Source organism: Stenella coeruleoalba, assembly GCF_951394435.1.
Source record: "Stenella coeruleoalba genome assembly, chromosome: 19".
Lineage (NCBI taxonomy): Eukaryota > Metazoa > Chordata > Mammalia > Artiodactyla > Delphinidae > Stenella > Stenella coeruleoalba.
Window position 1 is genome coordinate 34,268,580 of NC_137165.1, and position 139,256 is coordinate 34,407,835.

Here is a 139,256-nt window from a genome sequence, read left to right on the forward strand (position 1 = left end):
GAACCCAATGCCGGTGCAAGACTGAGAAAGTCCAAGCCAGAAGGTAAAGGACATTTAATCCCACGTATTCTTTTTACATACAGGGCAACAGAGCTGGAGAGTGACAATGACTTGCTGCAAGTCACAGGGCCGCGTAGGGACAGGGACAGGGCTACATAACAAGTTCTTCGAGGCCGTGACCTAATCAGAGAGACCCTCTGGTGGGGGTACTGGTTGCGCATCGAGTGCATCGACTTTCTACTTCTCAGGCCTGAAACAATGAGCTGGATCAATCCATTGCTTTTGACTGCCAATAAGTGCTGCGCGCTGATTGGTCCTGGTTAAGGAAACGGAAGAAAAGGTGTGCACGTGGGACCTGCGGCGAGAGGCCTGGGTGCCGGGACGGAGCGCGTCTTGGGAGAGACCATGGCGTCACTGAATTGCAGCACCGCTGTCTGCGTTATCTGTTTGGAGAAACCCAAATACCGCTGCCCCGCCTGCCGCGTGCCCTAGTGAGTGCCGGGGGTTGTGGGCTGCGGACGGGTGGCGGGGTGGCGAGAGGGTCCGCGCGGCCTTCGGGGCTGACGCGGCCTGTGGCTTTGTTTTTACAGCTGCTCGTTGACCTGCTTCCGGGAGCACAAAGGTAAGGTCCCCTCCTCGTGCACGGCAGCCCCCACGTCCCGTCGTTGTCCCCTGCTCCCTCCCGCCCTTGCAACGCCTGATACTGTAGGAGCTTCTCTTCCTGGGCGGGGTGGGAGGGCGGATACTTCTACCTGCGAATGTGTCTCCACATTTTGCACAATCAAAACCTTTTTTTCTGGGGCTTCCCTGGTGGCGCAGTGGTTGAGAGTCCGCCTGCCGATGCAGGGGACACGGGTTAGTGCCCTGGTCTGGGAGGATCCAACATGCCGCGGAGCGGCTGGGCCCGTGAGCCATGGCCGCTGAGCCTGCGCGTCCGGAGCCTGTGCTCCGCAGCGGGAGAGGCCACAACAGTGAGAGGCCCGCGTACCGCAAAAAAAACAAAAACAAAAAAAAACAACCTTTCTTCTGCTCTGCGTTTTCTTCTACGTACCATTCTCTCTCTCTCTCTCTCTCTTTTTTTTTTTTTTTTTTGCATGTGCTGCGTGGCATGTGGGATCCTAGTTCCCTGACCAGGGATGGAACCCCTACCCACTGCATTGGAAGCGCAAAGTCTTAACCACTGAACCGCCAGGGAAGTCCCCTATCCTCTTTTTCTTCTTTAAAAATAGTCGACCAGTTTTGCCGTAGAAGTCTCCCCTAGCTGTTCCTTCCTCTTAGTGTTCTGACGCAGCTCCGCATCATTTGCTGCGCTGGCTGAGGTTAACGACGTTTTCTTTCTTTTTTTTTTTTTTTTTTTTCGTTTTCTTTCTTTTACATAATATCTTGATAGAAACGTGGAGGTAGTTCAGTTTACAATAAGGAGCAAGGTCTTTGTCAAGCCTGCATTTTTTAAGTATCTTCAATCCGCGTCTCTTAGTCCTTAGGGACTCTTTCCCACGACCTCTCTCTCAGTGATTGTTCGGTTAAAGTTCCTCATTGGTGGTTTGCCTGTAGTTTCATCCCCTCCAGTCTCTGATTTACAGCTGTGTGTTTCAAGCATCACCCTCTCCACTCCCCGCCCCGCTTTTTTTCCTTAACCCTGATGTCTCTGGAGCATTTTCAAAAGAAACCTGTCAGCTCAAGATAGAAAAGAAGTAGAAATGCTTTGCTGAAACAGGGTTGGGGAGCTGGGTGTGGAACGCTTCCCTCTAGTCCTGCAGCCCTGTAAGGCCTCACCAAGACCCCCTAGGGCAATCTGGAGCTCTTAACTGTGAGACCTGGCAGCTGCTTGGGTAATTTTTCTGAAATGCAGATTTGAGCAATTCACTCCCTTCGTGAACACTCCAGTCTCTCTGGCAGTAGTGTTTTGTTTTTTTTTTAAGTGAAATATAGTTGATTTACAGTATTTCAGGTGTACAGCAAAGTGATTCAGTGATATATATATATATTTCTTTTTCAGTTTTTTTCCATTATGAGTTATTACAAGATAATGAATATAGTTCCCTATGCTATACAGTAGGTCTATATTTTTTTTTTATATATGTGTTTCTGTTAATCCCAAATTCCTAATTTATTCCTCCCCCACCCCTTACCCTTTGGTAACCATAAACTTGTTTTCTATGTCAGTCTGTTTCTGTTTTGTAAATAAATTCACTTGGATCATTTTTTTTAGATTCCACATATAAGAGGTATGATATTTGTCTTTCTCAGACCTACTTCACTCAGTACGATAATCTCTCGGTCCATCCATGTTGCTGCAGATGGCATTATTTCATTCTTTTTTTACTGGCTGAGTAGTATTCCATTGTGTATATATACCTCATATTCGTTATCCATTCATCCGTCTGTGGACATTTAGTTTGCTTCCATGTCTTGGCTATTGTAAATAGTGCTGCTATGAACATTGGGGTGTATGTATCTTTTTGAATTAAGAGTTTTCTCTGGATATATGTCCAGGAATGGGATTATTGGATCATATGGCAACTCTGTTTTTAGTTTTTTAAGGAACTTCCATACTGTTCACCGTAGTGGCTGTGCCAGTTTACATTCCCACCAACAGTGGTAGGAGGGTTCCCTTTTCTCCACACCATCTCCAGCATTTATTATTTGTAGACTTTTTTTTTTTTGGCTTACTGAATTATTTATTACAAGGCAAACACCACCCAGATGAAGAAAATAGAACTTTGCCATCCACTCTGGAACCCCTCCACATGACCTGTCCCGATCCAGTGCCCTCGCTTCCTATAAATAACCACTCTTCTGGGACTTCCCTGGCGGTCCAGTAGTTAAGACTTCGCCTTCCAATGCAGGGGGTGCACGTTCAATCCCTGGTCAGGGAGCTAAGATTCCACATGCCTCGGGGCCAAAAAACCAAAACATAAAACAGAAGCAATATTGTAACATATTCAATAAAGACTTTAAAAAATGGTTCACATCAAAAAAATAAAATCTTTAAAAAAAAAAAAGTAAGCACTGTCCTGACTTTTATAGTAATCACTTCTTTGCTTTTTTAGTTTTATTATGTAAATACGTGTCCTGAAAGCGTATCATTTAGTCTTGCCCATTAAAAAAAGGTGATATTTCTTTCTTTCTTTCTTTTTTTTTGTTGTTTTTGGGCCATGCTGCTCAGCTTGCAGGATCTCAGTTCCCTGACCAGGGATTGGGATTGAACCCTGGCCTAGCAGTGAAAGCGCCAAGTCTGAACCACTGGACCACCAGGGAATTCCCCAAAAATGTGATATTTCTTTTTTTTAAAAAATTTATTTTATTTATTTATTTTTGGCTGCATTGGGTCTTCGTTGCTGTGCGTGGGCTCCCTCTAGCTGCGGAGAGTGTGGGCTACTCTTAGTTGCGGTGCGTGGGCTTCTCATTGCAGTGGCTTTTCTTGTTGGGGAGAACGGGCTCTAGGCGCCCGGGCTTCGGTAGTTGCAGCACACAGGCTCAGTAGTTGTGGCACGCTGGCTCTAGAGCGCAGCCTTAGTAGTTGTGGAACACAGGCTTAGTTGCTCCGTGGCATGTGGGATCCTCCTGGACCAGGGCTCAAACCCATGTCCTGTACATTGGCAGGCAGATTCTTAACCACTGTGCCACCAGGGAAGTCCCTGATATTTCTTTTAAGTCTTTTAATCTGTAAATTCCTTCTCCATCCTTTTTTTTTTGTTTTTTTTTTCTTTACAATTTCTCTGTTGAAGAATTCAAGCCACTTGTACAGTTACCCACAGTCTGGGTTTTGCTGATTGCAAGCTCATGGTGCACTTAGGCATACTCCTCAATCCTCTGTTTCTTACAAATTGACAGATCAGAGACTGGATCAGAGCTCAGGGTCAGTCTCTCTGGCAAAACTACAGGTGGTCTTAGGCATGACTATAGAAGGTGCATAATGTCTGGTGGTCTTTATGTTTTTTTTATTGAAGTATAGTTGATTTACAACGTGTTAACTTCTGTACAGCAAAGTGATTCAGTTATACACATATATATATGTATATATAAAATTCTTTTTTCTTTACATTCTTTTCCATTATGGTTTATCACAGGATATTGAATATAGTTCCCTGTGCTATACAGTCGGGCCTTGTTGTTTATCCGTTCTATATATAATAGCTTACATGTGCTAACCCCAATCTCCCACTCCATCCCTCCCCCAACCCCATCCTCCTTGGTAACCACAAGTCTGATCTCTATGTCTGTGAGTCCGCTTCTGTTTTGCAGATAGGTTCATTTGTGCCATATTTTAGATTCCACATATAAGTGGTATCATATGGTATTTGTCTTTCTGACTTACTTAGTATGGTAATCTCTGGTTGCATTCATGTTGCTGCAAATGGAATAATTTCATTCTTTTTAGTGGCTGAGTAGTATTCCATTGTATATATATACCATACCTTCTTTATCCGTCTCGATGGACATTTAGGTTGTTTCCATGTCTTGGCTATTGTGAATAGTGCTGCTCTGAACATAGGGGTGTGTGTATCTTTCTGAATTATAGTTTTGTCTGGATATATGCCCAGGAGTGGGATTGCTGGATCATATGGTAATTCTATTTTTAGTTTTCTGAGGAACCTCCGTAGTGTTTTCCATAGTGACCGCACCAACTTACACTCCTACCAACAGTGTAGAAGGATTCCCTTTTCTCCACACCCTCTGCAGCATGTTATTTGTAGACGTTTTGATGATAGCCATTCTGACCAGTGAGAGGTGATACTTTGTTGTGGTTTTGGTTTGCGTTTCTCTAATAATTATCAATGTTGAGCATCTTCTCATGTGCCTGTTGGCCATCTGTATGTCCTCTTTGGAGGACTGTCTATTTAGGTCTTCTGGCGGTGGTTCTTAACCTGGGTATTGCTCTCCCTAGAGACGTGGTCACAGTGTTTTTGTTCTCACAGTAGCGGAGGCGATGGTGGTACTTCTGGTTATTCGTGTTGACTCACAAAAACCGCCTGGGGTGTGTGAAGTTATCCCACACCATTAAAGATCTTTCCAACCTGAGTACAGTAGCGCCCTCTCTGAGAGACACTGGTCTGGGGAAGACAGACAGACCTGTGTGTGGCATTCTTTTGCTCGGCTTCCTCCTCTTGTGCCCCGGCCACATGCCAGGCCTGCCCCGCCCATCAGCTACCAGTTGCTCACCCCCATCTCCCTGCATCTGCCTACTCTTTCAAGGGTCCGGTCCAGCCATGGACCTTTCCCTCTGCCCCACATGCTCTTTCCACCTGGCAGCACCTTCCCCTCTCATCTCCCCGCCCTCTCAGGTGACTCGGATCAGACTCTCCTTATCTTGTCCATATCTCTGTCATCTGTGCGACTAAACCCCTCCGAGGGCCTGATGGCTTTCATCTGTGTGTCCCCGGTGGCATGTGGTACATGCAAATTTGGTATCAGAAACTGCTGAGAACACAGTTTGATGCTGATTGAAGTCAGTGTGCTACTGAATCGTGGTGAAAGCCCTGTGCGATTTGGCCAGGCAGGGAGGTTGGAGACAAGGCCCTAGGGGTGCACGAGGCCTGCTTCCTCAGCCCTTTTGCGGGGCTCAGGCTTTTACTGGCCCTTCACTGGATCTCTCACTTCCTCTCCTTCATCCCCACCCCCACCTATGTCCCTTACCCCATACATATGCTTCCCCCTAGAGGCTGGCTTGGTGGTGGCGTGTGCAGCCTTGTCACTCAAGTGGAGGCGATGTGCACCTGAGATTTGTGTCTTTTTCAGAGCAGTGCAACCCTGAAACTCGTCCTGTCAAGAAAGAAATAAGATCGCATCTTACTGCAAAAACTAAAAAGCCTGTGGAAAACACAGGTGGGTTGGTTGACTCCAAACAAACAAACCTAGAGAAGGGTTTCAAATAGAATATGTTGAAAGGAGAGAGGAGAGGAGACTGGGCTGGGGCCAGGAGTCAAGTTCATTAGGGAGCAGCAGCTTCCTCAGCCCTGAGCACTGGGGCTGGGGGCACACGTCACCACGGGTGATGTTACAGAGCAGCCTGACGGTTCAAGAGAAGAAAGATGGGGGCAGGAGGCAGAGGGGGAGAAAGGCCATCACCATGGTTTGGGGGTGAGTGGTGGACACTGCTGGCGGGAGCCTCCTCCAGTCACGGCTTCGGGTCCCCCTCCCTGGGCCTGGCTGGGGCTGTAGGTTCACCTGAGCTGGGCCTAGGTGGGGTGCTGCCTTTGGTCTCGCTGCTGCTGGGGCCCTCACAGCTCACAGCGGGAGTGGGCTGTCATCCTCTTCATCCATCTAGCCTTTCTTTAATGCCTCCTGCGGGCGATGCACCATGCCAGGCTCTGGAAGCAGCCCCTCCCAGCACCACCAAAGAGGCATTGAACATTCACAGCCAGGGGATGGCCCATTTCTGCCCTTTGATAAACTGTTGTTGGGTTCAGAAATTTCTGCCCATGCTGAAAACACAGGGAAATCATGTCAGTGGGTTTTTACAGAGCATATAATTTTTTGGCCATGACAGGGCTGGAGCCGCCATGGTGAGGGGAGATGGGGTGGCAAGAACTGGAAAATAAGGCCCTAAAGCCCACAGACCACAGGGAAACACACAGAGTAAGCGTGTGAACACTAGGATGCATTTGTTACTCACCAGTTCTTTGCTTTCCTAAAAGGAGTGTTGGTTTAGTCACAAATTCCAGAGAAGAGGTTACTTTTCTCTGTACCCACTTGCATATCTCTGTTCCTGTTGCGTGTGTGCACATATATTTTTTATCCATTGGAGGAGTTATTAAAACCTGGCACCTAGGTTTCCTTTTCAGTCATAAGCAGTTGATTGTGTTATATTCCTCAGATGATGATGACGACTCTGTAGCTGATTTTCTCAATAGTGACGAGGAAGAGGACAGAGTTTCCTTGCAGAATTTAAAGAATTTAGGTAAGTCTGTGCTGTGCTTGTTTACTTCTTTGTTAACCATTGAGATACATTGGATTGTACAGAATGTGATTTTTTAAAATAAATTTATTTATTTTTCGTTGCATTGGGTCTTCGTTGCTGCACGCAGGCTTCCTCTGGTTGTGGCGAGCGCGGGCTTCTCTTCGTTGTGGTGCGCGGGCTTCTCATTGTGGTGGCTTCTCTTGTTGCTGAGCATGGGCTCTAGGCGCACGGGCTTCAGCAGTTGTGGCATGCAGGCTCAGTAGTTGTGGCTCATGGGCTCTAGAGCGCAGGCTCAGTAGTTGTGGCACACGGGCTTAGTTGCTCTGCGGCATGTGGGATCTTCCCAGACCAGGGCTCGAACCCGTGTCCCCTGCATTGGCAGGCGATTCTCAACCACTGCACCACCAGGGAAGCCCAATTCTGCTCCTCTTTCAAGGCTTGGTTCAAATTTCCTCAGCTAAACTTTTCTTGACCTTTGGTCTCTCTCAGAATTAGGTACTTTTTCAGCTTCCCATGGTGTGCTGTAATATACCACCCCCCACGTTTTGTCTCTCACACCAGTCAGGGGCCTCCGTTTATTCCTGATCCCAGTGCTCGCTTTACAGTCCAGTCATTCATGCAGACTGGGTCATCCCAGGATTTGATTTTTCAGAGGGACGCGGTGTTAATAATGCCCAGCATTTTTGTAGGACTGCATTTCTATTATGTGTATAATTAACTGGCCAGTGTAATTCCTAAAAGTGGTGTTATTTTCATTTTTCCCATTTCACAGAGGTGGTGCTTTGTAGCCAGTCCCATGGGAGTGATTAGTTAGACTGAGGTAGGAGCTGAGCTGGGTATATGTGTGGATGATTTTGTAAACTGTAAAGCACCGTACACGTTAGTGTCAGTTCACTGCTACTCATCCTGCTTTATGCTGGATCAAGCACACACTTAAACATCATTCAGAGATTTGGTGTAACTGTCCTTGTCGCTGAGAACCTTCATGCTTATGGAGAGAAAACATGCCCACATGCTGCTATTCTTTGTATCTGTGCTGGTAAAATGATGCCATTTCAGCTAAGAAAAAATTAAGTTAAAATATTTACAGAGATATAAAGAATAAAAATCTGATAGCGTTTAACTTGGAAATTTATCTGATACGCTGATCTCACCTTATGTGAAGTGCTGGGTTAATTTGTGGGTTTAAAGGGTAAGGGGATGCCACATCCTTGGTATTTATTACATTTGAAACATTTGGCTTTCAGCTATCTCTGCCTATTCCCACTTGAACTCAGCTTGGTTCTCTTTCCCTGTTCATTTTTAAGGGGAGTCTGCAGCGCTGAGAAGCTTACTGCTCAGTCCACACCTTAGACAGTTGATGGTCAACCTCGATCAGGCAGACGACAAGGCAAAGCTCATGCGAGCCTGCATGCAGGAGCCTTTGTTTTTGGAGTTTGCTGACTGCTGTTTAAGGATCGTGGAACCGTCCCCGAACGAGGATTCTTAAGGTGGATTATTGTGCTGCCTGCTCCTCCCAGGAGGCCAGCTCGTGTGGGGCCCTAGCAGGGGCGGCGCTTTCCGGACATTGACCGGCTGACCTCAGGTAGGTCCTGCACATCCTTATGTCCATTGCTGCAGGCTGGGGTGCACGCGGATGGAGGTACTCCAGGTGGCAAACCCAGGTGGCAAACCCTTTATGGAGAGAGAACTTGACATTCAGATGGTTGTTTTTAAATGTTTTATTTTCGGTACAATTAAGACATAAATGATATGGTTTTCACACCCATTTGAGTTAAAACTTGATCAGTGTTTCAAAATTAAAGTGTGGTGGTTCTGTGGTGCATTGCATTGCTTGTCATTCTTGATTCATAATCTAGTTGCTTGAAATTACATTAAACAACAAATATTTAAATAGTAAGCTTTGTTCCTTTTAAAGGAACTAAAAGGCAAAATTTCAGCCAAAATTTTAGAGCTCATTTCAAGCTGACTTTGCCTGTGGGGTTGGAGGAGGGGGTGCCTGCTGTCCAGCACCACCGAGTGGGTTCTGTGAAGGCCCTAAAGTTTCTTAATCCAGGTTTGGTAGCTACCAGCCCTGACACCTGTCAGGGCTGGAGGCGTAGATCGGCGCCCCGGGCCACTGGTGCAGCTGCCGCCCCGGCCTGGCCAGCAGGCTGGAGCCGCGGCTCCCGACGTGTGCTCCGAGTCGCTGTGGGAGTTGTTTGGCAGCTGTGTGTTGATTAGATGTCTTTGGCAAGGCAGCTGGCAGGAAAAGGCCGTGGAGAAACAAAGGCACCAGGGAGGGCCCAGCCAGGTGAGGATGGAATGTGAGGAGAGATCACACGTGGCCCAGCCTGTGTCTTTCCAGCAGGATCTGATTAAAGCCAGTAACACTGTTGGGCGAAGGTTCAGGGCAGATGTCAGCATAGCGCAGTGGAGACTTCCTGCAGTGAAACTTTATCGAACCCTGGGGAAAGAGATGCAGCTTAACCCCAGCTCCCAGAAGTGCCAGGGCTAAAGGTACCTGACAGAGTGAACGCTAGAAATGCAGGGAGGCAGGGACATGTAAGTAAGTACCCAAGTGAGAGTCACAGCAGTAGCACGATTGAGTTAGTCAATGTTGTTGTCTTCTCCTTATTCTAAAACAATGGCAAAGTCCAAAACAGTATTAAAATATAAAATTCCACATCCATTCAATGTGAGACAGATGAGGAAACACTAGGAGGGAGCTCCCGCATACTAGGAGTATGGCCTGTTACATTCTTAGGCCTGCTTAAAGATGGCAGATCAAAGAACTGCACTTCTGTTTACACTCTGGCTGGCCTGTGTGTTGTCATGGAGATTTTATCTAGATTAGGAAATTCAGTGTTTCCTTCCTTCTGCCTTGTCAGTGTCACCTAATCCTTGTAAAAGGTTGCTATTAGCCCTTTTCTGTGCTGGCTGGCTCTTTCCCCGGCTGCTCTTAATATAAATTCTTGGCCCACTGACTCACGTGCTTGTCATTTCCTCGGCTGGAATAGGATAAACCAAAGACTACAACTTGGGGAGAACAAGGTGCCGTCATCACAACCACAATTTTTTGGAAGTTGGGCTAATTTAAAGGCGATTCAGAGGAGACGCTAGATCATTTAGAGGCAGCTTTTAAAAAGTGAAAGGGCTCTGGAAAACCCCTCCTCGTAACAATGCGAGGGACGTGCAGGCTTCTGGTTTCCCCAGCAGGGTCAGGAGGCTCTTCTCGCAGCCTCGGTCCTGCTCCTGCTGTGACTCCCGGGCTCTGCCCCCTGCCCTCCACAGTGGGGCGTGAGGGATCTGGAGCTGTCCTGGCAGGACGGCCAGCCCGTCACACGGCTCACCTGAGGCAGCGCTCGGATGGACGTGACTCCAGCTTGTTCTTGTGCTGTCTGGACAGTGTAGCTGCTGGGGCTGCCCACGGGGAGCGGGAGGCAGGCGAAGACCACCAGCTTCCTCCGGAAGCCATGAGCACCCACGGCGGCGTTGGCCAGGACCAGTCCCAGGGGCCAGAAGCGGGTTACTGCCCCCAGGAGCCTGGTCTGTGCCTGGGGCAGTGGCGAGGAGCTCGGGGAACAGGTGACTTGAGACGAGCGTTGTTCTTCCACACCATCCAGTTCTTTAGAAGCCAGGAAGGCCATTCTAATCTTAAACAGAGAACACCACTTTATAGCTTTCTCTTAATGCAAAACAGAATCCAAAAGTCTCTTTAATAATTCAGCTTAACAAGGTGAACTGAAGGGCACCTGGTTTGATGTGGCACAACTTTATGGCCAAGGCAGCTGTGCTGAGGCCTTACATATGCTGCTTTAAAAAACTAACAGCCTTTGGGGTGTGCTCAGAGCAGGGAGTCTGAAGAAATGGCTCGTCTGTTTACAACACACCCGACAGGAATCAGGGTTCATTGTGACAAGGGGCACAAAACTTGTGGCCTTCCTATGAACAGATACCCAACACATATCCCCCCTTCACCTTCACGTGGCTGCTGGGCAGGATCAGTGGGACAGGCCTCAGTACTGGAAGGAAAGCTACAGTATTCAGTGGGGGAGTTTGCCACCTGGAGCCTGTCCGGTCCACGTGTGGCTGGGCCATGAGTGGTGTTATAGGCATAAAGACTTTGAACCCCTCTCTTCAAGGAAAAAAGAAAAATAGATTCCGTGTATATGCCATTCTGGAAAAGGCAAAACAATGGAGACAATAAAAAGATCAGTGGTTGCCAGGAGTCTGCGGGGGAGGGAAGATGAATACATAGAATACAGAAGTTTTTATGAGCAGTGAAAATACTGTGTATGACACTATAATGATTTTATGTCGTCATACTATTGTCCAAACCCACCATAGAACGTGCAACACTATTCACTTCATAAAGCGAACCCTAAGATGAACTAGGGACTTTGGTGATTATGATGTCAGTGCAGTTCAGCCTTAGTTTAAAAAAAAAGTCTTAAAAAGAATTAACACTCAGGGTAGACTTTTTGGCAAAACCTTTGTTTCACTTTTATATATGTATACACATTATATATGTGTCTGTTGGACTGTAATGTAAAATGTGCTTTTTAGAATAAAAAAGTTTGCTGGTTACTGTAGTTATACTGGCAAATAAAAGCACAAATTAAAAATAATAGCCTTATTGAGATCTAATTGAAATACCATAAGATTCATGCTTTTAAAGCGTACAGTTCCATGTTTTTTAGCATATTCCCAAAGTTGTTTGTGCCACTCTACCATGTCATAACCGTCCTGCAGTGTAGGCGGTGTGCCCACTTCACTCATGAGGACACAAGGCCGCCCGCTTTGCAGTGGCGGGGCCAGCACTCCAGCCTGGGTCCATCATTGCCCACCCTGACTTCTCGGGTCAGTACTCACTCTCCACTCCTGCCACGCGCGTTTGATGACCGTAGCAGCTGCGTGCAGCCTCTGGATGTGCTTCCGAGTCAACCAGGAACGAACAGCTGAGGGGTTTGTCCAGAAACAGGAAATAAGAGTAAATGTTCGTCAGAGCTCTCGGTAACCAGGCTGCAGCAACACCAGAGCAGCTGTAAACGTTTGAATGAATGGCCACCTGTGCCACCGCATGAGGTGAGGGACTGAGTCAACACGTGAAGCAGACCTGGCTCTGCAAACCACAGCTCAGACTGCCCAGACTTGGAGATAGATACCTACACATCAAACGGGCAGCTGCCACGGGGTCACCTCCCACGTCGGGCTCAGTCTGAGGTAATGCCCAGGGAACAAGAGGGGTCTGAATTGTCTGCATCTTTCACCTGTATTTTTGGAAACCCTTAATTGAATTTGCTTGCGTGCGTTATGAATCCACAAACGATGCCAGCATACGCCCATGCACTGGTGAAGGTAATAACTACTGGATGGGGAGCTGATCATGGGGCAATTTTCATTTTCTTCTTTTGAAATTTCAGCATTTTCTGATTCTTTTTGGTACAATCATATTCAGAAAATGGGCTATTCGACTAAATACTAACACATTTGGATTCTGAAAAACTATAAAGTTTAAAGATGCATAAAAGTCACCTATTATCTCACCAACCCAGATAGTTCTACAGTATTTCCTTATTTTTTTTTCAGGCCTGTACACACAAACGCACCTTATGAAGGTGGCATCACCTTGATGTGTAGTTCAGCATTCAGATTTGAACATCATGTTGGAAATGTTTTCCCGGTAAATTAAAAATATTCTTCAAAAACACTTCTTAGCTAGATAAGGATCGTCCATAATGTAGCCATGACTCCACCACTGTCAGGTATTTGGATTGTTTCTAGTATTTTTGTTTTTCAGAATGAGGCTGCTGTGTCATGGTTCATACATTGCTTCCTTAATCAGATCTTCTCAGTTTTTACCTTCTCCTTAATTAAACTCAACACGCCCGGGAGCCCAGGTAATGATAAGAGTTGTCATAAAGGGAAAAAAAGGCGGCATAAACAGCTATCTAGGACTAGGAAAGGGGAATTAAAGGCAACTTTTGAGCCTCTACTACCTACAAAGCACCCTTAGTTGTGGTGTGGCCTGGTATGCACTGACTGGAGATGCTCTGGGTGAACTGGACAGGGAATTCGAATCCCAGCGCACCACAGAGACATGCAGTTAACCTCTTGGGGCTGGGACACAGTCAGCTTTGGTCTGTGGGGACTCTAGGAGCAGCATTTCGAAAGAACAGGTATCACGTGGGCTGTGTGCAGCTGCAGACAGTGGCCGTACCTGGGCCCACCTGCTGGCCAGGAGTGATGACTGCCAGCCCAGGGCCCCACCTCTCCTACCTGCCTGGATGAGCACGGCGGCCCGCCTCTGCCTCTCCTGCTTGCGGCCCCAGTGTCGCCTCCAGCCACCCTGGATGCTGCGGGCACACTGCTCCAGCACCTGGGCACGCCCACGTTCCAGAAGCTCCAGCTGGGAGAAAGGGCATCCACTGAGGTCCTCAGCCTCTCCTCCCCCTGCCCTCAGGAGGGCCCAGACCCTGTCCTGCTAAGGACAGCATGTGGCTGGCCACTCCTCATCCCAAGCCAGCTTACCGTGGAGTCAGTCATGAACACCTTGGTCCTGCCACAGTGCACTGGGGCCGGCATGGCCTCAGCTGGTGCCTGAGCCAGGGCTGGCAGAGTGTGGAGGATGTCCTGGAGGAGGGCTTGCAGCGTGGCCTGCTCGGAGTGTGGAGACCATTCTGGGGGATGGAGACAGAGGTCCCATAAGTGCTTCATTGTCTGCACACTTCTGTGGCCTTAAGAAACTGGCCTGGTCTCCCTGACATTCCACAGGATTCTTTCCTGCTGTGAAGCCTCTAACCATTTCTACCTCCTGCCTTTCGGGAGGAGGCCAGAGGTGGCCTCCCACTGTCCCTCAGGTCCCTGGCTGTTCTGAGGAATCTCCAAATCCCACTTGAGGCTGTGCCCTGGACTGGCCTGCAGCCTCCATTCCTGTGGGTCCCTTTGGGCAGGGTGGCAGAGGGCACCGGGTGCCTTGACTCCCACGTGGACTCCCAGGCTGCTTAGCCAGCATCTGTTTCTACGGCCCCAAACATGCTGAGGGCCAAACAGGGCAGCCGGGCCACTCCCTCTGCCCCTGAGCCCTCCCGCCACTGATGGGAAAAGGGGGAACAAATCCCAGTCCCATGGAGGCCCACCGGGTCCCCCTGCCTGCCCTCCCACACCTGGCAGGGCCGGCTCCTGTAGAGGGAGGATTTACCTGAGGGTCTGACCACCTTTAGCTGCCCAGTGCCTCTCTGGAGGCGGCCAAAGGAAACGCCGCAGACGAGAAACAGCAGCAAAATCAACCAGGGGCTTTGGGCAAGAGACAGAACAGAAGAGCACACCATGGAGAAAGGGGGCGGGAGAGGCGGGGAGAAAGGATGAAAGGAAAGTGACAAGATCGTGCCCAAGAGAGGGAAATACAAAGCAGTACTGTGCCTGGGCTCTGCTGGCCCCGGGTGTGTGTGTGTGTCCTTGGCCTCTTTTCCCTCCGCGTGGTGTGTGTGCATGTCCTGTCCTTGGCCTCTTCTCCCTCCTTGTGTGTGCGCGTGTGTCCTGTCCTTGGCCTCTTATCCCTTCGTGTCTGTGTGTGTGCATGTGTGTCTCCTGTTCTTGGCCTCTTCTCCCTCTGTGTGTGTGCGCGTGTGTGTCCTGTCCTTGGCCTCTTATCCCTTCGTGTCTGTGTGTGTGCATGTGTGTGTCTCCTGTTCTTGGCCTCTTCTCCCTCCGTGTGTGTGTGCAAGTGTGTGTCTCCTGTCCTTGGCCTCTACTCCCTCTGTGTGTGTGTGAGTGTGTGTGTCCTGTCCTTGGCCTCTTCTTTCTCCGTGTGTGCGTGTGCGTGTGTCCTGTCCTTGGCCTCTATCCCTTCGTGTCTGTGTGTGTGTCCTGTCCTTGGCGTCTTCTCCCTCCGTGTGTGTGTGTGCGTGTGTCTCCTGTCCTTGGCCTCTTCTCCCTCCTTGGCCTCTTCTCCCTCCGTGTGTGTGTGTGCAAGTGTGTGTCTCCTGTCCTTGGCCTCTTCTCCGTGTGTGTGTATGCCCGTGTGCATGTCCTGTCCTTGGCCTCTTCTCCCTCCGTGTGTGTATGCGCGTGTGTGTGTCCTGTCCTTGGCCTCTTCTCCCTCCGTGTGTGTATGCGCGTGTGTGTGTCCTGTCCTTGGCCTCTTCTCCCTCCACCTGTGCCCAGGCCTTCTCACCACCTCACACAGCCTCAGTGAGGCCACATGCACCAACCCCAGCAGACCAGGCCTTTCCCCTGAGGTGGGAGCTGGCCGCTACCTTGCAGATGTCTCCACTGGCTGGGAAGGGCTTGGCAGCCTCCCCAGACCTCTCTTCCCCACTGGCCGGGCGTAGCTAATTCTCTCCTCTCCTCTCCCTCTACATCGAATCACACGCTTGCCAAGTCTGGCCAATTTCTTCCCAACATTTCCCGGCTGTGCCCAAATCTCTAGCCTATCTCCCCTCTGGCCAACCACGGGGCGCCCCACGGTGGCCTCCAGAAAGCATGAGGCTGACGCCACTCCCTTCATCCCCCGAAGTGCCTCCCATCTGCCTGGAGGAGAAAGTCCAGCTTCTGCGAGTGGGCCTGCCTGTCCCCCAGCCTCACCAACTACTGTTCTTGCCCTTATGAGCCAGCAACACTGAACAGCCTGGAGCTCCTCATACACACAGTGCTGTCCCTGCCTGTGGAATGCCCCTCACCTGGCTAATCCCATCTAGCCTCAGACACCACCTCCTTCAGGAAGCCTTCCCGATTCATACCTCTCTAGCACCACCCACAGCATTCTGTTCCTAACTCTGTGTCTTCACTTTCCCCATTGTTTGTCTTCTTTTAGTTTGTTTCCCCCACTGAGCCAAGAGCCACGAGGGCAGGGCTGTGTTTTATTCATCTCTGAAGCCCCAGCCCCTCACCCTGAGATGGCCCAGGTAAGTGCTCAGGAAACTGGGTGAACAAGTGACTGGCAAATGGGCGCCTCACCTGAGCGCCCTTCATCTGGAGGTGGGCCATGGGGGCTGGGGGCTGCGCCAGGACGGAGCCTTCTCAGTAACTCATACCGCTTCAGGAAGTTCCGGTGAGAGACCCTGGAAGCCAAAGCAGGCGGAAGGAGAGAGGAAGTGACTTTGGCCGTGAGCCAGGAGTCACTGTTTCACCTGTTCAGCCACCAGCGAGGTGCTGCCCTGACTGTGCCCACTGAGCGGATGGCATTACTAGGCCCCTTGGCGGGAAGCCGGTGGAGACCAGTGCATGCTGGGCCTCCTGCTCCTGCAGCCTTGGTCCTACCCACATGGAGCCTTGCTCTTTTAGGAGGGGATCTGCAGCCTGCCCCCTCCCAAAGGGGCTCGCCAGCCTCTCCCCAGACACCTGGGTCACTCCTGCCGTGCACAGGGGCTCAGCACATCTCCCCTCTGACGCCACGGCCCACTCCACTGCCGCCCGGGGTCTCGGCTCCCCGTCACGGCAGCGCTTCCCTACACATCAGTACTTCCTCCTCCTGAGTCTGGCTTCTGTCCCCAAAACTGCACCAGCGTGGCCACCAACTCCAGGGGTCAGTGCTCTGACCAGCCTCTCAGCAGCAGGTGCCCAGCTGACCCCTCTCCCTTGTAGAGCTTGCTTTCAGCCTCCAGGACACCCACGGTCCTGGCTTCCTCCTTCACCCCAACCCCCTCCAAGTTGTTGCTGGTTTCTCGTCATCCACCCTCTCTAAACGTGAGCGTTCCTAAGGGAATGGCCTCAGACCTCCCTCTCCCCCTGTGATCTCCTTGCTCACGGTGTTAAAAGTCACGGAGGACAGACCCTCACATGCCCCTCCATTTCAAACCGGACTCTCGCCTGCCCTCTCCCCCAGACCATCCTGTGTCCCGATTCATCCACTTGCCTCAGACGGAAGCCTGGAAGTCGCTTCTGCAGCCTGGAAGTCGACTGCTCCCCTGCCCCGTACCCCACGGTCTATCCATTCACAGTCCCATTTCTATGGCAAGCCACACTCCACTTTTACCCACTTCTCTCCATTTTTCACTGGGCCACCATCACACCTGTTCTACCTGTAACAGCCGCCCGCTCATCTACCTCCTCTCCTGACCCTAGGGCAGCCTCCACACAGCAGCCACGGAACACGAACGAGCGCGCAGCGCGCCCTGCTTACAACGCCCAGCGGCTCCCACAGCCCTCAGGAAGACAGCAGTCTTCACGTGGCCTAGAGCCTCACTGCTTCCCCCCGTCTGTTGTGTGTGCTCCGGTCACTTTAGCATCTCTCAGGTCCTAACCTGGGAGCTTTGGGGTTGCTGTTCCCAGGGTCTCGAATACTCTCCCCTCCTCCAAGTCTTCCCAGGCTGGCCCCTTGGCTTTGCTTCCCTAGGCCTGAGCTGCTCAGAGGGCCCCTCCCTGAGCAGTCCTGACCCCTTCCCCATTTGTCCACCTAATGGCACATTTTGTTCCTTTCCACAGCGATGTACATCCCAAGAGGGCAAGACTCACCTTTCTTATTCACTGATACACACCAGACAACGTGCCTCCACAAAACAGGCCACAGAAGGTGAGCGCAGCCCTAGAGCTCCAGGCCGACTTCTGTGGACCTGCCTCTTTCTCTTCATCTCCACATCCTGCTCTGGGCTGGTCAGGCTCTCGTCTGACCTGCGCCCTGAGCTCCACCCTGGCATTGGCCCTGCCCCCTGCACTGGATGGACCGGCCCACTCACCGGATAGGGAAGCCGGCGGCACTGATGTGGATGGTCTCCACGAGGCCACAGGCCTCCAGCTGGCTCAGGACCTGCAGGGTTAGGGAGACAGGGCTGCAGCATGGGGCCAGCAGGCCCCAAATGCCACCCTTCCTGTGGCCCTGCTGGTGTGGATCTGTGGGCTCTCCTGATGGGCAGTCTTTGGGGCAGTGAGAAATCAAGGGACCTTGAGAAAATCTCCCTGTTAGAAAGGGTCCTGGTGACCCCAGGTCCCCTTATCTGAAGCCTGGCTTCTGGTACAACTGAGGCCAATGCTAGTCCTGGCTGTCTCACCGCTGCCGTCTTTGCCTCTCAATGCAGCCCAATCCAGTTTCACTTTTTTATTTATTTTACATTCTGCAGTCAATAGAGTGAGTCCCAGCTAAGAGGCAGGGGAGGTTATACTGTGAAGATGCTTCCGGGACCCAACCAAGGTCTTTACCACAGAGCAGTGGTCCTGACTATGAACCCTAAGGTCGTATCTGCCAGTCGACTGTGGGACACTCTCCAGCATCGTCCAGCTCTCATATCTCTACCACATCCCTCCAAAGGGCAAAGGGCAGCTGCTGGCCACAGAGTGCTTTTGTGCAAATTTTAGAAACTATCCTTCCCTCAGAAAGAGTGCACTGTGTCTGGTCTGTAAGGTGACACAGACTTTCAGCTGATCACAAAAGACACCCATTCCTCTGGGCAGCCTCAGTCTCTTGTCAGGGCACATGGCTTGGTGAGCAGAGAGCAAGATGCACTGTAGCCCCTACTTGCTGCCTGTGGTTGGTTGGGCCACCGTGCAGTACACAGACCACACAACTGTACATGACTGTCCTGCCAGAGCTGGAGAGAGAAGCCCTCCCTAATGTCACTCCATTTGGAGCAGACGTCCTGCCCCTTACCCCTCCAGGGTCTTGGCCGAATGGGACCCTCCACAAAGCAGCTCTGGCCCACTGTGAATTACCTCCTCCTGGTGGAACATCTGCGCCTGGCCCTGGCTGTTGGGCTTGATGCAGCGAATGTAGTGGGGCGTGGTGCTATGCAAGACCTGCAGAAGCTGCTCCAGGGAGGCCTGCAGAGGGGAGAGACCGTGGGTCAGGCTGCTGGGGTAGCACCGGCTGGGCCCTGGTTAGTCACACCTCCAAGCAGCCCTCCCAGCCCCGAGAGCTGGATCCTCACACGCCCTGAATGAGTCCTGGCGGCTCTCACTGGGTGTGCCCAGAGCACACTCCTCACCTCCGCCTCCAGGGACCCTTCTTGACCTGTGGCCCTCCCCACCGGGTTGGTCTCCCTGCATCTGGTCTCAGCCGCCCCCGACCAGAGCAACCTTTCCAGGAGAGAAGCATCTCAGAACCCCCTGCCATTTGTTCGGGCGACTACGCGCGTCCTGTGTGCTGGAAGCCTTGCCAGGGCTACGACGTGGCCGTCTGCCGTCATCTCACAGCTCGGGGCCTAACGGGCCTTGCAGACGTGGGCTGGGCTCTCTCAGTGGTGTGTCTGAGGCTGGGCAGGAAAGGGCTAACCAAACCTGGGCTCCCCTGGTTGCCTCCCATGGGAGGTGATGAGAAGGCTGCGGTTGGAAGGAGGACGAGGAATAAACTAAGAGAAGGGGCATGGAGGGCGGGAGCGAGGGTGGAGCCAAACGTGCAAGGGCGGAGTGACGGCAGGAGGGGACCCGTCTGCTCTGGACAGAGTTTGAGCAGGAAGCTAGGGAACTGGGAGTGGGCCAGTCACAGAGGTTCAGGTAACTACTGCTCTTCCACGATCACCCTATCAGCAGTGGGCGAAAGGCCGCACTGCCACCCACGCGCCCCTAGCCTTCCTGTCACGTCAACTACACACACAGTCCCTCTGTCAGTTTCCGGTCTCTGTCTTCCGTGGACCAGGACCACGGCTACCTGACTCCTCAGTGCTCCCAGCACACAGCACTGATCCTGGGAGGTGCTTGGTAAGCACTGGAGATTGATGAGTGAACCAAGCACGTCGCATCAGCACTCGGACCCACCTTGAACTTGGACACCACGGTCAACACAGGGGCCCTGCTCTGGCCAGAGGGCTCCTCCTGGGACTTCTCTTCAGGGTCAGCAGGAAACAGCACTTTGAGCAGGGGGTCCTGGGATTGCTGCAGGAGCCTGGTCAGCTCCGGGGGGATGGGGTCCTATGGGGAAAGGACAAGGGTGAGAGCAGGCGTGGTGCTGCCCACGGGCTGCCAGCCCTGCTCACCCAGGCCCCAGAAGAAGGGCAGGGCCTGAGCCCAAGAGATTCAGAGCTGGTCTACTGGGTGCCTAGAAGCCAGGAAATGCAGCCATTTCTGGGCAGGTTGTGCCTGATGAGCAGAGACCTCGGAGAGGAGGGCCCGAGAGGCGACCCTGGAAGCGGGAGGACGTTCAGGAGGGGAGGACGCACGATAGAAGCTTCCACACACATGCAACAATGACTCAGCATCTCGTTTCACGCAGGGGCCACAAGCAACGGCCCAGCCCTCACCTTGTTCTTCTCCACCAGGCCCGCGGTGTGGTACCGCACAGACCCCGCATAATGCACCACGATGAAGCTGGGCTCCCGGCTGAGCTTGTCGTGGCCCAGGCAGGGGCTGCCTGCCAGCGCGCTCTCAATGCGTGTCTGGAGCTGGGCTGCACTGCTTGGCCGATTAAGGCGGCATTCCTGTGTGGGCCGGGACGGGACAGGTGGGCAGCCACAAGGTGAGAGGGGCTCACAACCCTCACAGTCCCCACCCCGTGGGCCCATGGGAGCATCGCAGTGACCCTGAAAAGGAGGGGTTATAGGGCTAGCAAACCCATTATGCAGATGGAGAGAAAGAGGCACACAGAGAGCACACAGATGGTCTTCAAGGTCCCAGAGAAGCCCAAAGCCCCACTCGGGTGTTCTGCACACTAGCTGACCCCCCGACCTCGTTTATGAGGGAGCAGATGCTGACGGGGCTCCCCTCGATGAGATCCAAACAGGTCTGGTTGTCCTGGTAGCTGACAGTCGACCACTCCAGGCCCTCAGCTGTGTACTCCTCCTGGGGGCAGAGGTGGGAGTGGGGTGGCAGAAGGCAACTGTGGTCTGAGGTCCAGCTGGCCATCCCACGGCTGGCCTCAGCACCACAGCCGGTTCCAGAGCGGTGTGAAAGGAGGAACCGAAGACGCCTGGTCAGATCCAGGGATGGCGCTGGGGGCCAGGGAGAAAGAGAGAACGCAGGACCACCCCACCCCTCACCTGCTGGGCCCTGAGGTAGTGAGCCACGAAGTGCTGCTGCAGCTTCTCGTTGGCGTAGTTGATGCACAGCTGTTCCAGACTGTTGGTGGGGAACGACTCAAACCCGTACACGTCCAGCAGGCCTGGCAGGAAGGGGAGACCCCGTGGGGCCAGTGCAGGAGGCGGCGGGGCCCGCAGGACGACAGGAGCCCAGGGTAAAGCCTCATGCTTGGCAGCCCAGAGCTGAGGTGGGGCGAGCACGGTACCCAGCGGTGAGCAGAGCACCTCCCACCCCAGCGTGGTTCCCAGGGCAGCCTGCTGTCCCCTCAGAGCTCAGAGCAGGAAGAGGCCCGATGAGGTGTCAGGGAACCAGGTCCTGGGGAACGCTGTGTGTCCAACCCGGTTTGGACGGCCTGAGTCTCACGCGCTCAGTTGGTGCCTAGAATTCCATTCTGTGAGCAAACTTCGCCGACGCTTCTGAGCTTTACTTCCTCCCCTAGCAGGTTCCAATGACGTTACCATGTCCCCCATGTCCCTTCTAATCTAGCTCCTTCACCGTCCCCCACTACTCTCCTGAGACCGGAGCTGGGTCTCCGGGGAGAGGAGGGGCCCTCGTGGCCCGGCCGCCAGCTGAGCCTGCCTGGAGGGCTAGGGACGGTCAGATGCGGGCACCAGAGAGCAGAGACCTCGCCCACACACTGGTGGAGGGTGAGGAGATGGGTGCAGAGGAGGGAAAGGAGCTGCCCGGAGTCCCGCAGTAGACCCAGGGCTCTGCTCTCTGTGCCGGGCCCTCCTGTCCTTTTTCTGAAGGAGGGTGATCCCCTGCTACCTATGAAAGTGGTCCAGGAGCCGGGGTCCGCACAGATGCTGCTGTTGATCACCGATACCAGCCAGTCAAACAGCCTGTTGGGGTGGGGCGGGGGGAGTGGGCTCTGGTGAGAGGCGTCAGGCTGAGCCTGAGGGGTGGCAAGACTGTCCCTCCAGCCTGGGTGCCACACCTTGGAGGGCCTGTCTTCTGAGCCTGACAGGTCAAGGGCTAAACACTCTCGTGTCCTGCCCATCCTGTCTTGACCTACTACACATGCAGGCTGTGGTCACACACGTTCCTGGGCACACGAAGACCTGGCCTGTCCACGAGCAAGACTGAGCACGGGACCAACTGCAGGCACGTCCCTTTTTATTGTGCTTTGCTTTATTGTGTGTTTTACAAATTGAAGGTCTGTGGCAACCCTGCGTCGAGCAAGTCTAACAGCGCCATTTTCCCAACAGCGTTATTTTAAAATTAAGTTATGCACATTGTTCTTTTGGACATAAAGCTATTGCGCACTTAATAGTCTACAGTATGGGTGTAAACATAACATTGCTATGCACCACGAAGCCAAGAAATTCGTGTGACTCACTTTATTGTGGTGGTCTGGAACTGAACCTGTGATACCACTGAGGTCCGGTATAGCCTCTGGGGCTAGACAGGGAGTGGGTCTGCCTCAGTCCCCTGGCCCGACACCCAGCTGCATCTTGATGAGAAGGGGCTAACAGGCAGTTCTGGGTGGGATTGTGAAGAACTGAGTTCACTGGACTCCCCTGCAAACCTCGGCCTGCGGAGGCCAGCGCCCGAGTCACCCGAGGTGGACAATGGCAACCTGCACTCTGGAACCGTCGCCCCTGAGATGACGGGATGGTTGCTGTACAACATGGTGACACATATGATACTATATAAGGGTTTCTTCCTTACCATTCATTTAAGTAATTGCTCTGCAACTTTTTTTCAATTCAGTAAATGATTCCTATTTTTGCAACAAGGGCTTCAAATACCCGTTTGAGGTACTAAAAATGAGTGAGCTAGTGATACGATGACCTGTTTGCTGCGTGTGAAATGATCCATGATTAGAGACCCACTGTGTCTGTGATCATCACACTTTACCTGCTCATCTTGCAGTGATTTGACACAAAAGCTTTAAAAATCTTTGGCCTCAAATTCTGACCTGAAATTCGCTTCTAGGGAGTGAGAACAGAGTACCTTGCTGAACCGGGTTCAGTCTGGGCCCAGCTGCCCTGGGCCATTTTCACTCAGAGGATCTTATCCCCTTAGCAGAGCTTCTCAGGCTCTTAGCTCTAGAGAAGTTCGTGAAACCAGGGGGACCCTCTCCACAGGTACCCAAGTTCCTATAAGCACATGCACGTGTGCGCGCCCACACACACACACACACACGTGTTCTGTCCCATAATTTCAGAGGAGCCTGGGCCCCCAGACACCCTCAATGGCTCCCCAAAGGGTCTCAGAACCCAGAGTAACAAATCACTCCTTAACCACATGGCCAAAGGGTAGAGATGCCCACAGAACCAACAGGAAAAGGACAGGACCCCCGCCTTCCCCCTGTTCTGGGCTCCACTTGCCGCACAGTGTTGCTCAAGACTGTGGGCAAAGCTTCTGGCTCTACCACCATCTATCAAATTCCCCAGGTGACTACCAAGAGTACAAGGGCACACAGAGACAGAGGAGCCTATTCACCCATGGGTCTGCACCTGGACCTGGGAGGGACCCACATCACCTCTGGGGCTGGCCTTGCCAGCAGAGCAGGCAGGCCTTCCTCACCTATCACCAAGGTCAAGCCAGGCTCCTGTACTTTAATAACATGCTGAATCTAGGCCAGGTGGCAACTTCTCCACGTAGAGTAGTCCGGAAACAAGCCAAGGGCCTTGCTCGGGGAAAGCCCAGGAGCCACTCCCTCCTGCCCCGAGGGTCTGGGGAGAAGGGCAGGGAACCCGGCTGCTTTATCTGGCAGCCCTCACCCTGGGCCCAGCCGTACTGCCTAAGGGGTCTGTTCCAACTCCAGATGGGGGGGCCTGGGAGGAGGGCAGGGCCCAGAGCACTCACCGTGCGTAGACCAGTTTGGCCAGACAGTCTCTGCGGGTGTCACACTCGGCCCGGGAGCAGGGCTTCTGGAACACCTGCTGCTGCCTGCCTGCCCTGATGGTTCGAATCCGCAGTGTCTCCAGCAGAGGGTCTTCTGGGAGCCGCAGCAGTGAGGCCGATGTCCTGACAGAGCCTGGGAGGCACAAACACCCTCCATCCAAACATCCCTCTGCACAAGGCCCCGTGAAGTCATCACAGTGGAACCACGACCCACCCAATGGGGCAGAGTGAACCCAGGTGCAGGTGGGTGAGGAGGCTTGGCCAAGGCAGAGGCAGGACTTGAACCCAGGGCTTCTGTGTGCGAGTCCACTCGGCCATGAGTGGGATAAACCACCTTATAAACCCTGCAACTCCCGTTTTCTCATCTGTAAGATGTGGGTGATGCTATCTGCTGCAGCAGAGATGGGGTGAGGAGTAACTTCTCCAGGGCAAAGCCCTATAGCTTATGGCTTCAAGGGCACTGATTCCAAATTTCACCTTCTGGCCTCCCTCCCACCCGATCCCACCAAATATTGCCTCTTTTCCGGCAGGGCCTGCCTTGCTCCCTGGGTGTCTGACCAAAGCCTGAGGTGCAGGGCCCCCATGCTTGCACTCACACTTAGCGTCATCCATCAGTGGGCAGGGCTGGGCTTCGTTCCCGGAGTCAGCAAACCGGGTGTTGCCGAGGTGCAGCAGTCCAGCTAGGGCCTGAGGGGGCAGGAGAGGACACGAAGTGGGCCCCTTCTCAAGGGCTGGAGCCCAGCCTGGGAAGGGTCTCTCTCCTGCTGAATATGAGAATTATGATAACAGAATAACAACAGCTCTCAATTACTGCCCCCTTACTCCATGACTCAGCCAGACCCAGTTCTACGCAAGTTACATGCATCATTTCCTGTAATCGTTTCAACAACCAATGAGGCATGTGCTATGGTGGTGCCCATGATAACAGATGAAATGGGGAGAGGTTAAATCACAAGCCCGAGGCCACACACTTGGTAAAGGAGAAAGGCAGGATGAGAACCCAGGCAATTCAACTTCAGACCCCTCCCGGGGCAGCCACCGGGGCCACCACGTCACCCACAGTCTGCGCCCCTGCCCCCCGACTCCAGGGGCAGACCGTGTGGGAAGGCCACTCCTGTTCCTCGTGGACCGGCCCCACCTCTGTGTGGCTGCTGGGGGCTTGGCTCTGGCTCCTTCTGGCTCTTTCTCAGCACTGTTGGGCTTCTGACAGCCCAGCCTAGGGCAGGATCTGTGATCTTGGTCTCTGTCCAGTGGGTGCTCCCTTGCCTTCGCACTCAATGACCCACATGGATGAGGCCCCAGGGGCTGTAGAAAGGGGACCCCTGGGTCCAGCAACTTGGAAACCTTTGGACCTGGTATCGGTAAAGCAGGGCCTCTCCTACCATCCCTGTCTGGTCCCAGAAAGGGTGTGCCCACATGCTACTGGCTTTCAGGCCACAACCCACCTCAGGAGAAAACTACTGTGCTGATGGGCAGTGTGGCTGGGACACAAGGTCATGCCACCCTCAAGACAGCACTCCTGTCCAGACTCCTATTGTTGTCAACTTGTCCTATGCGCTGTCCCTCTGGCCAAGCTCTTGGCTGGCAGTACCCATACTGGCTGCGATCTCCCCCTACAGCCTGAGCAGCCCCCTTGTGGAGGTGGAGGTCTCCTTCCACTGCACTGCCGTCTCCCTGGAGTGGCATCCCTGTCTCTGCTGCCAGCCAATCCTACAGATCCCCTCCCGCCGCTCCGCAGGAGTGAGGAGAAAGATGGGAGAAGGGAGACCACCAGTGGGGATGCGCGGGGCCCAGTTCCTCTGGGTGAGCACTGTGTCCCAGGAGGAAGAGGAAGAGGGTGGGAAGTCGGAATTACTACGTCCAGTACAAACTCTATCTGCAGCACTCAGTGCTGTCTGGCCGTGGGCAGGTCTCTAGTTTTCTCAAGCATTAAATGGGAATAATCTCCATACCCATGGGGCTGTTGAAAAAAACCAAGCGAGCTAAGAGGTGTGAACATGATTTCAAAACTTTTAACACACTAGACAACCACATGGCAGCATCGTTTCTCTATTCTGATTAATGGAGCAATAACTGACCCAGGCACTTTGCCCTTTGACCTCCGTGGGTCACTGTGCTGGCCTGTTCTATAGCACTATGTGCCCTGCCACTGTCCTCTCTGCCCCCGTCCACCCTGACCCTCGGTCTCCAGGCTCAGCCTCACAGAGAGGCGGGCGACTCCTTGGAGATTGTGCAGTGGGGCCTAACATCTTAGATCCTCAGGAAAAGAGTCTCACACATTGAGAGAAGGGCCCTATGAAAGGGGCTGCCCATCACCGCTGCCACATGTCAGTGGTGTGGCTTTTCCTCTGACCTGAAAGATGTTGCTCTGGGTGGGGGCATCGATGCCCAAATGAAGCATGGCCTCCCTGGTCACCTCGAAACAATCCTCTGAAAAGGAATCCAAGTCACAGCCCAGAGTCAGGACCAGAGGTCAGCAGGGGCAGCGAGGGGTGAGGGAGGCAGGCCCTGTCGGGATGGGTGGGTGCTGCCGGGCCAGCCCAGGGTGCTGGGTAAGGCTCCCCCTACCTTCCAAGGTCCTCTCTGGGTTGGGCAGCCAGGAGAAGGCGGCTCCCTCAGGGAGGTGCCACTGGAGCCTCTCGTCCGCACTGGCTCCTTTGCAGATCTGTGGGGATGGGGACGGGGGCTGAGCTGGGGGTGCTGGGGAAGCCTAGGCCTGCATAAGCCTGGGGTGGGGATGAGAGCAGTGAGAAACGGCAGCAATGTCACAAGGCTGAGAGGTTCCCGTAGAGAGCCCAGGGCAGGCAGGGGGGCAAAAGCAGCAGCAAACAGTTCTGGGCGTCTCCACCCGATGCAAAAAAACTCACTGAGGGGGTCTGCAGTCTGATGAAGAAAGCAAAACTCCACCTGGGGAGCCCCCAGTCCCAATCTGAGAGCAGGGAGACGTACCACCCATGCCTTGGGGGTCCCCCAGTCTGATGGAGGAGGCAGAGTCTAGGGAGGTCCTTGTTCCCAGTTGCCGTTCGAGGACAACCCTCCGAGAGTGAGAGTTTCCATTGCGGAGACAGTCCCAGCCTCAAGGACCTTCTGATCTGACAGAGAAGGCAAGCACGTTCCCATGCCAAAACCATCCTGGGACCCAAGACCCAGTGTGTGGCAGAAGTGTTACATAAAGTTTGTAGGAATAAGTGGTGGCATTGCTGAAACCAGGTGGACAGGCAGGCATGAAGCAAGGCAGGGAGGGGAAGGTTTAGGGGCACAGACCCACCTCCGCCCTGCATCTGGGCAGCTGTGGGCCCCACCTGGTACAGACCTGATAGAAGATGTGGAAGTTCCTCTCATTGGAGGCCTGACAGGCCACTCGAGTCTTCTCTAGCAAGTAGGTCTGAACTGCAGCTCCAGTCATCTGCTGGGCCCTGGGTACAAGCAGGCTGGAGCCCATTAGTTGCCTGTTCATCCCATGGACATTTATTGGGCACTTACTGTGTGCCAGACTGCAACCTCCCCCAACTCTTCCACTTAGGCAATGGGGGTTGTGAGGACTAGGGACCACTCAGCAAGCCCTTGGTTGGGGGTCTGGGACATTGCCCTCCAACCAGCTCAGGGGCAGGACCAAGGCCTCTGTACATTGTTTTGCCCCATCCCGAGGCAGGAACAGAGCCCCAGCTTCAAGCTCAGAGGTGTGGCCAAGAGGTGGCAGTTTAGCTAGAAGTCTCTGAGCAAGGGTAGAAGTCAGAACACATGGGCTGCACAGGCACATTGCCCCAGGGTCCCTCAGGCTGGAGGAGTTAGAGTTCTCCAGCTTCAAAGATCACCCTCAGGTTCACTTATCACACATAAAAACATGCCAGGAGGAGCTGAGTTCTGCCCACAGGGGTGGCCCAGGCGGGGCACTGTCCCAGCCACTGTCACCCTCCCCCGCCCCCAGCAGCCAGACTGGCACAGAGACTGGCAGCAGAGATTACCTGTTCAGCTGGAGCTGGATGAACTTCCCAAAGCGGCTACTGTTGTTATTCCTCAGTGTGCACGCGTTCCCTACAGATCACACCTTGTGTTTACAGAGTCCCCAGGGGCTAAGGTGGCCTCAGGTCTGCTGGGGCCAGGTCTCTATCCTCAAGTCACTTAAAGGCCCCTTTGTTGGTTTCCATGTCACAAGGGACAGGACTATGGACTGGGCACTCGGGCTTTAGCAAATGCGATTCAGCTGAGTTAGAACTTCCTGGCAATGAAGTGGAAAGAGCCAATCTAGGCAGTCAGGGACTATTTTCTCTGAAGGAGAAGGATCAAAAACAAGCTGTTACTATTGAGGCAGACGGTAAGGCACAACGTCTGGAGTGCCAACATGGACACTAATTGCTGTGCATCCTTAGACAAGTCCCCTTCCCTGAACCATCAGGAAGCTGTTCGGAAGGATGGGGCTTGGACTGGGTGAGCCAGAAGGTCCTCTCCAGCACCACTGCTACACCTGCTTAGGCTAGAGGGAGGGGACGACAGAGTGACATCACCTCTACTGGAAGGAGGCTAAGGGTACCTGGGAGGAAGTTGGGGATCCATGGCAGTGAATGATAAACTATCCTCCACCCCTCTCCTAAAGAGAACACTACTCCTTTCCCTGGAAGGTGGCAAATCCCAGAGGAAATGGGACTGAGGTACTGTGCCGAGGACACCAAGCTCACCGAAAGCTTCCATGACAGGGTTGGAGTTCAAGATTCGCTGTTCGATCCTCTCTGCAATCTTGTGATTTTCCCAGGATGTGGGTGACGCGGCCACCACAGCGTAGAACTTCATAAGGCAGCGGGACGTCCATGTCTGTGGCAGAAACAGCCCTGTGGGAGCTGTGTCCACGTTCCCTCCCACTTCTGAGCCTGCCTGATACAGCCCTCTTTTCCACCATGTATGTTGCTGACCAAAGGGTGAATGCTGAGTTCAACTGTATCCTTGGTCAAGGCACTTCCCCGTCTGTGAAATGGGGACACTTGCTTCTGCTTCTCCTAGCTCCTGAGGATGCATTTAAGAAATGAGGGGGGCTGGGGCAGAGGAGGACAACCCACCCTGACCTGAGCAGGCTACTGACCTAAGGAGACTTTCCATGCATTTTCTTGCCAACCCTACAGACACAGATGCAATTACATACTACCTGTTTTCAAAATGATGAAACTCAGGCATAGAAAAAATTTAAATTTTATTGAAGAGTACATATCTAGTAAATGATAGGGCTCTGATTTATACCAAGGCAATCTAGTTACAAAATTCTCACTTTTTGTTTTTAATCACCTGAGATGAGGTCTATTTTCATTTTAATTTCCATTTGTTCATTGCTAGGACAGAGAAACAATAGATTTTAATATACTGACTGTACCCTGTCACCTTGATAAACTCCCTACACCTCACTACAAGTTTTTACCTTTGTTTTTGTTTGGTTTTGGGTCTTTTTGGTAGCTCTTTTGGTAAATTCTTTTAGGTCTCCCTCTGAGGTGGGAGGTGCTCCCTCTCTGCTATTTTCTGAAAGAATTTGTATAGAACTGGTAAACATTAATTCCTTAAATACTTGGTAGAATCCATAAAGTGAAGGCACCTGGGCCTGGAGCTTTCTATGAGGAAAGATTTTTTTTTTTTGAAGACTCAGGGGCCCCTGCATATCCATGCTGTGTTACTTCTCACTCCTCATGTCTCTCCTGTTCCCTTTGTGTTTTTGTGTCTTATTCCTTTAGTTCTTTTTCTTTTAATTAATTGATTGATTGATTGATTTTTGGCTGCGTTGGCTCTTTGTTGCTGCACGCGGGCTTTCTCTAGTTGCGAGTGGGGGCTACTCTTCATTGTGGTGCGCGGGCTCCCATTGTGGTGGCTTCTCTTGTGGCGGAGTACAGGCTCTAGGCGCGTGGGCTTCAGTAGTTGTGGCTCGCAGGCTCTAGAGCGCAGGTTCAGTAGTTATGGTGCACGGACTTAGTTGCTCCGCAGCATGTGGGATCTTCCCAGACCAGGGCTTGAACCCATGTCCCCTGCATTGGCAGGTGGGTTTTTAACCACTGTGCCACCAGGGAAGCCCTGAGGAAAGATATTTAACGATGACTTAAATTTTGTCTCATAGATTTAGATATTCAGGTTATATGTTTCTTCTTATGTGAGCTTCAGCAGTTTGTGTCTTTCAAAATATTTCTCCATTTTATTAAATTGTAGAATTTATTGTAATAGTTAATAAAAATCTCTTATCTGTAGGATCTTTAGTTATGTCTATTCTTTCATTTCTGACATTTGTAATTTGTCTTTCTAAGTTTGACTAGATTTTATTAATCTTTTCAAAGAAATAACCATAGATTTCACTTGCTTTATTATTTTTGTTTCTATTTTACTGGGGTTTTTTTTAACTTTATTTCCTTCTTCTGCTTACTTTGGGTTTACTTTATTCTTTTTCCCTTAGTTTAAGGTAGAGGCTCAGGTCAATTATTTGAGTTTATTGTTTTCGAATATAAGTGTTCAATGTTACAACAAATTTCCTACTAGGCACTGCTTTTTTCTTTTAAGCACAAATTTTGATGTGTTTTGCTTTAATATTCACTCAGTTCAAAGTGTTTTCTAATATCCCTTGTGGTTGCTTCTTTGACCCAAAGGATATTTAGAAAGGTATTAATTTCCAAACGCTTTGGGATTTTCTAGGTATCTTCGTTATTTACTTCTAGTTCAATTCTACTCAGGGCAGAGAACAGTTTGCATTTTAATCTTTTCAAATTGAGATTTGTTTTGTGGTTCAGAAGATAGCTCATGTCAGTTCCATGTGTACTTGAAAAGAATGCACAAATATCAAACTATTAATTTTGATTTTACTTCTTTCAATTGTTTTTGCTTTGCGTATTAATATAATTACTTCAGCTTTCCTTTGATTAGTGTTGGAATGATATATCTTTTCTTATTCTTTTACTTTGAACCTATCTGTATCTTTATAGTGGTTTAAGACATTATATAATTTGAGTCTTGCCTTTTTAAAGAAAACCACTCTGACATTCTCTGTCTTTAATTGAAGAGTTTAGTCCACTTACATTTAATAATCGCTATGGTTGGGTTTAAATCTACCATCTTATTATTTCTTTTTGAGTTGTTCCATGTGATCTTTGTTACTTTTTTCTCCTTTTATTGCCTCTGGTTGAATTGTGAACTTCTATGATTCCATTGTACCTCTACAATAAACTGTTACTATCTTCACCTTAGAATGAATGATTTTTAAAAGTTAATTTATTCATTCATTCATTCATTTTTTTTGGCTGCGTTGGGTCTTTATTGCTGCGCGCGGGCTTTCTCTAGTTGTGGTGAGCGGGGGCTACTCTTTGTTGCCATGAGCGGGCTTCTCATTGCGGTGGCTTCTCGTTGCAGAGCACGGGCTCTAGGTGCACGGGCTTCAGTAGTTGTGGCTCACGGGCTAGCACAGGCTCAGTAGTTGTGGTGCGTGGGCTTAGTTGCTCCACAGCATGTGGGATCTTCCAGGACCAGGGCTCGAACCTGCGTCCCCTGCATTGGCAGATGGATTCTTAACCACTGCGCCACCAGGGAAGTCCCTATCATTCTTATCTTTGTTCCTCTTTATTATATTTTCCTGCTTCCTTAAAGATTTTTTTAAGATTTTTTCCTTATGTTTGCCTTCAGCAATTTGACTATAACGTGCCTAGGTGTGTTTTCTTTGTATGCATCCTACTTAGTGTTTCCTGAGCTTCCAGGATCTGTGCTTGTTATCTTTTGCTAATTTTCTAAGATATTACTTCTGACCCACATTCTCTCTTCTCCTGGGACATCAATTACAAGTATGGTAAACCATTTGATATTGTACCAAGGCTCCTGAATGTGCTTTTCTTTTTGTTTTTCAATTTTCTCTTTTTTGTTTTGTTTTGTTTTGGCCACAACATGTGGCACGTGGGATCCTAGTTCCCCAGCCAGGGATCAAACCCGTGACCTCTGCAGTGGAAGCACGGGCCCTAACCACCGGACCACCAGGGAATTCCCCAAATTTCTCTTTATTTTTTGATTTCTATTGACTCACTCTCAAGTTCACTGATGTATTCTTCTGCATGTCTAGTCTGCTAATAAGAGTTGTTCATGCTTTTATCATTTCCACTTAACTATAGTTTCCACCTCTCTCATGAAGAGATTGGAAGAATCTTTTCTGGACATACTGACAAGCTCACAAAACAAGTTATGAACATTCAGGGTCCCACCAGTTTAGAAAGCTATCCATAGTGAGGCCTCCTGTCCATAAACATAAGAGATTCTAATCAGTTGCTTAATGCCTTATTCTGAAGTATGAACAGAAATTCAAGGATCATTAACTATTTGGTAAACTTCTTTTACCTGAATGACAAATATCACAACAAAGGAAGAAAAGGAACTAGAAGGAAACAGAAATGAATTTTGGAAATAGAAATGAAAGGAACAGAAAACAAGTAAAAATCATGAAATATCCTCAAAGATAAAGGAAGAAATAAGATCAGGATGCTGGGGGGAGAATATATTCAGAGAACAAGAAAGAACTCTTAGAATTAAAATTTTTAATAAAAATTCAAAACTCAAAAGGATTGAAGGGTAGAGAATATCTCCCAGAAGACAGGACAAAATATTAAGAGATAGAAGAAAAGATGAGAAAAACAGGATATTAGACAATTTATCAAACTTCCTACTAATACGAATTCCAGAAACGGAAAACAAGGGGAGTAAATTATTATCAACAGATATAGTATTTTCCCAAACTAAAGGACATGAGTTTCAAGGTTAAAAAGACCCACATAAAGTATCCAGAACAGCAAGTGAGAAAAGACACGCCACTGTGAATTTCAATACCTATGGATAAAAAAGACGACCCTAAAAACTTTCGGAAAGAAAACACAAATCACCATTTATGGATTGGGACTTTCAACAGCAACACTCAAAAGAATATATAAGAAAATAACTTATAAATTCAGAAAGAAAATGATTTCCAATTTGAAATTATAATGTCCAGCCAACATGTCAAATTAAGGCAGAATAAACATTTGCAGATGTGCAACAACTCAAAAATATGCCCTCCAAGGAACCTTTGTCGGGAAGCTACTGAAGAATATGCTCCATAAAAACAAGGCAGTAAAGGATGAAGAGGAATCCACTGGGCTCCAACAGCAAGAGATTTATCATAGAACAGAGGACAATCTGGATCCCCAGAGTGAGGCAGACAGCTCCCAGGTAATAGCTGTGTGGCAGCAGCCCTTGGCAGCCACCAGTCTGGATGCGAGTAGGAGACGTGAGAACTCTGGGAAGGGCATCGCCAAGAAAAAAAAACACCTGAGGGAATTCCCTGGCGGTCCAGTGGTTGAGACTCCGTGCTTCCACTGCAGGGGGCACGGGTTCGATCCCTGCTTGGGGAACTAAGATCCTGGAAGTGGTGCGATTAAAAAAAAAAAAAAAAAAAAAGCACCCGTTGGGTAGGTGTTTTCCAGTTTTGGTGACAAGTTTGATAATGAATTAATAATAGGTATATAGAAACTAAACAAGTGAAAAAGTGGGGGCAATTATTAAGTAGAGGCAAAGAAAAATTACACAAGGAAAGAAATATAATCATAGTATGTTACAGGGCTCTGCTGGGAACAATACATACATACTTGTAATTACAAGTACTATATGTTACCTTACCCAGAAATCGTGATATATATGTATGTATTTGGGGGCAGGGAAAAAGGGCTAAATCCTCATCAAAGTAGGAAATGAACAGATAAGGTCAAAATTGAAAAATCAATAACTAATAATATAAACATGTTGTTTAGAAATATGGATGGAGACACCCAAACAAACTGCTAAAAGATGTGAAAGCATAGGGCTGAGAGATATGGGGCAGGGTTGCTGTTTTTTTATGTAAGCCTTGTAGTATTGCTTGATTTTTGAGCTATGTCACTATGTTACTATTTTTCAAAAATAAATTAGGGCTTCCCTGGTGGGGCAGTGGTTGAGAGTCCGCCTGCCGATGCAGGGGACATGGGTTCGTGCCCCGGTCCGGGAAGATCCCACATGCCGTGGAGCGGCTAGGCCCGTGAGCCATGGCCACCGAGCCTGTGCGTCCGGAGCCTGTGCTCCGCAACGGGAGAGGCCACAACAGTAAGAGGCCCACGTACAGCAAAAAAAAAAATAATAATAATAAATTAATTAATTAATTAAAATTGAAAAGGATACCAGGCCCAGCCCACGACCACAGTGGCTGTTCAATAAAGGGTTACTGAGCTCTGGTTGCACGGGTCTAGGGCCAGGTCCAGCCTCAGCTGCCCAGAGCAATTCTGGAGGACAATGGGCTCATCCAGGAGCTGGGCATCAGCCCACTACACCGGCGACCTTGATATAGCTCTCAAAGATCCCCTCTTCACCCAAGTCCTAGCCCTCATCCCTAAAGTTTGCTGTCTCCATCTGTTTCCTTGTCTGTCTTTCCCAGTGAGCTAAGAGACCCCTGAAAGCCAGACGTTGCATTTTTCCTCTGTTCCTCCCCTTGCCACTCCTTACTGGCTAGCCCAGAGCCTAGAACCTGGCAGGTGCTCAGTGCTCAGCAATGCTTTCACATGTGAGTGTAGGCAGAGGGGGTTTATGGTCTAAAGAATCCCTTGTGAAGGTAATGCTGAGGAAGGGGTGGGGTGGCTGGTGAGGCTCGATGAGAAGGTGGCGAGGCCTGGGCCAGCGGCCTCCTCTGACAAGCCGTGCAACTCCTCACTCATCCTCGTACAACATTCTGTCTCACCTATTAAGATTTTGCCACCTAGGGACCACATGACCACATCAGGAGATTCTGTCGTTCCCCACAGCTGGCCCAATGCACTGCCCTTGCCATCAAGGGCAACCCAGAGATGCAGGTGGGCTACTTCCTTATTGGAACCCTAACTACTTTTGGAGGAGTGCTTCCACGTGCCCAGCATGCCACCAAGTGCCTTATGCACACTAGTTCATTTAACTCTCACAGAAGTCCCATGAGTTACGTGTTGGTTTTTCCCTCCCTGCCATTTTACACGCGAAAGAAATGAGGTTTGCAAAAGCTAAATATCTTTCTGATGTGCTCTTAAGCACTATGATGGAACCCCCCAACAGCTGACTTTTGTTTCCAATGGTGTCAGAGCTGAGAGAGTCCTTCAATGAGAAAATGAAGGCTCAGAGAAAAAAGAATCTCACCCAGGGTTACAGCAGAGCCGGTGGAAGAGCCTGGACTAGAACCCTGCCTCTTGACTTCCTGCCCAGCTCCCGCCCACTGCTGCACACTGAATCCAAGAGGAGTGACCTCCTCTGCCTCCCTGCCCGTCCAGCCAGTCACGAAGTTGACAGGGTGGGAAAGAGGCCCTCTTACCTTCCCGGCACCACTCTCTCCACTGACGACAATAGACTGGTTGACTGGCTCCATCAGACTCTTGACATTCCTGTAGGTCTGTTCACCCACAGTGAAGATGTGGGGCTTCAGTTTCTGAAACATCAAGGGGTGAAAGGTCATGTGAGCAAACGCCTATCTTCAAGGAGTGGTTGATCCAATGACGGCTGAGATGGGGAGCCTGCCCACAGCAGTGGCAGAGGCTTTGTCTAGAAAAATTTCCTGGAAGTAACAATGTTAGCCCAACTGTGGGCTTTACCCATTCATCTTCTCTCAGTTTGGAAGCAGTGCTGGCCTTGACCAGTCTATGACATTAACACTTTATCCTCCCATCTTATCTTACCTCAACAGTCTTATTCTGCTATTTATTATTTTATGTTATTGTACTTTGCAATTTACAAGAACTTTCTTACAAGGTATTGCCTAAGAAGTCTGTACATTAGTTGGATAGCTAACTATATTTTACAGATGAGAAATCTGAGGTTCAGACAGGTTAAATAACCTTCTCAAGTCCCCACAGCAAATAAGTGCAGCCATGTGATTTGAATTCCAAAGTCACTGTTCTCCTTTCCATCAACGAGTATTAATTGCCCTCAATGTGCTGGGCACTGAGGAAACAGAGGGGACCAGGACATGGCTTTGCCTTTGAGGAAGCAGAGAGTCGGTCAGATATGGGCTCTCTGGCCAGGCCTCTCCTGGCTTCCACTTGTACGCTAACCACGCGTGAGCCAGGCAACCTGCACAACGCACAGCCCACGCAGCACCACCTGGCCAGGAATGACTGATAGGACATCACTCTGGATGGTGTCAGAACCGTCCCTCTCTCCCCCCTGCCCTCACCCCATCCACCTCCCACCTGGACTGTTACAAAGCCTCCAACTGTTCTCTGTCTCCTGTCTCACTTTCCTGAACCCAACTCCCCCAGCTTCCAAGGTAATTATCCCCACAGTCGGCTCTGTTCACAGCCCCACCCCCACGCCTGATGAAGAACCTCTGTGGACACTCTGCCTGCTATGGTGCATCAGACCCTTCAACAGTCCTGGCTTATCTCATCTGCCTCTCTGCAATACCTCCCTCTGGCCAGCAAGTCTGCTCTTGCTTCTCCCTGCACTTTAACATCAACTGGTCTATTCCCTGCCGCACCAGCTCCATCCTCACCGCCACAAGAAGTTACTTGGCAGACTTCCCTGGTGGTGCAGTGGTTAAGAATCTGCCCGCCAATGCAGGGGACACGGGTTCAAGCCCTGGCCCGGGAAGATCCCACATGCCGCGGAGCAACTAAGCCCGTGCGCCACAACTACTGAGCCTGTGCTCTAGAGCCCGCGAGCCACAGCTACTGAGCCCACAAGCCTAGAGCCCATGCTCCGCAACAAGAGAAGCCACCGCAATGAGAAGCCCGCGCATCGCAACAAAGAGAAGCCCCCGCTCGCCACAACCAGAGAAAGCCCGCGCACAGCAACGAAGACCCAACACAGCCAAAAATAAATAAATAAATAAATAAATAAATAAATAAAATTTATATAAAAAAGAAGTTACTTGGTATTCCAATCAGTGGAGATGAACATGTGCTGAATTTTTTAGGGCAATCCTTATCACATGTCATTTTATCCTTTTCCCAAAAGAGTGGTTTGTTAAATACACAAATGTACCCTTATAAATTCTTTCCTACTAATAAACTTACAAAGAAAATAAAAATCACCTGTCCTATGTCCCTATTTTAAGTTCCAAAATCAGTTGAACAAATATTTATCTCCAACTTTGCACCTACTGGTATATGTCCAAACTTCTGTGAGCTCCTGGTGGGCAGGGCCATGGCACCAGTAGACTCTGAATGACTACCTGGCTGGTGAATACATGGATAAGGACAGGGTAGCCTAGGGGAGGAGGGGGAGCCCTGAGGCCACAGGCAGCAGTGAGTCTTACCTGGGGCTGAGGAGCAGCGTGGTACTCTTGCATCAGCTCTGGTGAATAGAGCTGAGGGATGGGCTTGAAGGGGTTCAGAGCCACCAGGGTGCAGCCAGCGCTGGTGTAGAACGTGTCTGCCATGTACCGGGCCTGCAGACACCTCAGGACTGAGGCAGAGGTGCCTTTAGCAAACTCTGGCTCAAATGGAGACATAACTGCACATGCAAACACCCGCCTAACAGCGCTCCCTCTGCAATTAGCCAAGAGCCATTAGATCCCAGCAGCTCCCTGAAGAGTAGGTACAAGATCTAATTAAGCCGAGCCCCACATCTGGAGCAAAGGCTGCACTGGGGAGCCCGGGGGCAGCTGCCAGGCAGAGGTCTGGCTCCAGGTCAGGAGTCCTGCCTGCCTTAGTCTGGCCAGGGGCAGCAGTGCTGAATACCCTCATCACACCTCCACCCACTGGAGACGGCACACTCGAGGAGAGGGGGGGCCCATACCTGTCTCCAGCGTCACAGGATTCACCTTGGTGAGGTCATCCAGCTGGTGCAGCGGGGCCTCCCCGCCCAGGAACTCCTGCAAATCTTCTCTGAGGGATTCCCCGCCGTGGGCATCAGAGCCTGAACTGTGGCCATTAACCTGGGAGGGAGTAACAGGGCCAGGAGAGCTGGGACTCAGACCAGCTGGCAGCTACATAAGGGTGGGGGCCTGTACAGCAGAAAGAGAACAGGCCTCTAGTATCATAGCCTGGTTGTTCAAACTTCAGCTCTGCCACTTACTAGGCCTGTGAGACTCGGTAAGTTACTTAACCTCTCTGAGCCACAGCTTCTTTATTTGTAAATTAGGAAAAATAAAATCAATTCACAGGGCTATTTGGAAGAAAAATAAGAAGACATATACAAAGCACTTAGTCAAGTGCCTGCCACATAACATGTACTCAGTAAATCAATAAATGCTGTCCCCTCTCCTCTGCCATGAGTTCCAGCCTCTAGCCGGGCCAGCTACCAGCATTACTGGGCTGGCAGGGGTGGGGCCCAAGGTGGGGGGCTGCTACAGGAGAACTGCAAAGGAAAAGAAACATGGTTTGGCCCTTTTTTGAAAGAGACCACTCAGCTTGAGATGAAAACTCAGCTATGAGGTAGCCCCATGCCTTCAGCAGCTGCCTCTTGGGGCTTAAATTTAGCCTGGTTAATTAATTAGCTCCTGCTGCCCTGGTCTACTTGAGAAGAAGCCTGGCTCAGAAGTCAGATGAGGCCAAGAACGAGCACCAAGGGGAAGTGGCCCTTTCTCCCTCTCCCTTGCCCATCCTCGATGCCAACACTTTCCAAATGTTTCCTCTCCCTGTTTTCCTCCTGTGATCCCATTGCTCCTCTTTTCTCTCTGGGGGCTGCAGGAAAGATGGTGTGAGTAATAAAAGAAGACAGTAACTTGGCTGAAATCTGCTTCTGGAGGAAGGGGTCCGTGATATAACATGTGTGGGTTTCTAATGATACTACTTAACCTTAGAGTTCAAACCCTCAAGCCAAGGAGGCAAGTGTCATTTGAGAGGCCCAGTAATAGTTTCTTTCCAAAGATGTTGCTTGTTCTCTGAACTTGGGCCCACGATGATGAATGTACAAAGCAGGCTCTTGGCCTCCAGGATAACTGCCAAGGTCAGAGCATGACTGGGTCTATGCGAATCCCTCTGCTCTACGGGAAAAAAGAAAATCACTCACAAAGCCATCCATAATTTTTTTTTTTTTTTTGCTTTTTTTTTTGGCTGCGCTGGGCCTTTGTTGCTGCGCGCGGCCTTTCTCTAGTTGCAGTGAGTGGGGGCTACTCTTCGTTGCGGTGCACGGGCTTCTCACTGCGGTGGCTTCTCTTGTTGTGGAGCACGGGCTCTAGGCGCGTGGGCTTCGGTAGTTGCAGCATGCGGGCTCAGTAGTTGTGGCGCACGGGCTTAGTTGCTCCACGGCATGTGGGATCTTCCTGGACCAGGGATTGAACCCATGCCCCTGCACTGGCAGGTGGATTCTTTTTTTTTTTTTTTTTTTGGCAGGCGGATTCTTAACCACTGCACCACCAGGGAAGTCCCTCATCCATAATTTATGAACAGCTCTTATCCTTCCAGAGAGGCAGCTGAGTATCATGGTCCTTGACTTGGACTTGAAAGCTAGATTGCCTGGGTTTGAATCCTGATTCTACCACTTCCTAGCTGTATAATCTTGTGTAAGTTTCTTAATCTCTTTGTGCCTCAATTTTCCTCATCTGTAAAATGGGAATGGTGGTAGCATCTACCTCATAGATGCTAACAAGCACATAAAGTATTTAGGAAAGGCATCTGGTCTCTTCCACCAAAAGTTAACTATTATAATATAATTTTGTTAAAAGCAGTCCTTCTAATTAGGCAATAACATATTAAAGGCCTTAAAACTACGTATGTCCCTTAAGCCTGCAATTCTTCTTCTAGAACATGATCCTATGCAAAGGTCATAAAAATGTTCAGTATATACAGAGACATTTACAACTGCAAAACAATTGAAAATAACCCAAATGTCCAAATGGTAGCTTAAATTATTGTACATCCTTACAATGGAATAAAGCAGATTACAAAGAGAATGATACCTTTAAATATTTTAAAAATACATATTTAGGGAAAAAAATCTAGGATATTCTCTGAAATGTCGGTTATCTCTGGGCAGTACAATTATGGGTAACTTCAATGTTCTTTTTGCTTACCTATATTTCCCACATTGCTTATAATGAACTTGACCTTGAATAAGTCACTTAACTGCTCTGAGCCTTATCTCCAAAATGGGGATATAATAGCACTATATATATAATATGGTATCTTTCTCAAGGACTAAGCAAAATTATATGTGTAAAATGCTTAGTACAGTGCCTACTATACAGCAAGGGCTCAACACAGAGCAGCTGCTAGTACAGTTACGATAAATGTTACTGCTCTTTAAATAAGAAATGAGTCAAAAATGGACAATAAAAAAAGCCCAGAGCAGATGACTGTCCTGCATGCTTCTCTCCAGCCTTCAAGCCTGTTTCATCAGCCAAAAGGCTGGGAGAAGGTCAAGTAGCAGAGTCTACCATGACTCCCTTGAGGCTGGCTGACCTCACTCTCAGTTATCCTGCCTTACCTGCCTAGGACTCCACTAGACCGTGATCTCCTAAAGGGCAGGAATCATCTGCCTCAGGCCAGTGGCAACACTCAGTAAATACAAATTCAGCAAGTATCTACTGGCATTGTCTTTGGACCAAGAGGTGCATGTGAAGGATGATATGGGTATGAGATAGGGCTCCACAGTGAAGGGCAGGATGGGGGCCATAGAAGCCTTTCAGAGGCTGAGGCCTGGAGTAAGGGCAGGTTTCAAGTCCCTACAGCAACCCACCGTGGACTCCATGATCCATTCATCAGAATTCTTGTATATTTCCACATAGGTCCTCTTCTCTCACATTTTTGCACAGGCTGACCTCTTGGCCTGGACTGCTTATTTCCTTCTCCACCTGGCTAATTCCTACTTTTTTTTTTTTTTTTGCCACACTGCATGTCACGCAGGACCTTAGTTCCCCAACCAGGGATTGAACCCGTGCCCCCTGCAGTGGGAGGGCGGAGTCTTAACCACTGGACTGCCAGGGAAGTCCCAATTCCTACTTATTCTTTAAGGCTCAGCTTCAAGGAACACCTCCTCTTGGAGGCCACAGCCTTCCTTGCCTGAATAACTCAGGCTGTGAGGGACATCTCTCAGGACTCCCTCACCAGCTCAGGCTTGTAAGGTCACCAAAACGCCCTAAGGATTCCCTCACCCAGCCCATCTTACCCATCCCAGGGAAAAGAGCTAAAAACCACAACAGGGGAGATTCAAATTAGGTATCAGGAAGAGCTTCTTGGAAACAGGTGAAAGGCACTGGAATGACTATCTGAAGACAGAAAAGAAGAAAGACCTTTAAGGGGTCTTTCCCTTCTTTCCAGGTCAGAGCAGTGGAAGCTTCATTCAGGTAAATGAAAGATGCGGAGGTGCCTGAGGGCCAGGGTTATCGAAGGGTGAGGGTTTACCTGCTGGAGCATCCTGCTTCAATGTGGTCAGCCAGGGTTCTGGGTCGCAGGCACAAGGAGTGCTATCCACCTGGTCATGGGGGCACAGGCTGGGGCATGAGTCCTGCAAAGGGCTCAGTTCTTGAGGAATCTCTGAGACGAATCACCCTAGAGCCTGTGGCATGAGAGGGAAGACAAGGGGCACACACAGGTGATGGCTTCTCCAGGGTGACTCACTCCTGCTCCTCACACCAAACGGGAAGAACCAAAATGAGAACCCGGGTGAGCCTGGGCAGAGAGGGAGAGTCTGTGCCGCCCCCTGCCGATGAGGGAACAGGGGAAACTTACAGGAGCCTCCAGAGGCGCCCTGGGCTCCTTCAGGGCCAGTTTTACTACGGGGTGTGAGGTGGGGCTGCAAATCTTCTGAGTCAGCGTGCCATGCAGGATGAGGACACCGGAAGACAGAGATGCCTCGTGCCCTATCCTCTCCAGCACACAGAAATGTCCTGTCTTAGTACCGTCAGTAGTCAGTGGGGCAGGGAGGCTGGAGTCAACTTTTGATGTTCCAGGAAAGTTGCTGTGTGGGACGGAAGCCACAGCTCAGTACTTCACTGGTAAGCCATCACACCTTCCCCACGCACCTTCATTCCTCATCTTGTCTACCTCACAAGGAGTGGCTGTGAAGGGCAACCAGGTGAAAGCACCCTACAAAGTACAACTCCGAATATTCATTCAGAGGGGAAATATTGTTAGTCCTAAGGATGGAGGATCCATTTGGGAGCACTAATCAAGTGGAACAGTTCAGTGTCAACTTTAAGAAGGCGAAGATTTCAGAGGAGGGGAACCCGTCCGAGAGAGCCGGTGTTGTGAAGCTGGGCTTAGGCCAATCTCTGAAAAACTGTAAGTGACTCACAGACTTGGAATTTCCCAGGCTTCACACCTCCCCAGCAAGGAAGGATGAGGATGAGAATGAGGGGTGTCAGTAATGAATTGACCTTGGTGGAGACTTTCTTGAGCCCCTGAATACATCTAGCCTTTGAAAGACCTCAGGGATAGGGGCTGCCATGGAAACTGGAAAAACGACAATTCAGGCAGAAGAGGGCATCAGGACTGTGGTGGACACATTCACCCTGGACACTGGCTGGACCCCATCCAGGGGACAGCCATGCAGAGGGCTCCAGAGACTCAAGGCCAACAAAGTTCCCTCAACTAGAAGCTCATCTTAAGAGAGAGGATCAGGGGGGAACACAACAGATTGTAGGGTTAGAATCCAAAGCCCACAACCCCTCAAAAGCAGCCTTATTCCGTTCCCTCATTTGCAAAAAGGACTACTAATACCCAGACCTCACAATGCTGAGTTAAGGATCAAATGGGATAGTACCTCTGAGACCGCTTTGCAAATGCTGGTTATTATGACGCAGGGTCCACCTCTTGCCAGAATCAAGTCAGATTAGAGCGGTTTTCTCCAGTTCTCCCAGCTCTTGCTCCCTGTCGGCTTCGCGATTACCAGCCAAGAATTTCTGGTAAGGGAGTGACCACTGTGGGCAGGAGGGAGACGGTAATGAATAGATGAAAACCCCTAGTCAGGGCAGGTGGCAACCTGAACAACAGCTCTCCCCGTCCCTCCTCCCCTCCAGCCTCCGGTTCTCCTCGGCTCAGACGACAGTGGGAGGGCAGACAAGAAGAGCAGGGTAAGGGTCCTGGGAGCCCCGCCCCCAGGTTCCCGGCGGGAACGGACACTCCTTGTCCCCGCGAGGTGCCCGCCGGGCCCAGGGCTGGGATGCCGCTCCGGAAGCACCTGGCACGGGGACAGTATGTCCTTCCTGGGAAGGTGGACGTGACCCCAGCCAAGGGCACGGCTGCCCCGACGCCTCCCGGGGCCAGCCGCCCCCTCCCAGGTCCCTAGCCAAGGAGAGGAGAGGAGCGGGACCTTTCCCCTACCCCGGGCCGCCTCCTGCCGGCTCGGTGGTGAGTGACTATGAAAGGTTCTTGTTCTGGAAAAAGGCAAAGAGCTGGGCTACCTCTTCCTGGGATACGAGAGGGTCAAAAAGAAAAGGCAAAGGGAAGGGAAACGGCGCTTTGGAAAGGGGAGGGAGAGACGCCCCCCTTCTTCCCCAGCGCCGCGGGGGCCCACCGGCCTCCCCTGTCCCTTCGGGCACGCAAAGGGCTTCGGACCCGGCTGGGGGTGGCACTCACCGGTCCCACGGCCTGAGCCGCCCAGCGTGCGGCCCCCGCCGGCCAGACTGGAAAGGCAGACGGGCGGGCCCGGTGAGGCGGCGGGAAGAGCCCGGGTAGGGGAGGGCGGAGGCGGGGTCAGGAGCCAGCCGGAGAGGAGGAAAAGCAGGGAACGCCGGGTCGCAGCCGCGGGCTGCAGCTGGGGCCAAGTGCCTGGGAGCCGGCACGCTCCTCCCTTGGGGCGGGGCGCGCACTCGCTGCGCGGGGCGCACGTGGCTCGTCCGGGGCGCCGGCATCCGGAGTTGGGGGCTTGCTCCAGGACAAAATATTCTGAGAACCTGGGGTAAGATGCAGAAGAGAAGGGAGGGAGGGCTTCAGGGCCTCCGGGCCCTCACGGGGCTGTGGGTCTCGCCGTAGGGAGACCAGGCGCCCTGGCCACCCCCATCCCCCACTGACGAGGCCTCGCCGTGGGGTCTGAGGGCCAATAGTGAGGTGCGGGAAGCGCCTTTCCCGCCCGAGCTCGTCTTACCGACCTGCCGGAGGCCAAGGCCCGAGAGCACCTGGGCTGGGCAAGCCCTTGACAGGGAAGGACGCGCACGGGGAGCCTGCAGGGCGTGGGAAACGCGCACCCTCGTGGGCGGGGACGCGCGCGGGGGGCCGGCCCAGAAACGCAGGCCGCCCGGCGTCGGCCGGAAGCGCTGTTCGGGAGGCGGAAGCGGCTGGCTCGCGCGTGTCCCGCCCTTGCGGGGGTATCCCGTGCCCCGGCACTCTTATGGGTCCCTCTACCTCTGGGCGCAGAGACCACCAGGAACACGTGAGGTATAACGGCCGGCGCGGCCGGGGCGCGTGTCTGTCGGGAAAAGCGCTCTTTTATTTTTAAAGGCCAGCAGGTTTGGATCGATTTTTTTCTCGGGAGGTAATGCTGCTGGGCCCAGATAGGCCATTACGCATGCATGCATTCTTTTATTCAATATGGTTCTTGTTTGGCCAACAAATGTGTTCTTCCCAGGTGCCACGTTTCAGACATGGATATGTGGCAGAGAGGTGTTTTATATCCCTTTAAAACAATTAACACTAGTGTGTACTTTACGGCCCCTACTCCTCCTCCACGATTAGCATCCATTCTACCTACCTACACCTTAACCTGTAAATGAGGTAAGGAGTAGCCTGGGGCTCAGGAGAGAACTGGAGGATTCGCATTTTGTACTAGAGGCAGGAGGTTCAGAGAGGCTCAGGACAGAAACCCGGGCCCCCAACTCCAAAGTATACTTAAATACCTTCTCTTTCCCTGTCCCTCTTCTCCTCCCGTCTCAGATTTGACTCTAAATCATTAGTGAGGTATATTCAATTTTCATTATATTATCTTCATGACCTTTACATGCTTTGTAGTAGGAATTTCTATCCTACCGTGAGTCCACTCTCAGGTTATGTATCTCAAATTCACTTTCTTTGTGAGTCTGTCTTATACTGAGAATAGCTAAAACATTTTAACCAGTAATTTCATACTATTAGTATGACATTCTTATCCTCAGATATTAGTGTTAGGCTTCTTCCAGCAGTCCTTGTAAGGGGAATCGCAAGTCCTAGGTTCTGCTCCGAAACTCAGGAATAAGAGTAAAATCAAGTCAGGTGCATATTTATGCAAATTACCAAGTTATGTACATATATATGCCAGTTCCACAGGAACGTTGCTTTCCACAAATGCATCTTAGTTCTCCTACCAGGGATCAAACCCGTGCCCCCTGCAGTGGAAGCAAGGAGTCTTTAACTACTGGACTGCCAGATTAGCCCCATCCCTTTGCTCTTGTTTTCACAGGAAGAAGAAAAAATGTCTCAAAAGCAGATGAAGGAAGCTTTTGTCAGTAACCACAATGGAACGAGCGTGCTGGAAATCACCGAGGGCTTGTGCTTACCTGCACTCTGTATCCTGTGTAGAGGGCTCCTGATCATTGTCTCACAGCACTTATGTTGTTCTTCACATACCTGGAGAACTCGATTCTTCATTGACTTTGCTTTCCTAATAGTTCCCCTGGTGACCACTTTGACCATTTTCGCTTCATTTGTCCTCCTTGAGTATCTCATTGTAATTATCTTTGGGGCAGGGCTGCTCTATGAAACATACTGCAGGAGAACTTGCTATGCCAGAATGCCTGTCGGGAAAATCCTTGAAAAATTCTTGAAAATCAGTATAGAATCAGAATACATTCCAGCCATCTCCTGTTTCCGTGTAATTAACAGTGCATTTACTGCTGTTGCCATTTTGGCTGTGGACTTCCCTCTTTTTCCCAGAAGATTTGCCAAAACCGAGCTCTATGGGACAGGAGCAATGGATTTTGGAGTAGGAGGCTTTATTTTTGGGACTGCAATGGTTTGTCCAGAGGTTAGGAGAAAATATACAAAAGGGTCCAGACTTTATCTTACAAAGTCATTGTACTCTGTTTGGCCATTAGTCTTCCTAGGAGTGGGACGATTAGTCATTATAAAATCCATAGGCTATCAGGAACATTTAACTGAGTATGGAGTTCACTGGAATTTTTTCTTTACCTTAATAGTTGTGAAATTGATAACATCACTGCTTTTGATTATTTTTCCCCTAAATAAATCCTGGATTGTGGCTATCAGCATTACTGTATTCTACCAGTTAGCCCTTGATTTTACCCCACTGAAAAGGTTAATCTTGTATGGCAGTGATGGCAGTGGCACAAGGGTTGGTTTATTAAATGCCAACCGAGAAGGAATAAGCTCTACCTTGGGGTATGTGGCAATACACATGGCTGGTGTTCAAACAGGATCATACGTACTTAAAAAAAGATCACATATCAAAGACTGGATAAAAGTAGCATGTTGTATTCTATTGACAGCTATTGGCTTCTTCATATCTCTTTACATAGTTCAGGTAAATGTAGAAGTAGCATCTCGAAGAATGGCCAATTTAGCCTTTTGTATTTGGATAGTTGCTTCTTGCCTGATCCTTCTTAGTAGTTTATTACTGGGTGATATAATTTTGAATTTTGCCAAATTTCTAATTAAAGGGGCAACAGTACCATGTTCTTGGAAAATTATCCAGTCACCTGCTGCAAATAGAAAGTATTCAGAATCTCTGGTCTCTGAAGCTGAAAGAAAGGAACCCACTCTTTGTTTAATCACAGCAATGAACAGAAACCAGTTAATTTTTTTCTTGCTGTCAAATGTAACAACTGGCCTAGTCAACCTGTTGGTAGATACATTACACAGCAGTACCTTGTGGGCCTTATTTGTACTCAATCTCTACATGTTTACCAACTGCTTAGTTATATATGTGCTGCACTTGCAAGATAAGACGGTAAAATTTTGGTGATCAGTACAGGTAGTATATGTTTTGAGCAATATTATTTTAATGAGGAAGAATAAATACAAAATGGGCTTTTGGCAACTCAGTGTTAAGTGTATTTTATCATAAAATTTTCATTCCTACTCTAACAGTAGTGATGCTTAATATTTTAAATGTATCTCAACACCATGTAAAACAAACCAATACAGAAGAAACAAAGCCTCTTGACTTGTTAGAATATTTATAAATTTCAGTATTTTAAAGAAACTGTTGTGTTTACAGTTGTGATACTGGAAGATTGGAGGGTGAGGAGGAGGATTTTTACTTTCCATCTTTTTTTTTTTTAAATAAATTTATTTTATTTTGGGCTGTGTTGGGTCTTCATTGTTGCACACGGGCTTTCTCTAGTTGTGGTGAGCGGGGGCTACTCTTCGTTGCGGTGCACGGGCTTCTCACTGCGGTGGCTTCCCTTGTTGCGGAGCACGGGCTCTAGGCGCACAGGCTTCAGTAGTTGTGTGGCTCACGGGCTCAGTAGTTGTGGCACGCGGGCTCTAGAGCGCAGGCTCAGTAGTTGTGGTGCACGGGCTTAGTTGCTCCGTGGCCTGTGGGATCTTTCTGGACCAGGGCTTGAACCCGTGTCCCCTGTATTGGCAGGCAGATTCCTAACCACTGCGCCCCCAGGGAAGCCCCTACTTTCCATCTTATATCACCTATTATTCTGTATTTTTTATTGTATGTATTTTATAACATTTACATTAAAATCTCAGTTGTGGAACTGTCAACACTACTGCTCAATTTTAGTCTTTAAGAAACCTCAGTATAAGAAAGCAAATGTTTAAAATCAAATACTTATAAAGTCAGAAAACAGTTAAATTCTCCATAGAATAGATGGAATTATTTGTTGTGGTTTATATACTTCATAATTAATGAGACAATAGTTTTGCCTTGAGACAAAGCTGTTGCCTCAAGGCAAAACTAGTCATTTTTTTAGCCTACTTTCTGCTAGGGATGATAAGCAAAAATTTCCTGATATCTTGGATCCTGCAATCTAATGGGGGAAACACATTAAACAACTGTTATAAACTATGTTAAGTCATGAAGTATAGGTTGCCAAGAGTGTCAAATCAAGAATTGACTTTACAGTAGAGTCAAGAAAGTTTTTCCCCACAGATGGTATTTTTTGAGCTAGAGCTGATGGATGGGACGAGGAGTTAGTGTTTGTGTGTCTACGGACTAGAGGGGCATATGCTGGTAAGGGTGGGGGTAAACAGCAAATATGACTATTATACTAATTAGTTTACTTCAATTTGTTACATTGATGATGGCTAATTTGGTATTTATGTGGCATTTTATCCTTGCTAACTACAATCAGTTATATTTGGAGGTAATCTATTATTAAAAGAAGTTTCCCCCTAAAAAAATCAGTCTTTTGAACAGTTATATAGCTATAAAAACAAAAGTCAGATTTTATTTTCAATTAAAAAGGAAGACTTGGGGCTTCCCTGGTGGCACAGTGGTTGAGAGTCTGCCTGCCGATGCAGAGGACACGGGTTCGTGCCCCGGTCTGGGAAGATCCCACATGCAGCGGAGCAGCTGGGCCCGTGAGCCATGGCCGCTGGGCCTGCGCGTGCGGAGCCTGTGCTCTGCAATGGGAGAGGCCACAACAGTGAGAGGCCCGCGTACCACAAAAAAAAAAAAAAGGAAAACTTGAGGGACTTCCCTGGCAGTCCGATGGTTAAGCCTTCGAATTTCAATGCAGTGGGTGTGGGTTCAGTCCCTGGTCAGGGAGTTAGGATCCCACATGCCTCAGGGCCAAAAAAACAAAAATGTAAAACAGAAGCAATATTGTAACGAATTCAATAAAGACTGAAAAAAAAAAACCTTGAAATTTAATCAATAAGATTATAGTGTGTAAATTAAGCATGACTAGGAAAGGTGATTGGTTTTCCTGCTATGTCACAGTGCTAATATCCTACAACTTACCTGTTCAAAGCATTCATAGGAGGCTGAGAGGCTCTAACCATATTGTCCTCTCATTAAAAAAATAGTAATTTAAAGTATTTGATGACAATGAGCATGTGTCTAATTGGTCTGCTGCTTCTTGTCCTAGGTCTTAAATATCTCTCAGTAAGTTTGTCTCCCAGTTACAGACATTGAATCACAACTAAGAATGAAATGTACTGTGTGTTTATTCCACCTCCAGTTAGGGAAGTCATGTAAGAGAAAGCTAATGAAATTGCATTAATAGAAACAGAAATTAATAAGGAAAAAAAAGACCATTCTGACTTGATTTTATAGAAGAGAAAGAGATCATTCAATAAAGATTTACTGAGTTCCAGTAGGCCAGATATAGGTCCCGGGGGAGACAAAAGAAAATAAGATCCAGCCCTCAAGGAGCTTACATTTTAACTTGTGGATCTTATTTTTCCTTTAAAATTTGTTTAGTGGGGAAAATGTACCTCTGTTTTTGACAGATAGAACACAACTTCCCACTGTCAGGTCATGAAAAAGAAAACCCAATTCACAGATACTCAGATCTGGACAACTGTGGCAATTTAAATAACATCCTGCTGTTGATTTTGCTACCACATAAAACAATGTGGTTATTACAGTGAAAACAACAGTATGTATTCTAATGAATTTTCAGCTGTCAATTTTGAGGACAGAGAAGCGAGGGGGAAAGAGAAGAAAGGAAGAATATAATCCAGTCTAGGACCTTATCCTATGACCTTCAGTAAGTGACTCATTCCCATGCCTTTAATTTTACACAATTAGAAACTGGGGATGTCTACCACATATATATTAATAGCTTTGTGTTCAGAAAATGACAATTTTTATTGAGCACCTTGTCCAATAGGTTGTATAAATTATACAAAAACATACTTTGCTCCCTAGGAATTTGTGTATAGTCTATGAAGATAGGAGTATAAGGAACAAATCAATATTCTTTTTTTTTTTTTTTTCAAATCAATATTCTTCTTTTCTTTTAAACTCAGGTAGCTTGGAGACTAGTCATATCTCATTTATGTCGGAGTTTTGTGCTTGGCTTCTCACACATTGTTGACCTCCCAGAGAAGAAAAAGAATGGTATTTTGCTGATAATTTACCACATCTCCATCACACCAACTGTTCTTTACGAGGTACCAGCAAAATATCTTCTGCTGTTGATTGCCCACTCTTTCTTGGCCTTTAAAATTCTTTACCCTTGCCCTTCACATTGCCAATATCGAAATTTAAAAAAGGCAACAACTGGCTTTTTTTTTTTTTTTTTTTTTTTTTGCGGTACGCAGGCCTCTCACTGTTGTGCCCTCTCCCGTTGCGGAGCACAGGCTCCGGACGCGCAGGCTCAGCGGCATGTGGGATCTTCCCGGAGCGGGGTTCCGGCATGTGGGATCTTCCCGGAGCGGGGCACGAACCCGTGTCCCTGCACTGGCAGGCAGACTCTCAACCACTGCGCCACCAGGGAAGCCCCTGGCTTTTTTATGCAATCATTTATTTTGTTAATTAAAGGTAAGCTCTCTGAGGCAGATACTTAGTCATGAAATATTTGCTGCAGCACTAAATATTATATTTGCTTAGTTGAAAATAGACCAATAGCGAAAAAGAGTGCCTGCTCTAAAATGAAGATACATAGTTAAAACGTCTAAAAACTGTTTTACAGGGAAGTAATTTTCTAAGCATTTTCCCCTCAAATGTTGGTTTTATCACAGTTGTAGCGCCCAGGCTACCTCCTTGAGAAAGAGCAATTTATCAAGCAAAATTAGCTTTTTAACCTTACAATAAGTACTTATTAAATACCTATAGTATGTGAAACATTGTCCAAAGATACTAAGCAGTGTGCTCAAATCCAAATCAGGGAAAGTAATCTCAGATGGAAAGAGACTGTTCTGGTCTCCTCGTTTTGTTACGTTTTTTATCTGGGTTTTAATGCCTTTTCTAACTTAGATTTAAACCCCCAGGGTGAATACTCTTTCTTTGCTAGTACCCAGTGTGTACTCAGTAATGAAAGTTATTAAAGTTAGCACCTATATATTGAACTTGTCATTTTCAATGTCCTTTACCAACCGTCATCCAAAGTAAGTTTAAAAGGTATAAAGTAGGCACATTAACCGACATAGTCTTTAGAGGAGCACCTACAGATCTTAAAAGCCACAGTATTCTTTTTCCTTGGGAGCGTTTTACATAAAACACAAGATTCTCTAAAAATGTGCAGGTTTTGGCTATGTAGTCTAACTTGTCAGAACCTACATGCACATCCTATATGCCTATTAAATGTAAGCTAAGGACCATACACTGTTCTGCTCTCCTAACATGGCCAAAGACATAAATACTTACTGGATAATCACACCTTTGGGACTGAACAATGGTTCTTCCAGTTTACTGTGTTACCTAACCTAACAGTGACCACACAATGTCGTTAAGTCAACGTGGCTAAGGGGTTGCATGCACTATGAGGTTTTTTGTTGCGAATCTCTACGGTTTCATGTGGTGACCAAAATACTTTTTAAAGATCAGTATCACAGCTCTAGCCTATTCTACCAGGATTAGTTAGTTGTAAGAGCAGCAAATGTATTGATCCTTAAAATCGTGAAGACTTTCATAGGCACAATACTTTCCAACAACTATATTGGCCTCCAAAGCCTTCAGGGTAGAAACCGAGTACATGATGGCACGCTGTGGCTTGTCAGCAGCTCTGCTTCTCAGGAGAGGGTCAGAGGGAAGGGCCTTTGGCCAGCGCCAGCACTTTGCCCAAGGGAATAAGTGTCCTTTCTGAGCCTCTAAGTTAATATTAACCCAGTCCAAGAAGTTTCTCTGCCCAGGACGCATACACAAGCCACTCTCCACATAGTCTTCTATTTGTCTCTAGTGTAACAACGACAACGAAAAGCTGTCAGCACTTAAATATTTTCTGCCCCCTCGGCGAGATCGCGAATCGAGTCTGGGAAACAGTAATCCGGGGGGCTCCTGGTAGATCAGGGGGTCAGGGAAAGCGGCGTCAAGGACCCAGAGTTTGTCCCTTAGCCCCCAGATGCACGTCTCCACTCCCTCACTCCCACCTTTTGCTCTCACTGATTTGGAAAGCCTCAGCTCCTGCCCACTTACCCAAGTCCTCACTGGGCCCCGACCCTCGGATCGGCCCTGAGTCACTTCGGCTCCGCTCCCTTCGCCCCTCGGCCCTCGGGAGAGCGGTTTCCAGGCCCGCGCAGCGGAGGACTGAGTTTAGGCCTACTCATCCCTCATAGCAGCCCTATTTCGTATTTATTTGAGTAGCTAGACTCAGTGGAAGGTGCCGGTAACGCGTTGGAGACACCCGGGGGAGCAACCCACCGTCTCCGCTAGGGCTTCGGAAAACGCGACTCAGGAGCGTGGGTCTGGAGTCTCGCGAGAGGAGGCGGGGCCCCCGCCCGGCGCTCTCGGCCCCTCCCTGTCCCACCCTCCCCACGTCCCCCGCCTTCCCTCCCCACGTCCCCCGCCTTCCCTCCCCCACTCCCCGTGGCGCCAGCGGCTGACTGAGCCTGGAGAGGAAACGGTATTCGGAGCCGCGCTCCCGCCCAGGCCGGCCCTGACGCGGGCCTTGTCAGCCGGTAACGGGGAGCCGAGGTGGGGGTCAGGGAGGCGACCACGAAAACGGTGAAAGTCAGAACCGGGAGGCTCCTCCGAGAATGGCTAGGAAATGGTCTGAGCCTCCCACCTCGGACTCCGCAGAGCTGAGGCGGGGTCGACCCCTCCCAGGGGCGGGGTCGCGCTGGGCAACTGCAGCCCAGGGGACTCACTGGGCGGGGCTCGCCCTTAAAGGGGGAGAAGGGGTCAGCTGGAGGCTGAGGGCCCCCGGGCAGCGGAGCGGAGGCCGGGGGTGGGGTCCTAGAGCCGGAACTCCGCTGACGGGCTAGGGAAGCCCCAGGGCCGGCGGGTCCCCTCCGCCTCTCCTTTGGACCCTGACTGGAGGCCGGCGGGGTGGGTGTGGGGGGTGGGGAGGGAGAGCGGCGCGAGGGGGCGGGTCCCGGCGTTGCTCGGCGCTGATTGGCTGAGCGCGTGTGGAATCGGGTGATGGGAAACGCAGCTCAGATCTCCCGTCTCTCCTGCTCCTCTCCCTCCCCCCCGTGGCGAATGTGCTGCGCGGCGGCGGGTGCTTACGCTCGCGGGGTTTGGCTGTTGCAGGCAGGAGCTGGGAGGAGGCGGCAGCGGCAGGAGCGGCGGCGGCGGCAGCAGCTGGGAGGAGGTGGTGACGGTGGCAACGGCAGCGTCGGGGACGATGGCGCGACTGGTGGCAGTGTGCAGGGACGGGGAGGAGGAGTTCCCCTTCGAGAGGAGGCAGATTCCCCTCTACATAGACGACACCCTCACGGTGAGCGGGCCGGGCCGGGCCAGGCTCGCCGCTCCCCTGGCAGCTGTTTCCCCTCCTCCCCCTCCCCCAGGCCGAGCGCTGCGCACTGGAGAAAGAGTGTTGCAACTCCTAGGCGAGGCCTTCTCTCCGGCAGGCCCCGCAAACTCGCCTTTGCAGTGGGTGGCTCGCTAACCTTTGCGGGGCCCCAGGCTAGCGCTCCGTACGCACTTTGAGCCCCTCACCCCAGCTCTCCCTGCTTTTTTCAACCCTCTAGCTTCACCCTTTCCCTTTAGCAGACGGTGCTTTTGCCAAAGCACGCGCCTCGGATACGGGTTGAAGGATATTGGGCGTCAAGGGCCTATCCCTTACAGAAACGACCTACCCTCGGGGAGGCTTAATTATCTGGAAATGTCGCAGCTGCACTGTTACCTGTCTATTTTCTATCTTAATACTACAGCTCTTCATAAGCATAATTACTGAGGGCAGAGTGACATGCTCTTGCACAGTAAAGATTCCACTAAAATGATCTGATTTCGTTATAGTCTCAATATGCCCGTACATTAAAACTGTTCGAAATGATTGTATTGCTAGGCCATGACTCTTCAAAATGGACTTTCTTGTCATTAGTTATTCTTTACAGGTAGCCTTTTCAAAGGAAGCAAAGTGATTGAATGTGTAAGAGCATTGTAAAAAGCTGATTGCTCGTCTTGAATGTCAAAACCCAGTTCTGAGTAGTTTTCCTTTTTAGCGTGGTACAGCATTACAGACCCTCTGCCCTGTGTTGCTGTAGTATTTCCTTTAAAAGGAAATGGTAGAAATTTGAATTGAATCTGAACAGGAAATGAGTGCAGTTGCTTGCCACAATTTCTTACGAAATGAAATGAACCTTTTCTCAATATCTTGAAATCTGCGTTTTGATGATGCTGAAGCTTTGGATTATACATTTGCCTGCTTTGATAAGGTGTTGTGTCTTCATCGTAACACCTTTAGCTTTTTTCCTTTTCAAAGGCAGTTGATCTGTTTTGTTCCTGAATTTCTTTTTTGCAAATATCTACTGAACTTTTTTCAAATTTTGTATAAAATGCAAGTCATTGTAGAGATGCCAGTCTATGCCTTTCTGTTTGCCAGTCTCAGTTAAGACTTGATTGAGCTGCAGTACCTTTAAAAGGATTAGAAGAGCTATTGAATGACTTAATTTGTTAGAACTTTTTAAGTGAAAGCATCTATAATTATCCACGTGCATTTTTTTTCATGGAAAAAGGTAGAATGATTTGGGCTGATATAAGGTAAATAGAATTTGTGTTGTTGAATTAGAAAGTGTACTTGTATGCCGTGGTCATGATTTCTGCACTTTTTGCATTAAAAGTATAATGGACTTGTATTTTAAGTAGTTTTTTAAAAAACTAACACTGATCAAATTAAATGATGCATTTTTCAGTTTGAAAACTAATATGAGTTCATGTGTTGATATTTTCTTTCTTCTCTCTCCCTCCAACACAGACACTTTTCTAGAGCACATAGTTTGGTATCAACCTTTTATGTTTATTGTCCCAGAAAGCCTTTGAAGTTAAAAAAAAAAAAGTTCTGTGTGTTTGGACATAAGATTACTATTGAGTGTATACTATCAAAACAGGGGAAATCAAACATAAGTTTGAGTATTTACAAAAATTTAAAAGACACTGATTCTCCTTATGCTCACGTAATCACCTTTAATGTGAATGTAGCATTGATACATCCATCATGTAGTGCTTTAAAATAGTCAGCTTGGGGGGTTTTATACTCTATTCTCTATACAATGATGAATTTCCAAAATTTTCCAAAGAAGAAGAGGTAACCTGCCCTGTGATTTGTTTTTGTACTTATTTCTCTAGAGAAGTTGGGATTGGACTGACCTGGTGGTTGAGTTTCATTTTTATTGTATTGTGGACTTGTGACCCAGGCAAATAAAATTTAGGCTTACTCAACTTAAATATCTTAAAATAGCATTTTATTTAGGAAAAGGTGCAGTTTTTCTTTACTGTGGAAGGGTTTTTATCACTAGGAAATGAGTGAGACTATATATTGCTTTGTTATGGAACTTATGCACGGTCATTGAATGCTGGTTAGTGAAAAATCTTGTCAAGAATGCATCATATTTAGGGAAACAAGTTTCAGAACCATTCTACCAAACGCTACTTAAAGGAATAATGTAGAGCAAACACCTGTTGGGGAAGAGGGAGGGGAGAAGCCTGCAGCAGAGGGTTATGCACGGGTCCATTGTTAGTTTGATGGCATTGTCACCCTGAAGTTAACTTTTGGTTTGGTCTTTGTTCCTAGGGTCCATAGGTAATGCACTGAGGAAACATTGTGTGATCATTATTTCCAGTAGTCTTAGAATCTTGTTAGCTTCTAGATGTTAAGTCTAGTTGTAATGTTTACAATCAGTTACAAATATTTGTCGTTTTAGTAACAGAAGCTGAAACCTCTACTTAGGTAAACTGGGCAATTTTAAGTTGGATTTGTAAAATGAAATTAACAAGCTTGTATGTGAGGAAGTAGCCTCCTCTTTCATGTGGTGTGTTGTAGCCGCATTTAAAAGACTCATATGGCAGTTTAGTGTGTTTGAATACTTGAGTACAGTGCTGACGTAGGTGTATTTCAGAAAATCTCCAATAAGTAAACTGGTGGAATATTCAGGAAAGTGGTACACTATGTAGCCAAAATGCTTTTCAGTGTTATTAGAATTATAGAATAGCAGATGGACAGAATACAGATTTTATTTTAAAGACATCTTTGAAGAATTAAGATTTTTAAAGTATTTTTAAAGGAATTAATAGTCAAAATATATACTCCTTATAAAATAATCTTGAAAAATAATTGCAAAACAAATTATCCTTAACCCTACTTCCAAGAGATAGCTAAGAATATAGCAGCATTTGGTGTAGTTCCCATCATAGACACAGATGCAGAGTTGAGATCTATCGTTTTCTGTAACACTTTATATCTTGCTTTTTTCTCACTAAATGTAATATTGAGAACATTTTCTCTTGTCATTCTTAAACAGCTTTAGTGGCCATGTTGTGTGACATTCCATAATGTAATCCTTCTCCCTTTGTTGGACATAGAGGTGGTTCTAGTTTTTACTATGAATAATACTCTAAGAATATAAATAATGCATAAATCTTTGCATTAACAATTTTTTTTTCAGGGTTTGGGAGGAAAATTACATGTCAAAGGATAAAAACCTTTTATAAAATTATTGATGCTTACTGTCAGATTGCTACAATATTTCTGGAACACAGTTTACCCTTCTAATTCAAACCAATCTAAAAGGGACTAGAAACTCTGATAAAGGTTTTTTGATTGAGACTTAAAAAAGATTTTAAAATGTAGCATATCCTTTTGGGGATTAGGTATTTAGCATCAGTTAGAAGTTTAGTATTTATTGTTTGCTTTCAACTCTTGATTAAATATTTAACTAATTTACCAAAGGTGATAGATGTTGCAGGTGGCTGTGAGGATAAGGAAGTAAAAAACTAAAACTAAAGGGACAATGATTTTTAATAAATACAAGCTTAGTATTGTTGGGTTAGAGCTTGTGAGAATGTGCTAAGAACAGATTATTTGTGGTCAGGAGAAACCAGGACAGATACTTAAGAGTGAAAGTGGGTAATGGATTCAATACACTTTATAAAGCAGTAATTGCAGGACAATGACTTGTTCTATCTTTGGCTTGCTAGGGATAGGCAACCTCATCATGAAGCCAAACACTAAAGATTCCTCTGTGAGACCACACCTGAAATACTTTACATGACCATCTTCCTTTAGGTAACCTAGAATCTGAAGATTAAGTCAAGGAAGTGGTTTTAAAGAATGGGGAAAAATAGTGCTGCTATCCTCTATCTTCCTCTTTTTCTTTTTTCCCTTTTTTCCCTTTTATTGTGGTGTCATCATTGAAGAGCATATAGTGATTGGCCAGTAAACAGCAAGCTAAAAAGCCATTGTCCTAAGTGAATGGCAAGGACAGTAGTTACTTAGTGTGAGTGCAAAGTTTCTAACCCAGTGGTATTGAGTATGTACAAGAGAAAATTTAGTATTATCCAAGCCAGTGAAACCCAGGAAAGATGCAGTAATAGACCTGATCTTGACATTTATCTGTACTAGTTAGGTGAAAATGAAATGATTGGAAATGAGGGGTTTTTGGTTTTTTTAAAATTTTAACCCTGTTTATAGACTTTTTAAAAAGGATTCCTAAAGTAGGTATTATCCATTAAATTTTATATACGTATATATGTATGTATATATATATATATATATATATATTTTTTTTTTTGCGGTACACGGGCCTCTCACTGTTGTGGCCTCTCCCGTTGCGGAGCACAGGCTCCAGACGCCCAGGCCCAGCAGCCATGGCTCACAGGCCCAGCTGCTCCGCGGCATGTGGGATCTTCCCGGACCGGGGCACGAACCCGTGTCCCCTGCATCGGCAGGCGGACTCGCAACCACTGCACCACCAGGGAAGCCCCATACATATATATTTTAAAGGTCAGCTGGTAGGTCTCAGTATGTTAGGTGTATTTTTTGACCTCTGCTTTAATTTTTTTTTTCCTATAAATTTATTTATTTATTCATTTTTGGCTGTGTTGGGTCTTCGTTGCTGTGCGCAGGCTTTCTCTAGTTGCGGTGAGTGGGGGCTACTCTTCGTTGCGGTGCGCGGGCTTCTCATTGCGGTGGCTTCCCTTTGTTGCGGAGCACGGGCTCTAGACGTGCAGGCTTCAGTAGTTGTGGCACGTGGGCTCAGTAGTTGTGGCTCGTGGGCTCTAGAGCTCAGGCTCAGTAGTTGTGGCACACTGGCTTAGATGCTCCGCGGCGTGTGGCATCTTCCTGAACCAGGGCTCGAACCCGTGTCCCTTGCATTGGCAGGCAGATTCTTAACCACTGCGCCAACAGGGAAGCCCCTGCTTTAATTATTAAAACAATAAAATATGGTTGATCAGAATAAAAATAATTCACTTACACGGAGTCAATTTAGGATTTCACCTATGAACTGGACTGGAGAGACCTTGATTTGGTAAATTGAGTAGCTTTGATCTTAAAGTAGTATAGGTAATTGTCTCAGTTTTTTTTTATGGTGGCAATTAATATGTGGTGAAATGGTGTATATTTGTATAAAGCAAGTGGAAATGCAAATCAAGGTATTAGTTGCTTAAATGGTAGATGTGGAGTGACCTGCAGTGTTCTGTTGAGCTATGTGGCTTTAAAAGTTTATCCTATACCTTTTTTATGACTTGACAGTTAATTTCTTTGTGTTTTAAACCATGTGGTGATTCCAGAAAACATAATGTGAGTTAATTGCAGTATTCTTTTTTCAGTCTTCATGGGTCAGGATTTCTAATACCAGGATTATTAAGATGACTAGATGACCAGTTTTACTTTGTACTGTTGGCAAAGTTAATATATGACAGTGTTTAGAGCAATGGCTAGTATGCATAAAGCTACATTAAATGTCTTTATTATTATCACCACCACTCTTTGGAGATAAGACAACTCTGAGAGGGAAAACTGGAGAGAAGTTGATTAACCTGAAAACTGGATAATTGATCCTAAAATTGTGAGATAAGGACATGTAGTCTGTATGTATGGAAGAAGAAACTTCCAGAATAGTAAAAGCTATTGAAATGGAAGCATGTCTCTGAATATGGTATAATGAATATAGAATTGGAAACAAGGAACAGTAGCTCTTTCCCCGGTAATAAGTGGTATATGTGTATTATAATACATTTGGGAAAGATAGGAACATGTAAAGAAAAAAGTCATGTATCTTTTCACTGCCTAGAGATAGCCACATCTAATATATTATGTATTTTCTTTTTCTGTAAGAAAATATACACATAAAAATTTGAATCATATTGTACATGCAGTTTTTGAGCCTGTGAAATACACTGAAGTCCTCTGGATTGTTGAATCGGTGTTGGCGTCATTGTCCATCCTTAGTATCCACTTGTCTTTCTAGTTCACATATCCAGTAGTCCCTTCTTAATAAAGAAAATGTCTTATATCTGTTGCTTATATTTGCCTTACTTGTTTAGTCCTCAGTTTACTGCTAGAACAAGCATGTTTTTAGGCTCTCATTTCTAATGTGGAGGGGAAAGAATGGTCACTTGATTAAAGAAGCAGGTCTTTGTGGTGCTGGTTGGTGAAGGGAGGAATCTTTTTAAGATCACATTCAGGTGGGTGGGGTTTTTTAGTTCTTTGGTTTTGCCTCAAATGGTCTCTTTATCCTGACTTCACTCTTTGGGTGTGTAGGAGTTTGTGCCCCTTGTCATCTGGAAATAGAAGTTTGTTCTAGCACAGTATGTTTGATATGTTTAACAGTGTTTTAGTTAAGATACAAATGTGTTACTTTATTTCATTGTTTTGAAGGCATACTTTTTTTTCACATTTAACATCTCTGAAATTGGTATGCTTCTTTCGTTTGGTGACATTTTCCAGTTATAATGGCTCTTTTCTAGTGGTACATAACTAAGGTACTTTGGTGATGTCACAAATCAGTGAAATGTGCTGATTACTAATTCCCATTATCTGACATCCTGCGACATCCTTAAGCTTTATGTATCCCTCTTCCTCTGGTAGTGAATTTTGATAATCGAATAAATATCACAGTATATTTTTTTCGGTTCATGATTAGAGCAAACATTTACTATGTGCTGGGTATTATTCTGAGTGTGTGTGTGTGTGTGTGTGTGTGTGTGTGTGTGTGTGTGTAGTGAAGTCATTATATAGTCATTTACATGGTAAGATTTATTATATTCTGTAGTTGAGGAATAACTGAAAATATCAGGATATTTAATGTAAGATATCAGGTTATTTCACTTATTAAATGCTATTATTAGCCACTGCAACAAACATTTTAAAATATAATTTAATCCTCACAACCCGTTTGATGAGAGATACGAAAAATTATTATTTAATCTCATTTTACAAATGAGGAAGCTGAAAATCAGGTTAAATAACTTGCCCAGAATTATGACATAAATTGTAAGTGATAGAGCTGGGATTTGAATTCAAGTCTGCCTGACTTCAGTGCCCTTGATTTTAATGACTATACCATTTCTAGCTTTAGAAACTGTAACTTGGATTTTTTTTAACTTTTTGATGGAAGTGGGAGGGAGCAAATTGGGCTTTAGGGGTCTATTTCTATCCTAGGAGACTATAAAATAGTCTGTATCATGTGCTCAAAGAGGATAAAATAATTGATTTTTATTTTTTTGCATATTAAGATGGTGATGGAATTTCCTGACAATGTGTTAAATCTCGATGGGCATCAAAATAATGGTGCACAACTAAAGCAGTTCATTCAGGTAATAGTTTTAAAAATTAATGTTTTAAATGGTGTGTGTGTGCGCGTGTGCGCATGTGTGTGTATGTATGTATGTGTGTTTTAAAGAGTCATTTAAAATTTTACCTGTAAGTATTAATTTTGTTTTACCTAGGACTCTTTAGGTCTTAAGATTGCAGTGAGGTTGCTTTCTTTTACTATTGTTCCAGGTATATTTACATACCTGTGATGTGAAAGATTTGGTGGTGGTGTGTTATCATGTTACATGTCTGTAAGGCTTTAATTTCACCAGTTTAAATTTAGTTTAAATTTAATTTCCCTGTTTTTAGAAGGTAGAGCAGACAGCTTTTCATTGAGAACTTCGTTTTTTTCTGTAGTAATTGTTTTGTTCAGTAAAAAAAATTAATCTTGTATAGTGAATTTTCTGATTTTTATTTGTTTTTTAATTTAATTTTTTATTGAAGTATAGTTGATTTACAATGTTGTGCTAATTTCTGCTGTACAGCACAGTGACTCAGTTATACACATATATATGTTCTTTATATTCTTTTGCATTATGGTTTATCCCAGGAGATTGGATATAGTTCCCTGTGCTATACAGTAGGACCTTGTTTATCCATTCTAAATGTAATAGTTTGCATCTACTAACCCAAAACTCCCAGTCTTATTTCATTATTAAACAGTGTGATACTTTGTAAATACACTATATATGATCAAGGTAAAGGAAGATAAATGGTTACTTTATTTCAAAATTCTATTTCAACTTTTGGAGAAAACTTTGAATTAAAGGTTAATAGTAAATGTGAGAATATCCTTTTTGGGAGTTATCTTACTTTCTCATCTGTTTTTTTTTTTTGTAAACTGGAGGTATTACTTGTAGTATAACTATAACTCCATCTAAGTAGAAGTTATTTATGAGTTTTGCCCATTTCTCTACAGCTATGGTTCTCAGTCATTTCTCTTCCTTGTCATAACCAACAGATAACATTCATATGCACCAGCATTTTAGTTACTCACTGCAGGCTCCTACATAGGTAAGATAGGCCTTGTTCTCTCCCACTAATCCATGACATACCTGCCCATACCTCCAGGTTGAGAATTGCTGCTCTACATGATCACTATCCTGACTTGACTTGTGTAGCTAAATGTAGTGTGTTGCTAAAGGTTGAGAAAAAGACATGGTAAAGCTGCTTTGTGTCTTTATTCTTTTCTTTCTTTCCTTTCTGAAATTTTTTATTTTAAGTGAGAGTACTAAGCTTAATGCACATTTGACAGGCACTAAATTTCCACATGCAGGGCTTCTTTTTCCTATGCTGGGTCACATACTGCATAGCCCTGTCATCCTAAGTGGAGTTTTTTATACCCTAGATTCTAGAACGGGGATTTGTGGAGCAAACTCAGTACAGCATGGACAAGGCCGACTGCCTTGCCTTACTGACTCAGTTGCAGATAGAGATGGCAAGCCCTGCCCAGGCTGTACTCACTGCACAAGGATAGGAACCAGAAAGAGTGGTGAAAGAGTCATTTCATGTCTTTCTTACAAACTCTATTTTTCTTTCCCTCTTCTCTCAGCGACATAGTATGCTTAAGCAGCAAGATCTAAGTATTGCCATGGTGGTGACATCGCGTGAAGTCTTGAGCGCACTTTCTCAGCTTGTCCCATGTGTTGGTTGTCGTCGAAGTGTGGAGCGCCTCTTTTCCCAGCTTGTAGAGTCTGGAAATCCTGCCCTTGAACCCCTGACTGTGGGGCCCAAGGGAGTCCTATCTGTAACTCGAAGCTGCATGACTGATGCAAAGAAACTTTATACATTATTTTATGTACATGGGTGAGTATAATCAATTAAGAAACAATGAGTTTGTTAAATTTTTAAACTTGGTGACAGTGGCAGCTTTTTTTCTAAATTTGGTTGGGGCAAAGCTTGAGTCCAGATTCAACACTTTTATTGAGTAACTCCTATGTGCCAGTGGCTGTAAAGTTTCTTTTCTCATGTGGGGAGAGGCAGGCAGTAAACAAATACATAATTTGTCAAGGATGTTAAGTTACAAAGACAAACCAGTAAGGGAGATAGACAATGAGTGGGTAGAATTCATATGGAGAGTGGTCAGGGAAGGCCTCTCTGATAAAATGACATTGAATATAGATTTGAATGAAGTGAGTGAAGCATGTAGATATCTGGGGGAAGGCAAAGAAGGAGCAGCAAATGTAAAGGTTCAGAGGTGGGAGTTTTCCTGGAATGTTTGAAGAACAGCAAGGGAGCCATTGTGGCTGGAGCCAGATGAATGAAGGGAATGGTAATAAAAGATGAGGTCACAGGAGTACTAAAAGGCCTAATTATGGAGTGCCATCTTGAGGTCTTTTGTATTTTTAACTCTGAGATGGGAAGATTTGGGAAGGTTTTGAGCAGAGGAATACATGGTCTCCCTTGAAGTTTTGCTTACTGTCACCTCTGTGTTGAGAATAAGTAGAAGGGTCATGGAAGGGTGGAGAAACAGGCTTGTTTAATATAGTCCATGCAAGAAATAATAGTGACCAGTATAGTGGCCACGGAGATAATGAGGAATGGTTGGATCCTGGATATATTTTGAGGAATGAGCCAACAGGATTTCTGGGTAGATTGGATATGGAGGAGGGCATCAAGGATGATTCCCAGATTTGGGGTCTAAAGAGCAGGACAGATGGTTTCCATTTCCTGAAGTGGGTAGGCCTGGAGGAGAGAGGAGCACTTTTGCAGAACTCACTTTTGGATGTGTTAATTTGAGATAGCAGTTGGACGTCCAGGTAGAGTTCAGAGAGTTCTGGCCTAGAGATATAAATTTGTGTCATCAACATATATATAGTATTTATATGTATATTTAAACCCATGAGATGAGATGTGATCACCAAAGGGTAAGTGTAAATAGGAAAAGAGAAGAGGTCTGAAGACCAAACCTACTTTGAGGTGGTGGTAGAGACTTCGGATTTTTACTCTCCCTCAGAAAAGAAGCCTTGGAGGGTTTTTGAATCGAGAAATAACATAATGTGATTTTTGTTTTGAAAAGATGACTCCAGCTGCTAAGTGAAACATAGTGTGTAAAGGCAAACTGTAGAAGCAAAGAGACCATTTGGGAGGCCAGTTGTTGCAGTTGATTAAGCTAGAGAGGCGAGTTGGACAAGGGTGGTAACGGTGGAGGTGATGAGACATGATTTGATTCTGAATATATTTAAAAGTTAGAGTTGACAAGCTTTGCTGATTGGATGCAGGGTTTGGATAGTTAGCCTTATGTATTTCTATATTTGCATAAAATTTCTGTTGAAGGCTCCTCATCAGGGATAGTGTATATACCGTATCTTTTATTGTTTATAGTGTATCTTTTAGTGTATATAGTGTATCTTTTATTGTTTCCTTTTTTTTTTTTTTTTGGCCGTACTACGTGGCTTGTGGGATTTTATAATAGTTCCCCGACCAGGGATTGAACCCGGGCTGTTAGCAGTGAGAGCACGGAGTCCTAACCACTGGACCGCCAGGGAATTCCCAAGGATAGTGTATGTTTAGATATCTAATGTTTGGACAAGGGAGTATGGCTGAGAGTCAGGTAGCAATCAGTCATAAAATATTTGAGTGCCAGGCACACTGCTAGATACAATGCAGATGCAGGGATGAATGAGACACGTGTAGTCTAGGGGCAAGAGTATGTTGAATAGGGCAGGTCTTCAATGTTTCGATAGGCTGTGAATGGAAAGGGAATATAAATGTACTGACTCTTGGGTTAGAGTTTGATGAGAAATTTTCAAAGTAAGTGATATGTCTAATACTTTACATATACTTCTCACTAAAAGGCATAGAGATTTTGAAAATTCTAAAGAAAAGTTAATATTAATCAAACCTTTAATGTTTTATTTTTAATTAGGTCCAAACTAAATGACATGATAGATGCTATTCCAAAAAGTAAAAAGAACAAGAGATGTCAGTTGCACTCCTTAGATACGCACAAACCAAAACCTTTGGGGTAAGTAGAAATGATTATCAGGATGCTTTGTCGGTGTTAAGATTATAAATGTTGATCACATTTGGTGAAAAGAAAAGAAGCCCTGCTAGTTTTATTTCATTAATTGTTTACACTGTAACATAAAAACCACTTAATTGGTCAAAATAAATGTCTCCTGGTTCTGTAGGCCTTTTTGCATTGGGACTACATAGGTTTGATTTTTTTTTTTTAAGTTTTTTTTTTCCTTGTATTAAATATGTTTCAGAGAAAGGAGGTTGAGATCTTTGTGGAAATTTATGTAGCCAATATTAAATTTTTCAAAGTCGTGGTATCGTTTTTTTAATCTATGTAATAGTCATAATGTATAAATTATTTTTCTTGTCTTCCTTGTCTCTAGGTCTCCCTAATAATTTATCAAGGATTTAAAAAAAAATCTTGAATCAGTTATAGCAATGTGAATTTATGTAACTAACTTGCAGTTTTCTTCTTGGTTAGGAGCTACAGTGTCCAAGGCTGCTTCTGCCCCCAGAAGCAGCACAGTGTCACAGTTGCCCCTTCAAAATTGCTTGGGGTTGGGGGTGGTAAGGAGAAGCAGTGGAATTTGAAGGGAGTTTCTAAGAAGTAACTTTTGTTTGGGGAGAGAATGAGATGATGTAAAACTATACTTCTGAATTAATTTTAAAAATTAGTTTATTTTGGATATCTCATTAGTAGTGTTGACACCATTGTTAAATTGACATTTTCCGCTCTGGTAAAAAGACCTAGGTGACCAGGTGGTGGTGTGTTAATAGTTAATAATCCTTTTTTTTTTCTATACTCAGGAACAAAAAAGTTTTTAAACTTTTATTATGAAAACTGTCAAACACATAGAAAAGTAGAGAGACTATACAAGGACCCTCTTACCCCCAAATACCTTCACCTAGACTCAGTAGTTATCAAGATTTGCCACATTTATTTCATTTGTTCACCTTTTCCTTTGCTGAAGTTTTTTTTTTTTTTTTTCCTCGGTACGCGGGCCTCTCACTGCCGTGGCCTCTCCCGTTGCGGAGCACAGGCTCCGGACACACAGGCTCAGTGGCCGTGGCTCACGGGCCCAGCCGCTCCGCGGCATGTGGGATCTTCCCAGACCAGGGCACGAACCCGTGTCCCCTGCATGAGCAGGCGGACTCTCAACCACTGTGCCACCAGGCAAGCCCTGCTGAAGTATTTTAAAGCAAGTTCCAGGCATCATGTTATTTTACTACTACATATTTCCACATTCATCTCTGAATGCAGTGATATTTTCTTTCATGACAGTGCCATTGTAACACCTAACAAAACTTTTAACTATAATAATCTAATACCCAGTTCATATTCAGATTTCCCCAACTCTCTCTAAAAGTGTCTTCTTACACTGATTTGTTAGAATCAAGATCTAAACAAGAACCACACTTTATATGATTTCTAAGTGTGAGAGCTCTGAACCCAGTAAAGCTCTACACAACCTAAAGTGCTTATCTAAGGATAATTATTTCATATACCTGATTTACCAATGTCTTTAAAGAATTCCTGACTTTCTGAATGCAGAATCCATTCTAATTTTCTCATTAGACAGTAACCTTTTCTGAATAACCTGTTGACTAAAGCCACAGAGTAGTATGATATAATACAAAGGCTGCCTTCTGTGTTTTTGTTATGAATATTCTTCATTGAGGAGCTGAAAAGCAACAGCTACCCCAACATCTTAAACATCTGTGCTCATTGCCACCTTCCTTCAAAGACCAGTCCTTCCACTTTTGCTCCAGATTCCACCTCTTCTCTTTTTCTCTCTGACTTTGCTTCATCAGTTATCTACTTTTATTAAATTGACATACAGCTATGTTTTCCTATATTTCAGCTTAAAAACAAAAAACAGTCCTCCACAGACTTCACATCCTGCTTCAGCTCTAGCCCCACCACATGGGAAGACAAATGTTTTGCAAGGTTGTTTGCTGAGTTATGCAGTCAGTGTGAGTGGAGTTAGTTAAGCAACACCTCCTAAGGTAGCTTCAGTTATTCCCACAAGCCATGTAGATAGCAGGCCAGAGAGTTTAGTCTGCTTAGCCAAGACTTCTCCTCCACTTTGGATGGTCACTGCCATTCTATGCTACTATGACTTTTCTTTTTATATTTTCCCTGTGTTGTTCCCCCCTTTCTCTCTCTAGATTTTCTTCAGGGGAAAGTGTAATACAGTTAATTACCTTTTAGCCTAATCAGTAGTAACAATCTAGTTCAGTTTTCTTGAGAGTATTCTCACATTCATGCAAATAAACCCAAGTTATTGTCTGTCTGGGAGTAAGTGCGAGGTCTGAAAGAAAGGTCTAGGCCAGAGTTGTAGGCCTGTAGCTGATGAATGATATACAGTTGACTCTTTTTTTAAAAAAATTAATTTATTTATTTGGCTGCGTCGGGTCTTGGTTGCGGCGCGTGGGATCTTCGTTGGGGCATGTGGGATCTTCGTTGCAGCACGCAGGCTTCAGAGCGCCTGGGCTCAGTACAGTAGTTGTGGTGCGCGGGCTTAGTTGCCTTGCAGCATGTGGGAATCTTAGTTCTCCGACCAGGGATCGAACCCGCATCCCCTGCATTGGAAAGCAGATTCTTAACCACTGGACTACCAGGGAAGTCCCTACAGTTGACTGGAACAGTGCAGGGGTTAGGAGCACCGACCCTCCACGCAATGGAAAATTTGTGTAACTTCTAGTTGGCCCTTTGTATACATGGTTCCTTCGTATCCTCAGATTCCACGAACTGCAAATTGTGTAGTACTGTGGTATTTACTACTGAAAACAATCCGTGCATAAGTGGACCTGCGCAATTCAGCCTCATGTTGTTCAACTGTATAAGATCACCTAGAGGAAGAGTAGAGTAGTAGAAAAGAATGCTGAGGAATTCAGTTTAATGGTAGAAAGAATAAGCCTAAAGAAACTCGAGAAAGAATCGCCAGAGAGGTAGGAGGAAGCCAAGGGAAAAGAGTGTGGGGCGGCGGGGGGCGGGCGGTGGTTGGTAAGCTGTGTTGAAGGTTGCTGAGTTATCAGGGACCCAAAAGTGTCTGTTGGATATAGCAACACTGAGATAATTGGTGATCTTGATGAGCAGATCTGTGGCTGAATGGAAACAATCTAGATCAGCATGGGTAGAAAAGTGCATGCAGTGCAAGGTTGTAATGGGTTAAACTGTGAGTGGAAGGTGTGGGAGTAGAACAAGGAAGTGAAAAGACTTCCTTTTTTAGAGAGCTTGATCTTGAAAGGAAGGAGTGATATAAAGACATTTGGTCTGGAGAGATTATGGATAAAATCTTGATTTGAGCTGTAGAAATTTTTTTCAAGCTTTTTTTAGAATAATGCTTTCACATTCTGATGGTATAATAATCATTCCCCAGCTCTGATTTCATGAACCTTTTCCTCAATAATGAGAACTTGAGTTTGAGAGTTACTCAGTTTTAGATTATGGATCACTCAGGCATAGAAAATTGCAAATTTGGGAGATGAGAATAGAAGGATATAAGATGCAGGGCAGAGCAGGAATTGAGGTTTTTGTTTCAAAAATAAGGAACATTGATCCTTGGCCTGAGCCCTTGTGAGATGGGAGTAGGGAGCTGAATTGTACGTATGACCTTATAGGGTGGGCAGGGGGTTGAGAAATACTTATTTAGGTATATAGAGTAGGTTAAGTAAAGATTCAGAAGTTCTTCCATCTCAAGCATCCCAGGTAATGAATTTCTAGGACTGTAGTGAGACCCTGCAGAAGAACAGGCAGGAGCCAGTTGTTCAGAATCATGAAAAATCAAGAAGACTATCATTGAATGGAATATAGAAACATATTTCTCTTGGAATGCACATCTGCAGCCAAGCAAAATGCATGACCAGTGCCACATTGCAACCTGTGGGGGAGGGAGAGTCTGGGAAGTTTTTAGGAAGTTTTCAAAAAATTATTTGTATAGTACTTACTACTAATTTAGGCTGTGTAAAGTGTTCATCTTAGTATGCTATCTTTATTTTAGTAAAAATAAAAATTTATTTACTATAATTAGATTAATCTGTGACTTTCCCAGTTACTTGTAAATGTGAAGGTAGATAAGAATTTTGTTGCCATGGGCTAGCTATAAAATCACATTAAGTAGATCAACACTTTTTAGTATTTTCAATTTGTGGAAGATTGATCCATGTTTATAGGTGAAAATATTTTATTTTTTTTCAGCCCTTTTGAGTTTAAAACATTCCAAGTAGATTTGCTCATAAAATGCTTAGTATTTTAACCAGTTACTATCTTGATAAGTGTAAATGTTGTTAAATTATATCAGGTAAACTTAATAGTTGAGCAGAAGTTTTTGTATAAAGATATGAGCACCTGTCTAAGTAACATTTTAATATGGTTAAATATGTAATTATATACAAATTTGCAAACTTATCGTACTAATATCTTAATGTATTAAAGAGTTCATGATTTTAATTTAGACTATAGAAATTATTCCTTCAGATTATCTCAGTGTCACTAAGCTTTGTACTGTACTGTACTACAGTGAAGGGAGCAGTAGCAGTTTCAGTTCAGAGAAGTTAAGTACATATAAGAGAAGTAGTGAAGACCACAGGAAGGACAGCAAGTGTAGGATCATTTTCCATTATGGACCTTTCCAGGGAACAGCCAGGTAAAATCAAGCAATCCTTTACTCACCTTTTTTAAATGTTTTACCCTTGTATATTCCTTCTTCTCACTAAGATTTGATTCTTTCTGCAGAGGTTGTTGGATGGACGTATGGGAACTAATGTCCCAAGAATGCAGGGATGAAGTAGTTTTAATTGACTCTAGTTGTCTTTTGGAAACACTAGAAACGTATCTGCGAAAACACAGGTAAGTCCAAAGATCATCATGGTGTAGTTGGAAGGCGCCTTAGCTGTCAGTCTTCCAGACTGACCTGTCACTGACCTTCTTCACATAATAGTACTCCAGCCTTCCCGTTAATACCTGACGTGAGGCGGAGTTTAATGTTAGGGTAGGCAGTTCCTTTATAGGATGACTCTCAGTGTTGGCTGACTTGTGTTAGGCCAGCATTTCCATTTTTTGTAATTTCTACCTGTTGGTTCCAGGCCAGCCTTTCAAGAAACGCACAATAACTGTAAATCAAGTAAAGTGTACTTAATCACTGTGGAAATTCTAGTACTCCTTGTTTTTATGATAGAAGCATTTCATGATGTCATTTTTCAAAATTAAAGTTAAAATAGCAGCTTTTACTTAGTAGTATTTTGAATTAATTTTCTTTAATTGTGAAGACCTAAAAATAGAGTTGGAATTCATGTGCTTCCTGTACTATAAAAGTAACTTCAGATTTTTCTTTTTAGAATACTACTTTACAAAGGAATTTTCTAAGTGTCATTAACATTTGGAAATTCATAGGGAGGGAGAGTGCAGTAGGAAAGGAAACTGGTAAGGGAGCCATCTAGAGATGGCGTTCTTGGGGGGGAGTTGTACTGTTTTCATATAAATTTGTCACATGTTGGGTTTGTAGTTGTGTGTCCTTTGACTTTGGGAGAGATATACACAATTACTTTGGGGATACTTCTAGAAAACATGTAAATAATAAAAACTGGCATTATCAACACTGATGTTTGTATGGCAATGAGCTAATGACTTTACCTGCATACTAAGTTTATTAAGGGTTTTTTTTTTTTAGAATTACAAACTTTCTTGTTTTTTGCCTTAGTTGATTATACCTAAGAGAGTAGAGAATATGTCAATTATTTGGAGTTTGGGAGGGGGATTTTTAACGGTAAAACATAAATGTATAGGTCTGTTATAGATTCCTTTCTCTTTCAATATGAATTGATCCTTGTATTCAATATGAATTGGTCCCCAAAAGATAGCTTTTTCGGGTGATAAATTACTAGTTACTATAGCTAATGTTTTGGAATTTCCTATATTGGTTTTAGATATTTCCTGTGTTTAAGGGGCAGTAATTTATAAGAAAGGTGGAGTCCATTTTATAAATATGTTAAGGATGAGGGGAGAAGTACAATTAAGAGAGCAATTAAGGGAGATTGCATTGAATCTGGGTTCTACTGATTATAACTTTGTACAAATTCCTTTTCTGTGCCTCAGTGTTTTTCTTTTTTAAGACAAAAATAATGATAGAAATGGTCTTAATAGGAAATTTGTCGTGAGGATTGATGATACATAATAAGACTTACTTAGAACAGTATCTGGCACGCAGTAAGTGCATCAGTGAACCTTTGCATGCCAGATTTGCAAGTCCTTGTTAATCTTGTGTATCTAGTTGTTTTAGGTACAGGTTGAGTTTTTGAGGTACAGTCAGTTGAAAATGATTTCTAAACGTCTGAATAATGGACCTTCTTGGCACTTCTACTTTATTTAGGGGACTTTTCTGAGCACTTTATAATAAAGATTTTATAACACTATTTAGCCAGTTAAATTTTATGATAGTACATTATTGGAAATGAGGTGTTAGGAAACTGAAACCTCTGAATTAAGAAAATTTTTTTTTTTTTTTTTTGTGGTACGCGGGCCTCTCACTGTTGTGGCCTCTCCCGTTGCGGAGCACAGGCTCCGGACGCGCAGGCTCAGCGGCCATGGCTCTCGGGCCTAGACGCTCCGCGGCATGTGGGATCTTCCCAGACTGGGGCACGAACCCGTGTCCCCTGCATTGGCAGGCAGACTCTCAACCACTGCGCCACTGGGGAAGCCCAAGAAAATGTTTTTTAAATTTGTGTGCAAGGTTACTTTTGAAAACAGGAAAAATCACTTTCATTCTTGTGGCTTACATATAAATTTTTGAATTGCTGTTTACTTATGTTACTTATGATTACGTACAAACATATTAGACTGAGGATTTAAAGCAGTAAGATATGGGGAAAATATTTCAAGTTTCATTATTGGTACTGTATGACATTTAACCATTTATTTACTCAAAAATCTAAACTTACATTATAGCTTGAAAACGCGGAAGTATTTTTATTTCTGTGTCCGTGACCATTTCTCCCACCAAGGGGAAGATTTTTTTTAATTGTGATAAAAAAACATAACTTATACTTGCCCTCTTAACAGTTTTTAAGTGTTCAGTACAGTATTGTTAACTATTTGCTCATTGTTGTACAGTGGATCTCTAGAATTTTTTCATGTAGCATGACTGAAGCTATACCACATCCATTGAACAATAACTCCTCATTTACCCCTCCCCTCACCCACCGCAAGCCACCATTCTGTTTTTTTGTTACTTTCAGTTTAGTTACTTTATATAACTCATGTGAGTGGAATCGTGCAGTATTTGTCTTTTTGTGTCTGACTTATTTCACTTAGCATAATGTCCATAAGGTTCATCCTCGTTGTAACAGATGACAGAATTTTCTTCTTTTTGAGGATGAATAATGTTCCATTGTATGTATACACCACATTCACCTGTCAGTGGACATTTAGGTTGTTCCCACATCTTGGCTATTGTGAACAATGCTGCAGTGAACATGAGTGTGTGCAAAAAGCTCTTCGAGATCCTGTTTTTAATTCTTTTGTATATATTCCCAGAACTAGGATTGCTCGATTATATGATAGCTCTGTGTTTAATTTTTTGAAGAAATGCTGTACTATTGGATTGGCCAAAAGGTTCATTCTGGTTTTTCTGTACAATGTCACGGAAAAACCCAAACGAACTTTTTGGCCAACCCAATATAATATTTGCCATGCTGGCAGCACCATTTTACAATCCCATCAACAGTGTGCAAGGGTTCCAGTTTCTCCAGATCCTTGCCAACACTTGCTATTTTCTAATTTTTTGATAGTGGCCATACAGTGGGTTTGAGGTGATATTGTGTGATTTTGATTTGCATTTCCCTGATGATTAGTGATATTGAGCATTTTGTCATATGCTTATTAGTTATTTGTATATCTTCTTTGGAGAAATGTCTATTCATGTCCTTTGTCCATTTTTTAATCAGGTTCTTTTTTTGTTTGTTTTGTTATTGAGTTGTAAGAGTTCTTTATTTATTCTGGATGTTAACCCCTTATCCAGTATATGGTTTGTAAATATTTTCTCCATTCCATAGGTTGTCCTTCACTCTATTCATTGTTTCCTTTGCTACACAGAAGTTTTTAAGTTTGATATAGTCTCATTTGTCTATTTTTTCTTTTGTTCCCTGTGCTTTTGATGCCATATCCAAGAAATCATCATCTATTCCATTATTATGTTTTCTTCTAGGGCTTTTATAGTTTCAGGTCTTAATGTTTAGGTCTTTAACCCATTTTGGGTTAATTTTTGTATATTTCTGTGTCTATTTTTTAAGCATTAGTGAAACATAATGATTTAACTTTACTTGTCAACATTATTGCCTCTGTTCACAAAATGGGCTTAGAGCTTCTGTTTTAACATATATTCATTTCATTTCACGTCCATCCTTAAAGAAGCCTTCTGTAATTCCCATAACTAGAATTCAACTTTCCTGTGTGCGTGCATGCACACACACCCACACACGCATGCACGCACACAGTGGACTAGTACTCAGTCATAGAAAAGAATGAAATAATGCCATTTGCAGCAACATGGATGGACCTAGAGATTATCATACTAAGTGAAGTAAATCAGAAAGACAAATACCATATGATATCACTTGTATGTGGAATCTAAAATATGATACAGTAAAACATTTACAGAACAGAAACAGGCTCACAGACGTAGAAAACAGAAACAGGCTCACAGACGTAGACAAATTCATGGTTACCGAAGGGTGAAGGGAATAGAGGAGGGATAAATTAGGAGTTTGGGATTAGCAGATACAAACTACTATATATAAAATAGATAAACAAGGTCCTACTGTCTAGCACAGGGAACAATATTCAATATTCTGTAATAAACCATAATGGAAAAGAATATATATATTTATATATCTGAATCACTTTGCTGTACACCAGAAGCTAACACAACATTGTAAGTCAACTGTACTTCAATTAAAAAAAAAAAAAGTCCATTATATATCTGGTGTGTATAGGGGGGCGGGGTAGAGTAGAGGGACCATGAAGGGAGAGGTGAATCTTGGGAAATAAGGCTGGAAATAGTAGATTGGGTAAGAGAAGTCATTGAAGGCCTTAATGGGTTTGAACTTTATTCATAAACAGTGGGGAGTTTTTTAAGCTGAGATTGAGGCAATGGGATTTGTTTAAAAAAATTATTTTGGTATGAGAGATGCATTAGAGCTAGTAAGAGTGGAAGCAGGGAAACCTGTTAAGCATTTTTAAAAACTGTCTAGGCAATTGAAAAGAATTGACCTTCAAGGGAATTTTAGAAAGAATTGATACCAATTGACTCCACCCCTAAAAGCAGGACCTAAGGAGGAGTTGGAATTAACTGAGGTTTCATCCTGGGTGACTGTGTGAATGGTGATTTCTTTTTTTTGTATTGCATTTTATTTTATTTATTTATTTTTTATCATCTTTATTGGAGTATAATTGCTTTACAATGGTGTGTTAGTTTCTGCTTTATAACAAAGTTAATCAGCTATATGTATACATATATCCCCATATTGAATGGTGATTTCTTAACACAGATGGAAGGGAACATAAGAAGGGAACCGTGTTGCCCTTGGGTTTGGACAACAAATTTAATGTGTTGCCTTTTGGACATCTGTGTTGCTGCCCATTTTTTCTATATGGGTCTGGTCCTCAGGCAAGGACAGAGACTTGAGCAGAGCTGTAGAGTCGAGAGTCAGACATGTTGACTGAAGCTATGGGAATAGATAAGCTCATGTGGGTAGATGAATCTAAATCAAAGAGAGCAAAATTTCCTCATTCCACCACAGCTGATCTTCTCAGAGTTATGAATATTGTGAGCCTGCCTTTTTCGCCAGACCGAATTCTTCCTTATTTCAGGAATTCAAAAATAAAGAAACCAGGCTTTATTCTTTTTTCTTTCTGATTGAATAGTGAATTATATGTACATGATACGTTACTGTTGATTTTATTTGCATTTCTTTGATTACTATTGATGCTCTTTATAGTGGAATATATTGCCCACCACCTTAAGTTACTTCTCTGTAAATTGCTCGGTCGTAGTCCTAATTCTATTATTTGTGAGTTATTTTCAATTGTTTATAAAGTTGTATTTAAAAAAAAATGGTTTCTAAAAGAAAACTTTTCTACATCCTTCTACATTCACATGCTCTTCTGTACTTTTACCACATTTTGTACAGTCAAGTTTAAACCACATTTCTACATATATGTTGTCTATATTATGACTGAGTGTTGAGAAACATGCATTTTCTTTTGGAGGAAAGAATTTGACATTTTGGAAATTACCAGTAAAGTAAAAATTACATGTACCACTTTCCCATTCTTCTTGCCCTTCCCACCCCACATACTTAGCTGGTGATGTATTAAAATGTAAAAGTTTGAATCAAGGTGTACTGGCTGAAGATACCAACTATCTTCAGGGGCTGAAAGGAGAGGGATCCTAGAGTCATTGGTTGGTAGCCTCTGTTGTTTTATTTTCTGACCTGCACAAATAGCTCTTGAAGTGAAGATAAGCTAGTCCTTGGCAACTAATATTTTCTGGCCATGTATTTTATGCACTAACAGGTATTTACCTGCCTCATTCTTTTAGGCCCATGTGTTTCTCTAGTTTAAAAAGCATTTGCAAATGGAGATCTAGCTATACCCATGTAATTCCTAAATGTGTATTTACCTTATATGTGTATGTTTTCAATGTGTGTATGGAGGCTTTTTTTAATGCTCTATATGGGAGGGGAGTGTCATTGTCTAGTACACTGTTATATACCTCATGAAATAATTACACAGCCAGTTCTTAATTTTGAGGTTTTTCTTTTCAACAGGTTTTGCACTGATTGCAAAAATAAAGTCCTCCGAGCATACAATATCCTTATTGGTGAACTTGATTGCAGCAAAGAGAAGGGCTACTGTGCTGCACTTTATGAAGGCTTGCGGTGCTGTCCACATGAGCGACACATACATGTTTGCTGTGAGACAGACTTCATTGCACATCTTTTGGGTCGTGCTGAGCCAGAGTTCGCAGGAGGGTATGAGTATGTAATTTGCTAGAATGGGCTATCTAGCGCTTTGCTTCATTTTATCCTTCTGCCTCAGTACACATGATACATGTATAAATTAAAGTGTGCCTGTAAAGATTTTGCTTTCTTTAAAATATGCATTTAGTTGACTGAGTAAAAACAGGGAGAAAATGTCGATCAGTTGTCTTCTCCTTGTTGCTTGAAGTAGGCAGGCTTTTTTTGGCTTTCATTATTATAGCTTATCATTTTCACTTGAAAATGATTAGAAGGGATTTTTTTCCCCCTCCATCCATGCGTTTCCATGTTTAAATTTTGTTTATAATGATGGTTTTTGCATAGGAAGTGAGATCTTTGCAGCAGGGGGTTAAGAAATACTTCATTGAATGTAATTCATGAACTGTGTATATTATTACTAAATTATATAGGAAGCTAAAATTTTATCTCTGGCTTTGTTGTAAAAAGAAAATCAAAAAAGTTATTCACAATAAATTGAACCCACCTCCCCTTGTGTTTTGTGTATCAACTCTCATTTGAGTGCCTACTTTCTGCTAGGCATTCAGAATACAAACACTCCTTTTATCACTGAAGTTCATGAACACTTCTACTGAAGACTGGCCTAGAGGGCTTTTGCCCATGATTGAATCACTTTGGTGGTATTGTCTTTCTCCTCAAAAAAAAGAACAGAAACCAAACAGGCATTTGCGGTAATTGGAAGGTGAACTGTCATGCCTACTTGAGCTGGACACTTAACATATGATGACTTCTCTGTGCTCCGGAAAACATCTCTTTAGGGCCAGTTCCTGAATTACCTTATGTTTAGCAATATTAAGGCTGAGTTCTACCTGCATGTGTATTTCTCATTGGTTTTATACATGTGTGCTCGTGTATTTATATATACATTGAGTTTGAATGTATAACTGTCTTGTTATTAGTTTGTTACTAGGCATGCAGACTGTGTTTAAAACCTGAACTTGCACAGGTGTTATCCATCTTTTACTGTTTCAGCTTAAGGGTATTAGGAAATATGTGTGATTTATTCTCCTTTATAGGAGAAGAGAAAGGCATGCTAAGACAATAGATATAGCTCAAGAAGAAGTTCTGACCTGCTTGGGAATTCATCTTTATGAAAGACTGCATCGAATCTGGCAAAAACTACGGGCAGAAGAGCAGACGTGGCAGATGCTTTTCTATCTTGGTGTTGATGCTTTACGCAAGAGTTTTGAGGTAAGAACAGTGGACTGCTTCAGTGTCCAGATTGCTTAGTTAAGTTATTGGACTGAATCTTAATCACCACTCTTACCTTGCCTTAGCTGTGATCTACTGGTCATGGCTTTTGGGGGGTTAGGAGAGGAGTTTGCTGGGGAACTGAAATTTAGAAGTTGTTTATGGATTTTTTTTCTTTGTTTTTTAATCCTGTTCCTCTGCCAGCCTTGATTTTTAGACATTCTGAAAGTAGAAAACTGAAATTGATGATTATTTAATGAGAAGCTGCTATGAAACATAACTGTTGACAAGTTAAAAGCAACCCAAAAATAAGCATCAAAATTAGAAACATTTAATGAGTCCCAGTTTGCCTGCTTCTTTCCGATCATATGGAGTAAATGGTGTCTGAATGCCATGATATGAGAGCTACTTTTTAGAAGCACACTGAAGGCTCTTTATAATGCTGGTATTGGGTTTCATGTTTGTCATTTGGTAACATTATTTTCAGTTATACTCTGTAGAACATAAAGTTTTGGCTAGTGAATATTTTGTTATATTCTAGGGCATGGTTGTAACTCTTTAACTGGTCACCAGTCCTTTTTGAAAATGGTACGAAAGCTATAAACCCTTTTTCAAAAGCCCATCCATGAACTTTAAACACTGTTCTGGGGAGTCTGAGGAGGTTTGTGCTAGTTTTTGCTGAACAGATTTCTTATTCCTTTTCTCTTTGAATGTTTGTGTCTTCAGAAACTAGATCATTTAATCAGGTTAGTCTTCTCATTGTATGAAGAAATAGATGAATATTTACTTTGCTGTGTTAAAATTCTGAAATTTGAAACTAGAATATTTCTGGTTTGAAATTGGAGTATGTGTAAGTCTACCTTTCTGGTAGGAATTAGTTGTATATTCATTTACTGAGTAGATTTTAAGACTGTCATCATTTAAGGTATTAAAATTTAAAATTCTTTGTGGGGACTGCCTGACAAGACACAGCAAAGTAAATATTCATCCATTTCTTCATACAATGAGAAAACTAACCTGACAAAATTGCAGCATGAAATACCAGTTTCTATGTGTGTGATATCATTTAAAATTAACAAGTGAGAATTTCCATGGAAAATAAAGGGAAGTTTGGGCCAGTATTCAGTCTCAGCTTTGTTTTATAATAGATGACTGTGGAAAAAGTACAGGGTATCAGTCGATTGGAACAACTTTGTGAAGAATTTTCAGAGGAGGAACGAGTAAGAGAACTCAAGCAAGAAAAGAAACGCCAAAAACGGAAGAATAGACGAAAAAATAAATGTGTATGTGATATTCCTACTCCCTTACAAACAGCAGATGAAAAGGAAGTAAGCCAAGAGAAGGTAGTATTTCTTGATATTGACTCATAAATATATAGCTTATTTCTAGATTTCAGCACTTTTACTGTGCTTTCCCAGAATGTGGCTCCTTTGGCTTCTTTATTGGCTTTTTTTCTTACTCTAATCTGTATAAACCAAAATCTTTAATGTCGTTTGTTTGTTTTCTAGAGACAATGTTGGCTAGTTAACTTATTACATGACCTTAGTATTCTGCTAGATCATAGTCCAAATGTGAAAAGTTAACTCCATGCATGACCTAGAGCAGTTCTCAACTTTCAGTCTCAGGACGCCTTTGCATTTTTCTGTTTTGTTTTGTTTTTGTTTTTTTGGGCGTGCCACGCAGCATGCGGGATCCTAATTCCCCTACCAGGGATCGAACCCATGCCCCCTGCATTGGAAGTGTGGAGTCCCAACCACTGGACCGCCAGGGAATTCCCTTCTTTGCATTGTTAAAAATTGGGGAGCCCAGTGAGCTTTTGTTTATGTGGGTTATACTTATCAGCATTTAGTGTATTAGAAATTAAAATGGACAAATTTAAAGTTATTTATTATTCTTTTAAAAATAATAAGCCCACTATATGTCAAAATGAACATTTTTTTAAAAATAACTAGAAAAAATTGAGAAGGGTGGCATTAATTTATATTTTTGTAAATCTCTTTAATATTTGGCTTAAAAGGAATCAGGTAAATTCTCACTCAGTCTGTTAGCATATGTTGCTTGGTTATAGCATGTGAAGAAAGTCTGATTTCACCCAGATATATATAGTAGGAAAAGGGAGGAGTATTTTAATATAAACCTTTTCAGATAGTTGTGGATATTCTTCTTTGGCATTATAACTTGACAGGTGGTAGTTTCTTAAAGATTAGTTGCAATGTGGAACATGACACCTTATCAGTGACCTTTTCATACTTTTAAATTAAAACCCATTGGTCTGTCTTGGCACTTTGAATAGATTTTATTTATGCATTATTCTGTAACATCATGCATTGGTCATTTGAAAGATAATGGTTCACTGAGTTATGCAGATCTTTCCAGATATTGACATTCATTATATAATATCATATAATCATCTTAAAACCACTACTCATCTGATCAGAAAGGTCTTTTAAGTATTGGGAAGCTTCAAGCTCATTGTGCTTGTGTATGCAAGTTTTCAAAATTCTGATTGTAGTTTGAAAGTTTGAATTTTATCATTGACTGTCCATTTTTTTCCTTGAAGAGATAGGCTGATTTCATTCATTTTTGAGAAAATGTCTTTTAAATATCCAAGTCTGAATAACCATAATTTGTCTCTTATTCTTTCTTTCAAGTGAAATTGATGTTCCAGGAAAAAGCAGCTAGTTTAGCTTGCAACTTAAACAGTTGCACAAGTACTTTTACTTGAGACAACTATTATACATTGGTATGCATCAAAAGTGCTTTAAGCATTCTTCCCATTTATCACAGAGTAATAAAAAGACCTCTACGCCATGAGTTCATATTTAATAAAATTCACATTTTTACTGCTTCATCAAAGACATTCATAAGTGAAATATCGTTTTATCTATTTATTTCCTGATGAGAGTGCTTGACAAGTGAAGAATACGGTGACTGTTAGTACATACTTGGTTGCCTCTGCCTTGGTTTGTGCTAAAGAAACTTTTCCCACCGTTGCTTTTATATTATCAGTGTAAGTGTCAAGACAATGAAAAAGGCAAATCACATCTCAGTGTTACGATGAAAATGGTTTTGACCTAGGGAATGGTTTTGACCTGGGGTTAGCAGACTGCACTTTGAGAATAGCTCTCCTAGACTTCCCTGATACCATTAAGTCTTTAACTTACTTTTGTTGGTTCTTGGTCTTGAAATGAATTAGTGATTTTTCATGAGAATAATTTTTTTCAATTTTTAACCTTGTAACTCCTATCTTAGGTTAAGAAAATTAAAATATAGCCATTATGGAGGTAAAGCTTTTTACTATCTCTTAATATTGATCCTTAAAGGAAACAGACTTCATAGAAAACAGCTGCAAAGCCTGTGGCAGCACTGAAGATGGTAATAGTTGTGTAGAAGTAATTGTTACCAATGAAAATACATCATGTACCTGTCCTAGCAGTGGCAATCTTTTGGGGTCTCCTAAAATAAAGAAAGGTAAGTAAATAGTTTTAAAAAATTAACTCCTTATTCTTTTTTTTTTTTTTAATATAAGAGCTTTTAGAGATCCTGTAACCTAGAACTTAGGAACTGCTTTACAGCCCTAAGAATATCATAACATTTAGTCAGACACTTAGTATTTCCTTTTTCTTTATGGTGTTTGATTTGTTAAATAATAACAAAATCAAAAATTGTAAAGCTCCAATCATATTTTCATTATTTAATGCACTTTTTACTTTCAGTAAGCCATCAATTTTGAAATTTTTCTGTGGTCCCCAGTTGGTTCATTCTTTGTCTTAATATATTTATTGGCATGTTAATTGTAACTCTCACTTGATTTATACTCAGGCTTATCGCCACACTGTAATGGTAGTGATTGTGGATATTCATCTAGCATGGAAGGGAGTGAAACTGGTTCTCGGGAGGGTTCGGACGTTGCCTGCACTGAAGGCATTTGTAATCATGATGAACACGGTAGGTTCAGATTAAGCCTCCCAATTATTTCTGCTACATGGCTGATTTAAACACCCAAATAAGAGATTATTGATTTCTGCAGGTGATGACTCCTGTGTTCATCACTGTGAAGATAAAGAGGATGATGGCGATAGTTGTGTTGAATGTTGGGCAAATTCTGAAGAGAACACCACCAAAGGAAAAAATAAAAAGAAGAAAAAGAAAAGCAAGATGTTGAAATGTGATGAACATGTAAGTGTCATAACCTGGAATCCTTAAACCTTTGTTCTTTTCCTTGGAGTGGCAAGTGTGCAGCTTAGCTGCTAGGATTTTTTTTTTTTTTTTTTTTAAGAATGAGTACCTATGCAGTTCCATTGGTTGCTCATCTTGTGAATTTATATGCATGTGTATGTCTGATGTGGTCATTTGTCCAACAGTCGATGTGAGTCATAAATCCAATTCATTCTTTTCATAATAGTTTTTAATCTTTTAGCTCTGTAATCTTTTTTTTAAAATAGATTTATTTATTTATTTATTTTTGGCTGCATTGGCTCTTCGTTGCTATGCGCGGGCTTTCTCTAGTTGCGGTGAGCGGGGGCTACTCCTTGTTGCACTGCGTGGGCTTCTCATTGTGGTGGCTTCTCTTTGTTGCTGACCACGGGGTCTGCGTGCGTGGGCTTCAGTAGCTGTGGTTCACGGGCTCTAGAGTGCAGGCTCAGTAGTTGTGGCACACAGTCTTAGTTGCCCCGTGGCATGTGGGATCTTCCCGGACCAGGGCTCAAACCCGTGTCCCTCCACTGGCAGGCGGATTCTTAACCACTGCGCCATCAGGGAAGCCCCTTAGCTCTGTAATCTTGAGCAGTTTGCTTGATCTGTTTTCCCATCTGTGAAATGTAGATAATAGTCCCTGTCAGATTAGGTTCTGTGAAGATGAAGTGAAATTATATTGGTGGGTTAGCATAGCGTTTGGTGTGCAGTAAATGCCTGGTAACTGCCAGCTGTTGCTGTTATTCAGTATTCCTGCTAAAATCTTAACACACTCTCAGGGTATTTTTTTTCTTTAAAAAATAGTAATTGCTATTATTCCCTGCCTTTTTACCTGAGAAGTTCTTTTGCTGTGGTTTCAGATCCAAAAGCTTGGAAGCTGTATTACAGATCCAGGTAATCGAGAGGCCTCAGGAAATACCGTGCACACAGTGTTTCACCGTGACAAGACCAAAGATACACATCCTGAAAGCTGTTGTACCTCTGAAAAGGGTGGGCAGCCACTGCCTTGGTTTGAGCATAGGAAAAATGTACCACAGTTTGCAGAACATACAGAAACGTCGTTTGGTCCTGATTCCGGAAAAGGTGCCAAGAGCTTAGTTGAACTCCTTGTAAGTAAGCCATGATTATCTTTTTGTGGATAACTGATTGTTCACGGGGTAGATGTGGGAGGGAACGTATTTGAGGGTTTAACGTTGGGAATGGGAGGAGGCTTTTAAGCAGTTAAGGGCAGTATTTCATTATTTTTTGGTGACTTCATTCCTGCTCTACCACTTAACTACTCTGGAGCACATTTCCTCGTCTTCCTTTGTCTCAGAGGTAGAAAAGATTACTTGGGAGACGGGGATAGAGTTAGCATTATGTCCAGGAGTCTGACTCCTTGACGAGGGTTATTATAAGCAAACTGCCTTTCTGAGTGGCAATTTATGGTAGCTACCCTTCCAGACCAGGAAAGAATATAGAATCTGAACTAGAGCCCACTTTCTAGGTTACTTCCTTTAGGTGTCATGTAGGATAAAAGCATATAACTGAACCTGGAAAATCTTTTATTACTGACTCCAATTCTTGATACTTTAGATGAATTATACCTGATTGCAAGTGACCCAGTGCATAGTTTGTGTGGGACTTGGAGGAGGGGCAAAGAAGGAGAAGGGTGGTATCTTTTCTGTAGTCATTATGGGATCCCAAGGGAACCAAATCCTTTAGAATATTAGGTTTTTTCTTTTTTATATGGTTGTAAAGTTTAATGGTGATGCTATGTATTTCATAAGTTTAAAAAAGGTTATATTTTACTTAATGTGTAGAGATAAAAGTTTCAACATAGAACCAGCCAGAGATAAGTCAGGTTATTTAAAGTTTGGTAGCTATTTGTAACCATCCCTAATCACTTTTGAAGGCTGAAGTGTGTTGGGAGTCTGCTTGTAGGCTTCTAGGACAAATTACAGATCCAGTTGTAATTTAAACCAAGTTGAGTTGCCTTTTATTCTTACTTAGTACTTTCTAAGACAGAATGACATTATGCTTATCCTGTAAACATTCCAATTAAACTAAAGGTTAGACTGCTTTAATTTTTCTCTGTCCTCCATCACCATAGCATTTTGCATTCTTAATTTAAGTCATAGTCTTAACTACTGCTTTAATTTGCAGGATGAGTCTGAATGTACTTCAGATGAGGAAATCTTTATCTCACAAGATGAAATACAGTCATTTATGGCTAATAACCAGTCTTTCTACAGCAATAGAGAACAATACCGACAGCATCTGAAGGAGAAATTTAATAAATACTGCCGCTTAAATGATCACAAGAGCCCCATTTGTAGTGGTTGGTTGACAACAGCTGGAGCAAATTAAATAAATAAAATAGCTCTGTCTTTCAATGAAACACTCAAGATGACTACTGCGCCTTCTCTTTCAAAAAAAACTCTTAGTGACTTATGGCAAAATTTTATCTTAAATCAATGTGATTCTTTCTTGTTTTGGGAGACGGTGGAGGTAACCTCCTTAGTTTGTTCTTTCTTCAGGCTTGTGTCTTTAGTTGTGTGGCTGCGCAGGCCTGCCGTATGATTTAAGCCATCCCTTTTCATTAAATGTTTCTCTTCCTGTGAGACTTACTAAAAAGCAACTTAGTGGCAAAAAGTAATGTTGTACTTATACTTCTGTACAGAAATGACAATGAGCTGAATATATGGTTTTACAAAGTAGACATCCACTTGCGAAATGTTTGGATGTAATGTTAAAGCGCAATGTGCAAAATTTAAAATAAAGAATATTTATTAATACGCATAGTAAAACTTGGTGTACATGTTTCTGCTTAATGTGTGGCAGTATTTTAATTTGCCACCTGTGGTCTTGGTACTTGGCCAGTGTTGATGTTAGAGAGGATGAGGAGCAAATGAGGAGAGAGAGACAGATTGCTGAAGACAAATTCTTCCCTTCATCAGAGTTGACAGCCGAGAAAAGCAGTTTCCAGGCTTCTGCTTTGAAAGGATAAGTTTGCTGCGATACCTTTAAATACTGGCTAGCATCTTACTTCCTCATGAGACTTTTAATTGCTGTTATTAATAAAGTTCCCTGATACATAACACAAAGCACCTTAAATTCAGAGGTTCATATTGAACTAGAAGAATGAGAACAAAACTTGGCAGAATTTCAACCAAAGGTTTGCTGATAAGTAATTACTCAGCATGTAGAGAACTGAGAGCACTGAGGGCTAACCACACTGCAGTCTGTATAAGTGCCTGTTCCTTATCTGGTTTCCAACAATAAGGTCACTGTGGCATTACAGTTTACTGCTTTCACAAGCTGTCTGTGAGTACTAAAGGAGGAGAGATTCCCCTAGGAGTAGCATTTGGCTGCCATTTAAAAGGTTGAGTCAATAATTCAGTAAACTCATGTGCTTAGAGTTTTGTGTCTACAGGTTGATACTTGGTGGGCAGCAGACAAATAGTGGGACGGCCAATACCTCTGTGCGGTGGGGATGGAGTGAATTTTATAGGCTTTCTACCACTTAATCAGACTACTAATCAGATTTCAAATGGGCAACAGCAGAAGCTTAGTGAGATTTAACTTTTGTAGTTGGTGGCATTTTTTTGATCCACCCCTGAGTTGTCTTTTCAAATCAAAGTGTTGTATAGGGATTGGGGCAGATAAAGTGAGTCATTTCTTTCTGACTCTTGTTTGCTTTCATCCTGGAATCCATAAAAAATGACTAAGGGTCTCCCACAGCCCTTGGCTCTGAGCCCAAACCCCTCTCCACCACCCTGTCGCAGTCAGGTTCTCTTGAGATCCCTAAATTAAGCAAGGGCTGGTTTTATTTTGTTTTAATCTTTGCCTCTGGGGCCAAACACAGGAGTGCTTGTTGAATGAATAAACCAGCCACGTTCACTGATTATTCCATTGCTTGCAGTAGCAGGATTCCAGTAGTTATGCAGAGATGTTTTCTTTTTGGAAGGATGGCTATATAAAGAATGCAGAAGTGAAGCAGTTTTCATGCTTTGATGGAATATCCTTAGTGGTCAGAAAAGTGAGTTCTACTTTGGACAGAACCAACAACCTAAGAAGAGACAAAGGAGAGTGGAGTGAAGGCAGTTTAGGAGCACATCCCCTGGCCTAATACTGGACTGCTTGCCATCCAAGCCAGGCTTCACATTTGTCTCAGTATAGTCTATAGAAAGAAAGTGTTAATAGGTACTGTCTCATATGGCTCTTGGGCATATTAATATATTTAAAGTGCTTATAAAAGTGCCTGTCACACAGTAAGCGCTCAATAAATGTTAGCTATTGCTTTAATCTCTTACATACACAGTGATACATTTGCTCCAATGGGAGTGGGAAGGCTTAGGAAAGTTGTAGACTGTAGGCCATTAGGGACACAACCCCCCCAGTACCCGTGTACTTGGGGGTCTTTGCATTTTTAACCATCAGTTCTCCTTGGTTAGTAAGGCCAAGGGGTCAGGTAGGGTTGAAAGCCCCTCCCAAGGTCACCCAGCGTTTATGGCTGAGACACTCAGCCCTTTCTGAGCTGAATCCTTCCCATCAGCCACCGGCTGGTTTAGGAAGGCGTTGGAGTCACCTTAAGTGCCCTTAATTTCTCTTCCTGGCCTTAGGGGTCAGGAACAGGGAAGGCAGACCGAGCAGGAGGCAGGAGTACGTGCGTTCTCGGGCCTCGTGCAAGCCCCCGCGAAACTTCGTTTTCCTCCCCGGAGGGTAGGCGCTCACCAGGAAAGCAGGACCGCGAGCTCCCAGCACCCGGGGCCCTGTCCCGCGAAGAGCGGTTTCCTCCCGGCGCAGACTGGGCGGGGCCGGAGGGGGCGGGGTCGTGCCCTCAATGCACGCGCAGGGGGCGGGGTGGCCTGGCCGCTGTTGGTCCTCTGGCAACTGCGGAGCAGCGGAGGGTGGAGCCGGGGGCGGAGGCAGGCCAGAGTGGAGGCAGGTCCAGGCGCAGCTGTTACTGGGGCAGGTCGGGGGCGGTTGCCGCGGTGGTGACAAGAGAGTGGCCGGGTCCCTACGACCCGGGGCGGAGCTCTGCGATCCAAGTGCTGGGCTCCCCAAGAGAGGTGGGCGGGCGGCTCGGGACCCTGGCCAGGGCCGGCATGGAGCGGTGGCGTGACCGGCTGGCACTGGTGACGGGAGCCTCGGGGGGCGTCGGCGCGGCTGTGGCCCGAGCCCTGGTCCAGCAGGGACTGAAGGTGGTGGGTTGTGCCCGCACCGTGAGCAACATCGAGGTAAGGCCCTGCTGGGGAAAGGGTCGCTCTGGGTGGCGTCGTTTAGGCCGCGCTAGGGTCCAGGTAGGGGATGGGGAGTGGTCGGAGCCAAGCTGTCACGCTGCCCTCACTTGCCCGCCACCCCAGGGTCACTTGCAGCAGGCTCAGGGGCAAGAGAGACGGATGCCTAGGTGGAGGGGACCTAGGTGCTTTTGGACCCCTCAGGGCAGGACTCCACCTTCGCTTTTCAAAGTCCAGTCTTTTAAGGAGCCTTTCTTCCTGACAGCCTCTACTCCAGTATACCAAATCTCTGACTCACTGGCATCTTTCTCCTTCTCTCCGACCTGCATGCCCGGGTTGGCTGAGGAAGGAGAAGCCAGAGATCAGGGGCTAAGCCAGGGAGAAGGAAAGAAAGCTTTCCCGCCTCAGTGGCTAAGTTGGCTACTGGATTGCTTCCTCTGGTCCCCAGACCTAGCCCGCAAAGCCAAGCAAAGTGAGCAGGTTTTGATCATGATCATTTTCACCCAGGACTGCGAGTGGGGTTGGGGTGGGAGTGGAACTTTTCCGAAGAGGCTCAGCTCCATCTTCCCCCGAAATGTGAGGGTTAGCCCCTACCCGATGGACATAAGGGACAAATGGGATATATAGGTAGACCTTTCTGCAATCTCACTGTCCCAGGTGGGACTGACTAGGTGAAATGGGGCATTGAACATGTGAGCCCTGGGGGACAAAGCATTGTGGAACTGAACCTCCTGGTTTTTGTCTTAACATGGGTTGGGAGCCCCAAGAGTTGTGAGCGATAAGAGCTCAGAGAAAACTGAAATGAAGTTGGCTATGTTGGAGCAGGGAGGAAGAATACAAGCAATTTCCATCATAGGATCACTTTGGATTTGCCCCTGGCAAGACCCGTCTCAGGGATTGGGCTAGTGCTTAGCTTTCTCTCCACCCTTGCTCAAAGTCCCTGGGCTGGGAGAGGGTGAGGAGGCCTTGGGTGGGGGCAGAGCGGGAAGGTGTACCGGAAGGAGGACGGTTCCCCCCGGTTCCCCACCCCCACCCCGCCGCCCTGCTGCTGACCAAAGGTGCACTTTATAGCCTCCTAGATAGTCCCAAGGTCACCTGGCTATACTGTTGCCCCACTCTGCCCCTCCCTTTCTCCTTTCCTGAGGCGCTCAGGGCCCAGCCCGCACTTTGGAGCCTAGAGGATCAGACCAGGGATTAGACCACTTGATTCCCTAATTCTAAAGCCACTCTTGCCTTCTCTTCCTACCACCTCCCGACCCCAAACCAGCCAGGAAAGGGGTTCCTGAGCCCAAAGGAGATCCCCAGGCTGATCACTCAGCCCCAGGGTATCTCCTTTAATGAGGGAAGAATGGTTCTGCTGTGACGGGACTGACATGATTTCGGGTCATTTTTGAGGATAGATGAGGACAGGTAGAGCATAGAAGGCAGTGACAGGGAGTCCCTCCATTCTGGCTTTCCTGCAGGGCTTTGAGTCCGGAGGAGGAAGGGAGAAGTTGAATGCCAGCGGAGGGGAGAATTCCAGGCTGCTTTGGCTGGTTGATTCACTCATTCGTCGATACTAAAACAAAATTTGAGCTCTGGCCTCCTACAGTGAGCAGCCCTATTTCGTGAGGTGGTCTTGAGTAGGTGAAATCAGGTGAAAGGGGACTTCTGGGTCCCTGAGGACTGTACCTCTTAAGCTCTTGGCAAGTTAAAGCAGAAAAGAATTTCCTATGTCATCTGACCCGACCCTTTACTCTCACCTTGGTCTGGGGGAAGGAAGGTGTTCCAGGGCGGCTGGCCAAGCCGGCCTTCCTCTAGGGCACCCTGCACCCGCCAACCCTCTCCCTCCCACACATGTACATAGTCACCTTCACGAGGCTCGGGTGCCCGGTCACTGGCTTCCAAGGCTACCACATAGCTTGTTTTCTTCCTGATTCTTCCTGATTCTGAATAGCAGCTTCCCTCATAGCCATCTCTCAATGGCCCGTCTTTCTCAGATCTTTCTCTCTCAGGGATCCTCAGTGTCTTGAGGACCCTGGCAATGCACAGGGGTACCCAATGTCACCTGCCACCTGGCTTGGCTCATGGTATCCAGAGAAACTTTGGGGTGGAAGGTGGTGCACCGTGGGTCAGAGAGAAAGAATCCGTCCCGACTTCCTGACCCTTTCTATAGACGGAATGAGGGGAGACTGGCAGTTGGGCTCAACTGAAAAGTACGTGTGAGGACTCTGAGCCAACTGGCTGCAGTTTGTGGAGGGAGGGCGATAGTTTAGATATAAGCCCTTCTGGGAGGGACTGGATGGAGTGATGGGAGAGAAGAGAATCGAGGCCCTGGTGTAACCAGCTCAGTGACTCTTGGCACTGGCAGAAGCAGCAGGGGGTTGAGTCCGGAGAGGGACATAGGGGAGGCTTGCATCTCCCCTATGAGCGGAGGTGTGTTCCTATTGGGAGAGAGTCAGAAAAGAGATATCACTCCATTCCCAGGATCCCTGGGCCCCTTCCCTGACACACTCACAGCCTCAGCCCTTCTCCCCTTTTAGACCTGAAGACTCGAGTTTATCCCTCAGGTTCCTCCATGGATGGTCTCAGCTTCCCCTCCCTCCCTCAGGGATAGCTCTCACCACCCCCCACCCCCGGGACTTTGACCAAAGAGGACACGCTTTGGGGATGGGCAGTCCCAACATCTCTGTGGCTGCAAGTTGGCCACCAAAGGCGAGAGTTCTGTGAGCAGTGACACCGGTGGGAGGTTATCTCCGGGTGGGGAGGCGTGGAGTGAGCGGCTCACCTCAGTTAGACCCCTGTTGGGTTTCATAGGAGCTGGCTGCCGAATGTAAGAGTGCAGGCTACCCCGGGACTTTGATGCCCTACAGATGTGACCTGTCAAATGAGGAGGACATCCTCTCCATGTTCTCGGCGGTCCGCTCTCAGCACAGTGGTGTGGACATCTGTATCAACAACGCTGGCTTGGCCCGGCCTGACACCCTGCTCTCAGGCAGCACCAGCGGTTGGAAGGACATGTTCAATGTAAGGGCTGCAGGCCTGTGGCTGGGGATGACAGGGATGGGGGAGAGGCTGGGAGAAGAGCGGGGAGCCAGGAGCCAGGGGGCTGCTGGGGATAGACATCTACTGAGAGGGGCCTTCAGTTTCCTACCTGGGGCACTCTCCCCTGCTTCTCCTCCCCTGAAGGAGAGAGAGTGGATGAATGGCCATATCTTTTTCATTCTTCTTTCCTTTGAGCCCCTGGGGGCAGTTCTTAAAGTCTAGGCTGATTTCTTTCTATTGAACGTCCCCAAGTGTCAGCACTGTGCTGAGGGCTTGGGACCATGGTCTTATGGGAAGAAAAGGAACCAAGAGACAGGAGATGAAGAAGATGATGATCTCACTCAGCCCCGCCAGTAACTATGTGGCTTCAGGCAGGTAGTTACGCTGTCTGAGCTTCAGTCTTGTCACATTTAATTGGGATGAAACACACCTAGACCATCAATATCTGGGGTCACAAACTCCAGTGTCCCCTGGGGGTGGGTAGGTACATAAAGGAGGGAGGCGGGTCATATGGGAAAGCACATGGATGTCTGGGGGTGGCTGCGCTGCAGTCTGGGCAGTGCGGGCAGATCCTGTGACTTCCCTGAGAGCAGAGGGGACCTAGATTTTCATGTGGAACCTCACCCCGCCCATTCACCAAAACCTCAGCTCCAGGAGGGCAAGGAGTTTTGTCTATTGTACTCTCTGTCATAGCCTCAGCCTGCAAACGCTCCACAGGTAATTTTTGAATATATGAAACCTTCCAATACATATTGGAAGTGAATTTTAAAATGTTTCGAAACCATGTGTGGACCAAACACAGCCTTCAGGACATGGGTTTTCAACTTCTAGACTGTATTGTGAGGCGATATTGGGGTATGAAGATATTCTGAGACGTCGAAAGCGTTGTGTAAATGGGATGCTTCTTTCCCCTCACAATCCTTTTCACATGTGCTCACAATAGATTTAGCACCTAACAGGGGCTTGGGCCCAGAAATATGCAATGGAAGTTGAAACAATAAACGGGAGATGAAGCACTGCCTTTGCCCTCAGAGAGCCTTCTGGGAGATCCGAGTTGCGGTCGTCACCTGCAGTAAGGGAGTCTTTAAACCTGGGCCTCAGCTTACCCATCTGTAAAGTGAGGCACATATATTAAATCCCTGAGACCCCTTTCAGCTTGAACACTATGTAATTCTCTTAGGATCGTCTTATGAGGCATCTCCCAATAGAACCACATCATTGAACACACAGGGAACCCCTGACCCCTGTACCTAGGAGAATCCACTCCCCTGGCCCAAGGAGATCTGTTTCTCTTACTCCATCCATCCGTCCTCAGGAGCTCAGTTCTCTGCCCCAGAAACCCACATTGTTAAGAGGACCAGAAGCAGGGCTGGAAACCTCTTATGTCCTGCCGTGAATGCTGGGGCAGGTTTACACCGAAGTATTTGTCCTGATGCCTGGCTCTGACACCCGATAAAGAGAAACATCTAATCTCCCGGCTGGTCTCCTCTCTTCCCCAGAGGAGAGAGCGAAGACCTGCTGAAAGCTTTATCGCAGCTTGTCCTCGTGGGTGAGGCTAAAGGGGTGGGGCTGGGCAGGAGCTTTAGAGCAGCGACACTTCTTCAGGCCTCTGCTCCAGGAAGGGCGGGGATCTGGGGTCACCTCTGCCAGAGGAGCAGGAGTGGGAGGGGGCCAAGGAAGGCAGGAAGCCCCCATGCCCTTGGGACGTCCCTTGCCATCCTGTGACAAGTTACCCCACGCTCTGAAGAGTCTGTGCCTAGTCTTACAGATGGAACAGAGGTTAAAGGAAGGCGTGGAATGAAGGAGGATCAGGCCTTCTCCTCTCCACTGTAGTCTCAGGGGAGGGACAGGAAAGGCACAGAGACTAGTGGGTAAGGTGGGGAGAGGCTAAGATCTGTCCTGAGGAGAGAGATTTTTAAAGTCTTTTTTGGATGGATTTTAGGCTGTTTAGGAGAGAGGCGAGCCAGTGAAGAGTAGGGCATTTGGAGAAGAAAGGAGATGATTCCCTAAGGTAGAGGTCCCGCTGTTTGCACAGGAGACGGCCAAGACAGGGAGGGTTCCTGGGTCGTGGGTGCGTTTGGGGGGCATCGTCCAGGGAGAGGTGCTTCCTCTGCTGTCAGCTGGGGCTGGTGACTTGAGGGGGAGGAACCTAAAGCCAGGTGCCCTGTCCCCTTCATTGGTCTCTGGTAGGATCTGGACTCTGTTTTGGATGCCACCTGCCCCCCCAACCGCAGGGTGCTCTGTGGCTCCATCACCTGCTCAGATGGGCCCAAGCTGGAGACACCCCATTGCCCCTCTGGCCTGCAGGTGAACGTGCTGGCCCTCAGCATCTGCACACGGGAAGCCTACCAGTCCATGAGGGAGCGGAAGGTGGATGACGGGCACATCATTAACATCAACAGGTGAGGCCGGTGGCCGAGGGCTAGAGTTCAGATCACCACGCACCCTCCAAGCTGGGTGATCTGCTGCGGCTCATTTGACCTCTTGGACCTCAGTTTCCTGGGTGGTAGAACAGGGATTTAACACCCAGTTAATATCCAAATGGCACGACTGTGGTGAGGGGAAGAATAGTATGTGTCAAATGCCAGCCCCTAGTTGGCTGGAAGGGGTAGCTCAGCCCCTTTGCAGCTGAAGCCTGGGGGCTCTCCTGGGACTGAGGTTCTCCATTCCTCAGGCTGCAGCATGAACCTCACCTCGTGGCACAAAGACTGCACAGTCTCTGTCACTGGGGAGTCCCCGGAGACGTGGCCTCTGTCCCACAGATCTCCCAATAGAACCACATCAGAGAACACACAGATGAAATCGTGTTTTGACAACCTGCGTGGACTGGAGGGTGAATGCTGTGGTCGGCGTAGGGAGGACTTCTAGGAAGAGTGGGGCTCACAGATGCTGCTTGAATTACAGGAGCTGGGCCAGTGGCCCTGAGGATGGCCTCTGGAGGTCCCGCTTAGAAGGCGTCCAGGGGGTGGGGTTGGCTGGTACAGCAGGGGGCACTGCTTCACTCTCTCCTTTCCCCTTCCTTCCTCCCACCCAGCATGTCTGGCCACCAAGTGCCACCCCAGTCCGTGGCCCATTTCTACAGTGCTACCAAGTATGCCGTCACTGCGCTGACAGAGGGGCTGAGGCAAGAGCTTCGGGAGGCCCAGACCCACATCCGAGCCACGGTGAGGGGTGGCCTGGCCCTGGTGGGGGTTGAGAGGCACAGGCCCGCTCACCCCACACACTCGCGGCCCGGGGGCCCATGTCCTGGCTGTACTGCTTAGAGCTCCCGGGTCTGTACTGGGCCCACATCTACTGGGCTCTGCGGCTACTTGCATGGCCCTGCTGAGTACCTGAGTTCCCGCATTTCTCAGACTTTGAGGTGGGAGGCGGGTGACCTGAAGGGAACATGGTGGGGTGAGACTGAGGGAAAGCAAGGGATTGTGGGAAACCACGGCTGGAAAGGGGGACTCTGGGCTCTTCCTTTGAAGGCTGTATGACCTTGGGTGACTCGCTCAACCTCCCCAAACCTCAGTCTTCTCATCTGTAAAATGGAGATGATAATACCTCTCAGGTTATGAGGTTTTAAGGGACACCACTTTGTAAAACTGACCTGGCTTATAGTAATGGCTCTGTAGCTGGTAGGAATCATTCTGATAATCCCCAGTGGCAGCTTTGGAGGGAGGAGGTGGCTGCTGGACATCGGGCAGCCATCACTGTGAAGCTGGGGCCCTTTGGCTTCCATCCTTTCTCTGCAACCTCCCCAAGGCCTGGGGCTCAGCTCCTGAGCAGGCTGTCTCTGTTGGCCCAGTGCATCTCTCCAGGAGTGGTGGAGACACAATTCGCCTTCAAACTCCATGACAAGGACCCTGAGAAGGCAGCTGCCATCTATGAACACATGAAGGTGGGGCCCAGTGAAGACATTCACTTCCTAAATGAAGGCAGAGGGAACCCTGGCCTTTAGACCTCGCTGTTCTAGCCAGCCTGTCGCCCCTCCTGCAGGGTGGGGGTGGGAATGGCGGTGCTGGAGAGGACCTCAGTGGTGGGAGGGGACTTGGATCCATCCTGCCCTCATCTCACCCCTTTCCCCTGGTGCTCTCAGTGTCTCAAACCTGAGGATGTGGCCAAGGCTGTCATCTATGTCCTCAGCACCCCGCCACATGTCCAGGTGAGTCTGGCCTTGGATGTCCATCCCCCAGAGGAGCCCGACCGTCCCCAGAGGAGAAGAGCAGGGAGGCTTTAAGGGGGTGGGGAGAGGGTCCTGGCTGCCTCAAGCCTTGTGCCTTCTGCAGATCGGAGACATCCAGATGAGGCCCACGGAGCAGGTGACCTAGTTTCCTGTGGGGAGCTCCTCCTTCCCTCCCTGCCCCTCAAGGCTTGGCACCTGCCTCTGGATTTGGGGTGTTGATTTCTGGACCCTTGGATTCCACTTCCTTTCCCCACCCCCAGCAGGGGCTAGAAAACTTGTTTGAGATTTCATATAATCTTGTCAAATTGTTTCCACCGAATTTGAAAAATGGGCAGGGGAGAGGAGGTGTTTGTTTTCCCTACTGATTCATTCTTGGTCTCCTTCTTGGGCTCCTTGGCCTTTGTTTGCTGTCCTTGGTCTCTTCCCTTTGACCTGGGAAAGGGGCTGTGGCCAAAAGTGGGGCTTTCCCCTATCTTCTTGCACCCCACCCCCGTCCCTTCAGGATGAGGCGGCAGAGGGAAGCCCTCACCTTCCATCTGAATGGATTTCGGGGCTCTGGGCTTCCTCCTTTCCCTGCATCCCACCCCCCACCCCATCTATTCCCCGTCCCAGTTCTCCAGCCCCACTGTGGCTTCTCAGCCCCCGGTGGGGTCCTCACTCCACTCTATGGCAGCAGAGTACCAGGGCCTGCCTCCCATGTGGGTTTCACTGTGATCATTAAAAAAGAAAAACTATGAAAACCTGCCTTGGCTTCAGAAGTGTCTTTCAGGTCTTCCCCCTTGCTGTGATCAGGAATGGTTGTGTCTCAGAGTTTCTTCCAGGAGAGTGGGAAGGTGGATGGATGGGGGGCATCACTCCTGGAGTGTGCATTACCTTTGAGCTGGGTCTTGAAAATGGGTAGGAGTTTGCCTGCCAGAAAAGAAGACAACAGGGCTTGCAAGGCGGGGAGGCCCGGAAGAGCATGCGGTGTTGTGGGAACAGCACAGAACTTAGTGCAGGAGTGAGGTGGGGTTGAAAACGTAGCTCCTTGCCTGGATCCCCCGGAGGTCTGAGTGCTGAGCAAGGAGTCTGGCCATTACCTGTGGGCCAAGGGCATCGGTTGGTTTGTCAGCAGGTGCAGGTCAGGCACAGAGCTGTCACTTAGAGAATCAGCACCATGGCACAGCAAGTTATTGGTGGGGTCCTGCTGACTGGTGTCGATGGTTTGACAGGCAATGGAGGTGTAGAGGAGGGGCTGGATGTGGGAGAATCTTCTGAGGAAAGTCACCAGCGCCCGGTGGAGGACCGGATGTGGGGAGGGAGTCACCACGACTAACCAGGTTGAATAGGAAAGCCAGTACATCCCCTTAAAGTGTCCTTTGCTGGTACCAGGGTAAGTGAGGTCCTCCAGCCTCCTGGGACCTTGAAGGGTGCAGAACGCAGCCCACAGTAGGGTCAGCTCCCCGGCGAGCACCCCTCGGGCCAGTGACTGAGCGGTGGAAGTCGTCGCTCAGCCGGCCCTGCAGAGGGCGCTGTGGGCATGCGCCGTGCGGCTCCAGGCCGGGGGCGGGGCCGTCCGAACGCGGAAGCAGAGTGGCTCACGTCGGGGCCGGGAGGGGCCTGTCTAGGTTCCGCGGCCGGGTTCTGGCCAGCACACGACTGGGAATCCTGGCCTTTCCTGTATCTGAGGGGGTGGGCCGGGAGCAGCCTTCGGGTCCCCTTCACCCGCTTTCGGGGCCTGAGAGCGGGCCCCGGCGGGGTTGACCACTCCTGAGGACGCAGCTGGGGCATCGACCATGGCACTGCTCTCGGCCGTCGGGGGCGCGACCTGGCATTGCTGCGGCCGCCTCCTCACGCGTCCTTTCTCCCAAGCGTCGGGGCGTGGGGAGCGGCCTGGCGGGGAGGAGCTAAGCCGCCTGCTCCTGGATGACCTGGCGCCGACTCCGCGGCCGGCCGGGGGGCTGGAGCTTCTGTTTGGCTTGTCCCCGTGTCTCCTGGCTCTGCGGGCCGCCCGCCGACGCGTGGCCCGGCTCCTGCTCCAGGCCGGTAGGTCCAGGCTGCAGGGGGAGCGGGCCGAGCTGCTGCGCGCGGCTGAGGCGCGGGACATCCCGGTTCTGCGGCCCAGTCGGCGGAAGCTGGACGTCCTGTGCCGCTACCAGGTCCACCAGGGCGTCTGCATGGAAGTGAGCCCGCTGCGGTCCCGGCCCTGGGCTGAGGCCGGGGAGGCTCGGCCGGGAGACGACCCCCAGCAGCTGTGGCTCGTCCTCGAGGGGCTACAGGATCCCCGGATTCTTGGGGCCGTGCTGCGCTCCGCTCACTTTCTCGGAGTGGATAAAGTCATCACCAGTCGGAGAAACAGGCATGGCCTCCCCTTATTCCCCGTGTGCCCCAATTTGGAGGCGCAGCCCAGTTCCTAAGCACCTTGACTCTTGGGTGGTCCCTCAGCCAGGCCTCCCCAACGCCAAAATTCTCACCCCTAACTCTTGGGGCCTGGGGGGAGGGCACGGCACCGGGCTTGAGATCACCCAGCCTCATACGGTGGCATGGGGAAACCTTGCAGCTGCCCGCTCAGTCCTGTAGTCAGCAAGGCCAGCGCCGGGGCTATGGAGGTGATGGACGTGTTCTCCACTGATGACCTGGCCGGTTTTTTACAGGTAATGGCGCGGAGAAGGAGGGGAGGCGGGGTGTCAGTAAAGGAGAAGAAATGAGCCAAGTTAAGTCTCTCCAAGGGCCCCCAGCTAGCAGCTGATGGACGAAAGGGAGAGAAGAGGGCGTGTTGGTATCGCTTCCTACATCCTTCTAAATCCCTTTAGGAAGAGAAAGATCCGGAGTTTTAAAAACCACACATGGTAGGACTTCCCTGGCGGTCCAGTGGTTAAGACTCCGCGCTTCAAATTCAGGGGGGGCGGGTTCCATCCGCGGTCGGAATCTAAGATCCCACACGCCCCGCGGCGCGGCCAAAAAAAAGGAAAGCACACACGCACGGAGCAGAATCTGATGTTAGGGACTTTTACTGCACTCCCTTCCGAGGCGTACGTCTTTGCGCCTCCTGCGGGTTTACGCAGTGCCTCACTGCCCAGTAAGCAGGTATTCAGTAAATGCTCAGCTGTGAGGAACAGATGGCTCCTGGTTCCTCCAGGAGGGGCGCGGCTTGAAAGGCAACCTGAACAGGGACTAGTCTATGCCCTTCCCCTCGTCCTTCCCACAAGCGAAGAAACAAAGCAACAAAAGAAACCCTCAAAACCACCACCACCACCAAAAAAACCACTTCAATACCTAAGAAGGAAGGGGCAAACCTAAGTATTAATAAAACCCCACTCCTGGTCCATACACATTTTTCTTCAGCTGTGCTTCCCTTGCTGGATACAAGGGGGCAGTACTGCCCTGTATTTAGCAGCTTCCCTGACCATCCTCTCCCAGGGCTCCCAAGTCACAGTCCTTGGATCTCTTTTCTGTATATATTCATTTCTTGTTGGCCGCATCCAATCTGATGGCTTTAAATGCCATCTATATTCGAATGCCTCCCAAACTTGTATCCCTCCTGGATCTTGCTCCTGAACCTCAGATTTACATATGTAGTTGCCTGCTCAACAGCTCTTTTTTTCTGTCTTATGGTCATTTCAAACAAGATTTCCAAATGTTCGTGTTCCTTTTGCAGACTTACCCAGCTCAATTGATGGCAACTCCTCCATGCCTTCAGTTGTTTATGCCCCAAAACCTTGGCACCCTCCTTGATTCTTCCTACTCTCACCATGTCCCACCTGTTGGCATATCCTTTTGTTTTTACCTTGATGTTATTTCCACATTCTCACCATTTCTCACCATCTCCACTGTTACCACTCTGGTCCAAGCCACCATCATCTCTAGCCTGTATCATTGCAGAAACCTAACTGGTCTGCTTGTTTCTGCTAGTGGCTCTCAACACAGGCAGAGTGATTCTGTAGAGACATAAGTCAGACCATGTTACTAGTTCTCTGCTCAAAAAACTTTCAAAGCCTTTGCATCTCTCAGAGTAAAAGCCAAAGGCCTTCCAGTGGCTTTTGAGGTCCTACCTCACGTGGCCCTTTGTTTCCTCTCCTGTCTCAGTGGCTCCCTTTCCACTGGCCACCTTGTTCTGCTGTTCCTCATGCATGCCAGGTAAGCACCCACCTCTGGGCCTTTGCACTTACTGATCTCTGCCTAGAATATTCCTCCCCCAGATGTCTACGTGGTGCTCCCTCACCTCCTTCAGGTCTGCATTCAAATGTCACTTCAGTGAGGCCTTCCCTGACCACCCTTCTACGAGGATGGGATTTGGGCCTGTTTTGTTCATTGCCTTATGCGAGTGCCTAGAACAGAACCTGCCCGTTCTAGGTGCTTAATAACTACTGACTGAATCTAGTGGCTCAGCGAGGGAATGAATATATGGGCAAGGCCGGGGCTCTGATGAAGGTTTGGTGAGCTAGAGCATGCTTTCTTCTTCCCTGTTTCAGGCCAAAGCCCGGCAGGGCTGGCTCGTGGCTGGCACGGTGGGCTGCCCGGGGCCTGAGATCTCCCTGTCTTCTGAGATCCCCATCACTAATTGCTTGGAGTTCCTCTGGGACCGGCCTACTCTTCTAGTGCTGGGTAGGTGGATGCCCCTGCTTTTCTGTGCTCAGACGTGCATTTTCTGAGTGCCTGTGTGAACAGCTGGGGCCTCCCTAACACTCTGGCCCCCGTACCCTGCAGGGAACGAGGGCTCTGGTCTGTCCCGGGAGGTGCAGGCCTCCTGCCAGCTTCTCCTTAGCATCCGGCCCGGCCGGCAGCTGCCTCCTGGACTCGAATCTCTAAATGTCTCCGTGGCTGCAGGTGAGTCTCCACTCCCCTTACTTCTCTGCCTTTAATCACACATGTACAGCTGGTTCATCCTAAACAAGTTTCTCAGTCTTTCTGTGTCTCTGTTGCTTTATGTGCCAAATGAGGAAAATACCTACATCCTCTTGAGGATGAGGCGAGGGAGTGCCTGGCACATGGTCCCTCCTCTTCTCCATCGTCGTCCTTCTGTCTGTGCAGGAATTCTTCTTCACTCCATTTGCAGCCAGAGGACGGGTTTCCCGGTGGAAGGGAAGAGAGAGCAACCTCTTCAAGGCCCCCAAGGTCCCTCGGCCTCGTCTGAAGTGCCCAGAGTGGCTCAGCACCCAGGACTGTCCTCGGGATGAGAAGAGGAGAGGCAAGACGGGGGTGACTTGGACCGTCCGAGGTGTGTGTGTGCTGTGGGGGCACACACATCCACACGCTTGAATGTGCTGGGGTCTCTTCCCTTCTTGCCTGAGTATGTGCACCCAGGCCCATGTTTAGAAACCGCTCTCCCGGGGCTGGGAGCTTTGTGGTGGAGACCAGAGGAAGTTCAGTTTCCCGTTTTGGCTTTGGACTTGCAGCTGGAGATGGCAGCTTGTTAATTTCCAGGCTGTGCTGGGACAGAGCGTCTCTTTCTTTCCAGGCCCTGCCTGGAAGTCAAGGGGAAGTTCAGACATCAGAAGGGAATCAAGCGGCCCAGTCCAGGGGTCCTCTTCCTCTTGGACCAGCGTGAGAATGTAGAGGGAAGCCTGGGGCTCTCTTGCGGGCCAGACAGGTGCAAATCCAGGCTCAAACCCTGCCCAACTGGGGCCTTGCGCACGTGGCTTCATCTTTTTGTGTCTCGGGGCCCTTGTCTCCACCTCTCTCACAGGGCTGTTGTGAGAATCCAATAAAACATCACCTGGTATCCGGCAGGCCCTCAACCAGTGAGCCATTATATCTGATTTCTCCATTAGGTGGCAGCCTCGCTCTTTGGTCCATAGTCTTCAGGCCACTTTCACAGCCACCTGGGGAGATTCCTGGCTGTGGCCCTCCCCGCCCCCCCCCACCCACCCCCCCCCCCCCCCCCCGAGAGGCAGGGGAACGATTAACAAATATCTCTCACCCTACTGGCCCACCAATAACCCCCATGGGTGAGTCATCAGTCAGTCTGCCTCTGTGGAGGGACCCGCTGAACCAGAGCCTTGGCCTTTGATTCTGGGAGGTGGTGAGGACCTCGCAGCATTGCTGTTTATTGTACAACCCAGACAACTTTGGTACTCCTCCCTCAGGGTCCCACAAGTGGAGCAGAGGCCACTAGGATAAGTAACTTAGAGCAGTGTTGGCTGCACATTGGAACCACCTGGCAAACTTTAAAAAACAAGTGACACTGGGGACCCACCCCTCCCAGCCTGATGTAATTGGTCAGTGTGCAACATGAACATCTGAATTTTTAAAGCTTCCCAGATGGGTTTCATGTGCAGCCCAGACTGGGAACCACTAGTTTTCTCAGCCTCAGCAATACTGACGTTCTGGGCTGGGTAACTGTTGTGAAGGCCTGTCCTGTGCATTGTAGGACGTTTAGCAGCATCTCTGGCCTCTGCCCAGAGGCCCAGATGCTGGTAGCACCCTTCTTCCCCTAGTTGTGACAACCAAAAATGTCTCCAGACACTGCCACGTGTCCCCTGGGGGACAGAATCGCTCCTGGTTGAGAACCAGTGCTCTGGAGCATGGATCTGGAGGACAGCAGCCCTAGGTGTGGACCCCGATGCTGTGTGACGTTGGCCATTTCATTACCCACCTGTGCCTCAGCCCCCTTCTCCGTCAAAGGGGGATAATCGTACCTTCTTGGGTGGCCGGGAGGATATAGAGGGTGATAGGAACTGAGTGCCTTACATATCATAGGTGCTTGGTAAGTAGTACTGCTCTTTCTCTGTGGGATGGATTTATCTTGGAATTCTAATGGTGATGCCAGTTTAGAAAGACATTTGAATTTGTTTTAAAAATGCCTTAGATGGCTTTAAATTCAAAGTTATTCCTCTCAAGAAGGAGGAAGAAATCCCTTCATAAACGCCATAGATCTCCATTGCCCGGGTGCCCCCTTGAGCTCTGTCCCTGACTGCCACACAGGCTCTGACCTCTGCTGGCACGTGTCCATCTTGGGTGTACTGCACCACCTCCCATATCCCTGCTGCACTCTTGACCAAGAGCCTAGTGTGGTTTTTAACTGTGGCTGTGCCTTAGTGTCCTGGGATCAGGGAGTGGGTGGGTGGAGGCATCACTTTAATAGTCCAGGTGCCCAGAGGCACCAGGCTGATTGGATTGGCATCTCTGGGGAAGGTGTCAGGCACCAGCATTTCTTAAGAGTTCCCCAGCTGATGCCAGCGTGCAACCAGTTCGAGAATCACTGGCTCTCAAACCACCTGCAGGTGTCCAGCTGCTTCCACATCATTCACACCTATGCTTTTGAGTGCACGCCTGAGAGTTTGGGCCAGGCAACCTTTCACCTGTCCCCAAGGTTCTTCAGAAGATGCTGGATCCAGCCCTGACTCTGTGGCTTCCTATCTGGATGGTGTCTTGGTCTCCTCATCTGTAAAATAGGGGTAGTGCCATCACTACCTGCTCCAGCTACCCCCTCCCCAATAGGGAGGTTGTAAAAATAAAAAGTATTCTGTAAACTACAGGGCTGTGCACCCCAAGACTGGCACATGATAATACAAACCTGGATGTGAGGGTTCAGTTTATGTGTCAATCTGACTGGGCCATGGGGTGACTGGATATTTGGTCAAACATTATTCTCGGTGGTTCTGTGATGGTGTGTTTGGATGAGATTAGCATTTAAATTGGTAGACTGAGTAAAGCAGATTGCCCTCCCCAGTGTGATGGGCCTTATCCAATCAGTTGAAGATCCGAATAGAACAAAAAGGCTGACCCTTCTGCAAGTAAGAGAATTCTCCCTGCTTTTTGGAGCTGAAACATGGCCTCTTCCTGGGTCTCGAGCTGGCTGGCCTTCAGATGGGGACTACATCATCAGCTCTTCTGGGTGTCTAGCCCCACCGTGCAGAACTTGGGGCTTGTCAGCCTCTATAGTCACATGACCCAATTCCTTATAACATACATAGTGTGTACCTGTATGTGGATGTTTATATTTATATATATCCTACTGGTTCTGTTTCTCTGGAGAACCCAGACTAATAGACCTGATGAAAACAAACTGAGGTGTCCTGGTGCTCCCCTGCATGTGTGGGTACAGAATTTAGTTCTGCTCTCTAGAACTAAACCCAGCATGGAACCTAGAAGTTGGGGTTTGGTGTCCTTGGGGTCCAGAGCCCCCTCCTTCCCACGGACTCCTCCGTGGTGTCTGGAACCCTATCTAACCTGCCTTGGGCCTGCTGTCATCAGCTTTCTGATTCCCAGTGGTCTGGGCCACCTAGAGGGCCACTCCCCTGGGCAAACAGCCAGGCCCAGGCGGCTCCTCCCTGCTTCACCCCCTGGGCAGCAGGCTGGCTGCACTCTGGGAAGACAGGTTCACTTGGACCAAAGGGAACTGAGGCCCTAATTACCTGCCAGGTACACACAGGTGTGCAGTTATGTCATGCAAACCAGGCACTCCCAAGACGAGGAAAGTGCACCTGAGGCCCTAAGGCCGAGGATGAGGCCTGCTTCTCTTAGCACGTGGCCTCTGGTGCTGGCTTCATAGAGGCTGCTCAGCTCAGCAAGCGCGGTTAAAAGCCCAGGAGCTGGGGTGGCTGTGGCCATGGGTATGAAGGGCGGCAGGGACGGGATGCAGCCAGAGGAGAGCACGGTGGTGGCTGAGAACGTGACCTTGGCTATTCAGCAGTGTTTGCTTTGAGTTCCAAGTCTGACCCTTGCTAGTGGTGTAAATGCGGACCTGTCCTTTAACTTTTCCAAGCCTTGGTTTTCCTCATCTGTAAATGGGGACAGTAGTGTCCACCTTGGACGATCGTGGTATGGATCATTATGAGACAGTGCACGTAAAGCCCTCAGCCCCACGCCCTCAGGCTTCAAGGTGTTCTCACAGCACCTGGGGGCCAACCTAGAGGTCAGGGCACTGGGCTCTGCCCTCCTACCAACCTGGCCTCAATTTCCCCATAGGCTCTAGGGCCCCTTTCAGCTGCAATACACAATGGTTTACCGCCAAGAACAGAGGGAGTTGGGGGAGGGGCGGGGGTTGAAATGACATTTGCAGGACCCTCCTTTGTCAGGGTCCCCCAGCCAAGAGGGGACAGGTCTCAGAAGGTTGGTGTTCCCAGAGCAGCTCAATTGTGGCCAGCACCCCTGCCCCCCTCCAGGGCTGGCATCTTTTTCTTTTTTTGGCAGGAGCTTAAATGGCCAGTACCCTCCCCCAGGCTGGGGTCCTAAACTCGACCCCCTCCCCACTCCTGCAGGGCCAGGCACCAGGGGGCCCCACAGTTTGCAAATGTAATCAACCTTGAGGTCTCTGGCTTCCACAGGTGCAGTTAGCATGCCCATCTGCTAATCCCTGATTAATGATGTTTACAAACATGGGACTCCACTCTCAGAGCTGCTCAGCCCCTCCCTCCTGGGCCGGGAGGCAGGGGTCTTCCTAGCACCCCCAGCCCACTACTTCAGGCCTCCCCAGCCAGCACCTCTCTCCATCCCCTTCCCCAGGCAGTGAGCAGAGCTGGAGGTCCTTCCTCAGAGCCCCCTGGCCCAACTCTTACTGCGCACAGATGGAAAAGGGACCCAGCGAGAGTGCCCAGGGAGGCTGGGATCCTGCTCTTCTTTCTTCCCAGTTCTGGAACTTCCAGGACACACGGTGTTGCCTTTACTCACCAGGCCGGCTCTAGCCCCGGGACCACACACACATAACTCCCTTCGTGGAGGTGTGGGCCGGTCCCCAGTGCCCCAAGGATTGGCCTTCCCAGCCTCTCCCCAGACACCCCTCCCACCTTCCTGCTGAGGACTGTGTGGGTCTGGTCAGAGGCCCGGTGGCGAAAGCGTTAGGAACACACTTCTTAGGGAACTATATTCAATGTCCTGGGATAATCCATAATGGAAAAGAATATGGGAAAGAATTTGCTGTACAGCAGGAATTAACACAACATCGTAAATCAACTCTACATCAATTAAAAAAAAGAAAACAAAATCACACACTTCTGAATCAGACATTCCTGGGTCCAAATATTGGGTCCAAATATTGGCCTCAGGCCAATCACTTAACTTGATTGAAGCGCAGTTTCTTCATCTGTGAAATGGAGATAGGAACAGTACCTATCATAGAGGTCACTGTGAGCATTAACGACTGGATGTATAAAAAGGACTTAGCCCGGTGCCGGCGACACAGTAGGTGCTCAATAAATGTGAGCTTTTTTATGTCAGTGAAAGTAATGACAATGATAAGAATAATGATGATGATGATCAAAGGAGGCATTAGAGGCCACAGAGATGCCCAAGGAGTCCCCCTCTCTGGGGAGAAGGGCAGGTCCCAGCTCATTACTGGTGGGGGCTGGGTGGAGGTGTCAGATTGGAATCACTCCTGGGTCTATTCGCAGCTTCTCTGTTTCATTAACACCTCCCTGGTGGTCTTCAGCTCATCCTGCTGGGGGAGGTGCCTCCTAGAGCTCCCCGCTCCCCACTCCTGGGTCTGTGTTCAGACCCACATACAGAGTTTTATGTGGGAGAGGGGTGTCCACTGGCTTGGAGGCTGTCACTGTCCCCTCCCCCCAAGGTCCTGGGGGCCTGGTCAGGGGGTGTAGCACCTGAGGCTGCCCCTTCCTCTCCCCTCCCCCAGCAACCTCTCATCCCCACTGCAACCCAGCCTGGCCGCTTCTTCCTTCCTTTTGAATCTCGAATCTCCCGTGACTCGATGTGAACACAGCTTGATCTTGGGTTCGCATCCTGACCCACCTCTTCCTAGCTGGATGATCTAAGGCAAGTGGCCGTCCTCTAGGACATCTATTCAGTTCTGTAAAATGGGGACACGATACTCACAGCCTGGTAAATTGTTAAACTCTCTACAATGGCAGTCGTTGTTGTTATTTTACAGGGAACAACAACTGCTCTCAGAATTATCATTTTAAACCGCAGGACTTTGTTTAGCCAACTGGGGTAGGGGAGCAGGGCCAGAGCCCCGAGGACCATTAGGTTCAAAGAAGCAGGAAAGGGTGTGAACTTTGCCCCAGTTAATTGTCCCAGTTTCCTCCCCAGACTGGGAAAGGGAGTGGGGCTGGTCATTGAATTGGGTCTGGGAGATTTATACCTCGGGCTCTGGGAAGGCTGCTTCTAAACAAGGTTCCCCTCCACTACACTCCAAGAAGGATTCTTATGGAAATACCTGTCCTTCGCCCCCTGCGTGCCCTCTCTGTCACAATATTTCATTTCAGAGGACACCCTTTGCCAACTGCGGCGGGCCGGGAGGAGGGGCTGGGCCCGGGCTTCCCACCCCCCGCCCCCAAACTCAGCAGTCTGGCTGAACTTGGCCCCTTCTGCGTCCTCCTGCTACCTCTGCACCCCTACCCTGGTCCGCCTCAGACACCCTGCTTTTTGCTGACGTTTGTGGGTGTCAGAAGGGAGACCCTAAAAAGTGGTACCTTTTGTGGTTTATCTGTCACCTCAAAAAAACGTCAGTGGGCTGAACAGTTTCCTTCAGAAAGAAGAAAATGAGACACAAGTCAGCGAACGAGGGAGACAGTAAGACAGTGGGCTTGGTCCCTTCTCGCAAGCAGCCTCACAGCCCTCCCCGCAGGCCTCCGCAGACACTAAGCCCCTCCCACTGCCTAGGAACACCCACTCCCCTCCTTTAGACTCTGGGGCAGGAGTTATTTAGCTTTACTCCTTTTGTATTCCTGGGTCCCAGCACAGGGCCAGGCACATACTGGGGGTTTAAAAACCATGAATGAACAAGCAAATAGGTCCTGAGATGGGAGACTAATTGCCTCCCCCTCCTCTTCTCTATGGTGGGGTGGGGGGCAAATCAGCATGTTTCCAGCTGGTCCTGACCTTTCACCTTTCAGAGGAGGCAAGATGCAAATGGTCCTCCAGCCACAGCTGCTCTTGATTCTCTGAAACAAAGAAGCTAATCGAGGGCTGAGGGGATGCTCTGTAGAACCCCTCAGCCCTCAGCCCTGCTGAGACCCATCTGCATCCAGGCCTTGCACAGATGCCCCTCCCGTAGATGGGGGTACTAGCTGCAGGTCAGGCACTGCCAGGGGCTGGATCTTGTTTAAGTCAGAGCCCTGAGACCCATACACATACACAACAGTCTCGCCATGGTGAGTATGGGACCCGCAAGCGGTGTGCTGGCAGCAGGGTGATGATGATGATTATGATGATGATGATGGTGGAGATGGGACGGATGTTTATTACGTATGTGCCACGCGCTAGCAGTTTTACGTGCCTCATCTCCGTTAATCCTTAGGATGCTTTGGGGTGGGCACTGTTACTACCTTTGGTTTATAGACAGGAAATGGACCCTGAGGGGTTGAGTAACTGGCCCAGGGTCCTGGTGTGGCAGTCCGAAGGGTTTGGGAGGGAGGGAAGGAGGGAAGGGAGAGAGGGTGGGGAGCTGGGGTTGGCAGGAGAGGACCTGCAGCCCAAGCGTCCGCTAGGAGGCTGCCGCTCAGGAGGCCAAGCCACATCTGCACACAGCCACCCTCCCTCACCCCAACACCAGGCCCCTCCCCCATGCAGCACCCCACCCTGTCTCCCCACTCCACCTCTTCCCAACCATCTCGACAAGCTCTCAGTGGGTCATCCCAGTGCGGGAGCACCTCCACCAGCTCCCGGCTCAGTTGTGGGTGTTATGCTCAGGCTGGGAAGCCAGAGTGACAGCCCAGGGCTGCTGTGGGTGGCATGTGTCCTAGAGACACCCAGACTTGGGTTTAAATCCTGGCTCTGCTCCCACATCTAAAGGCTCAGGCCTTAGCTGAGTTTCTGAACCTCTCAGCTTAGTTTCCTCCCTGTAAAATGGTGCCCAAACTGGCTTTCTCCCAGGGGTGTGCTGGGGCTTGAGAGAAAATGCCCTGGGCACAAGGTAAGCCTTCAGAACTCCTCCTTGCCCCCCTCTTCTGTCTCTCTTGGGGGCCTCCCTCTGTGTCAGCCTCTTTACCCTTCTTAGCTCAGGGTCTGGTTGTTTCTCTCCTTCTCAGCTCTGCCTCTGTTTTCTGATGAACTCCATCCTGTCTGCCTGTCACTGGGGGTCCCTGTTGCTGCCCCCTCTCTGGGGCTGTGTCTCCACATCCTGTATGTCCCTCTCTTTTCCTCTCCTCTGGCTCTACCCTGTAGGGCAGATCGATGGCAGCCGCTAGTTATCGATTGGGGTGGGCATCCAAGTGTTATCGATTATCGATTGGGGTGGGCATCCAAGTGTGGCTGCTGGAGGCCAACATTGACGGACAGGATCGGTGCCCAGGCTGATGGAGTGGCATTGGAGAACCTGGGGCTGCAAGGCAAGAAGGGCTCCCACCTCTCCTGCCAGGACCTGGGAGTGGGAGTCCTTAAAGCTGCAGACCCTGCCGCTAGGATGGGAATAGAGGGCGGGGCAGAGGGCCTCTGAGGACAGACAGCCAAGGCTTAGCTCATGCTGTCATTTAACAAGTATTTATTGAGCATCTACTATATGCCAGCTGGGGATACAGCAGTGAGTGAGTCAGCAAAAATCAATAAGTAAAATTATATAGTGTGTTATGCAAGAAATAGAGCAGGGGAAGGGGGATGGAAGTACAGTTTGGGGGAAGGCTCCATTTTGAATAGTGTAGTTAGGGATAGGCCCCCTTGAAAAGGTGACCTTTATGCAAAGACCTGAAGAAAGAGAAGGGGTGAGCCCTCTGAGAGCATTCTGGGCAGTGAAAACACCAAGTATGAGCAGAGACCCTCTGGTGGGGGCAGGCTTGGTGTGCTCTAGGCTCCCAAGGAGGTTGGTGGTGGAGTGAGGAATAAGGAGAGCAGGAGGAAATGGGTGGGAGGGAGAATGGGGGGGGGTGGGTAGGCGCGTGCATGGCTGGGGGTGGACAGTCAGTCCAGGGCTGTCAGCTGCCCCAGCTCCAATCTGAGAGGTCCGAGCAGCTCCCACACAAGGGTAGCTTCTAGAATATGATTCTGATGCTCCAGCCATGCCCGGAGGTTTTGTTTGTTTGTTTTGGGGGGGGGTTTTGTTCTTTTTTTGTTTATGTTTTGGTTTTTAACTGAAGTATACTTGGTTTACAACAGTGTGTTAGTTTCAGGTATACAGCGCAGTGGTTCAGTGATACATATATATGTGTGTGTAGGTATATATTCTTTTCCCTTATAAGTTATTACAAAATATTGAGTATAGTTCTCTGTGCTATAAAGTAGGTCCTGTTGGTTATCTAGTTTATATATAGTAGTGTGTATATGTTAATCCCATCCTCCTAATTTATCCCTCCGACGGTGACCACGTTCGAGGTCCTTCATGGGCCTTGTCAATCAGATAATGCTCATAGCAACCCTCTCAGTAAGAATCTCTCAGTCCTTGGTGAGTTGGGGAGACTGAGGCTCAGAGACATTTGGCAACTTGCCCCGGGTCATGCAGCTAGGAAACGGCAGCGCTGGGACTCAAACCCAGTTTTGTCTAATTCCCAAATCTTTGCTTTTTCCTTCTTTTTTGCCTACCACCTTAACCGTTTTTAAGCGTACAGTTCAGTAGTTAAGTATATTCACATTGTTGTGCAACAGATCTGTGGAGCTTTCCGTCTCACAGAATTGAAACTCTACACCCATTAAACAACTCCCCACCTCCTCTCCCCACCACCATTCTATTTTCTGTTTCTGTGATTTTGACAACTTTACTCATATATGTGGAATCATATAGTATTTTTTTTTATGACTGGCTTGTTTCATTTAGCATAATGTCTTCAAGGTTCATCCATGTAGCATGTGATAGGATTTCCTTCCTCCTTAAAGGCTGAATAATATTCCATAGTATGTATATACCACCTTTTGTTTATCCATTCATCGGTTGATGGACACTTGGTTTGCTTCCATCTCTTGGCTATTGTTGAATAGTGCTGCCATGAACACGACGAGTGTGCAAATCTCTTTGAGGTTCTGTTTTTAATTCTTATGGATATACCCCTAGAAGCGTGATCGCTCGATTATATGGTAGCTCTGTTTTTAATTTTTTGAGAAACCATCATACTGTTTTCCACAGTGGCCGCACCATTTTACAATCCCCCTGACAGTGCATGAGGGTTCCTGTTTCTCCAGATCCTCACCAACACTTGTTATTTTCTGTTTGTTTGTTTTTGATAGTAGCCATTCTGATGGGTGTGAGGTGATATCCCACTGTGGGTTTGATTTGTGTTTCCCTAATGATTAGTGATGTTGAGCGTCTTTTTTTTTTTTTTTTTGGCTGCACCAGGCGGCATGTGAGATCTTAGTTCCCCGACCAGGGATCGAACCCGCGCCCCCTGCATTGGAAGCGCAGAGGTTTAACCACTGGACCCCCAGGGAAGCCCCTGAGCGTCTTTTCATATGCTTGTTGCCATTTGTAAATCATCTTTGGGGAAATGTTTATTCAAGTCCTTTGCCCAATTTTTAACTGTGTTATTTTTTTGTTGATGTTGTTGAGTTGTAGTTCTTCATATATTTTGAATATTAATCCCTCATCAGATAGTGATTTGCAATTATTCTCTCCCATTCTGTAGGCTGCTTTTCACTCTATTGATTGTGTCCTCTGATGCACAGAAGTTTTACATTAAAAAATTTTTTTAATGTCATTTTTATACAAATTTTAATAGATTACTTTCCTTTTAGAGTATTACAAAATAGTGGCTATATTCCCTGTGCTGTACAATACATCCTTGAGCCTATTTTGCACCCAGTAGTTTGTACCTCCCACTCCCCCATTCCTAGACTACCCTCTCCCCTCACTGGTAACCACTAGTTTGTTCTCTATATCTGAGTCTGCTTCTTTTATGCAATATCACTAGTTTGTTATAGAAGTTTTAAATTTTGATGTAGTCTCATTCATCTATTTTTTCTTTTATTGCCTGTGCTTTTGGTGTCATATCCAAGAATCCATTGCCACTCCTCTCTGCAGTCAACAATTCTGCTGACACCTTTGGGTGGGTGGGTGGGTGGGAGGGAATAGGGAAGGACAGTTTGCAACAGTTGAGGGAATGAGGAAGTGTTTAGCCAGGAGAGTGGAAGCACGTGGGTGGTAGTGGTAGGAGCAGTGGCCGTAGTATTCAAATTACAGAAGCGCTTTCTTGGAGCAGAGCAATGACCCAGAGGGCAGGATTGGGCCCAGTAGGAGGCTCGGGGAGTCAGATAGCAGCTCAATCTAACAGGATTACAGAGGTTGAATGGGGTACTTTGGAGGTAGTGAGCTCCCCGTCACTGGAGGAGTGCAAGCATTCAGATGACCACTCAGGCGGGATGTGGCACAGGGGCTTCAGGCACATGATGTTAAGGTTGGGTTGTTGGCCTCTGATCCCTTCTATGATTCAGTAAGGAAGGAGGGAACTTCAGCCTGTGGGGTGGGGTAGACAGGATTCCACCTGACAAGTGTCCTCTCTTCTGTGTCCGGGGAAGTCTTGTAATTTGGGCTTGAGCTGTGGAGGAGATTCCCTGAGTTCCCGTCACCCTGGAGCCTGAATCCAAGCTCTGACCTGGATGGCCCAAGGATCTTGGAGCCCTGGGCTGGAAGAGGAGAAGAGAGGTGAAGATGTGGCACCTTCATCACCTGCGAGGTGCTGCTAACGAGCAGAATGAATTGAGGGAACACAGACTTCAGGGCCTGGCAGACCTTGGTCCGGTGCTGCCTTGGGCACTTGCAGCCTGGGTGGCTGTGGGCAATTTCTTTAACTTCTGTGATCCTCCCTTTCCTCAGCTGAGCAAGGGGCCATTGCCTCTCTTGCAGGGTTTTCTGCAGAATGACGATAAGTGCCTGGAGGCTGGCTGGTGCTCCATAATTGCCTTTCACCACCCTCCAAAGCCAATGACCTTGAGTGGGCTGTACGACCACCACCCTCCGGTGCTGCTTCCCACTGTTCTTGGCCTTGGCCAGCCCCTCTGACCCGGGAGGACCTCGGCCCCTCATTCCTTCTGAGGCTGGGAATCCACACTCCTGGATCCAGATCCAGAACCCAGCCTGGCCATTGGAGACGCCCAAGCCGGCCCAGGGGCCCACTCAGCCTGGTTGGGTGGGGCTGGATGGCAGCCTCATCTCCCCTCTGTTGGTCCTCTGTCAATGCCTGTCCTGATGTCTACTGGCCCTGGAGCCTCCTCAGGGCTGGTTGCCTGGTCCCTCCCAGCCCTGCAAGCTGTGCCTGGGCCCATCTCCTTGTATGCTGTACCCAGAGATCCCCCATGTAACCCCCAGCCCAGCACCCACCATTGGGGCAAAAAATCAAATCTCATTAAAGGCCATTGATTTTCCTGCAAATTTGCTGCTAGTACACTTTGAGGATTCTTAAGCGGGTGAGAGGACTGGAGAGCTGTCCGCCAGAGCCCCCAGCCCACTCTTGCCCTTCAGCACAGCGAGGTTCTGGATATGCCACTGATTTCTGGGGAGGGAGTCATTTCTCTGTCTGGCTGCCCCCATCTTCCTACAAGGCTGGGGCAGAGGGGTGTGTGTTTCTGTTTGTGTATGTCCGTCTTTGTGTGTCAGTGTGTGATTTTGGGTGTCTGTGTGTGTCCCTGGGTGTTGGTGGTGTGTCTCTGTGCATCTTTGTGTCCATTTGTCTCTGTATCTGTGTATATATCTAAATGTGTGTGTGTGTGTGTGTGTGTGTGTGTGTGACTGCAGCAGGGGATATGAGCTTGGCTGGCAGTTGAACTCCTGATGCTCTGCTGCCCATGAACCAGGCAGCCTGGGGAAGGGACTTGACTTGGGGTAAACCCAGGATATGGATCTAGATCCTCCCAGGGGCCAAGGGCTGGGAGGGCTCTGAATGGGGCATAGGCTTCCCTGTCCTCTCCTACCTACCCCTGCTGCCCCTTTGTCATCTTGGAAATGGGACACCTTGCTGGCTTTGTTGGGGCGTTAGATTTGCGGTTTGGGGCGCTGGTAGAAAAGATTCACAGCCTGATGTTAGGGGGCAGTGCATGAATTCTTCCCTCCCCTCCCTTCCCCCTGAACTAAGAGCCCCAGGTAAATGTTTAGAGTTGAATGGACATATATGCACCTGGTGAGTCTGGAGAGAGTGGATTAGGAGAGAAGTTTGGGCAGGGAGGGTGCCAGGGAGAGGGTGGGCACAGAGGGCATTTCTGTCTGCCGGGGCCATGTTCCTAGCGCAACATCCAACATCAAGGATGGCCTCAATGGGGGTAAAGGTCACCCAGGGCCCTTTGGCCTTTGTGGGGTGAAGTGGCTTATGGCCTGACTGTAGGCTGGGCCATTGGCCTCTAGCCCACCTGCCAGGGGCAGAGGTCAGCCGTGGTGCTGGACTGGCCTTCTAAGCCCTGGGACAAAGCTGAGAAGCCCCAGCGAGCAGCCTCGATGGGGCCTCCAACGCATTTGGGGGTGGAACGTGCCCTGGGTGTGTGCCCTCAATGAAGCCTCGCCCGCCACCTCTGCCCCAGCCCTGCACAGGCATGTCACGTGAATTCGCAGATGTGCATGTGTGTTCTCACCACGGCCTCTGCCGGGAGAGCTGGGAGCGGCTCTCCAGGTTCCGGGGACAGGCCAGATTTATGGTGCTGGGAGAAATATTTAGGCCCAAGACAGTTTGGTTGTGTTAATTATGGAAATCTAAAGATAATCTATATTTAATGCTGAATTTTGTCAAATTTGCTAAAGAATTAGGGGAGCATGTGCAAACAGTGACACTTCGATGAAGAACAAGGTGCAATTAAACTCTGAAATTTACAGTGGAATAATTGGAGAGCATGACAAATATAGTTATCAGTAGCAACTAATTAGGGGTGTGCTCGAGGTTTCTGGGCTTGATTAATCTCACCTAGATGCTAATAAGTTATGCTGGGCAGCTGATTCCCTTTGTCGCCTCCTACTTTCCACCCTGTCTCCAGAGCACTTGGGGGGCGGGAATGTGTTCTCCACCCCTGGAACAGCCTGGCCTGAAGGGGACAATGGGGACACTGGAGCTCCTCTGCTGAGACCTCTCTCCTCAGCTAAGGACGACCTGAACTCTCTGAGCCTGCCCTGCTCAGGCATCCTTGGGTCTCACTGGTTGGTAAGTTCTTCTTGGTGTCTCACTTGAGGCTTGTTGAGATTGAGGGAGTGGAAAGGGGTGCTGAGCCCCCCCTCCCCCCAGATAGATTCCATGTGCACCCTCCTCCTTCCCTCCCAGGTGTCTGCTAATCTTCCTTGCCGCTGACTGTGGCCAAGGCTTAGATCCACTGATTAAAATTTAGGCCCGAGCTGGCGCTCTTACCCGGCTGGAGTGTGGCCAGCGCCCTGGGCATTGCTGCCAGGCTCAGCTATGAACTAGAATTGTCTGCTTCCTCTCTGCCTCTCTCCTTGCCTCTGAGTCTGTTTCCTGCCCAGATGCCTCTCTGAGACCTGCTGTCCTTGTCCCCCTTCGGGGGCCCACCCTTTCCTCAGAAGTTCTCCTGTCTGCCAGGTCCCCCACTCGGGGTCCCCCAGGGCTGGTGGGGCATGGACCCCACCCTGGGCGGCCCCTCTGCTGTTTCCTGCCTTTATCAATGTCATCTGGCACAGGACAGGGACTCCGATCGTAGCCTCAGACGAGGTGGGCGCATCTAAACCGGGAAGTTGGGGGAACTGTGACATTCTTTGTGAATGTCTTCGATACGCCAGAACTCAGCATGAGTGTGTGTGAGCGTGTGTCCATGGGAGGCTGGGATCCTGACGTGGCTGGTGGAGGGACTGGGGGGTGTGCAGGAGGGGGACAGGGGTCTTGAGAATGCCTCCCCGTGGTAGCTGGGCCAGAGTGGTCCTCCTTCCGGGAGGAGGGGGCCTTGCTTCCTTGAGGCCTTGGTTTCTCTTCCTGCTTGTGGTCTGAGGAGTTTTGAGGTCAGACCCACCTGGGCTTGTGTCCCGGCCCTGGGGGTCCTGGGCTGTTCCTAACTAGGACAGGTCTTGGTTTCCTTCTTTGGAGCAGAGATAATTACTTCAGGGCACTTGCCCCACGGTCACGAGGACCTGGGGTAAAAGGTAAGGAGCTGAGCAGACCCTCAGTAAAGGGGGCTCCCTCCCTGCCCCCCTTCGTCTTTCAGGGGACTTACATAGCTCTTCAGTCAATGTTGGGGCCCTGGCTGAAGGAGGCCAGAGTGGGAAGCAGATCCTGGAGCTTCACCCTCCCCAGCACCTGCCTCCAGGCAGGAAACCCACGCAGCTTGAGGCCTGTGTGCAGTGGTTAAAAAAGGGCTTGTAAGGTCTCCAGTCAGGCCATGAGGTGTTAACTTTTGTTAATGGAAGGAGGTGGCTCCCAGAGCCTTCTTGCCTCCACTTCCTGTCCAAATGATAAGCCTAAAATGCAAATCAGATCTTTCCTGTCCTGGCTCAGAAACCTTCAATGGCGCCTCCTTGCCTCCAGGAGAAAGTGCAGACTTCCTAGCCTCAAGGTCAAAGCTATCCACAATCTGCCCCAGGCTGGTTCCCACGTCCTCTTGGGCCCCTTGAAGTCCCTTTGCTTCACCCCTTCCCCCTACCCAAACCCTCTTCCCCAAGCCCCCGTGGCACCTGACAGTCTGAAGGCTTTTACTGCGGGCGGGCGGTTTCCACTACCTGAAATGTCTTCCTTCCTGCTCCCATCCCCGGGTCCACCTTCTGGGAGACCCAGCTCAAGTCTCACTGCCCCTGGCCCCCACAGATCCTGCCCAGATGCTCCCTTTGAACCTGTCTGTCCCTTCCCCACCCCCATCTGAATTCCTTCCGGTTGCAGAGTTGTCCCTTGTAGCTGTGCCAGACTCCTCCACCAGGGGGCAATAGACGCCGTGGGCACAAGCCAAATGGACCCCCGCCCCCGTCCCGCCCTGGCTGTACTCCTCCTTGGGCCTACCTCTGCTGTGCTGTCTCCTGGACTTCAGGGCTGGAGGATTTGGGGGCAGGGTGTGTTTTGTGCCCTTCTCTACAGAGCTAACACCCTTTGAGAGTTGGATGAAAATGACAGAACTAGCTTCTTAATTTGTTTGTACACTGGGACAAGTTTACCAGGCACCACTGACGTCCTGGGTCCCCAGGGCAGGCCTTTGTTGGCCCATTTTACAGATGGGGAAACATGTCTTGGTCATTGCTTAATCTTTCAGAGTCTGACAAGTCACAGATGCAGAACGCTTTGGATAAACCGAGGCTCAGAGCAAATTTGCTGAGAGTAACGTGACCTGTGAGGGGGGAACTGGAACTCAAACCCAGACGTCTTCGATTTCTAGTTTAGCAACTTTTCCCCCACACCAGTTTTTCTGATCATTCAAGACTCTGGTCCAATCCCTCCCTGTCAATGTCACAGCCCCTGTCTCTGAGGCAACTGCAAATGGTGCCTCAGTCTTCTGACTCCAGCCCCCAAATCCTCAAGTGCTGTGTGTCTTTGGACAAGTCACTAGCCTCTCTGATCCACAGCGATCTGTGAAATGGTCAGGAGATGCTTAGTCACTTCTTTGCAAGGTTATTATGGGATGCAAAGAGATGATGGACGCAGAGGCCCCTCTCCCCTAGGATGGACCCCCCGCGAACCTGCACTGGGGTGTTCTCCCAGGGACTCTTGGTTTGTCACTGGAGCTGGGAGGGGGAAGAGCAAACACCTGCAGGTCTCGTTCAGCCCTTCTCTGGAGGGAGAAGAGAGGTCTGGGGGGATCCTTCCTCAGGAACCTCCAGCCCTTGCAGCTGCTGGAAGGGATAGGGCTCTGTTGCCATGGCAACTCGGTCCAGCCGCCGTTGACCTCACTTAGGATGATTACCTTTCAGCAAATAAAATAATTGTGTTAATAAAGAGGCTGTTCGCCCCCTTGTCCCCCACCCTGCTTTGGCCCATTCCCCATTCCCAGCCTGGGGAAAAGAGAGGCCTCCCGGACCCAGTTACCCCTGGCCTGTGGGACACCTTATTTGTAGATAAGTTGTTGGCCCAGACCCTGACTTGGTTTTAATTTTTCCTGTTTTAAGCATCTCTCACCCTCCCTAGCTTGCCCTCAGCCTCCTTGCCCCGATGTCTCTGTTGCAGAATTGAGATGACACTGCTCTTTCTGTTTTCCTTCGACATAGCTTTGAACACCAACCGGCCCTCCCAACTATCAGCATAATAAATGCTACTTAGGGAGGGCCTACTGGGTGTTACACACTTTACAAGTACCTCCAAATATGTCCTCTTTATTCCCTATCAAGCCAGGAGCTTCAGTACCGCTTCACAGGGGAGGAGACTGAGGCCCTGGGAGAGGAAATGTTTGTTTGGACAGGGCTGGAAATCTGGGTTGGTCTTGCCCCTGGACTGGAGAATGGGCTGTCCTCACAGGTGTGGCCGTTTGGCCTGGGGACATTCAGTTCAGCTGCTGGTCGATACACACCATTGGCTTGCCACCGGGCTGCAGAGATGGACACATCCACAGAAAACAGAGATGCAACATGCTTGTGACACGTGCTCTGAGACCAAGAAAACGGCGGGGACCCAGCTCGAGGTGCTGAGTCCCCATGGGAGATGAGGAAGACGAGACTGGCCAGTACTGAGCCTCTGGTAAGTGGCTGACGCTGGCGAATGCCTCAGGTTTGTCATCTCACATGATGCTCATTACAACCCCATTTCACAGGTGAGAAGAGTAAGGCTCAGAAAGTTTAAGTGAATTTTTCAAGGTCACACAGCTGGTATGGAGCAAGGCTTCAAACCCAAATTTGCCTGACCTCCCTGCCCATGCTCAGTGCTCGTTCGACTTTATCAGCGAGCGAGAGAGAGAGAGACAGAGACAGAGACAGAGAGAGAGACACAGAGAGAGAGAGAGGTGGAACACGGTTTCCATACACTGTTCATTATGTGACGCTCTTGTTCAAAATAAAGAGGGGTTACCAGAATGGTGGCTAGTACTTTTCACCAATGAACACAAAATAATGCAACGTGATTAGGCTATTGGAAAGCTCACTTAAAGCTTTACGGTAATTATCAGATCAGGGCTTTGTGGGCAGTGCTCTCCTGTGATGGGGCAGACTTTGGAATGGTGAGGGGGACCGTCCTCACTAGGTTCTGGGGTCTCTCTGTGACCGGAGGAATAGTGTCACAGGACAGAATGTCAGCAGGCTGGATTTGAGGCCCTTGGGAAATGAGTCCCAGGGTAGAGACCCTTCCTGGTCTTCACCCCTGCCCCCATGAGAGCCCCTGCTGCAGACAAAGTGAATAGACAGGGCAGGGTCAGGCCGAGGCCAGGGTGCCCGCCGGGCACGCTAGGTGGCGCTCTGACATCGGTCAATCCTCGGAGCTCCTGGCTGTGCTGTGGCCTGAGGGCCTGGCAGGAGTGACTTTGAGGGGGAAACAGGTCACACGGGACCTGACGCCGGTGTTAGGGCTAGGCAAGGGGCACTGGAGAAGTCAGAAGCCGGGCTTGGGGTCAGGAGCATTGTCCCTCCCACTCGTGACTCCTGGTCATGCACGGGGCCCCAAGCGGTAGAGACTGGAACAGTGGCAGTGGGAGGGACAGAGAGACCAGAGGTGCTGTGTGGGGATGGAGGTCAGGGGGTGAGGCCGGAGGAGCCCAGCTGTGTAGGGGGGACCCTGAGCTGGGTGTCCTGTCATTGACCACTAAAGCCCAGGGTTCTAAACCCAGGGCCCACCTGGAGATGGGGTTTGCCCACCTTACCTGCCGTTGGAGCCCAGGGCAGGGAAGATGCTGGGGAGGAAGCAGTATGTTTAAGGCCTCCAGCCTCTATGAAAGGAAGCCTTGAGAGGACATCCCTGGTGGTGCAGTGGTTGAGAATCCGCCGACCAATGCAGGGGACACGGGTTTGAGCCCTGGTCCAGGAAGATCCCACATGCCGCGGAGCAACTAAGCCCGTACGCCACAACTACTGAGCCCGTGCGCTGCAACTACTGAAGCCTGTGTGCCTAGAACCCGTGCTCTGCAGCAAGAGAAGCCACTGCGATGAAAAGCCCACGCACTGCAATGAAGAGTAGCCCCTGCTCTCTGCAACTAGAGAAAGCCCATGAGCAGCAGCGAAGACCCAACACAGCCATAAATAAATAAATAATTGTATATATTTAAAAAAAAAAAAAGGAAGCCTTGAGAGATGTTGGCAAGGGAACAGCTTTGCTCCAGGGCAAGATGCAGGCACAAGACCAAAGGCCTTGAATTCAAAGGTCTCTGTTTAGCTGTGTCCTAGCCATGGGACTAGGGGCAGGCCACTGAGACCTCTGCTTCATTCTTTGTGAAATGGGCATGATTCTCAGAGTTGTTAGGAAGCTTAAACGAGATTGTGCACACAGGGGCGCTCAGTGTGCCCGGGTGAGGTGTCCCTCTTGGCTGTCGGTTTGCAGGAGTGGCATCTTGCATCCTTTCCTTGTCTGAAGGCCCAGTAAATTCTCAGTGATGTTGGTTGATTAACGCCTGGGGTTGGAGGCAGCTGGAGTTGGCAGTGTTCCAAAGGGGCCTTCAAACCTTACCCCTCGGGGGACCACCCCCTGAGAGACCCCTGCCCACAGATGTTAGCGTCTTGCCTGTTTAGGAATGCACACCTTAGAGCTGGGCCTGACTGCTCCACATACCTGTCCCGTGTCTCTCCCCTTGCAGGCCCTCACTGCGTGTCTGGGGCTCTGTGGGATCTAGAGAGAAAGGGGATCCCCAGCACCCCCTTGGGGCAGAAAGAAGTAAAGGGGCCTCCTTTCGGGTAGTCTGGTTGCCTCCTTTCCTCAGCTCTGGCACAGGTGGGGAAACTGAGGCAAGGGGGAGCCATTGGATCAAACCACAAATCCCTGAAAGCTGGTAGGTGTGGAGAGGGAGGTGGCGGATCAACTTCCCAGCTGCCCTGGGGGGCCTGTGGGTTCTGTGACCCTAACCTCCTGGGGGAGATGCGTCACCGTGTGGCTGGAGCCATGCAAGGAGCCAGGAGAGAGGGCAGGAACGGTCCTGGAGGAGAAGCCAAGGGCAAGGGCAGTGGGGGCGGACTTATTCAGTCAATGAACATGCTGCAAATGTTCAGTGGCCCTTCGTGGGCCACGCACTGTCACAGGTGCTAGGGATTCAGGGGACCCACCCCAGGGAGGGTCCATGGAGTCAGGCGGCTTGGGCCTTGGCTCCAAGTGGCTTCCCCCAAATGCCTAACATCTCTAAGTGCCTGTTTCATCATCTGTGAAACGGGGAGATGGGGATAATAATAACATCTCCCCCATGGGACTGTGTGAACGTCAGATGCCTGGAAAGTGCTGAGCACCAGGCCGGGCACGGAATGAATACGAACGACTGTGGGATTGTCGGTATTATCATGGTCACTAGCTCTGGAGGGTGTGACCTGGATTCAATTCCTTACCTTCCCTGAACCTTCCTCATCTAAGAAATGGGTTCAAAACATCTGCTCTGCCCACCTCCCAGGACCCTGTTGTGAGGTTTAAACCAATTAAGATAATGCATGGGAAAGGGTCAGTTTGTTTATTATTTATGGGTCTTTGTTGCTTCACGTGGGCTTTCTCTAGTTGTGGTGAGCCGGGGCTACTCTTCGTTGTGGTGCGCGGGCTTCTCATTGCGGTGGCTTCTCTTGCTGAGGAGCACGGGCTCTAGGCACGCAGGCTTCAGTAGTTGTGGCATGAAGGCTCAGTAGTTGTGGCTCACGGGCTCTAGAGCGCAGGCTCAGTAGTTGTGGCGCACGGGCTTAGTTCTTCCGCGGTGTGTGGGATCTTCCTGGACCAGGGCTCGAACCTGTCTCCCCTGCATTGGCAGGCAGATTCTCAACCACTGTACCACCAGGGAAGCCCGGAAGGGTCAGTTTAAACTGTGTGTGTGTGTATGTGGGTGGGTGTATCAGAGACCCCAGCATTTGTGCTCTATCTATCCTGCAGGCCACCGGAGCTCAGGTAAGCCATCAGATGGCTGCGTGGTACCTGGCAGTTCATGTCAGGACATCTGTTCCTGGAGCCTTGGGGCTGGGACTGAGGTGCGGGTGGAGATGTAGAGATGAGGGCCAGGCTGAGAATTGCAGCATTTCTCCAAAGGCCTAGGGAAGTCAAGAGAGAAATCTCAGAGACTGAGTTAGGATTAACCCCTCTCCCCGCCCCAGCTCTGGGCTGGGGCCTGGCGGACCTGTCTGCTGAGGTCAGGGGGTCCTCTCCCCACCCTGTGAGCATCCTCTTCTGAGTGAACCTCCCCCTCCACCCACTAACTTCTCCCTCCAGGCCTAATTCTTGCTGCCCAACTATAGAATGACCGAGGGGTACATATCAATAATACCGTGGGGCTCTATCCCAGAGGTTCTTGATGTTTGCACCTCCCAGCTCCTTGTGCCGATAAGAAGGTGCCTGGTCACTTCCATTAGTGCTGTTAGTGCTGTGGGCTCCCGAACCCCCGCCCACCCCGCCTGCCCGACAGCTGGCTGAGTGCTGGAGTTGGTCAGGGTTCAGCTTGGATGGGGCCGAAGAAGCAAAGAACTGGGAGAGGAGTCTCCCATCTGAGAGAATTAGGATTGGGGGCAGCTCCCTCTCCCCCAGGAAATGAGCTGTAAGAGGCAGTGTGGTAGAGTAGGAAGAACATGGATGTTGGGGTCAGCCAGTCCGGGTTCCAGTCCTTTACCTGCTGGGCAAGGTGGGATGGCAGTAGGATCTACTCCGTAAGAGGGAGATGCAACTTTCAGGGGGTAACCTGTGTGACGTGCCTTAGACTGTGAATCCAAGCTTCGCTGATGGGGTCAGTTAACTGGGATTTGGGCAATTTTGTGGCTTCCCATCCCCCTGCCCCAATTACTTTTCTTAGCTCATTGATTGATTAATTAGGTGAAAGGCATCGTGGGGAACGAGCAAGATGCCATTCAGTTGGGGGATCGGGTGTGAGCAGCGGAAAATCCCAGAGTGTGTTTCCTTTCTGAGGTGGCAGAGAAGAAAAAGGGCTTTTCTGGTTGGGAGATTACCTGGGCTTGTGAAGGAGGAAGTGCTATGAAACTCCAGCTGGTGGAGAAGGAAGGGGTGCCTGGCGGAGGGAATTAGCGTGGGCAGAGGCCTAGAGGTTGAAAAGCTAGGGACACATCCACCAAACTGCAAATTAGGCTGCTTTCCTAGGGCAGAGGGCTAGTGAGATGAAGCTGAAAGGACGTTGTCCCCAGTTCCTGGATTATTAAAGCAGAAGTGGAATGCCTTGGGAAGAGAGTAGGAGGCTGAATTATTCGGATACTTGCTAAACTGTTCTGTCAAATGCCTGCATTTGAGGAATCTGCTCCGTCAAGGTGACCCACCTCTTTCTTTTCCCCTTTCCCTCCAGAATGGAGGCTTAAAAAACAACAGTGAAGGAACATGTCTCCCGAAGAACATCCGTTTCCCTTCTTTGTCCTCATCTCCTTCAGCTTCACATTGTGTCTTTAACCCCATTCCCACTCCTTGAAGAAAGAAGGTGGTGCAGGAGGGAGATGGGGGGAGGAACAGGTGGTCCCCAAGCTGTCCTCAGATAATATGGAGGGACAGCCTAGCATTGGAGATGGCCAGGGCCACATTTCTTCCTTGGGCCACCACGGCAGACACACATCAGGGAGGACCCTGTTTCTCTACCAGAAATACGCAGGTCGAGTGATTTACCTTAAACCAGGCTTGCTACCCTCTTCGTTCTTCAAATGGATACCCAAGGAAGGAGATGGTGTTTGGGCATCAGAGACGGAAGAAGGAGGGGGAGGCGGTGGCCAGCTGGCAGAGCTGCTTTTTTTTTTTTTTTTGCGGTACGCGGGCCTCTCACTGACGTGTCCTCTCCCGTTGCGGAGCACTGGCTCCGGACGCGCAGGCTCAGCAGCCATGGCCCACGGGCCCAGCCGCTCCGCGGTATGTGGGATCCTCCCGGACCGGGGCACGAACCCGCGTCCCCTGCATTGGCAGGCAGACTCTCAACCACTGAGCTACCAGGGAAGCCCAGAGCTGCTCTTTTATTTCTTGTTCTGGAGCAGGCTGGCAGAGCCTCTCCCTAACGGACAGCAGGCAGGAGGCAGAACGTGGGCTACTGGAGGACGCGATGGGCCCTTCTCCCTCCCTGCTTCCGGCTCTAGCTCCCTCCCTCTCTCTGCCTCTCTCTCCCCTGCCTCCCAGGTGGCTCCTTAGGCTCCTTGCTGCTTCCTGAGAGCTACACGGGGTGGAGATGATTTTTTGTTCCTTCTCATTTTAGACGGAGCTTGGGATTGCTCATGCCCAGCCACTGAGTGTGGCTTTGGTCCTCTTTGGGGACCCAGGGGGTGGGTGGGGAGCCCACACTTCTCTCTCCCTCCTTTCTTCCAGAACCCAGCCCATCCTTCATGGGCCTCCAGTCTCCCACAGGGAATCTTCAAAGCTCCAGAGCCCCTCGTCCCAAACCATGTCCTGTCTTTTTTCATTTTTTTTTTCTGTGGTTTTTCTTAAATGGACTTACTCCAAAAAGGATCTAAAGAACTTTATTATTTTTTTTTTTTGGCCACGGTGTGAGGCTTGTGGGATCTTAGTTCCGCAGCCAGGGACCAGGGATTGAACCTGGGCCCTAGGCAGTGAGAGTGCGGAGTCCTAACCATTGGACCACCAGGGAATTCCAAGAACTTTAATTTCTAAATGGTCACATTCTGGTCAGTTCTTTCTGGATTTTTACTTCCTTCGGGGGTGTTTTTTGTTACCTGAAAGGTCTGGAGGTTTGGGACCTGATCTAACCCTTCCACGACACCGCGAGCAGGGGTGCTGATCACGTTTTACAAATGCGACAACCGAGGCTTATGAACAGCATTAACCGATGAGGTCGGATTTGAACCCAGTTCTCCCCTGCGCTGGTGCAGGGCTCACTCCCTCTGGATTTCCTGCTTTCACCTAACATCCACTCATGCAGATATCTTCAGGGTGGCGGAGCCCACTGTCTTGTCATTTCAATGACCACATGGTGTCCCATCATCACCTGGTTTGGTCACTCCCTTGTTTGTTGGGTATGTGAGGGATGTCTAATTTCTTACTGTAATAAAGGCAGCTGCCTTGAGTATTTTGCTCAAATTACTTGCACTGTCGCCTTCATCCCCAGTATGTTCCATGACTAGGCTCAGGTGGGGCACCCGGGCTCTGCCTCCCAGCTGGGGTCGCACTGGTTGTCAGTCCTTGGTATCTTGACTCAGAGCATGATCGATGCAGAGAAGGATCCAGGCACCTCTTGTGGTGGATTTAGATTCACCTCCACCCAGAAGAGGTTACACCACCCCTTTGGGAGCCGGTATACTGGTGCAGTGTAAGTTCCGTACGTGCACACATGGCACAGTCTGGATTACTTCACCACTATGTAGCCACCACCACATCAAAAACCAAGAGCTGAAGTGACCCGGAGAATAAATCTGCCTCAAACATCGGCCGGGGAATTGAATGTTAGCCAAGTAGCCAAGGTCATCAATAGCCGGATTAACACGGAACTGCTAATGCATTTCCCCAAACAGGTAGTGAGACTTACAGCCTGAGCATGGGTAAGTGGTAGAACCATAAAGTTCAGGCTTTAGCCGTAACACGTCTACACGTTTGGGGTAGAGCATACATTTTATGAACAAAGTAGGTAGTATGAGAAAGTGGAATCGGCTACAGGAAGAGACCCTTATTTCAGTTCCAGTGAAAGGGAGGTCGGTGGTTCAGGTGGTGAATGGGTTTGGGAACTTAGATGGCCCTCCCAGGGTGTAAGGCTCTTTTGAGCTGGCAAAGGAGGGAAGCAGAGGGCATTGGTCACTGCAGAGGGATGAGGAAGGGGCAGATCATCCCAATTCAGGGAGAGGTGAAGGCACAGAGCAGGAAGGGACGTGCCTGGGGTCAGAATTGGACTCCTGTGGAGTTCTAGCCTCCGAGCCAAGCTGCCTCCTGGTTTTGCAAAGCATGGATATTAATAAGGGTGATTAGTAATCATGACGTGTGAATAATAAGGGATGGTTAATTGTCCTGGTTATGATGAATAGCAGTCACTGGGAGAGGGTGGGGGAGTTGGGACCCCCAAACACACACACACACACACACACGCACACACACACACACACACACGTGATCTGTTCTTTGTTGCTGCTTATGAGACCACAGAGCCAGCAAGCTTAGGGTGTATCAATATTTTAAAAAATTGAAGCTAATAAGGCAAATTCCAAAATTCACTTCAAACGTTCTCAGCAGAAAATTTGGAAAATACAGGAATATTAAGGAAGGAAACAAAAGCACTATAACTATCTCGGTGTACGTCCTTCCAGTCTTCTATGCATGCACAAATATAGCCCTAAGCTACACGTAGAACAAAACATAAATAGGATTATACTCTGCACAATATTTGATAACTTGATTTTTTTTTAACTTACAAATACTTCTCCTGAATTTTCTATGCTGTCAAATAGGCTTTGAAAGTATGCTTTTTTTCATGAGGGAAATATATTTTGGGCAAGGGGGGGCCCATTAGACAAGAAGCCCATCCTTTCCAGCCTCCTCCAGTTGGAGAGGCTGGGGTTCTTCAGAGCTACAGGAGGGTGGTACAGGGGTGGGGCAGGGTCACTCAGTGGGCCCAGTGGTTGGGGAAGTGGGGCAAGATGGGGGCAGGGCTGCTTCAGAACCTGGGCTTGATGGAGGAAAGTATCTTCTGAAAACATAGTTTTCTTTCATACTCAGTTGAGGATAGACAACAGCCAGAATCCTCCATCGGGTATTGATGTCAGTGTTATTATGTGGTCCTGGAGACATTTGCCCCTCAGAGCCTCAGCTTCCCCATCTGTATGTAGAGGAAACAGCCTTTACCTCCCACCCGCCTCCTGGAGGGCTATCACCAAGGCCTGAGACACAAGCCCACTTGGGATGTGGAAGAATATTGACTCTGGGGCTCCCATCAAATGGAAAGAGACAGAGCAAACCTCTGGGTATAGAGAGGGGACCACCTGTGTGCCCTGAGGGAAGTCCGTCCTCTCCTCGGGGATGACTTTCCTCACGTGTAAACTGCCGAGCTGCACCTGGCAGTCTCTAGCATCCTTAGAGCCTTCCGTTCTGCACTCCGATTTCCTCTGATAGGCTACACTGGGTCCTGCTGTGGACCTTCTAGACACCTGGCTGGTGCCAGGGTACAGGAGGGTCAATGAAGCTGCTGCCTCGGGGGCCCTGTTCTTGGGAAGAGCTTACAGCTGCAGCCAGACAGACCCTCTGTCTCATGGTTGGACTTCTGTGAAGAGAACATCTTCTGGTTTGATAGAGATGAGGGATTGAGTGTGATTTCACCCTTCCTAAAAATGGGAAAGAAATCACATGATAGCAAGTGTTGACCTGAGCTCAAGGGCTTTCCCACGAACCCCAGGAAGCCTCAGCTCCACAGAGCTCAGAGGCCGGCTGCCTCTGCCTCTGCCATGCTCAGCACACCCTGTTCATCGGCTGAGTGTGTGTGTGGGGCTACAGGACCACTGGCGCTTCCATACTTGTGGCTTTGTCAGGATTCTTCCGAAAGTTTCATTCACTCATTTATTCATCCACTTGATAAATGAGAATTATCCACCTCTGTTTCCTGAATAACACTCCTGCTACCAACACACTTTGTGACCATGGACAAAGGGCTTCACCTCTCTGTCCTCAATCTCCTTATCTGTAAAATGGGGCTATTGTAATGGTCCCTATCTCATAACGTTGATGGGAGGAATAAGATGAAATTGTAAATGTAAATTGTGCTTAGAACAATGCTGGAACATAGTGCTCAGTAACTTTTAGCTAACATCATCATCATCACCGTCGTCACCATCACTATACGACTCCTGTTATGTGTCAGGTACCGGGTAAAGGGATGACTGAAATCACTGAGACCCAGGACCTGCTCTCAGGGAGCACAAAATCAGCTGCAGGAAGCCCTTAGGTCTGGACAGGGTGCTCTGGGAGCACAGAGAAGGGAGCGCCTGCTGGGTAAGGTTTTGGCGAGCTTCCCCCAGCCCCACCTCCTGCCTGCTTCCAGCTGTGGCTCCTACAACATGTAGCCCGTCCCCGCCAAGACCCAGCCTAGAGCGCAGCTTCCTCCCGGCCTTAAAAAGCCAGGCCAGCCCCTTTCCCAACCCTCAGCCCCCAGCCCACTTCGGCAGCATGCAGGCTGTTTGGAGAGGTGACAAAAAATTAAAATTAAAGCTGAATTAAAAAGAAGATTCCCATTTCCTCTCCCCATCACACTTTCCACCTTAATTTTATCGCATCTTCCTTCTCGTTTTATTGACTTTCAGAAGCATTGCCACAAGATTTAGTGCGGAGCGGGAGGGGAGGTAATAAACGTGGTGCTGCTCTGGCCTCCAATTAATGCCGCCAGGGGGTGGGGGCCGCTGGGGGAGAAGGGGGCCGCCTCAGGGTGTGAAGCCCCGGAGGAGAGAAGCGTAGAATCCACAGAGGTGAGGACGGTTACCCCAAGGTGGAGGCGATGGTTGCTTCTGGCTTTTGTCCCCTCCCTGGGCCCGTTTCCTGGTGACCCAGAGAAAAAGAATTACGCTGAACTGGGCTAATCAGCCCAGAAAACAGAAATCAGAATTTAGTCTCGTTGGTCTGGCTTTACAAACAACTCCAGAATTCTCCCCTCCCCCAAACTCCACCCATATTTCCTGGGACGAAGATTCCCCACCCACCAAACAGATCTTTATTTAATTTTAATTTTATTTTATTTCATGCTCTGTTGGTGCAAGGCAGCTTCCCCTCCTCTCCCCACCCTCCCTCCTTCCTTCCTCTATTTATTTTTTCAACCCCCCCCCCCAGTCTCTAATATCATTTTCACCCACCCACAGCGACGCTGCGTGTTTGTAATTTTCTTCTGACCCTAATGGCTCCGGTTTCCCCTCAGTATTTAAGCGGAACAAGACAGAGGTAAGTGGCAAATAAACAGCGGTTCCTAGTTACGCTGCCAATTTCGGCCGATGGTGGAGAGGCTGCCTTGAAATTAACTCTGCCTCTGTCTGCTGCGGAGGAACGTCTGCAAGGCGCGTAGAACAGCAGGCTCCCTGCCGCCCATGACAGCCCCTCCCGGTTATCCGCTGGGGTTGTGCTGGGTGGGCGGGTGGCCGTGAAGAGGTGGTCCCCAAGGTGGTGGTGTTGTTGGGTCTTTTTTAACAGGCCCCTCCCCTTCTTGGCTTTGGCCTTTCACCTCCAGGCCAGTGGTCCCCCACTGTGGTCCCCGGGACCAGCAGCATCAGCATTGCCAAGGAACTTAGTACAGACTCAGATTCTCCAACCATCCCAGAACTACTGAATCAGAAACTCTGCGGGTAGGCTTCAGCTATCTGTGTTTTTACAAAACAACTTTATTGAGGTATAATTCACATACCATAAAATCCACCCTTTGAAAGCATGCTATTCAATGATTTTTTTTAGTAAATTTATGGAGTCGTGCAACCATCACCACAACCCAGTTATAGAACATTTCTACCACCCCAATGAGATCCATCATGTCTGTTTACAGTTAGTTCCCCTCCCCCCTCCCCCCAAGCCCTAGGCAACTACTAATCTACTTTCTGGCTGTATAGATTTGCTTATTCTGGGTGATCTTTTGAGTCTATCTTCTTTTACTTAGCATAATGTTTTGTTTTGTTAACAGCTTTTTCGAGATATAATTCGCATACCATACAGTTTACCCATTTAAAGTGTACAGTACAATGACTTTCAATATATTCACAGTGTTGTGCCACCATCACCACAAATCAATTTGAGAATATTTTCGTTACCCCAGGAAGAAACCCTGCACCCCTTAGCTGTCACTTCCAAATTCCGTTATCCCCCCAACCCTGGGCAACTACTAATCTACTTTCATATAACATGTGATCCTTTGTGATTGGCTTCTTTCACTTAGTGTACTGTTTCAAGGTTCATCCGTGTTGTAGCAGTGTAAAGGCAGTTGAGTCCTTTCATTGCTGAATAGTATTCCATTGTATGGATATGCCGTATTTTGTTTAGCCATTCACCACTTGATGGACATTTGTGTCGTCGCCACTTTTTGGCTATCATAATAATGCTATGAAACTTCTGTTCAAAAATTTCTGTGTGCATGAACATAAGAAATCCTTATTTGAATCTGAGCGTGCTAAACTTGAGGACCACTGGTCTGGGCTTCATCCCCCGTCTCTCTTCTCGATTGTTCCCTCCCTCTCCATCTTCCCACGTCAAGCCCCGTGTGTCCAGTCTGTCTCTACCTTCTTTCATTCCTTGAACAGACATTAACGCAGCACATACTGTGTGTGCCACGTCCAGGTTATGGTGGACTCGAGGGCTAACAAGAGGTCAGAGTACTCGTGCTTCTCACCGTCCTTCCCATCTAAGCTACTTGCCGGGAGCGTGACTGTGGACCCTTCCTTAACCTCTCACTTTCTCGGCTGGTAAAGTGGTTGTATTGCTGGCCCTCAGGCATCCCCAGAGCATCACCGGATGGTGCGGATCCGCCCGGTGAATAGGGCTCCCTATCCTCTACCCCCGCCCCTTTTCTACTGATTAAGGGCACCCAGTAGGTGACTCGGTCGACTTTAGATCCCTCTCATTTCTACATCCTGCCCTGTCACTGGCTCCTCACCAGGGCTGCCTTCCCTTCCTGGAACCCACTGCCCCCTCTTCCCCACTGTTTCCGCAGCCCGCCTCCAATACCGCCCAGTCCCGGGCCAAGGCCCAGAGCGCTCCAGGCTTTCCTTCCCACCCTTCCCAGGAGTGGGTCCCGCTTCCCAGGAGGACCAGGCCTGGGGAGCCTTAGGCCCTGGGCTATCTGCAAAAATCTTTAAAAATGCAAGGTCTTTTGATGGACACCAAGGGGGGAAAGTGGGGGTGGTGGTGGTGGTGGTGGTGGTGGGATGAACTGGGAGATTGGGACTGACATGTATAGACTAATATGTATAAAAGCGATAACTAATGAGAACCTGCTGTATAAAAAAATAAATTAAATAAAATTAAAAAAAGAAAGACTAAATGAGAAAAATAAAAAAGCTAGGTCTTTTGGAACCAACGGGTCCAATGAGGCCGGGCCCAGGGCGTACCCGCCGCGTCCGCATCCCATCCTGGGGCGGGGCCTGTGTACCCCCAACTGCCCGGTGTTTCAGGAGACCCTCCTCGATGCCCAGACTCCCTCGCCGAATATGAGTGTCCCATTCTCTCCGCTGTGTGAAAGCAGCCAGCGTCCCGCCCGCCCGGGACGACGTCCCTTAGGGCGCGCCCTAGGGCACCCTCTCGGCTTCCACCGGCGTGCTCCACTGCCCGGGTGCCACGGCTCTCGCCCCTCGCCCTTCGGTCTCCTTTGCTCCCCATCTCCTTCCCCTGTCGCCCCCTCTCAGGGGGGTCGCTGCCCCCACCCCCAGCGCCCTCTTCCTGCTCCCCCCTCCTACTCCGGGCCACGAAGGGTGCGCTCGGGTCCTCACCACTCGCGCTGCCCACCCCGCATTAAAGCTGCTTATTAGCGTGTTTGTTTTTATTGGACGCACAATAACCATAATGGGCGCCAGGCGCGCTCTCTAATTACAGCTATGAATATTCATAGAGCGGGGGCGGCTCTCGGCTGGGGGGACGCCTCGGGGAGATGCGCCCGGGGGACTGGGCGCCGGGGGAGGCGGGGGTGGGGTGGGGCGCTGGTCCCGGGCGACCCGGGGTGCTGCTCTGGTCCTGAGGACCGCCGAACCAAGAGGATGGGTGGGATTGGGGCCCCCAGCCGGAATCAAGAGGTCCTCGGAGCCCACAAATCAAAACACCAGCTACAACCTTCCCTCCCGTGCTGTTTCTTCTTTTCTTTTCCTTTCTTTTCCTTTCCTTTTCTTTCACCTTGGCGAACTATTGATCTCTAGTGGGGGATCTGGGATCTAGAGACGGCCGCACCGCACAGTGCGGACTCCGCAGGGCTTCCTACTTCCCAGGACTCCACCTAGGTCTTGCCGGCCGCCTCGGTTCTCTCCTTCCCTCCCACTCTCTGTTATTCTGTTATCCGGTCTCTTTTTCTTTGTTTTCCCACCCACCGTTATCTGCCGAGGAAAGTTCCTGTTACACAAACTCCTGGCGGGGACAATCCAGTTGGGCGCCATAAGGGGAAGCGTGTGCCTCGTGAATTAAGAGATTTAGTCACTTGTGGAATGACTTTATTTTATAGCTACTTCCTCCCCGACTGAGTGATGTTGCATGCCTTGGTTGTATTTATAACTTAATAGCTTTTCTCAATTTTATTATACTTTTTATGATACTTGTGGCTTTATGGGACTTCATAATTTTTCTCAGATTCATTAAATCCAGCTGAGGGTGGAGCTAATGACAGGAGCAGGTACCAGATTCCAAGATGGCAGGTGAGCAGGTAGGGTGCCACCCTCCCCATCCCCTGCACCCCTCAGGCAGTCAGCATTTTGCTGACTGGTGGTCGTGGTGATGGGTCTGTGGGGTCATCTTGGCTTAATTTACTCCTCTGAGACCTGAGATTTCCAAGAGAATCTGCCAGAGACACAAAGCCCCATCCAGAGTCGTCCCACCTTTGGTCATGTACTGCGTCTGATGTGGGCTTATCCTGGGCCCTCTCTCATTCTTTCCAACACTAATTCCTAGAGCCAGAGACACTTCCAGCCCAGATGTCCAACCTCTTCATTGAACAGATGGGGAAACTGAGACTCAGAGAGGGGCCGTTACAGAACTAGGGACAGGCAGAGTCACATCTCCTTACTCCCAATCGGGGCCTCTTTTTACTGCTCTCTGCTGATTCCTAGCAAGAGCTTTGGACACTCTTTAGCTTTGCCCCCAATTTCCCTCCTGACCCCAGATTTTATGTCCTGTTAAGAACCTCAGAGGGAGACAATAATCATAGTAGTTAACGTTTACAGAGCACATGCATTATGTCCTTTAATCTTCACAACAGCCCTGCTAGAGCCGCTGTTAGTATTTATCTCCATTTTACAGATGAGGCAACAGAGGCGCAATGAGATTAAAACATTTGCTCAGGTTTGCACAACATGTGGCTGCGCTGGGGTGGAGAGACTCACGGCTTTTATAGTTTGCAGTGACCTCATCCATGCAGTCAAAGCTAAGTGGATTATTTGCAAATTTTCCTGATGCCTTCCGTCTCCAGGAATCCTTTCTGTTGGGAGGTGGTGGGTAGGAAGAGCAAATAGTCTGGAGGATGAACCGATCAGAGTAGGGGCTCTCAATTCCAGAACCAGGATCTTGGTTGAGGGAAGGGATGGGAAGGCAGAAGAAGAGGTGGGTCAGCTGTGGGTGGAGAGGTTGGTGGGTACCAGTGCCTTCCCCCAAGTGTCTGTGTCACCCTGGCCACCTCTGACATCCAGGAGGATAGCAGCTACTCTTTGTTAGATTGTTAGATGGATGCCTTTGAGTGCTAGTGCCCTGCCCTGCTCAGACTCTCCCGATTGGCCTCTTCTGTTTCTGAGGTTCCAATACATTGAAAAGGAAGAAATGCCAGAAAGGATCGCAGAAGTGTCATCTGATTTACATTCCACAAGTTAACACTTTTAACTCACAAAAGACAATGCGTATAATTGTGCCTCTCACAAAATCATTTCAAGACTGAGAAAACTGTGAATGTAAGATAAGCTCCACACAGCAGGCTTTTTGTCCCCAGTTTTGTTCCCTGCTGTAGCTGCAGCCTCTAGAGCGGTGCTTGGCACACGGTAGGAGCCTGAGAGCCTTTGCTGCTCCTCTGAGGAGTGAATGGTGCACTCCCGGCAGTGCAGGCAGATGAGACTCCGCTTTAAAGCTGTAAGAGAAACACATTTCAACACTGCTGGAGTGGCCCTGTGGCTGTCAACATAACCCCATTTGGAGACCATAACAAAAGTGTAAATTGCAGCCTTTGGTGGCTGTAGGGCCAGAGTGCTGTGGTCATCCTACTCTCCTCCCTCCCACCTCTTGCCCCATGTCACCTTGCTGCTGCCACGCTGCTTTCCTTCCCAGCCCTTCTTAGGATCTGCCCCCCGCAGGGAGTCTTCCTGGGCTGACCTTGCCAACCCATAACCTCCAGACCCTGTTGCTTAAAGGCCCCATCCCATTCAGAGGCTCCTGGACCCCTGAGGCTGTGGACCCTGGTTGGAAAGGAACCCTGTTGTTCTTGCAAAGAGCTCTTCTGACCCCCAAGTGTGCCTCCCATTGCCACCAATAGCAACTTTGTCTTGTCTGTGTTTTAATTTTTTCCCAAGAATATGGTGATGAAAAATTAAATTCCTTTAAAAGTGTGCTTGGATTTATTGTAGCGTTGGGTCATTGGGCACTTTTCTCAATTTACAGATGTTTAGAAGTAGAAACCACTAGTGTGCTTGCAAGTGCCTGGGTTGGTGGAGTGTCGAGTAACTTTGGGATGCTAAAAAAAGATCCTTGGAATCTGGAGAGTTGGACACTTCTGCTTCAGAGGATGCTATCTTGTTCAGTTTACAACCCGTCAGGTTTACCGCTCACGTGGCACGGTGGTGGTGTGACAGGTGTCTGCTCAGAAAGTGTGTTCAATTTCTCAAATAAAACTGGCAGGAACAAGCTCCCTGCAGGAGTGGTGGGAAGGGTGTGGAGTCAGGGAGCCTGGGTTCAAATCCATGCTCTGCTTGTTAGCTAGCAAGTCATCTTGAGCCAAATCACAGCCTCTCCAAGCCTCAGTTTCCTCACCTATAAAATAGGTGGAATAAAAACCCAGTTCCCTCAAGGGGTGGCAATGACCAGGAAAAACCTTATAAAGTGCCAAATCCGTTGTCATGGCAGTCACCACCACCCTTCAGGTCCTTAACCTGCATGCAGTGGGCACTCCCCAAGTGCCAGATGAAACAGACACAGAATGACCAGCCACACAGAAAATAAAATGTTCTTCCGGCTCCCACCTTGAAGTTCCCCTGTCTTGAGCGAAGGCTGTGCCCCAGGCTCACCCTGCTAGGGGCCTCCATTACAGACCTTGGGTACAGGGCCCTCAAGATGCATTTGTAATTTTTATTGTTACATCTTTTAATTTTATTTTGCTCTCCCCGCTGTCTTGAGCAGGGGAGATAGGGAGCTGGTATTTATGGCTGCTCCCGCGACCTACCTCTTGGAATGTATGTATCAGTTAATTTAATCTCCCTTGGTTTTATTTAAACTGTTTTTCCTGATTCACTCTCTTCACTCTCCATCCACAACCCCCCCTCCCCTCTCATCCCAGCCTCTTTTTTGTGTCTGTTTCTGGGCTCTGTCGCTTTCCTCCTTCCTTTCCCGTCGTCTTCTTTCTCCTCCTCCTCCCCTCCCCCATTCCCTACCCCCATTCCCCTCCCCCGTTCCCCTCCCCCAATCCTCCTGCCTTGCCTCTGGCCTGGGCCTTTACATTCCCGGGTTCCAGGAGGGTGAAGAAGCCTCTTACACTGAGGTTACTACAGTATTTTCCTGGCCCCTTTCTCTCTCCTCTCTCTCTCTCTGTGCCCTGTTGCCTGATTGACATTTACAAATTACCCCGCTGAAAGTGTTCAATCCCTGACCCGCCTGTTTCTGTTCAGCAATGAGTGAGATTTGCAAGCATTTTGTCATATAATTACTGCAAATCCCTTGAAAATTTCCACAACAAGGCCAGATGAATGGTAATTTGGGGGCCTCCATCTCCCAGTCGCCTCGCCGGTTGACGTGTCATCTGAGGCCAGAAATGCAAACCAGCCCCCAAGTCCTGTGTATTTATTTATTTATTTATTATGGAGGGGGTGGGAAAAACTTGAACCGCGCAAACATGCACACTTCTCCACCTTCCTCTTTGTGGTGCGCGTGCTGTAAAATGTTTGGATTGGGAGATTTATTTGCTTGACACGGGTGTATTTGTGCTGATTTTATTGTATTGACTAGGCGCATTTTTCCTGCCTTCCACTACAGTTTTATTGTGTGCCAGTCTCGGGCATACATCACCTGCATTGTTTTCTGCAAAAATTACGCCCGGTTTCACTGTGTGTTGATGGGACTTCCTACATTAGTACCTAAGTGGGGAGATTTGCTGCTGCCCTAGCTGCCCTGCTGCCTGGGGCCGCCCCATCTGGGCAGCACCTGGCACTTTGGCCCGAAGACACAGGCACCTGGGTTTCTGTGCCTTGAGGACCCTGCACCTGGGGAGGGGGATGGACGATGGAGGGGGGGGTTAGGGTTGGCCGGCGGGGGCGGGGTGGGGGGGGGAAGGTCAGCAGTCATGGGGTTGAGGGTGGAAGAGGCCACAGCTGGGCAGTAGGATGAAGAGGGAATGAGGTCCCCAAAGAGGGGGACCCTGTTCATTTGTCTGCTTCCTGCCAGCATTTGCTGGATTCATCCCTAGGGAGCATTCATGGGCCTTTCATGGTTTCCCCTGGGGACTAATGAGCGTGACGGAGACCCTGAGTCCCACGCTTGCCGTAGGCAGAAGGTTTGGCTGACATCTTATGGCATAGTTGCTCTCCCCACTTTCCAGTGGGGGGAACGGTGCCGTGGAGACACACGGTCGCTTGCCTTGGGTCACAAATTGAGCAAGTGGTGGGTGGGGATTGAAGCTGATGACTGCCTGACACCAGAGCCTGCTACTTACCACTTGGGAAAGCCCAGGAGGAAGGAGGCATGTACCAAGGATGGTGATTTAAGGCAGGGGAGTTAAAGCTGGGAAGACTCTTAGAAACCATCTAAACTGCCTCCCCAATGGTGGGGAAACTGAAGCCTGGGCGGGGTCAGCAACTTGCCCAAAGCCAATGAGCCTGTTGACGGTCAAGAGGAGGGGCTTTACTTTCCTTCTCCTGGGACTATTTAAGGGGTGGGGGTCTGATTTGGGTGTCTGCCTGGCCTGCCTGTTTCCTGCGCGGTGTCAGTTTCTGTGTGTGTGTGAGTGCGTGTGTGAGTCTGTGTGTATGTGCGTGTCAGGCAGAGGGCAGGAGGAGTGTGCCGTGGCCTGATTTGGCGGGTGAGATGGAGCGCGCCTGTGTTAGGCCTGCGCTCTCGCTGTCCCCCAGGGTGGCGGTGGACTTGGCCTATGACCTCACTTCCCAGCGTTTCCTGAAGCCGGCTCAGTGTTTTACTGGGGGCTCTAGGATAGATTTGGGTCTGCCCCGTTCCCAGAACTTCCACAGTCACCTCCTCACTTACACCCGTGCGCCGTGTCCGGGTGGTCGGCGTGCACACAGGAAAGGCAAAGAATTGATTTCAACATCTCAGCCCCTCCCCCACTCCATACCACCTTAAAGAAAAACCCCAAAGATTATATAATTAAATTAAAAAATGTGTCCTCTAATAAACTGTCTTTCCTCATGGTAAAGTCCTATTTTTGAGGTAGAGGCTGTAATATCATGTCTAGAAATGTTTTCCTTTGGGTATTAGCCATCTCTTTCACTTAATTGTTTCTACCATCATATCATGAGCTCGGAAGAGCAGCCCGGCCTCCAGGAGGGTCCTCTGGAAGGAAGCAGCTGAACCGCAGAGGTCGGGGCCGGCTTGAGGCTGGGTTAGTCTGCCCAGGCCCAGCCGGCTCCCGGGGACAGCCCTGGGAGAAGCTCTGCGCACAGGGACCCCTGCCGGTGGGACCGCGGAAGCCGCTGCTCTTCAACCCGCAGGCGCGGGCATGTGCCTTGCCCTCCTCAACGCACATGCGCATGTGAGCCAGCCCCACGTGCGCAGACATGCTCACACCCACAAACATCGCGAATGTGTAGGTAGACAAACCGCCACGTGCAGACGCCAACTCAACTGTGTGAACGAATGCATGCAGGCTTTTGCACGTGGTGGGCACTGCTGGCGCTCGTGGGTGTGCAAACTGTATATATAAAACTCTTTCCATCAGACTGAAGTCAGCCTGTGGTTTCAGGGTCAAGGGACCAGGTTCCAGCCTTCTCCCAGCTGTGACTCTGTGTAACTTAAAGCAACTCCTTCCTTCCCCTCTCTGGGCCCTGCTCTCTCTCAGTAGAAGATCTACCGGCCCCAGCTCTCTGTAAGTCCTCCTCTCCTCGTGGTGGTTTGCTTATCTCTCACTCAGGTTTTTTTCTCAGAAGGAGGCAGGAGGGGTCTCTCCCCATCCCTGACCTCCAACCTCTGCTCTGTCTCATGCACTCAAGGTACCCACACTTCCTCTGACCACTCTTGGTCCCAGAGGCCTTTCCTCCCCACATCAAGAGCCCCATGGTGTCCAGAGGAGAGCCCAGTGTGGGCCACAAGCACGGGAAAGTAGGCAGTGGGTGGACTGACCATGGCTTTCCCCTCAATAGCTGACTGTCAAGGGCATGACCAGATAAACCTGAAATCTGGGTGTGGCTGGGAAGCTGTAAGGGGTCTCCTGGGTGCCCCCACCCCAATCCTGAACCTTTCTTCCCTGCGCATCTCCATGCAGTGTCATGGCAAGGACAGCTCATCCCAGCCAACCTGGAGCAGCAACAGAGCAAGGGCTGAGGGGATGGGGTGGCAGACGGGGAGAAGCAGGAAGGTGGAAGAGAGAGGCTGTGGAGGAGGTGACGCTGGTAGAGAATACTGGAGATTTTCTACCCCAAGGACAGCTGTGCCTCCCCTAGGGCGAGGCTCTTGACTCAGTTTCCCGTGACAAAGCCAGAAATGGAAGTAAAAAAGTTTGCAGTCAGGCATATGTGTTCTAGATGGATTTACATAGCGTCTCCTTATCTCCCCCTAAATTAATACCCTCAGTGGTTAGTGGGGAGGAAGAGGGGAGAGCAGGGTGGTAGCCAGGGGCAACCCTCCTCTCCCTCCCTCATCCTGAGTTAATGCCACTGAAGAGCTCTCCATGGCCAGCGAATCACCCACATAATTATCCCTGGAGGTAATGGGCTTGGAGAGGCGGGGCTGGGGGGTAGAGCTCAGGATGAGGGGTTTGTTGAAGCTGGGGGAGCAGAGGGATCTCCCCCTCCGTGGGAGGTGGACGGGGACAGGATGTGGGCGCTGGGCAGGTGTGGGTCCCAGCTGCCAACTCCCCATCCCCCACCCCATGTCTGCATTTCCCAGAAGAATTGGATTTGAGGGTTGGGTTTGTCTTCTATTGTCTAGCTGGAAACCTGGTGTGTGTGTGTGTGTGTGTGTGTGTGTGTGTGACAGAGAGAGAGAGAGAGAGAGAGAGAGAGAGAGAGAGAGAGAGATTCAAGGCTTTCTAGTTTGGGGAGCCGTAGGAGAAATAGAGGAGTGGGCCAAAAGTAGGTACAAGAGTATTGTGGGGCTTCCCTGGTGGTGCAGTGGTTGAGAGTCCGCCTGCCGATGCAGGGGATACGTGCATCGGGTTCGTGCCCCAGTCCGGGAAGATCCCGTATGCCGCAGAGCGGCTGGGCCCGTGAGTCAGAGGCCCACGTACCACAAAAAAAACAAAAAACGAAAAACAGTATTGTGTTAGGTTCTCCTCCTTCTCTTCACACTGAAGTTCTTTCCTTGGAGGAAGGTGTGTGGAGGAGGGGTGGAGGGGTGTAAGACCCCTACCCCGTTCCTGGATTTAGGAGGAAAACTATAATCTAGGCTGACAGCTTGCCACCCTCACCCCCATGACACGTCTTTTTTTTTTTTTTTAATTGAAGTTGATATACAATATTGTGTTAGTTTCAGGAGTACAGCATGGTGATTCAGTTTTTTTGTAGATTATATTCCATTTTAGGTTATTATAAGATATTGGGTGTAATTCCCTGTGCGCGACACACTTCTATTTAGAGCTTAGAGGGAGTGTGTGTGTGTGTGTGTGTGTGTGTGTGTCAGACAGACAGACACAGAGACAGCGAGGCGGTGAGGGGTTAAGCTGAACCAGGCTTCCCTGGGAGGTGGGGAGGGTGTGATCTTTGGGGATGGAGCTAACTTCTGGGCACAGGGCCCCAGATTGCAAGGCGAGCTTGGGGAGCAGGTCCAATGGCTGGTCTGTATCTGCGTCTGGATGCTTCTCTGCCTCCCGCCAATCCATTCCAGCTCCAGCACAAATTTGCATTTAAATAGAGATTTTTTTTTTTTTTAATGAGAAGGACCCAAGGGAGCCCCCAGACTATTAAGTTTTCTTCTGGGGGCTGTGTGGATCCTTCTTCATTTGCCCCTCCACCCGAGGCTCCCACCCCTCCTCCCCCAACCGTCGTATTATTCTGTGGCCGTATATTCTGAGGGCCAGATGAGGCTCTGGCTCTGACAATCTGAGGGCACTTGTGGGGACAATGGGGCCGGCGCTCCAGGGAAGATAGAGGACGCGTAGTGCTCGACCCTGATACCTCCTTCCTCTTTGTCTGCCGAGGTCCGAGCACCCCACCCTCGACTCTTTAATCTCTCTCTGCTGGCCCTGGGGAGTGGAGGGACCTGTATTGGGAGTCCCGGCTGCTGGCCCCGGGCTGCAGGCAGTAGTGGCAGAATTCATGTTATCATCATATTTGGCAAAGCGTATTCATTAGGTGGCAGGAGACCCAGTTTGAGTCCTGGCTCTGCCATTCCCATGCTGTGTAACCTTGGGCAAGTCGCTCAACCTCTCTGAGCCTCGATTTCCTCATCTGTGGAATGGGGATACTAATAGCTCCTCCTTATGGGTGAGTGTGAGGTTGAATGAGGTAACTTGTTTAGCCCAGTACCTGGCACAGGTTAGGCCCTCAATGATCAAACTGAGAAGACTGGGTAGAGAGAGATTTCAAGGAAAGTGTCTTGATGCTGTAGTGGAAAGAGCAGGATTTAAGTCGAGAGACCAGGGTTGCTTGTCCTGCTTCCTGGGGAAGCTGTGAGGCTTTCCCATCTATAAATTGAGATTCTGAGTTAAAACTCAAAGAGCTCTTGTGAGCATCAAATGATACAGCCGGGGCTCAGGGTCCCTGGCACCCAGTGGGTACTCAGTAAGGGTCGACTCTCCTCCACTTTCCCTTCCACAGCGGGGGCAAGCCGGAAAGGTGTTTCAGAGACTTGGAGAATGTTTGGGAAGACTGGTGGGGGGAGGGTATTGGGGTGTCGGTGGGTGTCGAGGGGGGGGATCAAAGATCTGAAGCTCTGGGGGGTCTGTGGGTGGCCCCAGAGCACCCATCTGGGGAAGCTCGGGGGTTGAAAGCCCCAGATAAAGGATGCCAGCTCTGCCCTGCCCTACCTTCTCCCAGACAGCCCCTGTTGGGGGCTGACACGGCTTTGTGTGTGTTGGGGGGTCATGGATATGAGGGTGTCAGCGCGCCCGTAGCGGACAGCTGAGGAGCTTGGGAGGGAAATTGAAGGTGAAAAGGTCAGCTCCAGGGGGCTCCATCTACCTCTCCCCAGCTCTCATCACTAGTTCTGGGAGAAGGAAATGAGACATGACAGGTCCCTGGCCACCTGGGATGGGCTGAGAAGGGAGACAGGGTGGGCAGGGGATGGGTGTGTGTGTATGTGTGTGTGTGACCTGTTAATCCTGATTCGCTCCTCGCCCCCAACCCTGAATGCTGGCGGGCCCAGATCCGTCCTGGCATCTCAACTAGCAGAGTGACAGTGACAAGTTCTTTGATTAGAAAAGCCTCCATGGTTTGATCCCCCGCTTCTTCCTCTTCTTTCTTTTTTCCTTCCCTTCTCTCCCTCTTTCTCTTTCCCTTCCTTGTTCTCCTCTGTCTCAATTTCTATTTCCCTTCCTCTTTTTCCTTTCTTTTTTCATTTTTAAGGAAATAATGTCTCCTACACACAGTTGAAGAGCCCCTCCCTCAGGTCCTGGCTAGCCCATGAGGTGCCTCTGTAAGAATTAGGAAAAGGTGACCCCTCGGGAGGGCCCCGCCCTGTGGGTACAGGGCGAGACTGGTGGAAGGCGCTTTCTGTGAACAATCAAAGGCCTCCTTCCTCCTGGTGGACACGGCCTCATACCAGGTGTGTCTTGGCAAGTAGAACGAAGGCTGGACTTTAGCCATCGCTGGCTCCCTTGGGCAGTGAACAACCTGTACTCCCATATGGGGCGGTCCTCCACCCCTAGCCCCACCCCTCCCTCCCACCTAGGGGCTCCATCTATCCTGGCGCCGTTGCTCATCCTTCACATCCATGTTTTTGTATTTTTAAATATTTCTTTCCTTTTCTGGGCTCCTTCAATTCCTTTCTCTTCCTCCTTCTCTTCCCAGAATTCATCTCTTCCCAGAACAAGTCTTATATGCAAGTGTTTTTGCACTTCTGCTTGTGTCTTTATGTAGCAAGTATAGTGCGTGTACATTGTTCTCTCTTCACAGGATGTGTGTCTTTGTGTCTTTGTCTTAGGGCTTGGCACATAGTAGGTGTTGAAAATTGTGTGACTGCGTTGTGTGTCCACGTGTGTCAGTTCTCTGGAGCCACCCCAACTGTCCGTCTCCTCACCCGAGCTTAGAAGGGAGAGGGAATTAGAAGGGGAACCCCACAAGGTGGAGGCTCTGTAGCCTCCAATCCCCTCTCAGTCTGACACCCAGTCTTCCACAGAGCACCCAAGAAGGGCAAACTGAGGGCCACCTTGCCTTGCCTGCAGTGGCCTTTGGGTGGACCCCCCTCTACCCCACTTTCTAGGCTTCCCAAACCCTCCAAGACCAGAGCTGCTGGGGCAGAGGCGAGGGAGGGAGTAGGTAGGAGGGAGCCTGAGGAAGCTGGGCAGGGGCTGGCGGCCCCTGGGACCCCTTTCCACGAGGACAGAGGCGGCACCAGCTGCTCCACAGAAGAAATATTCCCCAAAGTCAGAGTGATTGTCTCGTATTTTAAGTGGTCC

The 139,256-nt window shown here is 48.4% G+C and overlaps 6 protein-coding genes across 20 annotated transcripts; 5 read left to right on the plus strand and 1 right to left on the minus strand.

The window, feature by feature from the left end:
* Positions 1-307: 307 nt before the first annotated feature.
* Positions 308-8,727, plus strand: ZNHIT3 (zinc finger HIT-type containing 3). Its single transcript, XM_079905433.1, has 5 exons — positions 308-491; positions 591-622; positions 5,743-5,829; positions 6,821-6,904; positions 8,212-8,727. The coding sequence occupies exons 1-5, from the start codon at positions 406-408 to the stop codon at positions 8,391-8,393; spliced, it is 471 nt and encodes a 156-aa protein (XP_079761559.1). The 5' UTR covers positions 308-405; the 3' UTR covers positions 8,394-8,727.
* Positions 8,728-8,859: 132 nt separating this feature from the next.
* MYO19 (myosin XIX) lies at positions 8,860-43,265 on the minus strand. 3 transcript variants are annotated; one of them, XM_079905415.1, is made up of 26 exons: positions 43,159-43,265; positions 41,311-42,500; positions 40,984-41,137; positions 37,436-37,574; positions 36,954-37,102; positions 35,013-35,126; positions 28,360-28,492; positions 27,649-27,718; positions 26,997-27,099; positions 26,252-26,348; positions 26,037-26,113; positions 24,280-24,370; positions 23,645-23,816; positions 21,599-21,672; positions 20,791-20,912; positions 20,480-20,593; positions 20,056-20,232; positions 19,574-19,726; positions 18,533-18,640; positions 17,563-17,633; positions 15,845-15,948; positions 13,418-13,566; positions 13,166-13,295; positions 11,759-11,844; positions 10,237-10,539; positions 8,860-9,350 (listed from the first exon to the last, which is right to left on the minus strand). In XM_079905415.1, the coding sequence occupies exons 3-26, from the start codon at positions 40,993-40,995 to the stop codon at positions 9,222-9,224; spliced, it is 2,877 nt and encodes a 958-aa protein (XP_079761541.1). In that variant the 5' UTR covers positions 40,996-41,137; positions 41,311-42,500; positions 43,159-43,265; the 3' UTR covers positions 8,860-9,221. The 3 variants fall into 3 exon arrangements, with proteins under 3 accessions (XP_079761541.1, XP_079761539.1, XP_079761540.1); XM_079905413.1 differs by having other exon boundaries at positions 9,210-10,539; positions 41,311-41,539; positions 42,344-42,500; XM_079905414.1 differs by having other exon boundaries at positions 9,210-10,539; positions 42,344-42,500.
* On the plus strand, positions 43,145-47,142 carry PIGW (phosphatidylinositol glycan anchor biosynthesis class W). Of its 3 annotated transcripts, none has more exons than XM_079905432.1 (2): positions 43,145-43,230; positions 44,954-47,142. In XM_079905432.1, exon 2 carries the CDS (start codon positions 44,966-44,968, stop codon positions 46,472-46,474), a length of 1,509 nt encoding a protein of 502 aa, XP_079761558.1. In that variant the 5' UTR covers positions 43,145-43,230; positions 44,954-44,965; the 3' UTR covers positions 46,475-47,142. The 3 variants fall into 3 exon arrangements, with proteins under 3 accessions (XP_079761558.1, XP_079761557.1, XP_079761556.1); XM_079905431.1 differs by lacking the exon at positions 43,145-43,230 and adding an exon at positions 43,417-43,480; XM_079905430.1 differs by lacking the exon at positions 43,145-43,230 and adding an exon at positions 43,838-43,956 and having other exon boundaries at positions 44,954-47,141.
* Positions 47,143-51,414: 4,272 nt separating this feature from the next.
* GGNBP2 (gametogenetin binding protein 2) lies at positions 51,415-83,293 on the plus strand. Of its 8 annotated transcripts, none has more exons than XM_079905420.1 (15): positions 51,415-52,048; positions 52,607-52,793; positions 60,032-60,112; positions 61,663-61,916; positions 63,979-64,077; positions 68,594-68,719; positions 68,809-68,922; positions 74,898-75,107; positions 76,142-76,316; positions 77,465-77,644; positions 79,640-79,787; positions 80,139-80,264; positions 80,347-80,495; positions 81,371-81,619; positions 82,656-83,293. In XM_079905420.1, exons 2-15 carry the CDS (start codon positions 52,701-52,703, stop codon positions 82,857-82,859), a joined length of 2,208 nt encoding a protein of 735 aa, XP_079761546.1. In that variant the 5' UTR covers positions 51,415-52,048; positions 52,607-52,700; the 3' UTR covers positions 82,860-83,293. The 8 variants fall into 8 exon arrangements, with proteins under 8 accessions (XP_079761546.1, XP_079761543.1, XP_079761542.1 ...); XM_079905417.1 differs by having other exon boundaries at positions 51,418-52,402; positions 77,465-77,659; XM_079905416.1 differs by having other exon boundaries at positions 51,418-52,048; positions 77,465-77,659.
* A 2,276-nt stretch (positions 83,294-85,569) lies between these two features.
* Positions 85,570-93,803, plus strand: DHRS11 (dehydrogenase/reductase 11). 2 transcript variants are annotated; one of them, XM_079905095.1, is made up of 7 exons: positions 85,570-85,732; positions 88,529-88,738; positions 91,064-91,158; positions 91,791-91,920; positions 92,547-92,639; positions 92,838-92,903; positions 93,028-93,803. In XM_079905095.1, exons 1-7 carry the CDS (start codon positions 85,601-85,603, stop codon positions 93,067-93,069), a joined length of 768 nt encoding a protein of 255 aa, XP_079761221.1. In that variant the 5' UTR covers positions 85,570-85,600; the 3' UTR covers positions 93,070-93,803. The 2 variants fall into 2 exon arrangements, with proteins under 2 accessions (XP_079761221.1, XP_079761220.1); XM_079905094.1 differs by lacking the exon at positions 93,028-93,803 and having other exon boundaries at positions 92,838-92,982.
* A 540-nt stretch (positions 93,804-94,343) lies between these two features.
* Positions 94,344-98,629, plus strand: MRM1 (mitochondrial rRNA methyltransferase 1). 3 transcript variants are annotated; one of them, XM_079905029.1, is made up of 7 exons: positions 94,699-94,949; positions 95,063-95,262; positions 95,464-95,557; positions 97,376-97,508; positions 97,611-97,730; positions 97,960-98,121; positions 98,362-98,629. In XM_079905029.1, exons 1-7 carry the CDS (start codon positions 94,830-94,832, stop codon positions 98,457-98,459), a joined length of 927 nt encoding a protein of 308 aa, XP_079761155.1. In that variant the 5' UTR covers positions 94,699-94,829; the 3' UTR covers positions 98,460-98,629. The 3 variants fall into 3 exon arrangements, with proteins under 3 accessions (XP_079761153.1, XP_079761154.1, XP_079761155.1); XM_079905027.1 differs by having other exon boundaries at positions 94,344-95,262; XM_079905028.1 differs by having other exon boundaries at positions 94,344-95,262; positions 97,935-98,629.
* Positions 98,630-139,256: the final 40,627 nt, after the last annotated feature.

Excerpts from the sequence above, each read along its gene's own strand:
- ZNHIT3 (XM_079905433.1), top strand. The coding sequence starts at position 406 with ATGGCGTCACTGAATTGCAGCACCGCTGTCTGCGTTATCTGTTTGGAG. Across the intron at positions 492-590 it reads CCCGCCTGCCGCGTGCCCTA|CTGCTCGTTGACCTGCTTCC; the intron begins GTGAGTGCCGGG and ends TTGTTTTTACAG. Across the intron at positions 6,905-8,211 it reads GCAGAATTTAAAGAATTTAG|GGGAGTCTGCAGCGCTGAGA; the intron begins GTAAGTCTGTGC and ends TTCATTTTTAAG.
- MYO19 (XM_079905414.1), bottom strand. Across the intron at positions 35,127-36,953 it reads ACGCTGCTCCTCAGCCCCAG|AAACTGAAGCCCCACATCTT; the intron begins GTAAGACTCACT and ends TTGATGTTTCAG. Across the intron at positions 18,641-19,573 it reads CCGTGGTGTCCAAGTTCAAG|GCCTCCCTGGAGCAGCTTCT; the intron begins GTGGGTCCGAGT and ends TCCCCTCTGCAG.
- PIGW (XM_079905432.1), top strand. The coding sequence starts at position 44,966 with ATGTCTCAAAAGCAGATGAAGGAAGCTTTTGTCAGTAACCACAATGGA.
- GGNBP2 (XM_079905417.1), top strand. The coding sequence starts at position 52,701 with ATGGCGCGACTGGTGGCAGTGTGCAGGGACGGGGAGGAGGAGTTCCCC. Across the intron at positions 60,113-61,662 it reads AACTAAAGCAGTTCATTCAG|CGACATAGTATGCTTAAGCA; the intron begins GTAATAGTTTTA and ends CTCTTCTCTCAG. Across the intron at positions 64,078-68,593 it reads CACAAACCAAAACCTTTGGG|TGAAGGGAGCAGTAGCAGTT; the intron begins GTAAGTAGAAAT and ends ACTGTACTACAG.
- DHRS11 (XM_079905094.1), top strand. The coding sequence starts at position 85,601 with ATGGAGCGGTGGCGTGACCGGCTGGCACTGGTGACGGGAGCCTCGGGG. Across the intron at positions 91,921-92,546 it reads AGACCCACATCCGAGCCACG|TGCATCTCTCCAGGAGTGGT; the intron begins GTGAGGGGTGGC and ends CTGTTGGCCCAG. Across the intron at positions 92,640-92,837 it reads CCATCTATGAACACATGAAG|TGTCTCAAACCTGAGGATGT; the intron begins GTGGGGCCCAGT and ends TGGTGCTCTCAG.
- MRM1 (XM_079905027.1), top strand. The coding sequence starts at position 94,700 with ATGGCACTGCTCTCGGCCGTCGGGGGCGCGACCTGGCATTGCTGCGGC. Across the intron at positions 95,263-95,463 it reads ATCACCAGTCGGAGAAACAG|CTGCCCGCTCAGTCCTGTAG; the intron begins GCATGGCCTCCC and ends GAAACCTTGCAG. Across the intron at positions 98,122-98,361 it reads GGTGACTTGGACCGTCCGAG|GCCCTGCCTGGAAGTCAAGG; the intron begins GTGTGTGTGTGC and ends CTTTCTTTCCAG.